This window comes from Phyllobates terribilis, unplaced genomic scaffold (genome assembly GCF_046119375.1).
Source record: "Phyllobates terribilis strain yellow unplaced genomic scaffold, ASM4611937v1 Scaffold_2__4_contigs__length_985480577, whole genome shotgun sequence".
Lineage (NCBI taxonomy): Eukaryota > Metazoa > Chordata > Amphibia > Anura > Dendrobatidae > Phyllobates > Phyllobates terribilis.
The window spans coordinates 983,996,935-984,118,830 of NW_027362762.1; the positions used below are offsets into that span (position 1 = coordinate 983,996,935).

Genomic DNA, 121,896 nt, shown 5'->3' on the forward strand with positions numbered 1-121,896 from the left:
AACTGTCAAAAAGTTTTTTCTAATATCTAATCTGTGTCTCCTCCCATTTAGTTTCATCCCATTGCTTCTAGTCTTTCCTTGTGCAAATGAGAATAAAGATGATCCTTCTACAATGTGACAGCCCTTGACATATTTGTAGACAGCTATTAAGTCTCCTCTCAGTCTTCTTTTTTGCAAGCTAAACATTCCCAAATCCTGCAACCGTTCCTCATAGGACAGGGTTTGCAGACCAGTCACCATTCTGGTCGCTCTTCTCTGAACTTGCTCCAGTTTGTCTATGTCTTTTTTAAAATGTGGTGCCCAAAACTGGACGCAGTATTCCAGATGAGGTCTGACCAAAGAGGAGTAAAGACCGATAATGACTTCACGTGATCTAGACTGTATGCTTCTGTTAATACATCCCAGAATTGTATTTGCCTTTTTTGCTGCTGCATCACACTGTTGACTCATGTTCAGTCTATGATCTATTAGTATACCTAAGTCTTTTTCACATGTACTGTTGCTTAGCCTACTTAGACTACTACCCCCTTCGGATCCGGCTCCGGGTATCCCCCGCGCGCCCGCGCGCCGCACTACAGCACTGGCCCAGGGGGCGCGTCACCGCCACCACAACTCCTTTCTATAAAATGCTCTCCTCCTCCTCGGCACCGACCGTAGGAGAGAAGCTGCGAGATAAAGCATCGGCATTAACATTCTTAGTACCAGGGATATAGGTAACAGAAAAATGAAACCGAGAAAAAAAAAGTGCCCACCTAGCTTGACGGGCATTCAAGCGCTTGGCAGCATCCAGATAGATCAAATTCTTATGATCTGTGAAAACCTGAATAGGAAATCTAGCGCCTTCCAAAAAATGACGCCAATGTTCAAACGCAAGTTTAATAGCCAGCAACTCCCGATTTCCAACATCATAATTCAGTTCGGTTTCCGAAAATTTTTTCGAAAAAGAGGCACAAGGATGTACTCCACCCTTGTTCTCCTGAGACAAAACTGCTCCGACCCCCACCGATGAAGCATCGACCTCGACCAAAAAAGGCTTGGTCTCATCAGGCTGCATAAGGATAGGGGCAGAACTGAACCTCTCTTTGAGATACTCAAACGCTTCAATGGCCTCAGTAGTCCACTGGACCGTATTCACACCTTTCCTGGTGAGATCGGTTAGAGGTTTAACAATTACAGAAAAATTCTTAATGAATTTCCTGTAATAATTGGCAAAACCCAAAAATCTCTGTATAGATTTCAAACCAATAGGCCTAGGCCATTCCTGCACAGCCTGAACCTTCACAGGGTCCATCTCAAAGCCCTCGCTGGAGATAATGTAGCCCAAAAAACTAATGCTCTGTACAGCAAACTCACATTTCTCCAGCTTAGCAAAGAGTGAATTATCACTCAATAACTGCAAAACTTCACGTACACTCTGCCAATGGGACTCCAGATCTGGTGAATAAATCAAAATGCATCCAAATACACAACCACATTCTTACAATTAAAGGTCTCAGCTATGTCATTAATAAGGTTCTGAAAAAATGCTGGAGCATTGGTAAGACCAAAAGGCATCACCAGATTCTCAAAATGACCTACCGGAGTGTTAAAAGCAGTTTTCCATTCATCACCCTTCTTCACACGTAACAAATTGTATGCACCCCGGAGATCAATTTTAGAGAACCACTTGGCCCCCACTAACTGGTTAAACAAGTCAGGAATTAACGGCAATGGGTAGGAATTGCGTACGGTAATCTTATTAATTTCACGAAAATCCAGACATGGACGTAAACCGCCGTCCTTTTTTTTAACAAAGAAGAATCCAACTGCCACAGGCGACTTAGAAGGTCTAATGTGACCAGCAGCCAGGCTAGTCTCTATGTACTCCTCCAAGGCCTTTCTTTCAGGGATAGTCAGATTAAACAAGCGACTTTTGGGAAGAGTAGCTCCAGGAACAAACTCAATGGCGCAATCATAATCCATATGAGGAGGTAAAACTTGCGACTCCTCCTCCGAAAAAAAACCTCCAAAAATCTTGAATAGGTACAGGTAATTCCCCTTTATCCACAGCCGCAATGCGACCATTACAACATTTATCATAGCACTTCGGACTCCAAGACTTAATCACATTAGTAGACCAGTCCAATAAAGGATTGTGCAGTTTTAACCAAGGCAATCCTAGAACAACTGGAGAGGGCAAATTATCCAAAACAATCAAGTCCAAAATTTCTTGGTGAACTCCATTGATAGTGAGGGGAAATGCAGCAGTCTTGTGAGTAATACATTTCAAGGGAGTGTTATCAATTGCAATCACAGAAATAGGTGATGACAAAGGTTTGGATCTCAATTTAATTTTTTTCCAAAAACCCTTTATCAATCACATTAAGTGTTGAACCACAATCCACAAATACCTGAAATTCAATCAAATATCCCTGCAGAGTAGTACTCCCAGAAAGAAATACTCCTGCAGAGCGTAAACAAGCTATACGAGCGTAACTGACCTTTTTTTTTTTCCTTTACTTAAACGACGCTCACAATACTTAATCAAATTATCATCTTTACCACAATAAAGACACAAACCTTTGGCAAATCTCCGATCTCTTTCCTGAGAGCGGAGTGACATCGCCCCAACCTCCATTGGTTCTCCGCTATCACAGCAGATTTTCTGGGAACTAGGACCTGAAGTTACAGGAGTTTTTACATCATTAACCCTGGACCTCAGTCTCCTGTCCACACGAACAGCTAACTGCATAGCTTCCTGCAGAGTCTCAGGTGCAGGGAATGCAATTAGCAAATCCTTAACCCTTTCACTCAGACCAGCAAGAAATAAACTTCTCAGCGCAGAATCCATTTAACTTCTGAAGCCCATCTCCTGAAGTGTGTGCAATAATTTTCAACATCACCTGACCCCTGATTCAAACGTCTAAGTTCTGATTCAGCAGATGAGATTCGATCAGGATCGTCATATAATAGCCCCATAGCAGAAAAAAATTCTTCAACAGAACTTAAACACGGATCATTAGGTTGGAGAGAAAAGGCCCACCCCTGTGGTTCATTGCGCAAAAGTGACATAATAAAACCAATGCGCTGTGATTCATTCCCAGAGGACCTCGGTCTCAAACTAAAATATAACAAACAAGCATTTTTAAAGGAAAAAAAAATCTTGCTGTTTACCATAAAAAAAATCAGGCAGTCCTACCTTGGGTTCAACAAAATGCGCTCCAGGACAGCTACTCACGTGTTGCTGAAGCTCGGCCACCTCCAGAGACAATCCCTGCAGGCGTTGAGCCAAATCCTGGATTGAAACCATACTGATCCCCGAATTTGTTTCCTTTTAGTTTTTTTGGGGGGGCTGGACTTACTGTTATGATCTGCAACAAGAACTAAGGAAAGATAGGGGGAAGCTGTCCCTACAGTAAGACTAAGCTGAATCCCTACGATGTAGCGGGCAGCCTGTTCCTTGTGAACAGACCCGCCTTAGTCCTCGGCTAGTCTGAACGAAGACCTATAGAGTTAAGGGAGGGGTCCCTAAAAGAACTAAGGACTGGGACAAAAATGGGACACCTCCTAAACAGAAGTAGATGCAGAGCACAAAAGACAAACAGACAAAACGTACTAGAGGTCCCAGAGGACCAAGCGAACTGACAAAGATAGGCACCGAAGCACCAGGCTAGAGAGACAGTCAAACAACACTGAAGTCCAGCACAGCCAAAAGGGCGGAGCTGGAATATATAGGCAGATAGTCACGTGACCGCAAAACACAAGATAGAAAAAACTAACAGGAGAGTTCTAACATGTATAGTGGATATATATATATATATATATACACTGTCTATAGTCACAGCTGTTACATTCACGTTATATATATTATGTATGTGCTGTGTGTATATATATTATGTATTAGTTGTGTGTACAATACAGACCAAAAGTTTGGACACACCTCATTTAAAGATTTTTCTGTATTTTCATGACTATGAAATTTGTACATTCACACTGAAGGCATCAAAACTATGAATTAACACATGTGGAATTATATACTGAACAAACAAGTGTGAAACAACTGAAAATATGTCTTATATTCTAGGTTCTTCAAAGTAGCCACCTTTTGCTTTGATGACTGCTTTGTACACTCTTGGCATTCTCTTGATGAGCTTCAAGAGGTAGTCACCGGAAATGGTCTTCCAACAATCTTGAAGGAGTTCCCAGAGATGCTTAGCACTTGATGGCCCTTTTGCCTTCACTCTGCGGTCCAGCTCACCCCAAACCATCTCGATTGGGTTCAGGTCGGGTGACTGTGGAGGCCAGGTCATCTGGCGTAGCACCCCATCACTCTCCCTCTTGGTCAAATAGCCCTTACACAGCCTGGAGGTGTGTTTGGGGTCATTGTCCTGTTGAAAAATGAATGATGGTCCAACTAAACGCAAACAGGATGGAATAGCATGCCGCTGCAAGATGCTGTGGTAGCCATGCTGGTTCAGTATGCCTTCAATTTTGAATAAATCACCAACAGTGTCACCAGCAAAGCACCCCCACACCATCACACCTCCTCCTCCATGCTTCACGGTGGGAACCAGGCATGTAGAGTCCATCCGTTCACCTTTTCTGCGTCGCACAAAGACACGGTGGTTGGAAGCAAAGATCTCAAATTTGGACTCATCAGACCAAAGCACAGATTTCCACTGGTCTAATGTCCATTCCTTGTGTTCTTTAGGTTTAGGAGTTTCAGCTCCTTAACATGAGCCACCCTGTTTTTAAAGGGACCAAATATAATTGGACAGATTAAATAATTGTAAATAAAATGTTCATTTCTAGTACTTGGTAGGCATTGACTGCCTGAAGTCTTGAACTCATGGACATCACCAGACGCTGTGTTTCCTCCTTTTTGATGCTCTGCCAGGCCTTCACTGCGGTGGTTTTCAGTTGCTGTTTGTTTGTGGGCCTTTCTGTCTGAAGTTTAGTCTTTAACAAGTGAAATGCATGCTCAATTGGGTTGAGATCAGGTGACTGACTTGGCCATTCAAGAATATTCCGCTTCTCTGCTTTAATAAACTCCTGGGTTGCTTTGGCTTTATGTTTTGGGTCATTGTCCATCTGTAGTATGAAACGACGACCAATTAGTTTGGCTACATTTGGCTGGATCTGAGCACACAGTATGGCTCTGAAGACATCAGAATTCATTCGGCTGCTTCTGTCCTGTGTCACATCATCAATAAACACTAGTGACCCAGTGCCACTGGCAGCCATGCATGCCCAAGACATCACACTGCCTCCGCCGTGTTTTACAGATGATGTGGTATGCTTTGGATCATGAGCTGTACCACGCCTTCGCCATACTTTTCTCTTTCCATCATTCTGGTAGAGGTTGATCTTGATTTCATCTGTCCAAAGAATGTTCTTCCAGAACTGTGCTGGCTTTTTTAGATGTTTTTTAGCAAAGTCCAGTCTAGCCTTTTTATTCTTGATGCTTATGAGTGGCTTGCACCGTGCAGTGAACCCTCTGTAGTTACTCTCATGCAGTCTTCTCTTTATGGTAGATTTGGATATTGATATGCCTGCCTCCTGGAGAGTGGTGGTCACTTGGTTGGCTGTTGTGAAGGGGTTTCTCTTCACCATGGAGATTATTCTGCGATCATCCACCACTGTTGTCTTCCGTGGGCGTCCAGGTCTTTTTGCATTGATGAGTTCACCAGTGCTTTCTTTCTTTCTCAGGATGTACCAAACTGTAGATTTTGCCACTCCTAATATTGCAGCAATTTCTCGGATGGGTTTTTTCTGTTTTTGCAGCTTAAGGATGGCTTGTTTCACCTGCATGGAGAGCTCCTTTGACCGCATGTTTACTTCACAGCAAAACCTTCCAAATGCAAGCACCACACCTCAAATCAACTCCAGGCCTTTTATCTGCTTAATTGAGAATGACATAACGAAGGGATTGCCCACACCTGTCCATGAAATAGCCTTGGAGTCAATTGTCCAATTACTTTTGGTCCCTTTAAAAACAGGGTGGCACATGTTAAGGAGCTGAAACTCCTAAACACTTCATCCAATTTTAATGTGGATCCCCTCAAACGAAAGCTGAAAGTCTGAACTTCAACTGCATCTGAATTGTTTTGTTTAAAATTCATTGTGGTAATGTCTAGAAGCAAAATTAGAAAAATGTTGTCTCTGTCCAAATATATATGGACCTAACTGTATATACACTGTCTGTAGTCATATCTGTTACATTCACGTTATATATTATTTATGTGCTGTGTATATATATATATATATTATGTATGTGCTGTGTGTATAGTGGATATATATATACACTACCGTTCAAAAGTTTAGGGTCATTTAGAAATTTCATTATTTTTTAAAGAAAAGCACTTTTTTTTTTCAATGAAGCTAACATTAAATGAATCAGAAATCCACTCTATACATTGTTAATGTGGTAAATGACTATTCTAGCTGCAGACGTCTTGTTTTTATTGCAATATCTACATAGGTGTATAGGGGCCCATTTCCAACAACCACCACTCCAGTGTTTTAATGGTACATTGTGTTTGCTAACTGTGTAAGAAGCTAATGGATGTTTAGAAAACACTTGCACAAGTATGTTAGCCCAGCGGAAAACGGTTTGGCTGATTTGAGAAGCTATAAAATTGACCTTCCTTTGAGCTAGTTGAGAATCTGGAGCATTACATTCGTTTGTTCTATGAAACTCTCAAAATGACCAGAAAAAGAGAACTTTCATGTGAAACTCGACAGTCTATACTTGTTCTTAGAAATGAAGACTATTCCATGCGAGAGATTGCCAAGAAACTGAAGATTTCCTACAACGGTGTGTACTATTCCCTTCAGAGGAGAGCACAAACAGGCTCTAACCAGAGTAGAAAGAGACCTCGCTGCACAACTGAGCAACAAGACAAGGACATTAGAGTCTCTAGTGTGAGAAATCGACGCCTCACAGCTCCTCAATTGGCAGCTTCATTAAATAGTACACGCAAAACGCCAGTGTCAACGTCTACAGTGAAGAGGCGACTCCGGGATGCTGGCCTTCAGGGCAAAGGGGCAAAGAAAAAGCCATATCTGAGACTGGCTAATAAATGGAAAAGGTTAATATGGGCAAAAGAACACAGACATTGGACAGAGGAAGATTGGAAAAAAGTTTTATGGACAGACGAATCAAAGTTTGAGGTGTTTGGATCACACAGAAGAACATTTGTGAGACGCAGAACAACTGAAAAGATGCTGGAAGAGTGCCTGACGCCATCTGTCAAGCATGGTGGAGGTAATGTGATGGTCTGGGGTTGCTTTGGTGCTGGTAAAGTGGAGATTTGTGCAAGGTACATTGGATTTTGAATAAGGAAGGCTATCACTCCATTTTGCAACGCCATACCATACCCTGTGGACAGCGCTTGATTGGAGCGAATTTCATCCTACAACAGGACAATGACCCAAAGCACACCTTCAAATTATGCATGAACTATTTAGGGAAGAAGCAGACAGCTGGTATTCTATCTGTAATGGAGTGGCCAGCGCAGTCACCAGATCTCAACCCCATTGAGCTGTTGTGGGAGCAGCTTGACCGTATGGTACGCAAAAAGTGCCCATCAAGCCAATCCAACTTGTGGAGGGGCTTCAGGAAGCATGGGGGGAAATGTCTCATGATGACCTCAGCAAATTAACCGCTAGAAGCCAAAGGTCTTGAATGCTATAATTGCTGCAAAGGAGCATTCTGTGACCAAAGCAAAAGTTTGAAGGAGAAAATTATTCTTTCTAATAAAAATCATTATCTCTAACCTTGTGCAAAGCAGTCATCAAAGCAAAAGGTGGCTACTTTGAAGAACCTAGAATATACATTATATATAACGTGAATGTAACAGCTGTGACTACAGACAGTGTATATATACAGTACAGACCAAAAGTTTGGACACACCTTCTCATTTAAAGATTTTTCTGTATTTTCATGACTATGAAAATTGTACATTCACACTGAAGGCATCAAAACTATGAATTAACACATGTGGAATCATATACTTAACAAAAAAGTGTGAAACAACTGAAAATATGTCTTATATTCTAGGTTCTTCAAAGTAGCCACCTTTTGCTTTGATGACTGCTTTGCACACTCTTGGCATTCTCTTGATGAGCTTCAAGAGGTAGTCACCGGAAATGGTTTTCACTTCACAGGCGTGCCCTGTCAGGTTTAATAAGTGAGATTTCTTGCCTTATAAATGGGGTTGGGACCATTAGTTGTGTTGTGCAGAAGTCAGGTGGATACACAGCTGATAGTCCTACTGAATAGACTGTTAGAATTTGTATTATGGCAAGAAAAAAGCAGCTAAGTAAAGAAAAACGAGTGGCCGTCATTACTTTAAGAAATGAAGGTCAGTCAGTCCAAAAAATTAGGCAAACTTTGAATGTGTCCCCAAGTGCAGTTGCAAAAACCATCAAGCGCTACAAAGAAACTGGCTCACATGAGGACCGCCCCAGGAAAGGAAGACCAAGAGTCACCTCTGCTTCTGAGGATAAGTTTATCCGAGTCACCAGCCTCAGAAATTGCAGGTTAACAACAGCTCAGATTAGAGACCAGGTCAATGCCACACAGAGTTCTAGCAGAAGACACATCTCTTCAACAACTGTTAAGAGGAGACTTTGTGCAGCAGGCCTTCATGGTAAAATAGCTGCTAGGAAACCACTGCTAAGGACAGGCAACAAGCAGAAGAGACGTGTTTGGGCTAAAGAACACAAGGAATGGACATTAGACCAGTGGAAATCTGTGCTTTGGTCTGATGAGTCCAAATTTGAGATCTTTGGTTCCAACCACCGTGTCTTTGCGCGACGCAGAAAAGGTGAACCGATGGACTCTACATGCCTGGTTCCCACCGTGAAGCATGGAGGAGGAGGTGTGATGGTTTGGGGGTGCTTTGCTGGTGACACTGTTGGGGATTTATTCAAAATTGAAGGCATTCTGAACAAACATGGCTACCACAGCATCTTGCAGCGGCATGCTATTCCATCCGGTTTACGTTTAGTTGGACCATCATTTATTTTTCAACAGGACAATGACCCCAAACACACCTCCAGGCTGTGTAAGGGCTATTTTACCAAGAGGGAGAGTGATGGGGTGCTACGCCAGATGACCTGGCCTCCACTGTCACCAGACCTGAACCCAATTGAGATGGTTTGGGGTGAGCTGGACCGCAGAGTTAAGGCAAAAGGGCCAACAAGTGCTAAGCATCTCTGTAAACTCCTTCAAGATTGTTGGAAGACCATTTCCGGTGAGTACCTCTTGAAGCTCATCAAGAGAATGCCAAGAGTGTGCAAAGCAGTCATCAAAGCAAAAGGTGGCTGCTTTGAAGAACCTAGAGTATAAGACATATTTTCAGTTGTTTCACCCTTTTTTGTTAAGTATATGATTCCACATGTGTTAATTCATAGTTTTGATGCCTTTAGTGTGAATGTACAATTTTCATAGTCATGAAAATACAGAAAAATCTTTAAATGAGAAGGTGTGTCCAAACTTTTGGTCTGTACTGTATATATATTATGTATGTGCTGTGTGTATAGTGGATATATATATATACTCTGTCTGTAGTCACAGCTGTTACATTCACGTTATATATTATGTATGTGCTGTGTGTGTATATATATATATATATATATATTATGTATGTGCTGTGTATATGACGCGCCCCCTGGGACATATTCCTTTTTGAGGGGAATACCCGGCACCGGATCAGATGGGGGGTTGTAGTCTCCGAGCGGCTGTGACCCGGCCCGTGCCCAGGGCGTCAAGCTCAGTGTTATGTGGCAGTCCTACAGATGTTATTAAGAGTTCTTTTGTGTCGACTACGCCACCCGTTGTGATGCGGTCACTGTGGCCGCCGCTGCAGCAGGGTCCGCTGAGGCTGATGGTGGATGCGCAGCTTGGTGGGATAACCCCCAACGGGAGGGGTATAGCCTCAGAGGGGACAGGTGCAGAGGATGGGGGTTGTGGTGGTGTAGTGCAGACGGCAGTGAAGACAGAGTCGGGTTGTGCAGTTAAGGGTGTTTACTTACTGCAGATGTTGTACTGGTCACTCCAGCTGCGAGTGACCACCCGAGCCGTGCTGCGTCCACCAGGTCCTGGATCCAGCCAACCCCCAAACAAGTCCGGAGCGTGGCCCTGAGCTCTCTTTCTGTCCCGTTCTCTGGCCGTCCCCACCAGTGATCCACCTAGGTCCAGCTCCCTCGGGCCTTCTGTTGGGACACCCTTGGCCCTGGGTTCCCTGACCCTTCATGTGGTGTGCCTTCGGGGTGGATGTGGTGGGTGACCGTGGCAAACGCTGCCCACGGTCTCCGGTCTCTGGCTGGGGAATGTTTTTACCCCCACCAGCTTGGGTTCCGGTACCCTGATGCCGACTCTTCACCCGGGGATTTTAGTTGGGATCTCGGAGTCCTTCTCTTCTGTGCTCTGGGTCTCTCTCTTTTCTCCTCTCTCACTCTGGGTCTTTCTTCTCTCCTCTGCTCCTGACTTGTTCTCTGCAACTGACTGACCCTGTTCTTAGTTGGTGCCCACCTTATATACACCCTCTATGTGTGAGCTCAGGTGACCAGCACCCAATGAGCTCCTAACTTTACCCAGGCTGCTCCCCCTATCTGCCCCTACACTACATGGGATGTACCACCCCCCTCCCACTCCAGCCAGGAACAGACTCGGTCGTACCTGCACATTTCTAAGTGGGAGTACCGTCGGCCTGTTCCCCGGAAATGGGATGTGTGTAGTGCATGCAGCCTACCGAGCTCAGTTCCACACTCCATCCTTACCCGGGAGTGGAATATCACACCTCTGGGTTGAGGTGCAATACCCCTGTAGCAGCCGAATCCTCAGGGTGCTACATTCCCCCCTGGTAAATCACAGCACGTCCTCGGGCTGTAAGACATAAATAACACCAAAAACATACATTTTTTTTTTTTTTCCATAAACATATAAAACATATAAAACATTATATATATAAAACTTTTCATATCAACATTCTCGTCGTCTCTTGTTTCAGGTTCCTCCTCCGGACACTGTGCAACGTGTGTCCGGGAAAAGTGCGACAGTCTCTTAGAAAAACTGGTTTTCCTATAAAACCGGTAGGGGGCGCTTTAGGAAGCGCAACTATATACAGGGGAAGTTGGCCGCTCTCAGTCCTCGGCCAGGTAGAGGGAAGGGAATGGCTGCTCACAGTCCTCAGCCTGTGGGATTAAGGGGTTAACGGGTAAACAGTTCACTCAGCTGGTCCCAACGGGGACTATATATATGTAGCAACAGTTTCTTTATACCCCGATCGGGTAACTATTTACATCACTGCTCTGCCGCACTCAACGGCGTCTTCCTCCTGCTCTTTGCTTATAACTGATTGTAACTTCAGACCCGTCCGGGTCCTCTTGCTCCTCCTCCTCGCACTGCAACTCCTCCTCCGTCAGGCGGTGTACGTGGAGGGCGTAAGGTCCTTTGGCACACTTGTGCCGGGTAAAGGTGACCTCGTTTCCGATGTAGAGGTCACGACCTCTGTGCCCCTCCGGCAGATGGGACTCCACGTCTCTGCGCGTGACAAAGACGTCGCCGGGGGTGTTGTTATCTCGGATGAAGCCCCACCCATGCTGCTGGTTGAACTTGATCACTGTCCCGATGGTGCGGGGACAATGCGCTGCACGGGGGTCCCTCCTGGTTCGGCTCTTCTGCTCGGCGCTCCTTATTTGGGCCTGTTGTTCCCGGACCCGCCTCTCTCTCCGCTCCCTCGCAAACTCTTCGAGCTGCTGTCGGCAACACTCAGCGCGCTCTGCTGCAGCTGCCCTAGTTTCCTGAGTGAACCCCATTAGATCTTCTCCGGTGGGGTCCCACTCAAACTGCGCTTCCGCTAGCGGGGGCGAGATCCTTATTACGGGCTTCGGAGCCGGAATCAGGGGTGCACACATGGCCCCAACCCTCCTCTGGTGCTCCAGTTCGTAATACTCCTGGGGCCAGATGAAAGGCTGCCCGTCCGGCCACGTGTGCTGGGCAAACAAGTCCTCTCCCAGACGCGGCACCCTTGGTTTTACGGGTGCGGGCGCGGTGGTGGTGGCGCCCGGGTTGCCCAGGCCTTGCGGCCAGGCCTGGGGCACCTGGAAGGTGAAGGGCACCGTTAATACGGCGGCGCCCTGGGCTACCTGGCCTTGCGACCAGGCCGGAGGCTCCGCGGAGGTAGGGGGCGCTGTTGGTGATGCGACGCCCGGGAATTCTAGGCCCTGCGACCAGGCTGGTGGTACTTCCTGCTTGGTCACGCTCGGGGTCGAGGCGTGTGACGTCACAGGGGTCGCGGCGGCGGCTTCCGGTTGGGGCCTAGTCTGCGTCGGTGACATGGCGTTTTCGGGCACAGCAGGGGGACTTTCGGGCTCTGCGACGGGGAGCTGGGGCAGGTAAGCGGTGTCACGGCTTGGGGTATAGGCGTCCCCTTTACCTGCCTCCATGCGTTCGGCTCCCTCCTCGGCGCCGTCTCCGGCCTTGGGTCCTCCCGCGCCATCCTCAGAGGCGGTCTGCTTCCTCATCTCGGCTGGCGTGCTCCGGGTCTTGGTTTGCTGGGCCATCTCCCGGCTCCACTCCGCCAATGTCTCTCGCTGTACCCGGGCCATCCTCCGTGCGAGGCCCTCCAGGGCAGTCTGTGCACACTCCCGGTCTCGGGGGAGCTGTGCAAGGACCTCCACTAGGCCTAGTGGGGTCGTGGTGTCCAGCAGGCTCCTGACCAACGGGTCGGTGCTGCTCTGCTCTTCTTCCAGCAGGCTCCTGGCCAGCGGGCCGGTGCTGCTCTGCTCTCTGGACATCTCCGGGTGAGCTTCTCTGCTACTCCTCTCCAGACTTCTTGCCTCCGGGTGCGCTCGCTCCAGACTGCTCCAGGCGGCACCCATCTTCGCTCTTTTCTTTCGTCTCCTCCCACTTCGAGGGCGGTCCCGGGGCAACTCGGTGACTGTCAGCTCCAGGGGTAGTTCTTTCACGCTGACAGACACCTCTAGCATCACAGTCTCTGTTGGTGGGGGCGGTTTCCACTTTTGGCGCCATTTTCTATCCTGGCCCACGATGGGAGGCGGCCTCCTGCCCTCCTTTGGCACGCCCATAATGGCGTCCGCTGCTCTTCCAAGGCGGGAAATCTTCGGATTTGGCGGGAAGCGTCGCCCAGTGGCGGGAAACTCTGCAGATGGCGGACAATCGGCGGGAAACGACTGGTGATGGAGTCCGATGGCGTGGACCCTCCGGAACCGGCGGGAGACTTCTTTCTGAGGTAAACTTGCACTTTTCTTCAGGCACGCAGTACCCGGGTGTTGCGGGCACGTAATCCTGCCGACTACGCCAAAGTTGACGCGCCCCCTGGGACATATTCCTTTTTGAGGGGAATACCCGGCACCGGATCAGATGGGGGGTTGTAGTCTCCGAGCGGCTGTGACCCGGCCCGTGCCCAGGGCGTCAAGCTCAGTGTTATGTGGCAGTCCTACAGATGTTATTAAGAGTTCTTTTGTGTCGACTACGCCACCCGTTGTGATGCGGTCACTGTGGCCGCCGCTGCAGCAGGGTCCGCTGAGGCTGATGGTGGATGCGCAGCTTGGTGGGATAACCCCCAACGGGAGGGGTATAGCCTCAGAGGGGACAGGTGCAGAGGATGGGGGTTGTGGTGGTGTAGTGCAGACGGCAGTGAAGACAGAGTCGGGTTGTGCAGTTAAGGGTGTTTACTTACTGCAGATGTTGTACTGGTCACTCCAGCTGCGAGTGACCACCCGAGCCGTGCTGCGTCCACCAGGTCCTGGATCCAGCCAACCCCCAAACAAGTCCGGAGCGTGGCCCTGAGCTCTCTTTCTGTCCCGTTCTCTGGCCGTCCCCACCAGTGATCCACCTAGGTCCAGCTCCCTCGGGCCTTCTGTTGGGACACCCTTGGCCCTGGGTTCCCTGACCCTTCATGTGGTGTGCCTTCGGGGTGGATGTGGTGGGTGACCGTGGCAAACGCTGCCCACGGTCTCCGGTCTCTGGCTGGGGAATGTTTTTACCCCCACCAGCTTGGGTTCCGGTACCCTGATGCCGACTCTTCACCCGGGGATTTTAGTTGGGATCTCGGAGTCCTTCTCTTCTGTGCTCTGGGTCTCTCTCTTTTCTCCTCTCTCACTCTGGGTCTTTCTTCTCTCCTCTGCTCCTGACTTGTTCTCTGCAACTGACTGACCCTGTTCTTAGTTGGTGCCCACCTTATATACACCCTCTATGTGTGAGCTCAGGTGACCAGCACCCAATGAGCTCCTAACTTTACCCAGGCTGCTCCCCCTATCTGCCCCTACACTACATGGGATGTACCACCCCCCTCCCACTCCAGCCAGGAACAGACTCGGTCGTACCTGCACATTTCTAAGTGGGAGTACCGTCGGCCTGTTCCCCGGAAATGGGATGTGTGTAGTGCATGCAGCCTACCGAGCTCAGTTCCACACTCCATCCTTACCCGGGAGTGGAATATCACACCTCTGGGTTGAGGTGCAATACCCCTGTAGCAGCCGAATCCTCAGGGTGCTACATATATATTATACATGTGCTGTGTGGATAGTGGATATATATATACACTGTCTGTAGTCACAGCTGTTACATTCACGTTATATATTATGTATGTGCTGTGTATATATATATTATGTATGTGCTGTGTATATATTATATATGTGCTGTGTGGATAGTGGATATATATATACACTGTAGTCACAGCTGTTACATTCATGTTATATATTATGTATGTGCTGTGTGTATATATTATGTATGTGCTGTGTATATATATACAGTATATTATGTATGTGCTGTGTGTATATATTATGTATGTACTGTGTATATATATTATGTATGTGCTGTGCATAGTGGATATATATATATATATACTGTCTGTAGTCACAGCTGTTACATTCATGTTATATATTATGTATGTGCTGTGTGTATATATTATGTATGTGCTGTGTATATATATTATGTATGTGCTGTATATATATTATGTGCTGTGTGTATATATATATATTATGTATGTGCTGTGTGTATAGTGGATATATATATATACACTGTCTGTAGTCACAGCTGTTACATTCACGTTATATATTATGTATGTGCTGTGTGTATATATATATATTGTAACATACCTGGCGGCATCCTTGCATAGTGGTCCATCTCCCACTGTGCAAGAGCGCGCACTTGATCTCCAGTCCAGACTGCCACTTTGGCTTCTTTCCATACTGTCTGCTTTGCTCTGCTCTGGCTGCTTAGGGCGACGCCCGATGAACTTCCTGTTTCTTGTAGCTGCTGCTGACACTCCCCTGATGCGTCCTCAGCCTATTGCTGTCTGTCACCTGGTATTTAACCCAGCTCCTCCTTGGAATCCTTGCCTGAGCATCTTGTTCTGTCAGTTGGCTTTTGGTCGCTGACATGCCAGGTCCTGTCTGTTTCCTGCATATCGGTATCAGTTCCCGTGTCTGAACTGTGTCCTGTCTGTGCACTCTAGCCTGTTCTCTGTCCGACTTCCTGGAGGCTGTATTCCCAGACCAGTCTGAACACACTCTTAGCCTGTTCGTCTTGCCCTCTGGGGGCCGTATACCCAGACTCTCTCCTGTATTTGTTGCAGTACAGTTCCTGTCTGAACTGTCTCCTAACCTGCTTCCTGTTTCTTTCTATGTCCGTACTTTCCCTTTCTCCTGCTTTGTCTAAACCAGCACTTGGCTTTGCCTTGGCTCGTTCCTGTATTTTGTTGCAGTTACAGTTCCTGTCTGAACTGTCTCCTTACCTTTTACCTGTTTCGTCTCTATGTCCGTCCCTTCCCTTTTCCTGCGTTGTCTGAACCTGCACCTAACTCTTCTTTGTCGCTGTACTTCCGTTTGTGAGTTGGAGTCCTCTCGCTACTTCTTTGCAAGTATCTAGTGTGTATCTGGTTCTGCCTTTCTTTCTGTTCCGTGTGAACAGAGCCCTATCCCCTTTGCTTTGTCTTTGTTTACCCCTTCGGCGATTTATATCAGCCCTGTCCACCGCGTCTGCGGTTTCGCTCTGCTCAGCCTTGTCCACCGCGTCAGCGGTTTTGCTCTGCTCAGCCTTGTCCACCGCGTCTGCGGTTTTGCTCTGCTCTGCCTTGTCCACCGTGTCTGCGGTTTCGCTCTGCTCAGCCTTGTCTACCGCGTCTGTGGTTTTGCTCTGCTCAGCCTTGTCCACCGCGTCTGCGGTTTTGCTCTGCTCAGCTTTGTCCACCGCGTCTGTGGTTTCGCTCTGCTCAGTCTTGTCCACCGCATCTGGGGTTTCGCTTTGCGCAGCCCTGTCCACCGCGTCTGCGGTTTCGCTTTGCTCAGCCTTGTCTACCGCGTCTGCGGTTTTGCTCTGCTCAGCCTTGTCTACCGCGTCTGCGGTTCTGCTCTGCTCAGCCTTGTCTACCGCGTCTGTAGTTTTGCTCTGCTCAGCTTTGTCCACCGCGTCTGCGGTTTCGCTCTGCTCAGCCCTGTCTACCGCGTCTGCGGTTTCGCTCTGCTCAGCCTTCTCTACCGCGTCTGCAGTTTTGCTTTACTCTGTTTGATTACCGCATCTGCGGCTCTGAACTCGTCTCCCAGTCTGTACTGGACCCTACCCAGCCTGCGCTCTAGCCTGCCTGCTCCTGTATTCCCTGGTGTGGGTCAACAGCCGTGTCCGGAGTCTGACCTGGAGTAGACCCTGGTCCATGTGCTCGGTTCCTCCCTGGTGCACTGGTGTCGTATGCCGTTGTGCGACCTTGGTCGGATCGAGCAGATACTTAGTTACACCCCTCCAGGCACTCTCCGGTTCATGGCACAGTGGAACCACTAAACACGCACACGCCAGTCAGTCCGGGAGTGTGTATTACATATATTATGCATGTGCTGTGTATATATATATATATATATATATTATGTATGTGCTGTGTATATATTATGTATGTGCTGTGTGTATAGTGGATATATATATACACTGTCTGTAGTCACAGCTGTTACATTCACATTATATATTATGTATGTGCTGTGTGTATATATATAATGTATGTGCTGTGTGTATAGTGTATATATATATATATATACACTGTCTATAGTCACAGCTGTTACATTCACGTTATATATTATGTATGTGCTGTGTATATATATATATAATGTATGTGCTGTGTGTATATATTATGTATGTGCTGTGTGTATATATTATGTATGTGCTGTGTATATATATTATGTATGCGCTGTGTGTATATATTATGTATGTGCTGTGTGTATATATACCTATATTATGTATGTGCTGTGTATATTGGGTATATATATTATATGTGTGCTGTATGTATAGTGGATATATATATACACACTGTAGTCACAGCTGTTACATTCACGTTATATATTACGTATGTGCTGTGTATATATTATGTATGTGCTGTGTATAGTGGATATATATATACACTGTCTGTAGTCACAGCTGCTACATTCACATTATAAATATTATATATGTGCTGTGTGTATATACATTATGTATGTGCTGTGTGTATAGTGGATATATATATACACTGTAGTCACAGCTGTTACATTCACGTTATATATTATGTATGTGCTGTGTGTATATATATATATTATGTATGTGCTGTGTGTATATATATATTATGTATGCGCTGTGTATATATTATATATGTGTTGTGTGGATAGTGGATATATATATATACACTGTCTGTAGTCACAGCTGTTACATTCACGTTATATATTATGTATGTGCTGTGTATATATATATATAATGTATGTGCTGTGTGTATATATTATGTATGTGCTGTGTGTATATATTATGTATGTGCTGTGTATATATATTATGTATGCGCTGTGTGTATATATTATGTATGTGCTGTGTGTATATATACCTATATTATGTATGTGCTGTGTATATTGGGTATATATATTATATGTGTGCTGTATGTATAGTGGATATATATATACACACTGTCTGTAGTCACAGCTGTTACATTCACGTTATATATTACGTATGCGCTGTGTATATATTATGTATGTGCTGTGTATAGTGGATATATATATATACACTGTCTGTAGTCACAGCTGCTACATTCACATTATAAATATTATGTATGTGCTGTGTGTATATACATTATGTATGTGCTGTGTGTATAGTGGATATATATATACACTGTAGTCACAGCTGTTACATTCACGTTATATATTATGTATGTGCTGTGTGTATATATATATTATGTATGTGCTGTGTGTATATATATATATTATGTATGCGCTGTGTATATATTATATATGTGCTGTGTGGATAGTGGATATATATATATACACTGTCTGTAGTCACAGCTGTTACATTCACGTTATATATTATGTATGTGCTGTGTATATGTATATACATTATGTATGTGCTGTGTGTATAGTGGATATATATATATATATACTCTGTCTGTAGTCACAGCTGTTACATTCACGTTATATATTATGTATGTGCTGTGTATATATATATATATAATGTATGTGCTGTGTATATAAATTATGTATGTGCTGTGTATATATATTATGTATGTGCTGTGTGTATATATTATGTATGTGCTGTGTGTATATATACCTATATTATGTATGTGCTGTGTATATTGGGTATATATATTATGTGTGTGCTGTGTGTATAGTGGATATATATATACACACTGTCTGTAGTCACAGCTGTTACATTCACATTATAAATATTATGTATGTGCTGTGTGTATATATTATGTATGTGCTGTGTATATATATATTATGTATGTGCTGTGTGTATATATTATGTATGTGCTGTGTATATATATATTATGTATGTGCTGTGTGTATATATTATGTATGTGCTGTGTATATATATATTATGCATGTGCTGTGTATATATTATGTGTGTGCTGTGTGTGTATATATATATATATATATATATTATGTATGTGCTGTGTATATATATATATATTGTAACATACCTGGCGGCGTCCTTGCATAGTGGTCCATCTCCCACTGTGCAAGAGCGCGCACTTGATCTCCAGTCCAGACTGCCACTTTGGCTTCTTTCCATACTGTCTGCTTTGCTCTGCTCTGGCTGCTTAGGGCGACGCCCGCTGAACTTCCTGTTTCTTGTAGCTGCTGCTGACACTCCCCTGATGCGTCCTCAGCCTATTGCTGTCACCTGGTATTTAACCCAGCTCCTCCTTGGAATCCTTGCCTGAGCATCTTGTTCTGTCAGTTGGCTTCTGGTCGCTGACATGCCAGGTCCTGTCTATGTTTCCTGCCTATCGGTATCAGTTCCCGTGTCTGAACTGTGTCCTGTCTGTGCACTCTAGCCTGTTCTCTGTCCTCCTTCCTGGAGGCTGTATTCCCAGACCAGTCTGAACACGCTCTTAGCCTGTTCGTCTTGCCCTCTGGGGGCCGTATACCCAGACTCGCTCCTGTATTTGTTGCAGTACAGGTCCTGTCTGAACTGTCTCGTAACCTGCTTCCTGTTTCTTTCTATGTCCGTACTTTCCCTTTCTCCTGCTTTGTCTAAACCAGCACTTGGCTTTGCCTTGGCTCGTTCCTGTATTTTGTTGCAGTTACAGTTCCTGTCTGAACTGTCTCCTTACCTTTTACCTGTTTCGTCTCTATGTCCGTCCCTTCCCTTTTCCTGCGTTGTCTGAACCTGCACCTAACTCCTCGTTGTCGCTGTACTTCCGTTTGTGAGTTGGAGTCCTCTCGCTACTTCTTTGCAAGTATCTAGTGTGTATCTGGTTCTGCCTTTCTTTCTGTTCCGTGTGAACAGAGCCCTATCCCCTTTGCTTTGTCTTTGTTTACCTCTTCGGCGATTAATCTCAGCCCTGTCCACCGCGTCTGCGGTTTTGCTCTGCTCTACCTTGTCCACCGCGTCTGCGGTTTCGCTCTGCTCAGCCTTGTCCACCGCATCTGCAGTTTTGCTCTGCTCAGCCTTGTCCACCGCGTTTGCGGTTTCGCTCTGCTCAGCCTTGTCCACCGCGTTTGCGGTTTCGCTCTGCTCAGCCTTGTCTACCGCGTCTGCGGTTTTGCTCTGCTCAGCCTTGTCCACCGCGTCTGCGGTTTCGCTCTGCTCAGCTTTGTCCACCGCGTCTGTGGTTTCGCTCTGCTCAGCCTTGTCCACCGCATCTGCGGTCTCGCTTTGCTCAGCCCTGTCCACCGCGTCTGCGGTTTCGCTTTGCTCAGCCTTGTCCACCGCGTCTGCGGTTTTGCTCTGCTCAGCCTTGTCTACCGCGTCTGCGGTTCTGCTCTGCTCAGCCTTGTCTACCGCGTTTGCGGTTTCGCTCTGCTCAGCCTTGTCTACCGCGTCTGCGTTTCTGCTCTGCTCAGCCTTGTCTACCGCGTCTGCAGTTTTGCTTTACTCTGTTTTATTACCGCATCTGCGGCTCTGAACTCGTCTCCCAGTCTGTACTGGACCTTACCCAGCCTGCGCTCTAGCCTGCCTGTTCCTGTATTCCCCGATGTGGGTCAACAGCTGTGTCCGGAGTCTCACCTGGAGTAGACCCTGGTCCCTCTGCTCGGTTCCTCCCTGGTGCACTGGCGTCATATGCCGTCGTGCGACCTTGGTCGGATCGAGCAGATACTTAGTTACGCCCCTCTAGGCACTCTCCGGTTCATGGCACAGTGGAACCACTAAACACGCACACGCCAGTCAGTCCGGGCGTGTGCATTACATATATTATGTATGTGCTGTGTATATATATATATATATTATGTATGTGCTGTGTGTATATATTATGTATGTGCTGTGTATATATATTATGTATGTGCTGTGTGTATATATTATGTATGTGCTGTGTGTATATATACCTATATTATGTATGTGCTGTGTATATTGGGTATATATATTATGTGTGTGCTGTGTGTATAGTGGATATATATATACACACTGTCTGTAGTCACAGCTGTTACATTCACGTTATATATTATGTATGTGCTGTGTGTATATATTATGTATGTGCTGTGTGTATAGTGGATATATATATACACTGTCTGTAGTCACAGCTCTTACATTCATGTTATATATTATGTATGTGCTGTGTATATATATATATTATGTATGTGTTGTGTGTATAGTGGATATATATATATACACTGTCTGTAGTCACAGCTGTTACAGTCACGTTATATATTATGTATGTGCTGTATATATATATTATGCATGTGCTGTGTGTATAGTGGATATATATATATACACTGTAGTCACAGCTGTTACATTCACGTTATATATTATGTATGTGCTGTGTGTATATATATATATATATATTATGTATGTGCTGTGTATATATTATATATGTGCTGTGTGGATAGTGGATATATATATATATATATATACATATATATATACTGTCTGTAGTCACAGCTGTTACATTCACGTTATATATTATGTATGTGCTGTGTATATGTATATACATTATGTATGTGCTGTGTATATATATATTATGTATGTGCTGTGTATATGTATATATATTATGTATGTGCTGTGTGTATAGTGGATATATATATTCTCTCTCTGTAGTCACAGCTGTTACATTCACGTTATATATTATGTATGTGCTGTGTATATATATATATTATGTATGTGCTGTGTATATATTATATATGTGCTGTGTGGATAGTGGATATATATATACACTGTCTGTATTCACAGCTGTTACATTCACGTTATATATTATGTATGTGCTGTGTGTATAGTGTGTGTATATATATATATATATATATACATACACTGTAGTCACAGCTGTTACATTCATGTTATATATTATGTGTGTGCTGTTGGTATATATTATGTATGTGCTGTGTATATATATATTATGTATGTGCTGTGTGTGTATATTATGTATGTGCTGTGTATATATATTATGTATGTGCTGTGTATAGTGTATATATATATACAGTCTGTAGTCACAGCTGTTACATTCATGTTATATATTATGTATGTGCTGTGGGTGTATATTATGTATGTGCTGTGTATATATATATATATTATGTATGGGCTGTGTATATATTATGTATGTGCTGTGTATATATATATTATGTATGGGCTGTGTATATATTATGTATGTGCTGTGTGTATATATATATATTATGTACGTGCTGTGTATATATTATATATGTGCTGTGTGTATAGTGGATATATATATATATATACTGTCTGTAGTCACAGCTGTTACATTCACGTTATATATTATGTATGTGCTGTGTATATATATATATTGTAACATACCTGGCGGCGTCCTTGCATAGTGGTCCATCTCCCACTGTGCAAGAGCGCGCACTTGATCTCCAGTCCAGACTGCCACTTTGGCTTCTTTCCATACTGTCTGCTTTGCTCTGCTCTGGCTGCTTAGGGCGACGCCCGCTGAACTTCCTGTTTCTTGTAGCTGCTGCTGACACTCCCCTGATGCATCCTCAGCCTATTGCTGTCTGTCACCTGGTATTTAACCCAGCTCCTCCTTGGAATCCTTGCCTGAGCATCTTGTTCTGTAAGTTGGTTTCTGGTCGCTGACATGCCAGGTCCTGTCTATGTTTCCTGCCTATCGGTATCAGTTCCCGTGTCTGAACTGTGTCCTGTCTGTGCACTCTAGCCTGTTGTCTGTCCGCCTTCCTGGAGGCTGTATTCCCAGACCAGTCTGAACACGCTCTTAGCCTGTTCGTCTTGCCCTCTGGGGGCCGTATACCCAGACTCTCTCCTGTATTTGTTGCAGTACAGTTCCTGTCTGAACTGTCTCCTAACCTGCTTCCTGTTTCTTTCTATGTCCGTACTTTCCCTTTCTCCTGCTTTGTCTAAACCAGCACTTGGCTTTGCCTTGGCTTGTTCCTGTATTTTGTTGCAGTTACAGTTCCTGTCTGAACTGTCTCCTTACCTTTTACCTGTTTCGTCTCTATGTCCGTCCCTTCCCTTTTTCCTGCGTTGTCTGAACCTGCACCTAACTCCTTCTCGTTGTCGCTGTACTTCCGTTTGTGAGTTGGAGTCCTCTCGCTACTTCTTTGCAAGTATCTAGTGTGTATCTGGTTCTGCCTTTCTTTCTGTTCCGTGTGAACAGAGCCCTATCCCCTTTGCTTTGTTTACCCCTTCGGCGATTTATCTCAGCCCTGTCCACTGCGTCTGCGGTTTCGCTCTGCTCAGCCTTGTCCACCGCGTCTGTGGTTTCGCTCTGTTTAGCCTTGTCCACCGCGTCTGCGGTTTCGCTCTGCTCTGCCTTGTCCAACGCGTCTGCGGTTTCGCTCTGCTCAGCCTTGTCTACCGCGTCTGCGGTTTTGCTCTGCTCAGCTTTGTCCACCGCGTCTGTGGTTTCGCTCTGCTCAGCCTTGTCCACCGCATCTGCGGTTTCGCTGTGCCCAGCCCTGTCCACCGCGTCTGCGCTTTCGCTTTGCTCAGCCTTGTCCACCGCGTCTGCGGTTTTGCTCTGCTTAGCCTTGTCTACCGCGTCTGCGGTTCTGCTCTGCTCAGTCTTGTCTACCACGTCTGCGGTTTTGCTCTGCTCAGCTTTGTCCACCGCGTCTGCGGTTTCGCTCTGCTCAGCCCTGTCTACCGCGTCTGCGGTTTCGCTCTGCTCAGCCTTGTCTACCGCACCTGCGATTTCGCTTTACTCTGTTTGATTACCGCATCTGCGGCTCTGAACTCGTCTCCCAGTCTGTACTGGACCCTACCCAGCCTGCGCTCTAACCTGCCTGTTCCTGTATTCCCGGTGTGGCTCAACAGCCGTGTCCGGAGTCTGACCTGGAGTAGACCCTGGTCCCTCTGCTCGATTCCTCCCTGGTGCACTGGAGTCGTGTGCCGTCGTGCGACCTTGGTGGGATCGAGCAGATACTTAGTTACGCCCCTCCAGGCACTCTCCGGTTCATGGCACAGTGGAACCACTAAACACGCACACGCCAGTCAGTCCAGGCGTGTGCATTACATATATTATGTATGTGCTGTGTATATATTATGTATGTGCTGTGTGTATAGTGGATATATATATACACTGTCTGTAGTCACAGCTGTTACATTCACATTATATATTATGTATGTGCTGTGTGTATATATATATAATGTATGTGCTGTGTGTATAGTGGATATATATATACACACTGTCTGTAGTCACAGCTGTTACATTCACGTTATATATATTATGTATGTGCTGTGTACAGTACAGACCAAAAGTTTGGACACACCTTCTCATTTAAAGATTTTTCTGTATTTTCATGACTTTGAAAATTGTACATTCACACCGAAGGCATCAAAACTATGAATTAACACATGTGGAATTATATACTTAACAAAAAAGTGTGAAACAACTGAAAATATGTCTTATATTCTAGGTTTTTCAAAGTAGCCACCTTTTGCTTTGATGACTGCTTTGCACACTCTTGGCATTCTCTTGATGAGCTTCAAGAGGTAGTCACCGGAAATGGTTTTCACTTCACAGGTGTGCCCTGTCAGGTTTAATAAGTGGGATTTCTTGCTTTATAAATTGGGTTGGGACCATCAGTTGTGTTGTGCAGAAGTCTGGTGGATACACAGCTGATAGTCCTACTGAATAGACTGTTAGAATTTGTATTATGGCAAGAAAAAAGCAGCTAAGTAAAGAAAAACGAGTGGCCATCATTACTTTAAGAAATTAAGGTCAGTCAGTGTGAAAAATTGGGCAAACTTTGAAAGTGTCCCCAAGTGCAGTTGCAAAAACCATCAAGCGCTACAAAGAAACTGGCTCACATGAGGACCGCCCCAGGAAATGAAGACCAAGAGTCACGTCTGCTTCTGAGGATAAGTTTGACTCTACATGCCTGGTTCCCACCGTGAAGCATGGAGGAGGAGGTGTGATGGTGTGGGGGTGCTTTGCTGGTGACACTGTTGGGGATTTATTCAAAATTGAAGGCATACTGAACCAGCATGGCTACCACAGCATCTTGCAGCGGCATGCTATTCCATCTGGTTTGCGTTTAGTTGGACCATCATTTATTTTTCAACAGGACAATGACCCCAAACACACCTCCAGGCTGTGTAAGGGCTATTTGACCAAGTAGGAGAGTGATGGGGTGCTACGCCAGATGACCTGGCCTCCACAGTCACCAGACCTGAACCCAATCGAGATGGTTTGGGGTGAGCTGGACCGCAGAGTGAAGGCAAAAGGGCCAACAAGTGCTAAGCATCTCTGGGAACTCCTTCAAGATTGTTGGAAGACCATTTCCGGTAACTACCTCTTGAAGCTCATCAAGAGAATGCCAAGAGTGTGCAAAGCAGTCATCAAAGCAAAAGGTGGCTACTGTGAAGAACCTAGAATATAAGACATATTTTCAGTTGTTTCACACTTTTTTGTTAAGTATATAATTCCATATAACGGGTCTGGGAGGCGGAACCTCTGAGCTACTATACAAGGGGGCGGTCCTTGTAAGGGAGCGGGTGGCGACCAGGGAAGACGGGCAGGAAGTCACAGCAGGTGACCGGGACAGTCTCTGAGTGAACGGGCTGGAGGTCACGGCAAGTGACCGGGGCAGTCTCTGAATGAACGGGCAGATGGTCACGGCTAGTGACCGGGGCAGTCTCTGGATGAACGGGCAGATGGTCACGGCAAGTGACCGGGGCAGTCTCTGGATGAACGGGCAGATGGTCACGGCAAGTGACCGGGGCAGTCTCTGGATGAACGGGCAGATGGTCACGGCAAGTGACCGGGGCAGTCTCTAGGTAAAGGGTTGGTACGACCTGTGGCGGCTGATGATAGACGTGAGCTCCCAGGTGAGCAGGCGAGAGTCTCTGGATGAACGGGTGGTCACAGCATGTGACGGCGGAGCCTCCAGGAAGACCAACAGACAGGCGGCAGATGAGCGCTCCCAGGTGAGCGGGCAGAAGTCTCTGGACAGGCAGGTGGTCACAGCACGTGACGGCGGGGCCTCCAGGTAGGCTAGCAGGCAGGTAGCAGATGTGTGCTCCCAGGTGAGCGGGCAAGCTGGTCCATAGACAGACTGACAGGAGTTGGAAGGCAGACCGTCGGACCTCAGGCAAGCAGGCAGGTGGCTGATGTGCGCTCCCAGGTGAGCGGGCAGGCTGGTCCTTAGACAGACTGACAGGAGTAGTAAGGCAGACCGTCGGACCTCAGACTAGCAGGCAGGTAGCAGATAATCAGGCAGGAATCTGGCAGGTAACTGGCAACGGGACCTGAGGGCTGAAGCAGAGTAGTGAACAGTGCAACAACATTGCTCGGGCACTCCTTAGGACGGCGCGCGCGGCCCCTTTAAGAGGGAGGGAGAGCGCGCGCGCGCGCCCTAAGCACAGTGGCCGGGAAGGAGCGCGCGCTGCCAGCAGAGCGGGAGGAGGACTCCGGGCACGGAGCAGAGAGGTGAGGGGAACAGCGTCCCTGCCTAGCAGAGGGCAGGGACGCCAGCGCTACAGTACCCCCCCCTTTAGGCCCCCCCTTTTTTAGGCCAGACAGAAATTTAGCTAGGATAAGAGGGGCATGGATGTTCTCCCGGGGCTCCCACGTTCTCTCCTCAGGACCAAACCCCTTCCAATCTACTAGAAAAAAGGTCTTTCCTCTTACCCTTTTGGTGGCAAGAATGTTCTCTACCTCAAACTCGTCCTCAGCAGAAACCGGAGCAGGAGGCGTACCTGTAGACTTGGAAAAAGAATTAAGAACCACAGGTTTGAGGAGAGATACATGGAAGGAGTTAGGGATCCGTAAGTTGGCCGGGAGTTTCAATTTATAGGCCACCGGGTTGATCTGACTGATGACCTCCAGAGGACCGATGAACCGAGGCCCTAACTTGTAAGAAGGTATCTTGAGTCGGACATATTTAGATGAGAGCCAGACTTTATCTCCAGGACGAAATTGTGGAGGATCCAGGCGTTTTTTGTCAGCGTGTCTTTTCATCCGTTCGGACGACTGAAGGAGTGCGGATCGGGTACTCTCCCAAATGGAGGAAAATTTGCTAACGAGAGATTCCGCAGCCGGGTTGTCCACAGAGGTGGAGACAGGAAAAGGAATCCGAGGATGCTGACCGAAGACTACAAAAAACGGGGAATTGGAGGAGGATTCGCTCTCGTGATTGTTATAGGAGAACTCGGCCCAAGGTAGGAGATCCACCCAGTCAGAATGATGGGAATTAACGAAGTGCCGGAGGTAACTGGTCAGGTTCTGATTGATCCGCTCCACTTGACCATTGGACTGTGGGTGGTAAGCGGAAGAGAAGTCCAGGGTGACGTCTAGCAGTTTACAAGTGGCTCTCCAGAAACGTGAGGTGAACTGTACCCCACGATCCGACACGATGTGGAGGGGCAGGCCATGAAGACGGAAGATGTGGCGGATAAAGTCTTTAGCCAGCTCGGGTGCAGACGGGAGGCCTGGCAGGGGAATAAAGTGAGCCATCTTGGAAAAGCGGTCAGCGACCACCCAAATGACCGTACAACCGGCAGAGACGGGGAGATCAGTTATGAAGTCCATAGCAATATGCTGCCAGGGGGCAGCAGGCACAGGAAGCGGAAGAAGGCGACCGGCTGGCAGGTGTCTCGGGACTTTGTTGCGGGCGCAGGACACACAGGCAGAAACAAAGTCTATTACGTCCTTGTGCAGGGTAGGCCACCAGTAGTGCCGGGCAATAAGCTGGAGGGTCTTTTTCTGACCGGCGTGGCCAGCTAGTTTAGACGAGTGACCCCAGTGTAGGATCTTCTCCCGATCAGGTACTGATACGAACGTCTTACCGGGAGGGAGACGATTTAGACTCACGGGAGCCACCTGCATTACTCTGGCGGGATCGATGATATGTTTAGGTTCTTCCTCGAGATCGGACACCAGAAAGGATCGGGACAAGGCATCTGCTTTGACGTTTTTGTCAGCCGGGCGAAAATGAAGAACAAAATCAAAGCGAGCAAAAAACAAGGACCACCGGGCTTGGCGCGGGTTAAGTCTCTGAGCATGCTGGAGGTAAGCCAAGTTCTTGTGGTCAGTGTAGATTATTACCGGGTGAAGAGCCCCCTCGAGTAGGTAACGCCACTCCTCCAATGCCACCTTGATGGCCAATAACTCTCGGTCTCCTATGGAATAGTTGCGCTCAGAAGAGGAGAAGAGCTTGGAGAAGAAGCCACAAGTTACCATTCTCCCGGAAGATGATTTTTGAGTAAGTACCGCTCCGGCTCCAGAGGAGGAGGCGTCAACTTCCAGGAAGAACTGCTTGTTGCCGTCCGGGCGATGCAGCACCGGGGCGGAAGAGAAGGCCTGTTTTAGGGAAAGAAAGGCCTCCTCTGCTTCGGGCGGCCACTCTTTGGGATTAGTACCCTTACGGGTGAGCGCAGAAATTGGGGCAGTGCGGGAAGAGAAGTGTGGTATGAAGAGGCGGTAGTAGTTGGCGAAGCCCAGGAATCGCTGAATGGCCTTCAACCCCTCCGGTCGAGGCCATTTCTCGATGGCAGACAGTTTCTCTGGATCCATTCGTAGGCCGGTCTGAGAAATAACGTAGCCCAAAAACGGAAGCGAGGTCTGCTCAAAGAGGCACTTCTCGTATTTAGCGAAGAGGTGATTCTGCCTGAGCCTGAGCAGGACCTGACGAACGTCCCTCCGGTGAGTCTGGAGATCCGGAGAGAAGACCAAGATGTCGTCCAGGTACACCACTACGCAGGAGTAGAGAAGGTCCCGGAAGATGTCATTGACCAACTCTTGAAAGACGGCAGGAGCGTTACAGAGACCAAAGGGCATTACCAGATACTCATAGTGGCCGTCCCGGGTGTTGAATGCCGTCTTCCATTCATCCCCCTGACGGATACGAACCAGGTTGTACGCCCCACGGAGGTCCAGTTTGGTGAAGATTCTAGCCCCCCTCAGACGATCAAATAACTTCGGAATGAGCGGAAGGGGGTACTTATTCTTCACCGTGATCTGGTTAAGGCCTCTATAGTCTATACAGGGACGGAGAGAGCCGTCCTTCTTTTTGACGAAAAAGAAGCCTGCTCCCGCCGGGGAGGTAGATTTCCGGATGAATCCCCTGGCCAGATTCTCCTCAATATATTCGGACATCGACCGGGTCTCAGCAGCGGATAAAGGATAAATACGCCCACGGGGAGGAGTAGTACCAGGTAACAGGTCGATAGGGCAGTCGTATGGTCTATGAGGGGGTAGTGTCTCTGCTTCCTTTTTATTAAAGACATCAGCATAAGACCAATAAGGAATCGGAAGTCCAGGTAGATTAGCTGGGGTAGGAGAAGGACGGACGGGATGGACGGGAACCAGACAGGTCTTATGGCAGTCCTGTCCCCAGCGAAGGACCTCTCCGGTCTGCCAGTCAAGCACGGGTGCATGTCTCTGGAGCCAAGGTAGGCCTAGCAAGAGGGCGTGAGAGAGTCCAGGCAGAACATGAAAGGAGATACTCTCAGAATGCAGCATTCCCACCTGCAGAGTAATGGATTCGGTGATGAGTTGCATGGGGCGTGGTAAGAGACCCCCATCCATGGCAGCAACAGACAAGGGTACAGCCAGAGGTTTGGTGGGGATGCGGTATTTCTCTACCAGGGACTGTGAAATAAGATTCCCGGCTGCTCCAGAGTCAAGTTGGGCTAGTTCGAAATAACGGTTCTCCCCGCAGACGATTGAGACTGACAGCAGCAGAGATGGAGAGGATTTATTCTTGTCTAGGTCGACCTCTCTGAGCGAACCTAGACACAGGCGTTTCCCGACCTCTCCGGGCAGGCACGGATCCGGTGCTCCTTACTGCCACAGTAGAAGCAGCTCCCCTCGGCACGGCGTAAGTCCTGACGGGTTTTGACCATCTTGGTCTGGTCGACCTGCATAGGCTCAGGAGAGTGTACCTGGGTAGAGACGGAGGGAGTGACGGGTTTCTGAAAAGTAGGAGCTAGACGTGGTAACCTCCTCTCACGGGTGACCTCTTTGGCACGCTCCTGGAACCGTAGGTCAATCCGGGTGGCAAGAGTTATTAGGTCATCGAGAGTGGTAGGAATGTCCCGACCGGCAAGTTCATCTTTAATACGGCCGGACAGACCCTCCCAGAAGACGGATACCAGAGCGTCGTTATCCCAGGCCAGCTCCGAGGCAAGGGTACGGAATCGTATGGCATATTGGCCCACGGTGAGACTTCCCTGACGGAGGCGTAGCAGAGATGATGCGGATGAGGTCTTCCGTCCGGGTTCGTCGAAGACTTTCCGGAAAGCCGTGAGAAAAGCAGGCAAGTTGGACACCAGGGGGTCTCCTCTCTCCCATAGAGGATTTAGCCAGGCCAGGGCCTCCCCGGTGAGATGGGACATGATGAATGCAATTTTGGCCCGGTCGGAGTTAAACTGGTGGGACAATAGTTCAAAGTGCAGGGTGCACTGATTTATGAAGCCCCGAGCCTGGGCGGAGTCGCCTCCGAAGCGAGGAGGTGCAGAAAGCCGGGGTCCGGGGTAGGATACCATGGTATTAGTGGGCAGCGGAGCTGCCGGATTGCGAGACATGGCACTGGCGGAGGTTGCTGGTGGAGCAGTCAGAGTGTCCAGGCGAGTATTGACATTCCGCAGGTGACCCAGGATGGACTCCTGTTGGGACCTTTGACGGGACAGTTCATGACACAGGTCCGAGAGCGAGGGAGCTTGGGTGCCACCGGGTTCCATGGCCCGAGCAAACTGTAACGGGTCTGGGAGGCGGAAGCTCTGAGCTACTATACAAGGGGGCGGTCCTTGTAAGGGAGCGGGTGGCGACCAGGGAAGACGGGCAGGAAGTCACAGCAGGTGACCGGGACAGTCTCTGAGTGAACGGGCTGGAGGTCACGGCAAGTGACCGGGGCAGTCTCTGAATGAACGGGCAGATGGTCACGGCTAGTGACCGGGGCAGTCTCTGGATGAACGGGCAGATGGTCACGGCAAGTGACCGGGGCAGTCTCTGGATGAACGGGCAGATGGTCACGGCAAGTGACCGGGGCAGTCTCTGGATGAACGGGCAGATGGTCACGGCAAGTGACCGGGGCAGTCTCTAGGTAAAGGGTTGGTACGACCTGTGGCGGCTGATGATAGACGTGAGCTCCCAGGTGAGCAGGCGAGAGTCTCTGGATGAACGGGTGGTCACAGCATGTGACGGCGGAGCCTCCAGGAAGACCAACAGACAGGCGGCAGATGAGCGCTCCCAGGTGAGCGGGCAGAAGTCTCTGGACAGGCAGGTGGTCACAGCACGTGACGGCGGGGCCTCCAGGTAGGCTAGCAGGCAGGTAGCAGATGTGTGCTCCCAGGTGAGCGGGCAAGCTGGTCCATAGACAGACTGACAGGAGTTGGAAGGCAGACCGTCGGACCTCAGGCAAGCAGGCAGGTGGCTGATGTGCGCTCCCAGGTGAGCGGGCAGGCTGGTCCTTAGACAGACTGACAGGAGTAGTAAGGCAGACCGTCGGACCTCAGACTAGCAGGCAGGTAGCAGATAATCAGGCAGGAATCTGGCAGGTAACTGGCAACGAGACCTGAGGGCTGAAGCAGAGTAGTGAACAGTGCAACAACATTGCTCGGGCACCTCCATTTTGGAGGAGGTGCCTTATATATGGTGAAGTCCTCCGGCCATTGGCCGGGGACTCCTTAGGACGGCGCGCGCGGCCCCTTTAAGAGGGAGGGAGAGCGCGCGCGCGCGCCCTAAGCACAGTGGCCGGGAAGGAGCGCGCGCTGCCAGCAGAGCGGGAGGAGGACGCCGGGCACGGAGCAGAGAGGTGAGGGGAACAGCGTCCCTGCCTAGCAGAGGGCAGGGACGCCAGCGCTACATTCCACATGTGGTAATTCATAGTTTTGATGCCTTCAGTGTGAATGTACAATTTTCATAGTCATGAAAATACAGAAAAATCTTTAAGTGAGGTGTGTCCAAACTTTTGGTCTGTACTGTATATATATTATGTATGTGCTGTGTGTATATATATTATGTATGTGCTGTGTATATATATATATTATGTATGTGCTGTGTATATATATATATATTATGTATGTGCTGTGTATATATATATTATGTATGTGCTGTGTATATATATATTATGTATGTGCTGTGTGTATATATATTATGTATGTGCTGTGTATATACATATATTATGTATGTGCTGTGTGTATATATATATACTATGTATAGATGTGTGTGTGTGTGTATATATATATATATATACTATGTATAGATGTGTGTGTATATATATACTATGTATAGATGTGTGTATGTATATATATATATACTATGTATAGATGTGTGGGTGTGTATATATATATACTATGTATAGATGTGTGTGTGTATATATATATATATATATATATATATATATATACTATGTATAGATGTGTGTGGGTGTGTATATATATACTATGTATAGATGTGTGTGTATATATATACTATCATAGAATCATAGAATCATAGAATGGTAGAGTTGGAAGGGACCTCCTGGGTCATCTGGTCCAACCCCCTGCTCAAAGCAGGATTCACTAAATCATCTCAGACAGATGTCTGTCCAGCCTCTGTGTGAAGACGTCCATTGAAGGGGAACTCACCACCTCTTGTGGCCGCCTGCTCCACTCATTGATCTCCTCACTGTCATACAGTGTCTTCTAATATCTAATCTGTGTCTCCTCCCATTTAGTTTCATCCCATTGCTTCTAGTCTTTCCTTGTGCAAATGAGAATAAAGATGATCCTTCTACAATGTGACAGCCCTTGAGATATTTGTAGACAGCTATTAAGTCTCCTCTCAGTCTTCTTTTTTGCAGCTAAACATTCCCAAATCCTGCAACCGTTCCTCACAGGACATGGTTTGCAGACCGGTCACCATTCTGGTCGCTCTTCTCTGAACTTGCTCCAGTTTGTCTATGTCTTTTTTAAAATGTGCCCAAAACTGTACACAGTATCCAGATGAGGTCTGACCAAAGAGGAGTAAATGTATAGATGTGTGGGTGTGTATATATATACACTATGTATAGATGTGTGGGTGTGTGTGTATACATATACTATGTATAGATGTGTGTGTATATATATATACTATGTATAGATGTGAGTATATATATATATATTATGTATGTGCTGTGTGTATATATTATGTATGTGCTGTGTATATATATATATTATGTATGTGCTGTGTGTATAGTGGATATATATATATACTGTCTGTAGTCACAGCTGTTACATTCACGTTATATATTATGTATGTGCTGTGTGTATATATATTATGTATGTGCTGTGTATATATATTATGTGCTGTGTATAGTGGATATATATATATACACTGTCTGTAGTCACAGCTGTTACATTCACGTTATATATTATGTATGTGCTGTGTATATATATATTATGTATGTGCTGTGTGTATAGTGGATATATATATACACTGTCTGTAGTCACAGCTGTTACATTCACGTTATATATTATGTATGTGCTGTGTATATATATTATATATGTGCTGTGTGTATAGTGGATATATATATATACTGTCTGTAGTCACAGCTGTTACATTCACGTTATATATTATGTATATGCTGTGTATATATATATTATGTATGTGCTGTGTATATATATTATGTATGTGCTGTGTGTATAGTGGATATATATATATATACACTGTCTGTAGTCACAGCTGTTACATTCACGTTATATATGATGTATGTGCTGTGTGTATATATTATGTATGTGGTGTATATAGTGGATATATATATATATATACACTGTCTGTAGTCACAGCTGTTACATTCACGTTATATATTATGTACAGTACAGACCAAAAGTTTGGACACACCTTCTCATTTAAAGATTTTTCTGTATTTTCATGACTATGAAAATTGTACATTCACACTGAAGGCATCAAAACTATGAATTACCACATGTGGAATTATATACTTAACAAAAAAGTGTGAAACAACTGAAAATATGAAAACCATCAAGCGCTACAAAGAAACTGACTCACATGAGGACCGCCCCAGGAAAGGAAGACCAAGAGTCACCTCTGGTTCTGAGGATAAGTTTATCCGAGTCACCAGCCTCAGAAATCGCAGGTTAACAGCAGCTCAGATTAGAGACCAGGTCAATGCGACACAGAGTTCTAGCAGCAGACACATCTCTACAACAACTGTTAAGAGGAGACTTTGTGCAGCAGGCCTTCATGATAAAATAGCTGCTAGGAAACCACTGCTAAGGACAGGCAACAAGCAGAAGAGACTTGTTTGGGCTGAAGAACACAAGGAATGGACATTAGACCAGTGGAAATCTGTGCTTTGGTCTGATGAGTCCGAATTTGAGATCTTTGGTTCCAACCACCGTGTCTTTGTGCGACGCAAAAAAGGTGAACGGATGGACTCTACATGCCTGGTTCCCACCATGAAGCATAGAGGAGGAGGTGTGATGGTGTGGGGGTGCTTTGCTGGTGACTCTGTTGGGGATTTATTCAACATTGAAGGCATACTGAACCAGCATGGCTACCACAGCATCTTGCAGCGGCATGCTATTCCATCCGGTTTGCGTTTAGTTGGACCATCATTTATATTTCAACAGGACATTGACCTCAAACACACCTCCAGGCTGTGTAAGGGCTATTTGACCAAGAGGGAGAGTGATGGGGTGCTACGCCAGATGACCTGGCCTCCACAGTCACCCGACCTGAACCATATCAAGATGGTTTGGGGTGAGCTGGACAGCAGAGTGAAGGCAAAAGGGCCAACAAGTGCTAAGCATCTCTGGGAACTCCTTCAAGATTGTTGGAAGACCATTTCCGGTGACTACCTGTTGAAGCTCATCAAGAGAATGCCAAGAGTGTGCAAAGCAGTCATCAAAGCAAAAAGTGGCTACTTTGAAGAACCTAGAATATAAGACATATTTCAGTTGTTTCACACTTTTTTGTTAAGTATATAATTCCACATTTGTTAATTCATAGTTTTGATGCCTTCAGTGTGAATGGACAATTTTCATAGTCATGAAAATACAGAATAATCTTTAAATGAGAATGTGTGTCCAAACTTTTGGTCTGTACTGTATGTGCTGTGTATATATATATTATGTATGCGCTGTGTATATATATATATTATGTATGTGCTGTGTATATGTATATATATTATGTATGTGCTGTGTGTATAGTGGATATATATATATACACTGTCTGTAGTCACAGCTGTTACATTCACGTTATATATTATGTATGTGCTGTGTATATATATATTATGTATGTGCTGTGTATATATATATATATATTATGTGCTGTGTATAGTGGATATATATATATACTGTCTGTAGTCACAGCTGTTACATTCACGTTATATATTATGTATATGCTGTGTATATATATATTATGTATGTGCTGTGTATATATATTATGTGCTGTGTATAGTGGATATATATATATACACTGTCTGTAGTCACAGCTGTTACATTCACGTTATATATGATGTATGTGCTGTGTGTATATATTATGTATGTGCTGTGTATATAGTGGATATATATATATACACTGTCTGTAGTCACAGCTGTTACATTCACGTTATATATTATGTATGTGCTGTGTATATATATATTTATATATATATTATGTATGCGCTGTGTATATATATATTATGTATGTGCTGTGTATATGTATATATATTATGTATGTGCTGTGTGTATAGTGGATATATATATATATATACACTGTCTGTAGTCACAGCTGTTACATTCACGTTATATATTATGTATGTGCTGTGTATATATTATGTATGTGCTGTGTGTATAGTGGATATATATATATATACACTGTCTGTAGTCACAGCTGTTACATTCACGTTATATATTATGTATGTGCTGTGTATATATATTATGTGCTGTGTATAGTGGATATATATATATACTGTCTGTAGTCACAGCTGTTACATTCACGTTATATATTATGTATGTGCTGTGTATATATATATATATATATATATATTATGTATATGCTGTGTATATATATATTATGTATGTGCTGTGTATAGTGGATATATATATACACTGTCGGTAGTCACAGCTGTTACATTCACGTTATATATTATGTATGTGCTGTGTGTATATATTATGTATGTGCTGTGTGTATATATATATTATGTATGTGCTGTGTATATATATATTATGTATGTGCTGTGTATATGTATATATATTATGTATGTGCTGTGTATATAGTGGATATATATATATACTGTCTGTAGTCACAGCTGTTACATTCACGTTATATATTATGTATGTGCTCTGTATATATATATATTATGTATGTGCTGTGTATATATATTATGTGCTGTGTATAGTGGATATATATATACACTGTCTGTAGTCACAGCTGTTACATTCACGTTATATATTATGTATGTGCTGTGTATATATATATTATGTATGTGCTGTGTATATATATATTATGTATGTGCTCTGTATATATATATATTATGTATGTGCTGTATATATATATTATGTGCTGTGTATAGTGGATATATATATACTCTGTAGTCACAGCTGTTACATTCACGTTATATATTATGTATGTGCTGTGTATATATATATTATGTATGTGCTGTGTATATATATATTATGTATGTGCTCTGTATATATATATATTATGTATGTGCTGTATATATATATTATGTGCTGTGTATAGTGGATATATATATACTCTGTCTGTAGTCACAGCTGTTACATTCACGTTATATATTATGTATGTGCTGTGTATATATATATAATGTATGTGCTGTGTATATATATATATAATGTATGTGCTGTGTATATATATATTATGTGTGTGCTGTATGTATAGTGGATATATATATATACACACTGTCTGTAGTCACAGCTGTTACATTCACGTTATATATTATGTATGTGCTGTGTATATATATATATAATGTATGTGCTGTGTATATATATATATATAATGTATGTGCTGTGTATATATATATTATGTGTGTGCTGTATGTATAGTGGATATATATATACTCTGTCTGTAGTCACAGCTGTTACATTCACGTTATATATTATGTATGTGCTGTATATATATATATTATGTATGTGCTGTGTATATATATATATATATAATGTATGTGCTGTGTATATATATATATTATGTATGTGCTGTGTATATGTATATATATTATGTATGTGCTGTGTGGATAGTGGATATATATATATACTGTCTGTAGTCACAGCTGTTACATTCACGTTATATATTATGCATGTGCTGTGTATAGTGGATATATATATATACACTGTCTGTAGTCACAGCTGTGACATTCACATTATATATTATGTGCTGTGTGTATATATATATATTATGTGCTGTGTATAGTGGATATATATATATATACACTGTCTGTAGTCACAGCTGTGACATTCACGTTATGTGTGGCTTCTGATCGGTTATTTCGAGGTCTCCCGTTTCCTTAGAAGTAATCTTTCGCACTGCGCATGCTCACACACGTCCCTACAAGCCGTGAAGGCGGGAACCTCATTTCATATTCATGAGTCTTCATCGCCCCAGCCAATCAGCAGACAGACGTCTCAATGACTACAGCAGGCCCCGCCCGTAACGTGATGACGATTCCGGCCAGGCAGCCTCATGCTAATGTGCGGCGTGCAGCGTGATGACGTAGGCGCCCCTGCGGGTCCCGATTGCTGCAGCCGCTTGTCAGTGTGACGAAGATTGGCACCGGGTAAGCTGTCACTCACAGCGCCCGCCCGCCGGCCCGCGCCGCTCCCCTGCCCTCCTCGCCGCCCTCCCGCCCCGCACACCACACACACACGTTGCCATGGGCCCCCGAGTGCCCACTTCTCCGTTTTGCGCGCCCCCTGCCTTCCACGGTGCTGTCCTTGCGCGTCCCCGGGCCCTCCCCCTCCCTGTGCGCGATTCTGGGCCCGCCCTCTCGCGTGCACGCGCCTAACTGACATGACCGCGCCTTTTTTCTCCATCCAATCCAGCGCGTCGTGTCCAGCGCTCAGCCAATCACAGCGCGCACAGGGCTGTTGCCAGGGCTCCTGTATTGTGCCTGGACGGGCTAAACCATCGCGGCGGAGACTCGGGGGGAGTGGCCTCACAAGAATGGGGCGGGGAAAACTAGGAAAATGTGTGTGATGGAAACGCGTCCCCCCCACTGTGTGCACCCTGAAAACGCGTCCCCCTCACTGTGTGCACCCTGAAAACGCGTCCCCCTCACTGTGTGCACCCAGAAAACGTGTCCCCCTCACTGTGTGCATCTGAAAACGTGTCCCCCCCACTGTGTGCACCTTGAAAACATGTCCCCCTCACTGTGTGCACCCTGAAAACGCGTCCCCCTCACTGTGTGCACACTGAAAATGCTTCCCCCACTGTGTTCACCCTGAAAACGTGACAACCCTCACTGTGTGCACCCTGAAAATGTGTCCCCCCTCACTGTGTGCACCCTGAAAATGTGTCCCCCTCACTGTGTGCACCCTGAAAATGTGTCCCCCACTGTGTGCACCCTGAAAACGCATCCCCTCCCTCACTGTGTGCACTCTGAAGACGCGTCCCCCCCTCACTGTGTGCACCCTGAAAACATGTCCCCCTCACTGTGTGCACCCTGAAAACATGTCCCCCTCACTGTGTGCACCCTGAAAACGCGTCCCCCTCACTGTGTGCACCCTGAAAATGTCCCCCCACACTGTGCACCCTGAAAATGTGTCCTTCACTGTGTTCCCCCTGAAAACGTGCCCCACCCTCACTGTGTGCACCCTGGAAACGTGTCCCCCCCTCACTGTGTGCACCCTGAAAACGTGTCCCCCCTCACTGTGTGCACCCTGAAAACATGTCCCCCCTCACTGTGTGCACCCTGAAAACGCGTCTCCCCTCACTTTGTGCACCCTGAAAACGTGTCCTCCTCACTGTGTGCACCCTGAAAACGCGTCCCCCTCACTGTGTGCACCCTGAAAACGCGTCCCCCTCACTGTGTGCACCCTGAAAACGTGTGCACCCAGAAAACGTGTCCCCCTCACTGTGTGCATCTGAAAACGTGTCCCCCCACTGTGTGCACACTGAAAATGCTTCCCCCACTGTGTTCACCCTGAAAACGTGACAACCTTCACTGTGTGCACCCTGAAAATGTGTCCCCCTCACTGTGTGCACCCTGAAAATGTGTCCCCCTCACTGTGTGCACCCTGAAAATGTGTCCCCCTCACTGTGTGCACCCTGAAAATGCGTCCCCCACTGTGTGCACCCTGAAAACGCATCCCCTCCCTCACTGTGTGCACTCTGAAGACGCGTCCCCCCCTCACTGTGTGCACCCTGAAAACATGTCCCCCTCACTGTGTGCACCCTGAAAACGCGTCCCCCTCACTGTGTGCACCCTGAAAATGTCCCCCCACACTGTGCACCCTGAAAATGTGTCCTTCACTGTGTTCCCCCTGAAAACGTGCCCCACCCTCACTGTGTGCACCCTGGAAACGTGTCCCCCCCTCAATGTGTGCACCCTGAAAACGTGTCCCCCCTCACTGTGTGCACCCTGAAAACGCGTCTCCCCTCACTTTGTGCACCCTGAAAACGTGTCCTCCTCACTGTGTGCACCCTGACAATGTCCCTCACACTGTGTGCTCCGTGAAAACGTGTCCCCCCTCACTGTGTGCACCCTGAAAACGTGTCCCTCACACTGTGTGCACCCTGAAAACATGTCCTTCCTCACTGTGGGCACCCTGAAAAACCGTGTTCCCCTAACTGTGTGCACCTTGAAAACTTGTCCCTCACTGTGTGTACCCTGAAAATATGTCCCCTTCCACTGTTTGGACCACGAAAATATCTCCCTCTGCTGTGTGCACCCTGAAAACGTGTCCCCCTCACTGTGTGCACCCTGAAAACGTGTCCCCCTCACTGTGTGCACCCTGAAAACGTGTCCCCCTCACTGTGTGCACCCTGAAAACGTGTCCCCCTCACTGTGTGCACCCTGAAAATGTGTCACCCCACTATGTGCACCCTGAAAACTTGTCCCCCTCACTGTGTGCACCCTGAAAACGCGTCCCCCTCACTTTGTGCACCCTGAAAATGTCCCCCCACACTATGCACCCTGAAAATGTGTCCTTCACTGTGTTCCCCCTGAAAACGTGCCCCCCCTCACTGTGTGCACCCTGGAAACGTGTCCCCCCCTCACTGTGTGCACCCTGAAAACGCGTCTCCCCTCACTTTGTGCACCCTGAAAATGTCACCCCACTATGTGCACCCTGAAAACTTGGCCCCCTCACTGTGTGCACCCTGAAAATGTGTCCCCCTCACTGTGTGCACCCTGAAAACGTGTCCCCCTCACTGTGTGCACCCTGAAAACGTGTCCCCTTCACTGTGTGCACCCTGAAAATGTGCACCCTGAAAATGTGTCCCCCTCACTGTGTGCACCCTGAAAACGTGTCTCCTTCACTGTGTGCACCCTGAAAATGTGTCACCCCACTATGTGCACCCTGAAAATATGTCCACTTTCACTGTGTGGACCACGAAAATATCTCCCTCTACTGTGTGCACCTGAAAACATGTCCTCCTCACCGTTTGCACCCTGAAAACGTGTCCCCCTCACTATGTGCACCCTGAAAACGTATCCCCTTCAATGTGTGCACCCTGAAAACGTATCCCCCTCAATGTGTGCACCCTGTAAACGTGTCCCCCTCACTGTGTGCACCCTGAAAATATGTCTCCCCACTGTGTGCACAATGAAAACGTGTCCCCCACTGTGTGCACCCTGAACACGGCCCCCCTGACCTCGTGGTGCACACACGCAGTATTAGGAGGCGCTGCCAGTCCTGTGACCTCCGCCGGTGATGTGTGGACCCCCGTTATCCCTCCTGTCCCCCCTCAGGTCAGCGCACAGATCTGCCGCTCTGAGATGAGGTCAGCGGTGAATGCAGGATGATGTCCACTGAGCAGATGGGTATGGAGACCTACCCGGAGGAGCCGCAGGTAACTGGACAGCGCCCCCCGGTGGACATCCCCCTGGTGGACCCTGCTGCCCCTGCAGCACAGAGCGCCCCTGTCATCATGTGGGGCCTCCATGTAGTAACATTTTGTAGTACTGGTGATGCTCTGCGGAGAGATACATGAGGGTCTGCAGTGATGCTCTGCAGGGCGATGCTCTGCGGGGTGATGCTTTCCAGCAATGCTGTTTGTGTAATACTCTGCTGGGTTTTGTTGTACGACGATGCTCTGTGTCTGGTGCTCTGCAGTGATGCTCTGCGGGGTGATGTTGTGAGGAGCTGGCCTTGTTCTAAAGACTATTGGACCAATGGACGTTGTGAAGACCTGGGGTCTTCCGTGGGCGTAACGCTACTCAGACAACACAGGGCGAGGGTAAAACAGCGTGGCAATACTTTATTGAACCACAAGGCGGACAATAAACACACAGAACAGTCCCAGGAAATACCCAAGATGGTGCAACATTACACAGTCTCACCCTTCCTTCTCCACCTGCCTGGGATAGGACAGCTGCGACTTTGGAGACTTCCAGGGCCGACTACCTCATCCAACGGCCCGCCACTTCTGGCGGCCCCCACCGAGAGGAGGTAGCAGCAAGCTTAGAAAGCTAGCAGTCCATCGAGGTACAAGACCAGGAGACCCGAGGGTCCCACCCTGGCCTCTCCGAGAGTTTCCATGGGGCCAGATGACCGTCTGGTCCCAATGGTTCCAGGCGACCGGAGGGTCCCACCTGACAACCCCAAACAACATATCCATGGGGCCAGGTGACCTCATCGTCCCAACCTGGTCTCCCCAAATGTATCCATGGTCTCTCTGATGGTCAATGGAGCAGATCCGTATCTTTCCAGTCAGGGCAGACACCCTTAGGCCGGAATCATGTAGAATCCAAATCTGTGTCTCTTTGGATGGAGCCGCTGTGCTTCCAAGCTGATGGTCTGAGAGAGTCTGATATTTGATTCTCCCTGTAAAGTCGTTCTGATTCTGCTTGCAGCACTACAGACATCCCTGTTTATATTCACATCTGTGTAAGGTCATCATTCACAGGTCAGTGGTCAGGGATGAAGGTGAAAGGGCCTCATGACTCATTATTTGAGCATTTAATCAACTTGCATAGTTTGTATCCATCCTGCTCTTTAAATCAGCATCTAGCTGGCTTAGTACAATATGTTATTAGCATATTAACAAACATCAATGTTTCCAAACGAAGAGAAGTCATCATTCAGTTTTATACACATAATCGTATGTCCTTCTTGACCAGCCACAGAAATACACATACCTTCATAAGTCAACGAACACAACAATAGTGTATTTCTCTTGGCTTAAAAAATCTAATCGTCTGGCTGATTTAGGCTATGTGCCCACGATGCAGAAATGCGGCATATTTTTTCCGCTTCTCCCTAGCAGGAAAAACTCATGCAGATTGTACATGCGGATTTTGCGTGCGGATTTTGCGTGCGGATTGTGCGTGCGGATTGTACATGCAGATTTTACATGCTTTTTTCCTGCCAGGGACATGCGGATGTGAAGCGTTCTTCACTTGCATTTCTGCATGCAGTTTGTACATGCGGATTGCGCGTGCGGATTGCGCGTGCGGATTGTGCATGCGGATTGTGCATGCATTTTTCCTGCCAGGGACATGCGGATGTGAAGCGTTCTTCACTTGCATTTCTGCATGCGGATTGTGCATGCGGATTGTACATGCGGATTGTACATGCGGATTGTACATGCGTTTTTCCTGCCAGGGACATGCGGATGTGAAGCGTTCTTCACATGCATTTCCGCATGCGGGTAGTGATTTTAGCGTCACTTGGAAAGTGCTTGACAACTTGGTCACACTATATAAATCCATGCAACCGGCAACCGGCATATATAGTGTGACCGAGAGAATGGTAAAAAAAAGAATAAAAATGTTAAAAAATAAACATTATACTCACCTTCCCATGGTCCCCGGTGTTTTCTCTGCTCCGTCCGGTCTGTTGTATCAGTCGCGGTGGTGTCAGGACCTTCCATGACGTCATTGTGACAGGTCACGCGACCTCCGACGTCAGTGGTCGCGTGACCTGTCACATGACTAAATGACGTCATGGCAGGTCCTCACACCACCGCGAGCCGCCCAACACACCGGACGCATCGCTGAGGAGACCGGGGGACATCGGAAGGTAAGTATAATCTTTTATTTTATATTCTTTTTTTTTACAGTTTCTATGGTACCCGGGTGTGGATGAGAGTCTCTTCTTCTCCAGACCCGGGTACCATCTGCACATTGAATCGCTTAATATCCGCGTGTGCACATGTACTCATGTGGATATTAAGCAATTCAATGCAAGTCAATGGCGGCGATTACTCTGTGTGTCCGCAAAATTAATGGACATGCTGCTTATTTTTCCGCAATGATAATCCACAGCGGAAATTTCCGCAGCATGTGCACAGTACATGCGGATTATCATTGACGACCATGGGGCACGGATTACCAAGCGTTTTCTCTGCGGAAATTCTGCGGCAAAAACGCTTGAAAAACGCATAGTGGGCACGCAGCCTAAGATTATAAGCTGTATCGACACAATACATAAGGCCAGACCCAATATTGGTAATCAAGGAAGTCAATCAAGCCATTGTTCTCCCAGTCACTAGTCCCATTGTGTGGATGGGGATAGTAACTCCAGCAGAGCCATCACCACAGGGGGTCTCACATGCAGACCAGATGGGCTTCTGGAATATTCTTCATTGTTTGAGCTAAAAGCAAATGTTTAAGGGGGAGGGTGTAAACACTTCTGTCCATCCAGGGGGCCGATCCCAGGAGAGGGTGTAAACACTTCTGTCCATCCAGGGGGCCGATCCCAGGAGAGGGTGTAAACACTTTTGTCCATCCAGGGGGCCGATCCCAGGAGAGGGTGTAAACACTTCTGTCCATCCAGGGGGCCGATCCCAGGAGAGGGTGTAAACACTTTTGTCCATCCAGGGCGCTGATCCCAGGAGAGGGTGTAAACACTTCTGTCCATCCAGGGGGCCGATCCCAGGAGAGGGTGTAAACACTTCTGTCCATCCAGGGGGCTGATCCCAGGAGAGGGTGTAAACACTTCTGTCCATCCAGGGGGCCGATCCCAGAAGAGGGTGTAAACACTTCTGTCCATCCAGGGGGCCGATCCCAGGAGAGGGAGGATAATTAAGCTAGGTGTTTTAGTGAGAGTTGGTGTAGTGATGTCGAGGGGCTAGGATCGAGTTCCTGGAGCCCATGGATGGATGTTTGGAGATCGGTTGCCCACTGGGCTGGAGACACGTGCTACAGTTGTGGGATCTGTCGTCTGGATTTGATGAACTTTCTTAAGGACTGTTGCTGCCGGATACATGTGCTTCGGTCGTGTTATCTGTCATCTGGAGGAGCGTGCACTGTGACTACAGACTATACTGGAGGGAGATAAGAAATCTGTGGGCCAACCAAAGGTTGGGAGACGGTGTGTATCGCCTGGCACGGGGACAGTGGGACTACCGCCCCAGGGAGGGGTGAGACGGAGCAGGCACAGGCAGCAGGCCAATGAACAATCCAACAACCTTTATTGGGACTAGGAGAATATAACACCAAGCGTAGCTATGGTTCCTTAGAGTCTTCAAGGTAGCCACACAGAAAGGGCCAAATCCGGGGCGCCACCCGGTAATCCAAGGAAAATGCAACAACAGTCTCAGACTAAGTCCTTATATTCAGCAGAGTGGCAAGACATCACAATCCCACGTGGCAACTGATCCCCAATGTCCAATAGTCCATACCCGGCACCAGGATCTGGCCTCAGCACAGGTCCTAGCCCTTCACACAACATCAACTAACTCCAAACATGGGTCTTATTGTTCTCCTTCTCTGGGGATCAGCCCCCAGGTTGGGCAGAGATACTCACACCCCACCCTCTTACACATTTACTACAGGTAACTCAAAGAATGAAGAATCTTCTAGAACAGACCAGTGTATCCAGTCTCCTGCCGGTCTGCAGACTTGTGTATTTAAGGGAAGCCCTATGCCATAGAGGAACAAAGACCCCCATGCCCCCACCAGATGCAGGACAGAGAATGCTAATGTAGGCCTGATTACAGTATGGTCCATGAAAGCAGGCTGAGGTGGGGGGCACTCTGTCACAACCCCTTCCCCTCTCAATTTGTGTACAGACTAGTGATCTCAACAGGTCGCTTGTCAAGTACGCGTAGACTCGGCAGCCAGGACTCATGACTCCTCCTGTCTGGACAATCTATCAGCATTTTGGTGCTGGTTCTCTTTTGTATATCATACAATAAAGTTACAGGGCTGAAGGTCCGGGCTCCATTTCGCATCCTCTTTGACTTAAACGCTGATTCCTGCACCCACAAATCGGCACTGTAGATCTCCCACATCATTTCCTAGGACAATATCTGCAGGCAGGCCACTCATCACCCCAACCACGTATTGCTTGACCCCAAAGCCAAAGTCCAGTTCTACATTTGCTTTTGAGATATTCCTCCATTGGCCTCCAGCTAATTCAATGGTAATCCCAGGTTCTTGGCGTATTGCCTCAGGCCGAACCACTCTGGGATCAGCTATGGTGAGAAATGCCCCAGAGTCACAATACCGAAGAACTCTCCGACCGTCCAGCACGACCTCCTGTAAGTGCTGTCTTTGATTATTAGAGGAACTTGTGGCTGTGGCCCGCACCCCATAAACCCCTAATGGTCGAAGATGGGTGTCTGAGTCAGTAGGCAAGTCAACTTGGAGGGGTGACACCTCTTCCTCCATGATATTTGGTTTTAAATAATTTATAGGCCGATTTGGTGCAGGGTCATTCTTCAGTTGACCATGAGGGCAGGTATCTTGCAGATGCCCAGGCTGCCCACATCGGTAACATCTGCGCTGTGTCACACTCCTTCCCATTTGCATTGTGGGGAAGGAGGTAAGGGACCCTGGAGGCTGATATTTCTGTGAAGGTACATAAGGTGTTTGTTGGGGTTGAGGACGATTCCTCCACTTGATAGCTGGGCACGTGGCCTGCAGATGCCCAGGATGCCCACAACCATAACACCTGCGCTCTACTACATTCTCTCCTTGTAGCCTTCCAGAGGATGAGGTAGGACTAGCTGGAAGGTGATTCACATGGGTATCAACATGAGGTGGTGGTCTAGTGGGACAGCAAACCTTAGGGACTGAAGGACAAGGGACCACCGGTGGTGGGGTGCTGGTAGCTTTTTCTTCATCCACCAGCAGCTTTTTCCACTGAGGCTTTATGGTGAGAACCTCTTTAGCTAAAGCGGCAGCTTGTTCTACTGTCGCTGGTTTTCTTTCGTGCACCTGACGCGCCCCCTGGGACATATTCCTTTTTGAGGGGAATACCCGGCACCGGATCAGATGGGGGGTTGTAGTCTCCGAGCGGCTGTGACCCGGCCCGTGCCCAGGGCGTCAAGCTCAGTGTTATGTGGCAGTCCTACAGATGTTATTAAGAGTTCTTTTGTGTCGACTACGCCACCCGTTGTGATGCGGTCACTGTGGCCGCCGCTGCAGCAGGGTCCGCTGAGGCTGATGGTGGATGCGCAGCTTGGTGGGATAACCCCCAACGGGAGGGGTATAGCCTCAGGGGGGACAGGTGCAGAGGATGGGGGTTGTGGTGGTGCAGTGCAGACGGCAATGAAGACAGAGTCGGGTTGTGCAGTTAAGGGTGTTTACTTACTGCAGATGTTGTACTGGTCACTCCAGCTTCGAGTGACCACCCGAGCCGTGCTGCGTCCACCAGGTCCTGGATTCAGCCAACCCCCAAACAAGTCCGGAGCGTGGCCCTGAGCTCTCCTTCTGTCCCTTTCTCTGGCCGTCCCCACCAGTGATCCACCTAGGTCCAGCTCCCTCGGGCCTCCTGTTGGGACACCCTTGGCCTTGGGTTCCCTGACCCTTCATGTGGTGTGCCTTCGGGGTGGATGTGATGGGTGGCCGTGGCAGATGCTGCCCACGGCCTCCGGTCTCTGGCTAGGGTGTGTTTTCTGCCCCCACCAGCTTGGGATCCGGTACCCTGTGCCGACTCCTCACCCGGTGCTTTAATTTGGGTTCTTGGGTCCTCTCTGTTTTCCCCTCTGGGTACTCCTTCTCTGCTCCTCTCTCACTCAGGGTCTCTCTCTTGCTGCAGGCTGACTTCCTCTCTGCTTGCTGTCTGCTCCTCTGCAGCTGTCTTGCTGTCTCCAACTGACTTGTTCTCTGCATCTGACCCTGTTCTTAGTTGGTGCCCACCTTATATACACCCTCTATGTGTGAGCTCAGGTGACCAGCACCCAATGAGCTCCTATCTTTACCCAGGCTGCTCCCCCTATCTGCCCCTACACTACATGGGATGTACCACCCCCCTCCCACTCCAGCCAGGAACAGACTCGGTCGTACCTGCACATTTCTAAGTGGGAGTACCGTCGGCCTGTTCCCCGGAAATGGGATGTGTGTAGTGCATGCAGCCTACCGAGCTCAGTTCCACTCTCCATCCTTGCCCGGGAGTGGAATATCACACCTCTGGGTTGAGGTGCAATACCCCTGTAGCAGCCGAATCCTCAGGGTGCTACATTCCCCCCTGGTAAACCACAGCACGTCCTCGGGCTGTAAGACATAAATAACACCAAAACATACATTTTTTTTTTTTTCATAAACATATAAAACATATAAAATATTATATATATAAAACTTTTTATATAAACATTCTCGTCGTCTCTTGTTTCAAGTTCCTCCTCCGGACACTGTGCAACGTGTGTCCGGGAAAAGTGCGACAGTCTCTTAGAAAAACTGGTTTTCCTATAAAACCGGTAGGGGGCGCTTTAGGAAGCGCAACTATATACAGGGGACGTTGGCCGCTCTCAGTCCTCGGCCAGGTAGAGGGAAGGGAATGGCTGCTCACAGTCCTCAGCCTGTGGGATGAAGGGGTTAACGGGTCACTCAGCTGGTCCCAACGGGGACTATATATATGTATCAACAGTTTCTTTATACCCCGGTCGGGTAACTATTTACATCACTTCTCTGCCGCACTCAACGGCGTCTTCCTCCTGCTCTTTGCTTATAGCTGGTTGTTACTTCAGACCCGTCCGGGTCCTCTTGCTCCTCCTCCCCGCACTGCAACTCCTCCTCCGTCAGGCGGTGTACGTGGAGGGCGTAAGGTCCTTTGGCACACTTGTGCCGGGTAAAGGTGACCTCGTCTCCGATGTAGAGGTCACGACCTCTATGCCCCTCCGGCAGATGGGACTCCACGTCTCTGCGCGTGACAAAGACGTCGCCGGGGGTGTTGTTGTCTCGAATGAAGCCCCACCCATGCTGCAGGTTAAACTTTATTACAGTCCCGGTGGTACGGGGACTGTGCGCTGCACGGGGGTCCCTCCTGGTCCGGCTCTTCTGCTCGGCGCTCCTTATTTGGGCCTGTTGTTCCCGGACCCGCCTCTCTCTCCGCTCCCTCGCAAACTCTTCGAGCTGCTGTCGGCAACACTCAGCGCGCTCTGCTGCAGCTGCCCTAGTTTCCTGAGTGAACCCCATTAGATCTTCTCCGGTGGGGTCCCACTCAAACTGTGCTTCCTCTAGTGGGGGCGAGATCCTTCTTACGGGCTTCGGAGCCGGAATCAGGGGTGCACACATGGCCCCAACCCTCCTCTGATGCTCCAGTTCGTAATACTTCTGGGGCCAGATGAAAGGCTGCCCGTCCGGCCACGTGTGCTGGGCAAACAAGTCCTCTCCCAGACGCGGCACCCTTGGTTTTACGGGTGCGGGCGCGGTGGTGGTGGCGCCCGGGTTGCCCAGGCCTTGCGGCCAGGCCTGGGGCACCTGGAAGGTGAAGGGCACCGTTAATACGGCGGCGCCCTGGGCTACCTGGCCTTGCGACCAGGCCGGAGGCTCCGCGGAGGTAGGGGGCGCTGTTGGTGATGCGACGCCCGGGAATTCTAGGCCCTGCGACCAGGCTGGTGGTACTTCCTGCTTGGTCACGCTCGGGGTCGAGGCGTGTGACGTCACAGGGGTCGCGGCGGCTGCTTCCGGTTGGGGCCTAGTCTGCGTCGGTGACATGGCGTTTTCGGGCACAGCAGGGGGACTTTCGGGCTCTGCGACGGGGAGCTGGGGCAGGTAAGCGGTGTCACGGCTTGGGGTATAGGCGTCCCCTTTACCTGCCTCCATGCGTTCGGCTCCCTCCTCGGCGCCGTCTCCGGCCTTGGGTCCTCCCGCGCCATCCTCAGAGGCGGTCTCCTTCCTCATCTCGGCTGGCGTGCTCCGGGTCTTGGTTTGCTGGGCCATCTCCCGGCTCCACTCCGCCAATATCTCGCGCTGTACCCGGGCCATCCTCCGTGCGAGGCCCTCCAGGGCAGTCTGTGCACACTCCCGGTCTCGGGGGAGCTGTGCAAGGACCTCCACTAGGCCTAGTGGGGTCGTGGTGTCCAGCAGGCTCCTGACCAACGGGTCGGTGCTGCTCTGCTCTTCTTCCAGCAGGCTCCTGGCCAGCGGGCCGGTGCTGCTCTGCTCTCTGGACATCTCCGGGTGAGCTTCTCTGCTACTCCTCTCCAGACTTCTTGCCTCCGGGTGCGCTCGCTCCAGACTGCTCCAGGCGGCACCCATCTTCGCTCTTTTCTTTCGTCTCCTCCCACTTAGAGGGCGGTCCCAGGGCAACTCGGTGACTGTCAGCTCCAGGGGCAGTTCTTTCACGCTGACAGACACCTCCAGCATCACAGTCTCTGTTGGTGGGGGCGGTTTCCACTTTTGGCGCCATTTTCTGTCCTGGCCCACGATGGGAGGCGGCCTCCTGCCCTCCTTTGGCACGCCCATAATGGCGTCCGCTGCTCTTCCAAGGCGGGAAATCTTCGGATTTGGCGGGAAGCGTCGCCCAGTGGCGGGAAACTCTGCAGATGGCGGGAACAAGCTGGAAATGGCGGACAATCGGCGGGAAACGACTTGTGATGGGGTCCGATGGCGTGGACCCTCCGGAACCGGCGGGAGACTTCTTTTGAGGTAAACTTGCACTTTCCTTCAGGCACGCAGTACCCGGGTGTTGCGGGCACGTAATCCTGCCGACTACGCCAAAGTTGACGCGCCCCCTGGGACATATTCCTTTTTGAGGGGAATACCCGGCACCGGATCAGATGGGGGGTTGTAGTCTCCGAGCGGCTGTGACCCGGCCCGTGCCCAGGGCGTCAAGCTCAGTGTTATGTGGCAGTCCTACAGATGTTATTAAGAGTTCTTTTGTGTCGACTACGCCACCCGTTGTGATGCGGTCACTGTGGCCGCCGCTGCAGCAGGGTCCGCTGAGGCTGATGGTGGATGCGCAGCTTGGTGGGATAACCCCCAACGGGAGGGGTATAGCCTCAGGGGGGACAGGTGCAGAGGATGGGGGTTGTGGTGGTGCAGTGCAGACGGCAATGAAGACAGAGTCGGGTTGTGCAGTTAAGGGTGTTTACTTACTGCAGATGTTGTACTGGTCACTCCAGCTTCGAGTGACCACCCGAGCCGTGCTGCGTCCACCAGGTCCTGGATTCAGCCAACCCCCAAACAAGTCCGGAGCGTGGCCCTGAGCTCTCCTTCTGTCCCGTTCTCTGGCCGTCCCCACCAGTGATCCACCTAGGTCCAGCTCCCTCGGGCCTCCTGTTGGGACACCCTTGGCCTTGGGTTCCCTGACCCTTCATGTGGTGTGCCTTCGGGGTGGATGTGATGTGTGGCCGTGGCAGATGCTGCCCACGGCCTCCGGTCTCTGGCTAGGGTGTGTTTTCTGCCCCCACCAGCTTGGGATCCGGTACCCTGTGCCGACTCCTCACCCGGTGCTTTAATTTGGGTTCTTGGGTCCTCTCTGTTTTCCCCTCTGGGTACTCCTTCTCTGCTCCTCTCTCACTCAGGGTCTCTCTCTTGCTGCAGGCTGACTTCCTCTCTGCTTGCTGTCTGCTCCTCTGCAGCTGTCTTGCTGTCTCCAACTGACTTGTTCTCTGCATCTGACCCTGTTCTTAGTTGGTGCCCACCTTATATACACCCTCTATGTGTGAGCTCAGGTGACCAGCACCCAATGAGCTCCTATCTTTACCCAGGCTGCTCCCCCTATCTGCCCCTACACTACATGGGATGTACCACCCCCCTCCCACTCCAGCCAGGAACAGACTCGGTCGTACCTGCACATTTCTAAGTGGGAGTACCGTCGGCCTGTTCCCCGGAAATGGGATGTGTGTAGTGCATGCAGCCTACCGAGCTCAGTTCCACTCTCCATCCTTGCCCGGGAGTGGAATATCACACCTCTGGGTTGAGGTGCAATACCCCTGTAGCAGCCGAATCCTCAGGGTGCTACACACCCATTCCCTGATCTCAGTGGGGCATTTGACAAAGAACTGTTCTTTTAGTATGACCTGGAGGATGGTCTCCCGAGTTAAGGCCCCCTCTCCCTTCAGCCAGCGATGACACACCTGTTTGACGCCATTTTAAAAGAGCCTTCCCCATTACAGGCTAAAGAGCGGAACTGAGTCCTGTAAGTGTCTGGAGTAACCACATAATGTTCCAGGATGGTGTCCTTAATATCCTCATATTCACGGTACCACCGATGGTCCATAGCTCGATATGCTTCCGCAGCTCCACCCTCTAAGAGCCCACCAGATGCTCCACCCTCTAAGAGCCCCACCAGATGCTCCACCCTCTAAGAGCCCCACCAGATGCTCCACCCTCTAAGAGCCCACCAGATGCTTCACCCTCTAAGAGCCCACCAGATGCTCCACCCTCTAAGAGCCCCACCAGATGTCTGATCCGCTCCATTTCTGGAACTTCCATTAACTGAGATTGATGTTCAAAGTCTTGGAAGAATCCCTCAATGTCCCCTGAAGCCTCAATAAATGACTTAAAGTCCTTGTGGGACACTATTGGGGCTTCCCTCATGGTGGGTGCTGTGATTAATGTCTGCCTGGGGCTTCTAGCTGCTTCCACAGCGAGCTGCCTTTCATCAGCTCTGCGAATGGCCTCCCGTTTTTCTTCTATGATGGCTTCATCCCCAAGCAATGCCACCTCCTCTTCATACCACACAACCCACTGACTTTTTCGAGTATTTACCTCCAGGTACCGTTGTAAAGATGTGCGGTTGTGGATTTTAATAATCACCTAGGCAGGTTATCGATGCCATTAGTTTTATTCCTTCCGACCACGGTGAACAGCAATTCCAGGTAAATGTCCAACAGGCAATTCTCTTAGTCCTTGAGTTTCCAACCTGGTATCAGTAGTTCCACTACCCCGTACCAGGTGATACCCACTGTCCCCCAACTTTTGGTGGGCTCACAGCTTTTTGTATCTCCCGCCGGTATATTGGCAGTCACAGCATATGCTCCTTCTTATGATGGATATCACGACCGCAGCCCGTGATACCACCCAGCTCTCAGTCCGACCAGCAATGCCTGTTCTCCTTCTCCTGCACAGGGTTCAGCCCCCTGAATCAGCAGAAGAGCTCACCCCTCCCTCCCCCAGGTAATCGTGCCTTAGTGGAGATATTTTCTCAGGTGGAACCCATCCTCTGGGTTTGCATGTGAGACCCCCTGTGGTGACGGAGAGAACAATGGCCCAAGGTCTCGGAGATATGGTCACTGAAGGGAATAGATACCTGAGGTTGAACTGATGAGCAAACAAATCACTAACAAAACACAAAATTAAGATTGATGAAAAGGGGTGCTCAGTGCTGGAAAAGTATTTAGAAAGTGGCCAGGTCCTCACACTCCTCCCCCACTTTTCCAGCACGGCCAGCGCTGGTCTCCATTTCCTGGGATTGACTATCCACCTTCCTCTGGCGGCAATTACCGGGGTTCAGGGCTTCCTCAGTTTGTCTCAATAGGCCATCAGCGTTGCCATGGTCTCTCCCCTTTTTGTGAGAAATGGTAAAGTTAAACGGTTGCAATGCCAAGCTCCATCGTAATAATCGCCCATTCTCCCCCGCCCCCCGGTGCAGCCAGGTCAGTGGATTGTGATCCATTACTACGGTGAATTCCCTCCCATACACATAGGGTAATAGTTTTTTCAGTGCCCAGACAATAGCCAAGCATTCCTTTTCTATGGTGGCATATGCTTTCTCTCGGTCTAACAGTTTCCTTGAAAGGTATACCACTGGGTGTTCCTGCCCTGTGCCATCCACCTGACTAAGGACAGCGCCCAACCCACTGTCTGAGGCATCAGTCTGCACCAGGAACCTCTTGGTGTAATCGGCAGCAGCCAGCACGGGGGCCCCCGCCAGGGCTTGTTTAAGCTGCACAAAAGCCTGTTCACATGGTTCAGTCCATTCTATCTGTCTTTGGAATTTCTTTGTCGTCAGGTCAGTCAGAGGCTTTGCTATAGTACTGTACCCTGCAATGAATTTTCGGTAATACCCGGTGGTACCCAAGAAGGCTTGCACTTGCTTTTGGTTGCGTGGTCGGGGCCACTGAGTTATTGCTTCCACTTTGGCTGGGTGAGGCTTTATCATACCACCCCCTACTCGTTGTCCTAGGTACTGGACCTCAGCCATCCCCATTTGGCACTTGTCTGCCCGGATGGTTAACCCAGCCTGCTGAATGCGCTGGAGTATCTCCCTCACATGCTGCAGGTGCTCCTCCCAGGTCTTACTGAATATGGCCATATCATCCAGATAAGTCTGGGAGAACTCCTGACAGCCTGCAAGCATGACATCCACCATTCGTTGAAAGGTAGCTGGTGCATTCTTCATCCCAAATGGCATGACCGTAAGTTGGAACAGACCAAAGGGAGTGAGGAAAGCTGAACGCTCCTGGGTGAGAAAGGGATCTGCCAGTATCCTTTACTGAGATCTAAGGTGGACACAAATGTTGCTCCCCCCATTTGGTCTAACAGATCATCTATTCGGGGCATGGGGTAGGCATCAGTGATGGTTATCTCGTTCAGCCTCCTGTAGTCTACGCAGAACCTTGTGCTCTGGTCCTTTTTCGGAACAAGGACTGCGCTGGCCGCCCAGGGACTGCACGAGGGAACCACCACTCCCAACTCTAACATTTCTTCCACTTCCCTCTGAATCATCTGCTGAACCTCGGGTGCCACTCGGTACAGCGGCTGTCGAATCGGCCTCGCTGTCCCAGTGTCCACTCAATGCTCAGAGTGGTCCGGCCAGGCTGGTTAGAGAAGAGCCCACCATACTGGTCTAATAACTCCCGTAGTTGGCTGGATTGGGCAGGGGAGAGATGGTCCCCTAAGGTGACTTGCTCCACCCCTCCCTTTTCTATGGTGTGCTGTAATAAGTCCAACAGGGGATCAGGTTCTGAGGCATCTGGAGGGGGACAGTATATAGCTACCGCACATGTATCTCTGGCCTGGTACCCTTTTAATCGGTTAACATGAATAACCTTAGTTTGGGTGTGGTGTGTGTCGAATGCTACCCGATAGGTGACTGCACCCTTTTTGTCGACTATGGTATAAGGACCCTCCCAGTTGGCCTGTAACTTGTCATGGCGGACGGGATATAGTACCAGCACTTGTTGGCCTACTGTGAATTCTCGGGGCTGGGTGCCCCTATCATAGTAGGTTTTCTGTTGCCCTTGTACCTCCCCTAGATGTACCCGTGCAAGACGCCCAAGGTGTTGTATCCTCTCTCGCAACTGCCTCACATAGCGGAGCACTGGCACCCCCCAAGAATCTGATCGGTCTTCCCAGTGTTCTCGCACCAAGTCTAGCGGGCCCCGAGGCTGCCTGCCATATAAGAGTTCGAATGGTGAAAACCCGGTAGAAGCCTGTGGCACCTCTCTGTAGGCAAACAGGAACTGGGGCAGAGCTTCTTCCCAGTCTCCCCCCTCTGCCTCTAAGTATGCGCAGATCAACCGTTTCAGGGTCCCATTGAACCGCTCACAGAGTCCATTTGTTTGTGGGTGGTATGCAGAGGTGAACACTGGTCGGACCCCGGACCGACTCCACAGGGTACGCAATACCTCACCCGTGAATTGGGCTCCCTGATCCGAAACAACCTCCTTCGGGAAACCCACCCTGCTAAATATCTCAACTAATGCGTGGGCCACCCTTTTTGCATCTATTCCTCGGAGAGCTACCGCCTCAGGGTATCGGGTGGCATAATCTACAACCGTTAATATATATCTCTTCCCTGAGCAACTGGATCGAGGCAGGGGACCTACCAAATCCACCCCTACCCGTTGAAAAGGTTCTGCTATTAACGGCATGGGTTGTAAAGGAGCTCTGCGCGGGGGGCCTCCCACTCTTTGACAAGTCTCACAGGAGCTTACAAACTTTTTTACTTCAGGGGTCACCCCGGGCCAGAAGAACCTGCTCATAACCCTGCGTTGGGTCTTCCTCACTGCCAAGTGTCCCCCTAATGGACCTTCGTGGGCTAAGGACAGAATATCCCTTCTGTATTTCTCCGGCACCACCAACTGCGTTATCTCGCCCTCTGTGTCTCGTGTCACCCGATACATCAACCCCCTTTCCCATATAATGCGGACCCCCTCTTCAGACCCTTCGGCAGCCGCTGCACTCCTCAATCCCGCTAGGGATGGATCTCCCTGTAACTCCTCCCTGATGTCATTTACCTCCCCCAGGTCACATTCTGTCATGCTAACATCCGTTGTATTTTGTGCATTACTCACCACTGGCGGGGGGGTTGTCAGCATGTCGAGATCACTCTGTTCCCTCTCGGCTGATGCAGTGTGAACTGGTCCTTGACTTCGGGTTACAACATTGGCCCAGTCGCAAACCAACCCTGCTCCTAGGTTGTTTCCCAGCAACACATCTACTGGTAGATGCTGAACTACTCCTACATCCACTATTCCATGACTGTGACCCCAGTCTAAATGTAGTCGGGCCCTTCGAATGTTCAGAGATTCTCCCCCAGCTACGGGGACTAACATCCGGCTTGCAGGAACAATACATTGGTCCGGTATTAGGTGGTCTTTGATCAATGTGACTGAGGCTCCGGAGTCACGGAGCCCCACAGCCTCCACGCCCTCTACCCAGACCGGCTGCAGATGCTGGTTCATGGTCGCTGAGGTGTCCCATCTAGTCCGAGACACTTGTCCTTGTACCACATATGCCTCTTCCTCTTCTGGTCGGGGTAGTGGGATCCTCTCTCCCTCAGTATTCCAGCCCCATTGCTGTACAGTGTTCACTTGTTGGGGACGTGGATGATGTGAGCTAGACCGTTCCCGGCATTCCCTGGCAAAGTGTCCCATGCGTCCACAGTTATGGCAACTTAACCCTCGTCGTCCTGACGTGGGCCGTACTTGGGGGCTTGGGAAACCTACCCCTCTTTGTAGAGTACAAAATCCCCGCAGTGCCTCCTCTCGGTGGTCCATGGGTCTCACTGGCCTCCGTGTAAGCCCTGGTTCCCGACTCACTGGGGCTGTACTTCCACGTGGCCCTGGTCGATTGGCAGACCAATCATCAGCCAATCTGGCAGCCTCATCCAGGCTGAGTGGTTTTCTATCTGCCACGACATTCTTTTAAATTACCTGGGAGCTTTGACATAAATTGTTCCAGCATGACTATATCCATTACATGTTCTGCTTCCCGAGCCCTCAGTCCTTCTATCCACCGAGTGCATGCCGTACGTAGTGTGTTGACAAACTCCCGATGTGTGTGTGCAGTGGGCTCATCAATATCCGAGGTGTCCTCATTAAACTGTGGTATATCTCGGTACCTTAAAGATGCAGGCCCCTCTCTCCTGTTATCCATTGTCCTCTGCTCTGGGGCGGGTGGGGTTATCGCTACATGCACACCCAGATATTTGCTAAGCACTGCCGCCCGCTCCATCTCCGTAGCGCGCTCTCCTAGCGCGTCCAGCATCCGCCTCAACTCAGTTGGTTGATCCTCTGCCATCTGGATGACAGTCCTGGGCTGCTGTCCCTTATCCACTTCTGAACTGACCTTCTTCTGTGGCTGTTCACGGTCCCAATCGTCCAAGCGTTGTATTAGGGTCGCCCGACTGTCCTCCGGCAACCACTCTAATTCTCTCCCAGAGCAAAGAGCTCTCAGCTCCTCCTTCTTGAGCCTCTTGTAGATGGAGTCTGCCATCTCTTCTGCCAAGTCAGTAACTTTCCCTGGTATGCTGCCAAAGATAGGTGATCCCACCGCTGCCACCACTTGTAAAGATGTGCGGTTGTGGATTTTAATAATCACCTAGGCAGGTTATCGATGCAATTAGTTTTATTCCTTCCGACCACGGTGAACAGCAATTCCAGGTAAATGTCCAACAGGCAATTCTCTTAGTCCTTGAGTTTCCAACCTGGGATCAGTAGTTCCACTGCCCCATACCAGGTGATACCCCCTGTCCCCCAACTTTTGGTGGGCCCACAGCTTTTTGTATCTCCCGCCGGTATATTGGCAGTCACAGCATATGCTCCTTCGGATGATGGATATCACGACCGCAGCCCGTGATACCACCCAGCTCTCCGTCCGACTAGCAATGAATCTTCTCTTTCTCCTGCACAGGGTTCAGCCCCCTGAATCGGCAGAAGAGCTCACACCTCCCTCCCCCAGCTAATCGTGCCTTAGTGGAGATATTTTCTCAGGTGGAACCCATCCTCTGGGTTTGCATGTGAGACCCCCTGTGGTGACGGAGAGAACAATGGCCCAAGGTCTCGGAGATATGGTCACTGAATGGAATAGATACCTGAGGTTGAACTGATGAGCAAACAAATCACTAACAAAACACAAAATTAAGATTGACAAAAAGGGGTGCTCAGTGTTGGAAAAGTATTTAGAAAGTGGCCAGGTCCTCACAACCGTCTTTCCTCCAGTTGCTCTGGAAATCCTTCTCTTCTGGAATCTTGAAGGCTAGCTCCATCCAAAGCCTCAATTAGTTGCTCTTTGGACAGTCCTTTGTAACTGACCCCTGTGACAACACATCTTTTCTTCTTAATTATGACAGACATACATTCTTATGGCAAGAGCAGTATACCTTTATTTTTATATTGACCTTTTAACCTGTGATCTTCTTTGGTTGATAACACAGGCTATTGTTTGAATAATCCTGAATGTTGACACTTAAGTTATGATGTACTGTAACCTATTCGCTGCAAATCTTGCAAGATAGCGACATGGAGCACTACTGTGATAATATGCTGATTATGTATTATAGCAGCTAAAGGGAGTTGTTGCTTTGCTGAGCATTGGAGGACAAACTATGCAAGTTGATTAAATGCTCAAACAATGAGTCATGAGCTCCTTCCACCTTCATCCCTGACCCTTAATCTGTGAATGATGGCTGGAAGGACAATTGTGATCTATAAAAAGGGGGTCTCTGCCTCTATTCGGTGTCATTCTACAGCATGTCAGCTTAGGGAACTTCAGCCCCAACTGGAGGAATACAGATCGGCTCCATTGACTATTGCTGAACCCTCAGAGACGTCTTGGAATCCAGGTTGGGACAAACAGGTCACCTGGCCCCAGACCTCACTGCTCTCGGCTAGTTTCTTAAGCGTGTCGTTGCCTCCTTTCTTTGGAGGCCCGCCAAAAGCGTGGTGCCACTGGTGGGGGTAGTCGGCCCTGGAAGTCCCGAAATCGCAGCTACTCTATTCCCAGTGGACCAGCGGAAGGGTGAGACTGTGTAATTTGCACCATCTTGGGTATTTGCTGGGACTGTTCTGTGTTTATTGTCCGTCTTGTGGTTCAGTAAAGTATTGCCACGCTGTTTTACCCGCACCCTGTGTTGTCTGAGTAGTTTTATGCCCACGGAAGACCCCGGGTCTTCACAACCCCTAATTCACAGGCCTTTGTTTGTAGGTTCCCAACAGTCCAATTCCTGTACCTGAGGCTCTGGCTCCATTCGTTGCTGGGCCGCTGTTATCCATTCCCTCTGCTCTGATCCTTCCGCTGCCGACCAGTTTGTGACGGGGTGTGAGACGGAGCAGGCACAGGCAGCGGGCCAATGAACAATCCAACAACCTTTATTGGGACTAGGAGAATACAACACCAAGCGTAGCTATGGTTCCTTAGAGTCTTCAAGGTAGCCACACAGAAAGGGACAAATCCGGGGGCGCCACCCGGTAATCCAAGGAAAATACTACAACAGTCTCAGACTAAGTCCTTATATTCAGCAGAGTGGCAAGACATCACAATCCCACGTGGCAACTGATCCCCAATGTCCAATAGTCCAACGGATCTCCAATAGTCCATACCCGGCACCAGGATCTGGCCTCAGCACAGGTCCTAGCCCTTCACACAGCATCAACTAACTCCAAACATGGGTCTTCTTGTTCTCCTTCTCTGGGGATCAGCCCCCAGGTTGGGCATAGATACTCACACCCCACCCCCTTACACATTTACTACAGGTAACTGGAAGAATGAAGAATCTTCTAGAACAGACCAGTGTATCCAGTCTCCTGCCGGTCTGCAGACTTGTGTATTTAAGGGAAGCCCCCTGCAGAGAGGAACAAAGACCCCCATGCCCCCACCAGATGCAGGACAGAGAATGCTAATGTAGGCCTGATTACAGTATGGTCCATGAAAACAGGCTGAGGTGGGGGGCACTCTGTCACAACTGGATGTTGGGGGCAATGTATTTTGGCCATCTACCCGGAGTTGTTGTAAAACCATAAATGTAAGGAATAAAAAATAGTTGCATCGTTAACCTGCCTAGGTGACTATAAGAGCCCACAACCTCAGATCCTCACAGGAGTGATGCGCCAGTCACGCCTCTCACCCTGATTTATTCTCACCAGATTCAGGTTGTCACCCACTTTAAAACGGAGGAAGATGCGGTGAGCGCGGAGCCGTCCTCACAGAGCCCGGGGACTGAAGACAGCCCCATGGAGACAGATAAGCAGGCCATATACAGGTGAGAAGGGGCCGGTGCGCTGCGTGCTCAGAAGTGGAGGCCTCGACCGTGGCGCGCTCATATGTCGAAGCCTCGGCCGTAGCGCGCTCACGCGTGGAAGCCTCGGCCGTAGCTCTCTCATGTGTTAAAGCCTCGGCTGTACCGCGCTCACGCGTGTTGAAGCCTCGGCCGTAGCGCGCTCATGTGTTGAAGCCTCGCCTGTGGCGCCCTCATGTGTTGAAACCTCGCCTGTGGTGCGCTCACGCGTGGAGGCCTCGGCCTTAGTGCGCTCACACGTATTTAAGCCTCAGACGTAGTGCTCCCATGTGTTGAAGCCTCGGCCGCACCGTGTTCATGCGTTGAAGCCTCGGCTGTAGCGCGCTAATGTGTTGAAGCCTCGTCCGTAGTGCGTTCACGCGTGGAAGCTTTGTCCGTAGCGCGTTCACGCGTGGAAGCCTCGTCCGTAGCGCGTTCACGCGTGGAAGCCTCGGCCGTAGAGTGCTCACGCGTGGAAGCCTCGTCTGTAGCGCATTCACGCGTGGAAGCCTCGTCCGTAGCGCGTTCACGCGTGGAAGCTTCGGCCGTAGCGTGCTCACGCGTGGAAGCCTCGGCCGTAGCGCGTTCACGCGTGGAAGCCTCGTCCGTAGCGCGTTCACACGTGGAAGCCTCGTCCGTAGCGCGTGGAAGCCTAGGCCGTAGCGCGCTCATGTGTTGAAGCCTCGGCCGTAGCGCGCTCATGTGTTGAAGCCTCGGCCGTAGCGCGTTCACGCGTGGAAGCCTAGGCAATGGCGTGCTCATGTGTTGAAGCCTCGGCCGTAGCGTTCTCATGTGTTGAAGCCTTGGCCGTAGCGCGCTCACGCGTGGAAGCCTCAGCCGTAGCGCGCTCACGCGTGGAAGCATTCGCCATAGCGCGCTCACGCGTGGAAGCCTCGGCCATAACGCGCTCACGCGTGGAAGCCTCGGCCGTAGCGCGTTCACGCGTGGAAGCCTCGTCCGTAGCGTGTTCACGCGTGGAAGCCTCGTCCGTAGCGTATTCACGCGTGGAAGCCTCGGCCGTAGCGTGCTCACGTGTTGAAGCCTCGGGCATAGCGCGCTCACGTGTTGAAGCCTCGGCCGTAGCGCGCTCACGTGTTGAAGCCTCGGCCGTAGCGCGCTCACCTGTTGAAGCCTCGGCCGTAGCGTGCTCATGTGTTGAAGCCTCGGCCGTAGCGCGCTCACGTGTTGAAGCCTCGGCCGTAGCGCGCTCACGTGTTGAAGCCTCGGCCGTAGCGCGCTCACGTGTTGAAGCCTCGGCCGTAGCGCGCTCACGTGTTGAAGCCTCGGCCGTAGCGCGCTCACGTGTTGAAGCCTCGGCCGTAGCGCGCTCATGTGTTGAAGCCTCGGCTGTAGCGCGCTCATGTGTTGAAGCCTCGGCCGTAGCGCGCTCATATGTTGAAGCCTCGGCCGTAGCGCGCTCATGTGTTGAAGCCTCGGCTGTAGCGCCCTCTGCTTCTCTCACCCGCAGGCACCCGCTCTTCCCTTTGCTCGCTCTGCTCTTTGAGAAGTGTGAAGGCTGCACTCAGGGGTCCGAGACCACGACCTCTGCCAGTTTTGACTTGGACATAGAGACCTTCGTGAGAAGACAGCACAAGGAAGGGAAGGACTTCTTCTCCGAGGACCCCGAGACTGACAGTCTGGTGCGTAGCCCCCCATGGTCACCAGTCAGGACTGGAGGTATCTCTGGGGTCCTGTGGAGGGTGCAGTCAGCAGTGTCAGGACCCTCGTTAGTGACACCCATGTGGGGGGTGGTGGGGCGCAGCCTCTGCTCTGCCTCCTGTCACTTCTGTGCTGTTCCCTGCAGATGGTGAAGGCCATTCAGGTGCTGAGGATCCACCTCCTGGAGCTGGAAAAGGTCAACGAGCTGTGCAAGGATTTCTGCAGCCGCTACATATCATGTCTGAAGACCAAGATGAACAGCGAGACGCTGCTGAGCGGGGACCCGGGGGGCCCATACTCCCCAATACAGGTGCATAATCACTGTATAATTCACTGTACTCCCCAATACAGGTGCATAATCACTGTATAATACACCGTACTCCCCGGTACAGGTGCATAATCACTGTATAATACCGTACTCCCCAATACAGGTGCATAATCACTGTATAATACACCGTACTCCCCGGTACAGGTACATAATCACTGTATAATACACTGTACTCCCTGGTACAGGTACATAATCACTGTATAATACACCGTACTCCCTGGTACAGGTACATAATCACTGTATAATACACCGTACTCCCTGGTACAGGTACATAATCTCTGTATAATACACCATACTCCCTGGTACAGGTACATAATCTCTGTATAATACGCCATACTCCCCGGTACAGTTGCATAATCACTGTATAATACACCGTACTCCCCGGTACAGGTACATAATCACTGTATAATACACCGTACTCCCCGGTACAGGTACATTGTCATGGAACTAACACCCACTTTTGGGTCAGACCTTGCAGCTCTCTGGCGCCCCCTTATCCTGCTGGTCACACACGGTATTGACCGAGGATAAGCACGGGTGCAGCTGCTCTAATTTATGTCGACTATTGCGGCACGTGATGTGACAGGACGTATGTATACCACCAGTTCCTTCCAGGAACTTATATATACCTCTGACCAGCCACCCTCAAACCACAATATCACATAAATACTGGTATACTGCCACCACCGATCGCTTAACAGGTGGATCGGGTACCCGTTAGGTAACGTGCATTAGCGGGTGAGGAACGTGTTTGCTCGACATAGGACAAGAAGAACGAAACTGGTAAATAATAATGATTTACTCCCGAAAGTGGGCAGTGTTTACAAAAGATATACAAGATATTATAAAAGAGACTATTTACATGTATGCATAAAACAGTTATTAAAATAAAAGGGATAAGTAATAGCAAAACCTGCTTCACAAGGTGATGGTCTCAGTTTCTGTGGGGGGGACGGCTCCCCGGGAATTAGAGGTGATTCTTCCACGCAGCGTGGTGTGCGTGCGTCTGACGTCCCTGAGAAGAATGACTTGAAAAATGGCCGATCTGGTTTTTAGCACAGCAGCCAAAACTCTGGGAGACACCCATTATTTACCTCACAAGGGGGGCTCGGCTTTGCGAGCCCACCCAGCTGCAGAAGACCTAAAAATCCTTCAGATTTCATATCTTAGTGTGGGGGGGTCCCACATCCAAGAGGGAGACATCATCTTGACCGTCACCACTATTCATGAAGATTGATATCAAATATGAAATCGCTATGAGGCTCAGAAGCTCAGAATCCATTGTCCCAGTTCCCGGTCGTTTCTCAGTTATGCAAGATATACTATTATAATGGGAAAAAGGTGAACATTCCAAAAATGTGGTCCCTGTGTTTGTGACAGTCCTGTGCGTTATTGAAATTGACATTAAACGTTTGTCCAGCTAAACAATAGAATTGGAGGGAGAGACCAGTTTAAACTAGACGCTGCTCTGCGCTGAGGGGTTACGACGGTAATAACAATTCTTAGGGTGGGGACCAGCACTGCAGTTCTATGTCTTACAAATGGACAGGGGTGGAAATTTAAGACAGCTTTCATTTTTTAAAACTGGGACCAAAAATACATTTTGCCTGACACCTCCCCCTTTTAGACTGCGCTATGGAGGTAGGACCTTCTGGTACTCCCCCAAGCGTATGTCGGGAGGCTCCCCTCGCTGGGACAACCCATCGGCATTGCCATGCTCGCTGCCTTTGCGGTGTTGAACAGTAAAGTCGTACTGCTGTAGGGTGAGGCTCCAGCGTAACAACCTTCCGTTGGCACCTGACATGGTGTGCAGCCAACTCAGGGGGTTGTGGTCAGTCACAACAGTGAAGGGGCGCCCGTACAAGTAAGGCTGTAAGCGGTTGAGGGCCCATACAATGGCCAGGCACTCCTTCTCTATGGTGGAATAGGCCACTTCCCTCGGCAGCAGTTTCCGGCTTAGGTACAACACGGGGTGTTCTTGGTTCCCCGAGTCGACCTGGCTGAGTACAGCACCGAGGCCAAATTCACTGGCGTCGGTCTGTACTAAGAGTGGTCTTGTGCCGTTGACCGCCTTTAGTACAGGAGAGCTGCTCAGGGCAGTCTTCAAAGCCCGGAAGGCCACCTCGCATTCATCTGTCCACTTGACTAAATGGGGTAGGCTTCTCCTGGTGAGATCTGTCAAGGGCTTTGCAAGGCTACTATAGTTTTGTGCAAAGCGTCTATAGTACCCTGCGGTGCCCAAGAAGGACTGCACCTGCTTCTTGGTCCTGAGGGGTGGGCCAGGACACGATAGCGTCCACCTTCCCGGGCTCTGGCTTCAGAGTACCCCCACCTACCCGGTGCCCCAGGTAGTGGACCTCGTTCATGCCCATCTGGCACTTTCCCGGCTTGATGGTCAAGCCCGCCTGGTGAATGCGCCCGAGCACCTGCCGCAGATGCTCGAGGTGCTCCTCCCAGGTGGGACTGAAGACGGCAATATCATCCAGGTACGCCACGTACCTCTCCAGTCCCTGGAGCAGGTGGTTGACCATTCGCTGGAAAGTGGCAGGGGCATTTTTCATGCCGAAAGGCATAACCGTGGATTCATACAATCCGAAGGGGATGATAAAGGCGGACTTCTCCTGGGCCCCGCGGCTCAAGGGAATCTGCCAATATCCCCGACCCAAATCCATAATGGAGAGATAGCTCGCACTGGCTAACCGCTCCAGCAGCTCCTCAATGCGTGGCATTGGTTGTGCATCAGAGGCGGTGATAGCGTTGAGCCCCCTGTAGTCCACACAGAACCGGGTGGTCCGGTCCTTTTTTGGCACCAGGACTACAGGTGAGGCCCACGCACTCTTGGACCGCTTAATCACCCCCAGCTTCAGCATCTCCTCGACCTCCTGGCGCATGACATGCTGCACCTCGTTGGAGATTCGATAGGCTGTCCGCCGGAGTGGGGCATGATTCCCGGTGTCCACTTCATGGACCGCCGCCTCAGTCCTGCCAGGCATGTTGGTGAACACTGCTTGGAAGGGTTTCAGCACTGCTCGTAGCTGAGACCTCTGGTCTTCGGATAGCAAGGCGCTTATCTCTACATCCTCTAGGGACCCGCTGGCCTTCGCTTGGGCGAGCATGTCCAAGAGGGGGTCATCCTCCCCATCCTCGGGCAGGTTGCAGACCGGTAGGACGCAGGTTCCACGTTCTTGATGAGCCTTCATCATATTAACATGAAACGCCTTCCGCCTACCCCGCTCGTGGTCAAGTGTGATCACGTAGGTGACCGGGTTGAGCTGTTGGTGAATGACGTATGGGCCTTCCCAGGCCGCCTGAAGCTTGTCCTTTGGTACGGGAACCAGCACCCACACCTTCTGACCCACCTGGTAGGTCCGTTTTCGGGCGTTCTGGTCGTACCAATGCTTCTGGTCAGCCTGGGCTTGCGCCATGTTGTCATGCACCAACTGCGTCAAGGTCTGCATCTTGTCACGGAAGCGCATGACATACTCCACGATGGACACTCCTGGGGAGCTCGGCTCTTCTTCCCAGAATTCCCTTATCAACCCAAGGGGTCCTCGGACACGCCTGCCATACAGGAGCTCAAAGGGGGAGAACCCTGTCGAGGCCTGTGGAACCTCTCTGTAAGCAAATAACAGGTGTGGGAGGTAACGCTCCCAGTCGCGACCCTGGGTTTCAACCAGCATTTTTAACATCTGTTTGAGGGTACCGTTGAATCGCTCACGCAAACCATTGGTCTATGGGTGATACGCGCTCGATACCAAATGCTGCACCTGCATTTTCTTACATAGGGCCTCCATTAAGCGTGACATGAACTGAGTCCCCTGGTCGGTAAGCATCTCCCTGGGAAATCCTACTCGCGAAAAGATGGCCAAGAGGGTGTCCGCCACCTTATCCGCCCTAATTGAGGACAGGGCTACTGCCTCCGGATACCGGGTAGCATAGGCTACCACGGTAAGGATGAAACGTTTTCCAGAGCTGCTGGGTATGACCAGTGGTCCCACAATGTCCACAGCAATGCTCTGGAAAGGCTCCTCTATCACTGGCAAAGAGATCAGGGGGGCTTTGGGGGCCGGCCCTGACTTTCCCACTCTTTGACACGTGGTACAGGAGCGACAGTAGTTCACCACATCTGTCCTCATTTTGGGCCAATAAAAGTGGTGAGACAGCCGGGCCTTGGTTTTGCTGACCCCCAAGTGTCCAGCGAGTGGAATCTCATGAGCGATCCGCAACAACTCATCCCTGAATTGGTAGGGGAAGACCAGCTGTCTTTCCCTCAGCCACTCCTGTTGGGGTGTACAGGGAACTGTCTTCCGGTACAACCTCCCTTGGTCCCAGAATACCCTCTCCTTATCCGACTCGGAGGTGGGTTTCTCAGCGAGGCTCCTTAACGTCTCCAGGCTAGCATCTGAGTGCAGAGCTGCCTGAAACTCCTGGCTGGAGGAAGCCAGAAGTGAGGGTAAGGCCACTTCCTCACTGGGACCCTCTGGGACCGGCTCTGGGTCCATACCTGATCCTGTTATTCCTCTGTCCGAGGAGGGTCCAGAAGGCAGGGCGTTACTTGCGTTCTGGGCACTCTGACTGCGGGTAACAGCGGCTATATAGGCCGTCTCCCCGGGAATAACACCGTCTCATTAGCCTGCGAGGCCATGAGAACTACTTCTCCATCATCCTCCATTACCTCAGGCACAGTGCTACGTATGGGACAGCGTCTATCAGCCAGGTCACCTTCTGTTGTGACACTGGTCACTGGCACAGCACCACCTGCTTCATGGTCCTCGTGACTCTCCCCATTACCCTTGGCACTGACCTTTGCTCCTGCTAGGGGATCCTCAGCAACATCACCCCGCAGAGTGACATGGGTGAGTTCTCCTGCACCTTCCAATACATCATCATCATTATCATCATCATCAGCAGGTAAAGCATTGACATTCACAGTATCAGCATTAACCTTACCAACCGTATCAGATCTGGGAGGGGGGTCAGGGGCATAATAAGCAAACATCCTCCCCAAATCAGTTCCCAACAAAACATTTGCAGGTAGGTTTGCAGATATTCCCACTTCCTTCACCCCACTCCACGCACCCCAATCATTAAAAACCCGGGCCATGGGCAAGGGGCATTGGACGCCCCCAATCCCAGTGACAGTCAGGGTCTTTCCTGGAATAAGCTCTTCAGCGGACACCAGTTCGGGTTGGATGAGGGTTCGTTCGGCCCCAGTGTCCTTGAGGCCTACAGTGACAGTGTCCCCCACCCTGACAGACTGCAAGTTTTCACAGGCCCTCCCAACCGGCCCACCCACCAAAAGAACTGATGCCTTAGGCCTTGGGGCCTTGGATGGGGGGTTCTTCCTCTGCTTCTCTGGGCAAGTGGCGCTGAGATGACCAGTCTGGTTACAGAAATAACACCTGCGGACATCAGATGCAGGCCGGGCATTGGTAACGGGAAAAAGGCCTCCGGAAGGTCGGCTGGCAGGGGCAGGGATGGTGGTTGATGGCTTACCCCCTTTCCAGCTGGCGACGACCGGCTTCCGCACCTCTGGTCTCCAGTTGGCCTCGTAGGTGTCGGCGATCTGCGCTGCTTTATTGGAATCTGGTGGCTCCCGATCCATCACGAACTGCCGTACCTCAGTTGGACACAGATGCAGGAACTGGTCTTTCACCATCAGGTCCTTTAGCTGCTCAAAGGTGGTCGCTGACAGTCCTTGGATCCACTGCTCAAAGTTGGTTCGGAGCCCATGCACCACATCGCTGTAACTGTCGTGCGGTCCACGTTGGAGGTTCCGGAACTTTTTACGGAACACCTCAGGAGTCAGTTGGAACCCCTGGATTAGGGCCTGCTTAATGGCATCATAGTTCCCATCGAGGCTCGGAGGAAGAGTCACAAACACATCCAGAGCTTTGCCTCGCAGCCCTGCAGTTAAGTATCGGGCCCACTGTTCCTCAGGCAGCTGGTACTGTCTGGAAGTCTTTTCAAAACCCCTCAGAAAGGTGTCGAGGTCGCCGTCCTTTTCCATCACAGGAAAATGCTCTGGACGGGGCTTAAACAGGGTCGTATTGTTGGTCTCACCGTTCCGTGAGGTGAAGCTGGGATCCCGAGTTGGGCCATCTGCAGTTCATGGGCCCTCTGAGGCTGGGCTCTCTCGGCCTCTCGCTGGGCTCTCTCGGCCTCTCGCTGGGCTCTCTCGGCCTCTCGCTGGGCTCTCTCGGCCTCCGCTCGCCGCTCGGCAGCCTCCTGGTGCTGCTGAATTACTTTCAGCCGTCCTTCATGATCCTCTGCAGGCAGTTGCTGTAGAGTCATCTGCAGATAGATGTCCACGCTGCCCTGGTCGCTGACGCGGCGTGCTTCTACAGGTGGGACCCCTGCAGTAGTACTGTCCATATCTCGGCTGACCCCTGGCCCTGCTGAGGTCTGGAGAAGGGCTTGCTCGGTCTCCAGTTGCGCCAGTGCAGCAGCCATTTGTTCTTTGTTTTTGCCGAGGGGGTCAATGCCTTTGGTTATACATATTCCAATAAGAGTGTCCTTTTTCTGCTGGCTGTACCAGTGCTCCCCAACGATGACCATGATCACCAAAATACAGATAGAAAAGAAAAAACGAAGAAGGGTAGGGGTAACTGCTACACATACAGTATTGTCTCAGATCTAATAAACACTGAGTTCGATCTTCAAAACTTTTGTGCAGGGTCCAGGTAAGAACCGTGCAAGTTTTTAGTGAGAGGAATGATTGCTCAAACCCGATTACTAATGTCCTATGATCCCACCACTTGCCACCAATTTGTCATGGAACTAACACCCACTTTTGGGTCAGACCTTGCAGCTCTCTGGCGCCCCCTTATCCTGCTGGTCACACACGGTATTGACCGAGGATAAGCACGGGTGCAGCTGCTCTAATTTATGTCGACTATTGCGGCACGTGATGTGACAGGACGTATATATACCACCAGTTCCTTCCAGGAACGTATATATACCTCCGACCAGCCACCCTCAAACCACAATATCACATAAATACTGGTATACTGCCACCACCGATCGCTTAACAGGTGGATCGGGTACCCGTTAGGTAACGTGAATTAGCGGGTGAGGAACGTGTTTGCTCGACATAGGACAAGAAGAACGAAACTGGTAAATAATAATGATTTACTCCCGAAAGGGGGCAGTGTTTACAAAAGATATACAAGATATTATAAAAGAGACAATTTACATGTATGCATAAAACAGTTATTAAAATAAAAGGGATAAGTAATAGCAAAACCTGCTTCACAAGGTGATGGTCTCAGATTCTGTGGGGGGGACGGCTCCCCGGGAATTAGAGGTGATTTTTCCACGCAGCGTGGTGTGCGTGCGTCTGACGTCCCTGAGAAGAATGACTTGGAAAATGGCCGATCTGGTTTTTAGCACAGCAGCCAAAACTCTGGGAGACACCCATTATTTACCTCACAAGGGGGACTCGGCTTTGCGAGCCCACCCGGCTGCAGAAGACCTAAAAATTCTTCAGATTTCTTATCTTGGTGTGGGGGGGTCCCACATCCAAGAGGGAGACATCATCTTGACTGTCACCACTATTCATGAAGATTGATATCAAATATGAAATTGCTATGACGCTCAGAATCTCAGAATCCATTATCCTAGTTCCCGGTCGTTTCTCAGTTATGCAAGATATACTATTATAATGGGAAAAAGGTGAACATTCCAAAAATGTGGTCCCTGTGTTTGTGACAGTCCTGTGCGTTATCAAAATTGACATTAAACGTTTGTCCAGCTAAACAATAGAATTGGAGGGAGAGACCAGTTTAAACTAGATGCTGCTCTGCGCTGAGGGGTTACGACGGTAATAAAAATTCTTAGGGTGGGGGCCAGCACTGCAGTTCTATGTCTTACAAATGGACAGGGGTGGAAATTTAAGACAGCTTTCATTTTTTAAAACTGGGACCAAAAATACATTTTGCCTGACATACATAATCACTGTATAATACACCGTACTCTCCGGTACAGATACATAATCACTGTATAATACACTGTACTCCCCGGTACAGGTACATAATCACTGTATAATTCCGTACTCCCCAATACAGGTACATAATCACTGTATAATACACCGTACTCCCCGGTACAGATACATAATCACTGTGTAATACTGTACTCCCCGGTACCAGTATATTGCAGCCAGTAGGGGACATGTGAAGCTTACTGATATGTAATCGTGTCCCCCACACTCACTGCTGCTGTCTTTTTCATATTTACAGAGTGGGCTCAGCGGTGCTCTCAGTCCTCAGGGGATCGTCCTTCCCGCCTCTGCTCTTCAGCAGGGAAATGTAGCGGTGGCCACTGTGTCAGGTACCACATGCAAATCTGCTCTCTCCATAGCTCCGATGATGTCTCTTCTGTTTTCTCTGATGACGTCTCTTCTGTTTTCTCTGATGATGTCTCTTCTGTTTTCTCTGATGATGTCTCTTCTGCTTTCTCTGATGATGTCTCTTCTGGTTTCTCTGATGATGTCTCTTCTGGTTTCTCTGATGATGTCTCTTCTGTTTTCTCTGATGATGTCACTTCTGGTTTCTCTGATGATGTCTCTTCTGGTTTCTCTGATGATGTCTCTTCTGTTTTCTCTGATGATGTCTCTTCTGGTTTCTCTGATGATGTCTCTTCTGTTTTCTCTGATGATGTCTCTTCTTTTTTCTGTGAAGAGATCGCTTCCTGTTTTCTTCTATGTTGTCCCCTCCTGTTTTCTGTCATGAGGTCTGTGAGTTGTTGGCCACGGACTAAAGACTATTGGAGTAATGAACATAGATCAGAGTCCACGGCTGTAAGGGATGCAGACTTTTCCAGCACGGAGCATCGGTTACGTCGATCTTATTATTGTATTTTATTAGAGATTCACTTGCTTGTCCGTTTAAGGTACATAAATCTCCCCTGGTAAGTGGTCAGCCTCGGCAACCAATATTTCCATTCAGTGACAGTAAGTGGAGGAAGACAGGGCTGGATCTCAGGTATACATTAGGCCTACATTAGCATTTCTATCCTGCATCTGGTGGGGGCATGAGTGTCTTTGTTCCTCTCTGCAGGGGACATCCCTAATATACAACCCTGCAGACAGGCTGGAGGCTGGGCATCTGTAACATTCTTCATCCTTTTAGCTACCTGTTGCAAATGTAGCAAAGATATTGCAGAAGAAACCATGTCACAAATCCATAAACTATTTCCTCTTTCTCTTTTTACTGCTACTACTCATTTCAGGGGATATCTCTCCTAACCCCGGTCCACCCTCCGTCAACCTCAACCCCTCCCCCACCTAACCTTATTAACATCAGCTGTACTCCTTCGTCTCCCTCCTTCAGTTGTGCACTGTGGAATCCACGGTCTGTATGGAACAAGCTTCATTTCCTGCACAACTACTTTCTGACCAACTCTCTCAATCTGCTGGCCCTCACTGAAACCTGGATCCAGGATTCTGACACTGTCTCCCCTGCCGCTATTTCTCATGGCAGCCTGCATTTTTCCCATTCCCCGAGACCTGCAAACAGACTTTGTGGTGGGGTCGGCTTACTCCTGTCCCCACATTGCACCTTCCAGGTCATCCCCCCAGCACCATCACTCTCATTCCCTTCTTTTGAGGTCCACACCATCAGGCTCTTCCATCCCCTCTCCCTCAGAGTAGCGGTCGTATACCGTCCCCCAGGCTCACCCACCCAGTTCCTTGACCATTTTTCTGCCTGGCTGCCGCACTTCATGTCCTCAGATTTACCAACCCTTATCCTGGGAGACTTCAACATCCCCATAAACAGCCCCACCTCCTCATCCGCGTCCCAGTTTCTATCTTTAACCACTTCTCTTGGCCTTTTCTCCACTTTTAACCTCTGAGACACACAAATACGGAAACACCCTTGATCTGGTCTTTGTTCGGCTTAGTTCAATCCCCTACCTAGATAACTCCCCTCTTCCCCTCTCTGATCACAACACCCTCTCCTTCACGTTCACAAATCCTCGCCCTCCCCAGCACACTCCTACCTATCACACATTCAGAAATCTACAAGCCATTAACACTCTCAGAAGCCCCCCTGGACCAAGTAGCGCCCCTCACCCTCAGAACCTCTAAACACAAAGCAAAACAGCCCTGGCTCACACCGCAAACCCGATTTCTCCAGCGTTGCTCTAGAAGTGCCGAACACCTATGGAGGTAAACTTGCGCACTAGAAAGCTTTATCCACTATAAATTTATGTTAAAAACCTATAACTCTGCCCTTCACCTCGTCAAACAGACCTACTTCACCACCCTGATCTCCTCACTATCCAGCAACCCCAAAAAACTCTTCGACACCTGTCACTCCCTCCTCAGTCCTAAAGCGCAGGCCCCCATCACGGACATTTGTGCTGAGGACTTGGCCTCCTACTTCACAGAGAAAATAGAGAACATCCATCAGGAAATCAGCTCCCAGCCACCAAGTGCCGTGACTCCCCCATCCCCTCTGGATCACTCTCCACATTTGACTCAGTCACAGAAGATGAAGTCTCCAGGCTCCTCTCTTCTTCTCATCCCACCACATGCACCACTGACCCCATCCCCTCACATCTACTCCAGTCTCTTTCTTCAGTCGTCACTACTCACCTAACTAAAATCTTCAACCTCTCCCTCTCTTCTGGTATCTTCCCCTCCATCTTCAAACACTCCATGATTACTCCATTATTAAAAAAGCCCTCTCTTGACTCTTCCTGCACAAACAACTACAGACCAGTCTCCAATCTTCCCTTCATCTCTAAACTCTTGGAGCGCCTGGTCTACTCCCGCCTTACCAGTTGCCTCTCCACTCACTCTCTTCTAGACCCATCACAGTCCGGCTTCCGCCCCCTACATTCTACAGAAACTGCACTCATCAAAGTAACCAATGACCTTCTGACAGCAAAACGTAATGGTGACCACTCTCTGCTCATTCTTCTTGACCTCTCCGCAGCTTTCGACACCGCTGACCACCACCTCCTACTCTATGCTCCACTCAATCGGCACAAAGGACACTGCTCTCTCCTGGTTCTCCTCCCACCTATCTGACCACTCTTTCAGTGTATCGTTCGCTGGCTCCACTTCTTCCCCCTTCCTCTCACGATTGGGCTTCCGCAGGGGTCAGTCCTTGGCCCTCTTCTCTTCCTCTCACTATTGTGGTTCCTCAGGGTTCAGTTCTTGGCCCTCTTCTCTCTCTACACAGCCCCAATTGGACAGATCATCAGCAGATTTGGCTTTCAGTACCATCTTTATGCTGATGACACAACTATACACCTCACCCCCTGACCTCACCCCCTGACCTCACCCCCGCTGTACTACAGAACACCAGTGACTGTCTGGCCGCAGTTTCTAACATCATGTCCGCTCTCTACCTGAAACTCAACCTTTCCAAAACTGAACTTCTTCTGCTCCCGCGTCTACTCACCTCCCTAAATCCGACATCTTCCTCTCCGTGTGTGGCACCACAATAACGCCGAGCAAGCAGGCGCGTTGCCTGGGCGTTGTGTTTGACACCAATCTCTCCTTCACCTTCCATATACAATCTCTTGCCCGCTCTTGTCGCTTGCACCTGAAGAACATCTCTAGAATCCGTCCCTTTCTCACCTTGGAACCAACAAAAACCCCTCACTGTTGCCCTGATCCACTCCCACCTTGACTACTGTAACTCCCTATTAATTGGCCTCCCCCTCACTCGACTTTCCCCTCTCCAGTCCATCCTTAAAGGGGTTTTCCCATGAATGAAAGTTCATTTTAATCAATAATCTTGGAATAATAATAACTTCCACAATTGGATGTGTTTAAATAAAATGTTCCTGTGCTGCGATAATCTTATACATGTGCCCCTGCTGTGTCCTGTGTAATGGCCGTGTCTGAGCGTGTACAGAACATGGTCTGTTCATACTGTATTCCAATGTGCTCAACCCGAGCATCGAGCACCCCAGCATTTTAGTGCTCGCTCATCACTAATATGAACCTCTGAATTGTAAAGCGCTGTGGAATATGTTGGCGCTATATAATAATAATAATAATTTTTATTTATATAGCGCCAACATATTCCGTAGCACTTTACAATTAAGCGGGGACTTGTACAGAGAATAAATTCAATACAAGGTAAGACAGGTTAAACAGTTACTTTAGGAGTGAGGGTCCGGCTGCTCGCAAGCTACAATCTACAAGGAGATGGGGGGACACAATAGGTTAGAAGTGCTTGTTATGTCAGGTCCAGCCATTATAATAAATAGGGATTTTCATATAAAGTTGCATGATCCGGTCATCAGCCCGTATGTATAAGTGCAATACTCAAGTATCGAGTGCATGGAGGGTGCGGAGACAGAGGAATAGGAGGGAGCAGATTCAGAATAATATTTAGAAGGAGGGGACAGGGGAAGGTTAGGTTACTGAGTAGTTGAGGTGGTCGGCTTGTTTAAAGAGATGGGTTTTTAAAGCGTGCTTGAAGACATGGGGGCTAGGCATCAGTCGGATCGTCTGTGGTAGAGCATTCCAGAGAACTGGTGCAGCACGAGAGAAGTCTTGGAGACGGAGGTGCTAGGTTCGGATTATGGGGGATGTTAGTCTTAGGTCATTTGTAGAACGGAGGGCACATGTAGGGTGATAGACAGATGAGAGAGGAGATATAAGTCGGTGCAGAACTATGGAGAGCTTTGTGGGTGAGAGCGATGAGTTTATATTGGACCCTGTGATGGGTAACCAGTGTAATGACTGGCACAAGATAGAGGCATCGGTGAAGCGGCTGGACAGAAATACGACCCTGGCTGCCGCATTCAGGACGGATTGGAGAGGGGAGAGTTTAGTAAGAGGGAGACCGATCAGAAGAGAGTTGCAGTAGTCCAGACGAGAGTGAATAAGAGCGACAGTAAGAGGTTTAGCAGTTTCAAAGGTGAAAAAAGGTCGGATTCTGGAGATGTTTATAAGGTGCAGGTGACAAGATCGAGTGAGTGATCGGATATAGGGAGTAAAGGAAAGTTGTGTGTCGAATATGACCCCAAGGCAGCAGGCGTGCTGCTGGGAGTTATAAAGATTATTATTATTATTATTATTATTTAAAGGGGGTGGGGTGTTAGTATCTCAGTCAAACTAGAGGGCTGATCCCAGGTTTTAAAAAACATACAAACCTGGGATCAGCCCTCTGGTTGGGCTGGGATACTAACACCCCACCCCTTTTAACATTTCCTACAGGTATCTCAGAGCATGAAGAATGTTCCAGAAGCCCAGTCTCCAGCCTGTCTGCAGGGTTGTGTATTAGGGATGCCCCCCTGCAGAGAGGAACAAAGACACACATGCCCCCACCAGATGCAGGTTAGAAATGCTAATGTAGGCCTTATGTATACCTGAGATTGAGCCAGCATGTTTTCCTCTTCTTACTGTCACTGAATAGAAACATTGATTCCTGAGGCTGAACACTTTCCAGAAGAGATTTGTGCATCTTAATCTGACAAGCAAGTAATTCTCTAATAAACACAACAATAAGATCGACATAACCGGTGCTCCGTGCTGGAAAAGTCTGCATCCCTTAGAGCCATGGACTCCACTTTACGTCTATTGGTCCAATAGTCTTTAGTCCGTGGCCAGCTCCTCACAATGTCCCTTCATGTTTTCTATGATAATGTTGCATTCTGTTTTGTGTGATGTTGCTTCCTGTTTTCTGTGAAGAGATTGCTTCCTGTTGTCTGTGATGATGACACTTCCTGTTAGCTATGCTGAGATTGCTTCCTGTTTTCTGTGATGAGGTCACTTCTATGTTCTGTGATAATGTCCATTCCTGATTTCTGTGATGAGATCGTTTTCTGTAATAAGGTTGCTTCCTTTTTTCTGTAATGAGATCACTTCCTTTTTTCTGTGATCAGGTCGCATCCTGTTTTTGTGATGTTGCTTTCCGTTTTCTGTGCTGAGGTTGCTTAATGTTTTCTGTGATCATGTCACTTTCTGTTTTCTGTGATAATGTCTATTCCTGTTTACTGTGATGACTTCACTGTCACACTGACTCTGCGTACAGGAGGTCAGGGGCCTAAGCTGACCCTAAGCTGGGGCCCTGACTAATCCCTCTACCTGGAGGTACTGTTAAAGGTACAGAGGTCCAAGCCGCCAGCGTAACCCCTACCTCCTGAGGATCCCTGCACCTCAGTAATCTAGTCCTGAGAAGGACCCCGATCACAACAATAGGGGACAGGAAATAATATGCCAACACACAGTACTTAGACGAACGAGACAGTACAAGGGTCAAACCAAAAACCACCTTGCATACAAAAACTACACCACAACTACAGAGGGAACACCAACGGGAAAGGAGATAAATGATAAAGCGAGGAAGGGAAAAACCACACCAAATACACTTAGCTCAGAACTCCAAAATACCACGATCCGCTCTGTTTGTCTGTATGAAATGCTTTCACCGACACTTCCCTAACAGACCGGCAGGCATTTGAAGGAGTCCCACTACTGCAGCATTGATTGCAGCTGGGCGAGGCTGGACCTCGTCTAGCACAGAGAGAGAGAGTTAACTCCCTCACTGCCGAAAAACACAAAACACCAAAAACTCAGCTGCGAGAAGTCAGGCTGTGTAATCGTGACGATCTTCGTGGCGACACACCCGTGACAGTACCCCCCCTTCTACAAGGGGCCTCCGGACCCTCAGGGCCTGGTTTATCCGGGTGAGTCGTGTGGAAGGCCCGAACTAATCGGTCTGCGTTAATATCCGACGCAGGAACCCACATCCTCTCCTCAGGACCATACCCCTTCCAATGAACCAGGTACTGAAGGGACCAGCGATTAAAGCGTGAATCGATGACCTTCGATACCTGGAACTCCAAGTTACCATTGACCACCACTGGAGGGGGAGGTAAAGGTGATGGTATCACCGGCGCCACATCCCTCTTAAGCAACGATCTGTGGAACACGTTGTGAATTTTAAACGTAGGGGGGAGGTCAAGACGGAATGCCACCGGATTAATTATAGAACTGATCCTGTACGGCCCGATGAACCTGGGACCCAGTTTCCAGGAGGGAACCTTAAGTTTTATATTCCTGGTAGACAACCAAACCCGATCGTTCACACTTAGTAGGAGAGTGTCTGGTCTGGACCTATCAGCCATACGTTTGTATCGGTTCCCCATAGTATTCAGATTCTTCAGCACCCCTCTCCATACTGAAGCGAGTGATGAGGAAAATCGTTCCTCCTCAGGAACCCCCGAAGAGCCCCCCCTACTGAAAGTACAAAACTGGGGGTGAAAACCATATGCCCCAAAAAACGGGGACTTACCAGTGGACTCGCTCCGCCTATTATTAAGAGCAAACTCTGCCAGAGGTAAGAAAGAAGCCCAGTCCTCCTGGTTCTCTGACACAAAACACCGGAGATATGTCTCCAAGCTCTGGTTCATACGTTCCATCTGACCATTGGTCTGAGGATGAAAAGCCGATGAGAACGATAAATGCATCCCCCGCCGTGTACAAAATGCCTTCCAGAATTTGGACACAAACTGAGACCCCCGATCTGACACCACATCGGAGGGTACCCCGTGAAGCCTCACAATCTCCCCAATGAACACCTGCGCAAGAGTTTTAGCATTAGGAAGAGCAGGAAGAGCGATAAAATGTGCCATCTTGCTGAACCTGTTCACTACAACGAGTATGACTCTTTTTACCCGAAGACGGCGGGAGGTCCGTAATAAAGTCCATAGACAGATGAGTCCAAGGACGCTCCGGGATCTTCAAAGGTAAGAGGGCCCCAGACGAACGGGTATGTGACGTCTTAGAGCATGCACAAACCCCACAGGACGCGACAAAAGTTACCACCTCCCTATGTAAGTTAGGCCACCAAAACCGACGCGAGAGGAGATCCACCGTTGCTTTACTCCCCGGGTGTCCTGCAAAAACTGAGTTATGGTGTGCCTCGATCACCTTTTGTCGCAACTGATCTGGAACAAACAGTCTCCCTGGAGGTCCAACAGGGGCATCCCCCTGAGCCTCCAATACCTCCTCCTCAAGCTCAGAGCATACTGCCGAAACCACCACCCCCTCCTGAAGGATAGGAACCGGGTCGTCCGTATTCCCGGCCCCAGGGAAACTACGAGATAAGGCATCCACCTTTACATTTTTTGACCCAGGACGATATGTAACGACAAAATTAAACCTGGTAAAAAACAATGACCACCTAGCTTGTCTGGGATTCAGACGTTTTGCGGACTCCAGATATAGCAGGTTCTTGTGATCGGTGATGACGGTGACCGGATGGACTGCCCCCTCTAAAAAATGGCGCCACTCCTCAAAAGCTAACTTAATGGCCAAGAGTTCCCTATTGCCGACATCGTAATTCCTCTCAGCGGACGACAATTTTTTAGAGAAAAAGGCGCACGGATGCCACTTACCAGGGGACGAACCTTGTGACAATACTGCTCCCACCCCTACCTCGGAAGCGTCTACCTCTACAATGAATGGCTGTGACGCATCAGGTTGAATGAGTATGGGTGCCGAGGCAAAACATTTTTTCAAGGAGGAGAAAGCTTGACAAGCCTTGTCAGACCACCTAGAAAAATCCGTCCCCTTTTTTGTCATGTCTGTGAGAGGTTTAACCATGGACGAGAAATTACGAATGAACTTCCGGTAATAATTAGCAAACCCCAGGAAACGTTGTAGTGCCTTAAGATTCTCTGGCAGATCCCACTCAAGAACTGCCCGCACTTTCCCAGGGTCCATACGAAAACCGGACGCTGAAACCAGGAAGCCTAAAAACTGGAGTTCCTGTAAGACGAACACACACTTTTCCCATTTGGCATACAGTTTATTATCCCGCAAGATCTGTAACACCTGCCTAACGTGCTCCTGATGAGACACCAGATCCGGCGAGTAAATTAAGATATCATCCAGATATATGACAACAAACTGTCCCACCAGGTGGCGAAAAATGTCATTAACAAAGTGTTGGAACACCGCCGGGGCATTAGTCAGACCGAATGACATGACAAGGTTCTCATAATGCCCCTCCGGAGTGTTAAACGCCGTCTTCCACTCTTCCCCCTCCTTCATCCTAATCAGATTGTACGCCCCCCTGAGATCCAACTTAGAGAACCATTTGGCGCCCACGATCTGATTAAAGAGATCGGGAATAAGTGGGAGCGGATACGGATCTCGGACCGTAATCCGATTAAGTTCACGGAAATCCAGGCAAGGGCGTAGGCCTCCATCTTTCTTCTTCACAAAGAAGAACCCCGCGGCCACCTGTGAAGATGAAGGTCTAATATGCCCCTTAGCCAGACTTTCAGAAATATAATCCTTCATGGCCTGCCTCTCAGGACCAGAAAGGTTATACAACCTAGCTTTAGGTAACTTGGCCTCAGGGAGCAGTTTTACAGAACAGTCATACTCGCGATGAGGAGGTAGTTCCGGACACCCTTTCTCCGAGAATACATCCTCAAAGTCCGCCAGAAATGGAGGTAAGACCCTAGGAGTAACCGCACCGATGACCGTATTCATGCAGTTTTTATTACAGAATTTACTCCATTGGCTTATCTCTCTAGATTGCCAATTAATAACCGGGTTATGCTTAGTTAACCAAGGAAGGCCCAACACTATAGGAGTGGGAAGACCCTCCAACACTTAGCAAGACAACAGTTCTTTATGTATCGCCCCCACTTGAAGTTTTACGTTATGCACAGCTTGCAAAAAACTTCCCTGACCGAGGGGCCTGGCATCGATCGAGAATATGGGGATGGGTTTAGCCAACTCACTCAATCGCATACCTTGAACCCGGGCAAACCGAGCGTCCACCAAATTAGCCCCGGCCCCACTATCCAGAAGAACAGATATCCTCTCAGTTCTCGTACCCACCACCACCTCCGCCGGTACGAGAAACAGAGATGAACCTAGGGACGAAATACCTACTCCCAGATTGCCGTCCACCACACAACCTGGGATCAACAGTTTTCCAACGACTCTTCACTCTGCAAGGGACGGGATGGACAGCCCCCAATAAAATGTCCCTCTCTCCCGCAGAAGAAACACCTTCCTGTCTTATGGCGCACCACCGGTCCCCTCCCCCGAAATGATGTCCCTCCTAATTGCATAGGCTCCTCTGGACTGACCAGGGGACCCTCCATATAAGGAACCCTTGTAGAAGGTGGAGTCATCACAGGGGGCGGAGTTGCCCCGCACCTCTCCCGAAGCCGTCTGTCAATGCGAATAGCAAGGGCCATAGCGGCTTCCAGTGACGCGGGAGGGTCATACTGAGCCAACACATCCTTTAATTTGTCGGATAAACCTTGACAAAACTGGCTCCTAAGAGCCGGGTCATTCCACTGGGTGCCCGTGGCCCACCTACGGAACTCCGAACAGAATTCCTCCGCCGGACGATCTCCCTGCTGGATCCTACGTAACTTAGATTCAGCAAGGGAGATCCGATCCGGGTCATCATATACGAGACCCAGAGCTGCAAAAAACCTATCCACTGACTGGAGAGCCGGGGAGCCTGGGGGAAGAGAGAACGCCCAAGATTGTGGGTCCCCTTGTAGGAGCGAGATGACAATTCCCACCCTTTGTTCTTCACTCCCCGACGACCGAGGCCGCAGCCGAAAGTATAACTTGCATGCCTCCCGGAAAACAAAAAACTTGTCCCGCCCCCCAGTGAACCTGTCAGGGAGAGCTACTTTAGGTTCTGGTCCGGCTTGCTCATGGGGATACAAAACCTTGGACCTAACGTCCGCCAGCTCCATGGACAAACTCTGCAACTGCCAAGCTAGACTGGCTACTGGATCCATGGTAGCTGGAGAGAATCTTAGTGGGTCGGTGAAAATGTCACACTGACTCTGCGTACAGGAGGTCAGGGGCCTAAGCTGACCCTAAGCTGGGGCCCTGACTAATTCCTCTACCTGGAGGTACTGTTAAAGGTACAGAGGTCCAGGCCACCAGCGTAACCCCTACCTCCTGAGGATCCCTGCACCTCAGTAATCTAGTCCTGAGAAGGACCCCGATCACAACAATAGGGGACAGGAAATAATATGCCAACACTCAGTACTAAGACGAACGAGACAGTACCAAGGGTCAAACCAAAAACCACCTTGAATACAAAAACTACACCACAACTACAGAGGGAACACCAACGGGAAAGGAGATAAATGATAAAGCGAGGAAGGGAAAAACCACACCAAATACACTTAGCTCAGAACTCCAAAATACCACGATCCGCTCTGTTTGTCTGTATGAAATGCTTTCACCGACACTTCCCTAACAGACCGGCAGGCATTTGAAGGAGTCCCACTACTGCAGCATTGATTGCAGCTGGGCGAGGCTGGACCTCGTCTAGCACAGAGAGAGAGAGTTAACTCCCTCACTGCCGAAAAACACAAAACACCAAAAACTCAGCTGCGAGAAGTCAGGCTGTGTAATTGTGACGATCTTCGTGGCGACACACCCGTGACATTCACTTCTTGTTTCCTGTGATGAGGTTGCTTCCTGTTTTCTGTGATGAGGTCACTGCCTGTTCTCTGTGATGATGTTGCTTCCTGTTTGCTGTGATAAGGTTGCTTCCTGTCCCCTGTAATGATGTTATTTCCCATTTTCTGTACTGAGGTTGCTTAATGTTTTCTGTGACGATGTCACTTCCTGTTTTCTGTGATGATGTCAATTCCTGTGATGAGCTTGCTTCCTGTTTGCTGTGATAATGTTGCTTCCTGTTTTCTGTGATGATCTCTCTTCCTTTTTTCTGTGATGATGTCGCTTTGTTTGCTGTGATGAGTTTGCTTCCTGTCCCCTGTGATGATGTCGCTTCTGTTTGTTATGAGGTCGCTTCCTGTTTTCTGTGATGATGTCGCTTTCTGTTTTTTTCTGTGATGAGGTCGCTTCCTGTTTGTTGTGTTGAGGTCGTTTCCTGTTTGCTGTGATGAGGTAGTTTCCTGTTTGCTGTGATGAGGTAGCTTCCTGTTTTCGGTGATGATGGTTGCTTCCTGTTTCACTTCCTGTTTTCTGTGATGATGTCACTTCCTGTTGTGATGAGGTCACTTACTGTTTTCTGTGATGATGTCACTTCCTGTTTTCTGTAATGAGGTCACTTCCTGTTTGTTGTGATGAGGTTGCTTCCTGTTTCGGTGATAATGTCGCTTCCTGTTTTCTGTGATGATGTCGCTTACTGTTTTCTGTGATGATGTCACTTCCTGTTTCGCTTCCTGTTTTCTGAGATGATGTCTCTTCCTGTTTGTTATGATGAGGTCGCTTTCTGTTTTCTGTGATGATGTCGCTTCCTACTTTGCTTCCTGTTTTGCTTCCTGTTTCTGTGATGAGGTCACTTCCTGTTTTCTGTGACGATGTCTCTTCCTGTTTGCTGTGATGAGGTCGCTTCCTGGTTTCTGTGATGATGTTGCGTCCTGTTTCCTGTGATGATGTCGCTTCTTGTTTGTTGTGATGAGGTCGCTTCCTGTTTGCTGTGATGAGTTTGCTTCCTGTCCCCTGTGATGATGTCGCTTCCTGTTTGTTGTTATGAGGTCGCTTTCTGTTTTCTGTGATGATGTCGCTTTGTTTTTTCTGTGATGAGGTCGCTTCCTGTGAGGTTGTTTCCTGTTTGCTGTGATGAGGCCGCTTCCTGTTTTTGGTGATGATGGTTGCTTCTGTTTCACTTACTGATTTCAGTGATGATGTCACTTCCTGTTTCGCTTCCTGTTTTTTGTGATGATGTCGCTTCCTGTTTTGCTTCCTGTTTTCTGTGATGATGTCGCTTCCTGTTTCACTTACTGATTTCAGTGATGATGTCACTTCCTGTTTCAGTGATGATGTCGCTTCCTGTTTCGTTTCCTGTTTTCTGAGATGATGTCGCTTCCTGTTTGTTGTGATGAGGTCGCTTCCTGTTTTCTGTGATGATGTCGCTTCCTGTTTTCTGTGACGATGTCTCTTCCTGTTTTCTGTGATGAGGTCGCTTCCTGTTTTCTGTGATGTCACTTCCTGTTTTGTTTCCTGTTTTCTGAGATGAGGTCACTTCCCTTTTTCTGTGATGATGTCGCTTCCTGTTTGCTGTGATGAGTTTGCTTCCTGTCCCCTGTGATGATGTCGCTTCCTGTTTTCTGTGATGATGTCGCTTTGTTTTTCCTGTGATGAGGTCACTTACTGTTTGTTGTGATGAGGTGGCTTCCTGTTTTCTATGATGAGGTCGCTTCCTAGTTTCGGTGATGATGTTGTGTCCTGTTTCTTGTGATGATGTCGCTTCCTGTTTGTTGTGATGAGGTCGCTTCCTGTTTTCTGTGATGATGTCACTTCCTGTTTTCTGTGATGAGGTCACTTACTGTTTGTTGTGATGAGGTCGCTTCCTGTTTTCTGTGATGAGGTCGCTTCCTGGTTTCGGTGATGATGTTGCGTCCTGTTTCCTGTGATGATGTCGCTTCTTGTTTGTTGTTATGAGGTTGCTTCCTGTTTTCTGTGATGATGTCGCTTTGTTTTTTCTGTGATGAGGTCACTTCCTGTTTGTTGTGATGAGGTTACTTCCTGTTTTTGGTGATGATGGTTTCTTCTGTTTCACTTACTGATTTCAGTGATGATGTCACTTCCTGTTTCGCTTCCTGTTTTTTTGTGATGATGTTTCTTCCTGTTTTGCTTCCTGTTTTCTGTGATGATGTCACTTCCTGTTTTCTGTGATGAGGTCACTTACTGTTTGTTGTGATGAGGTCGCTTCCTGTTTGCTGTGATGAGGTTGCTTCCTGGTTTCGGTGATGATGTTGTGTCCTGTTTCTTGTGATGATGTCGCTTCCTGTTTTCGGTGACGATGTCGCTTCCTGTTTTGCTTCCTGTTTTCTGTGATGTCACTTTCTGTTTCGCTTCCTGTTTTCTGAGATGATGTCACTTCCTGTTTGTTGTGATGAGGTCGCTTCCTGTTTTCTGTGACGATGTCGCTTCCTGTTTTCTGTGACGATGTCGCTTCCTGTTTTCTGTGACGATGTCTCTTCCTGTTTGCTGTGATGAGGTCGCTTCCTGTTTTCTGTGATGATGTCGCTTCCTGTTTGTTGTGATGAGGTCGCTTCCTGTTTTCTGTGATGTCTCTTCCTGTTTTGCTTCCTGTTTTCTGTGATGAGGTCACTTCCCGTTTTCTGTGACGATGTCTCTTCCTGTTTGCTGTGATGAGGTCGCTTCCTGTTTTCTGTGATGTCGCTTCCTGTTTTGCTTCCTGTTTTCTGTGATGAGGTCACTTCCCGTTTTCTGTGACGATGTCTCTTCCTGTTTGCTGTGATGAGGTCGCGTCCTGTTTTCTGTGATGATGTCGCTTCCTGTTTTCTGTGACGATGTCTCTTCCTGTTTGTTGTGATGAGGTCGTTTCCTGTTTTCTGTGATGATGTCGCTTCCTGTTTGTTGTGATGAGGTCGCTTCCTGTTTTCTGTGATGATGTCGCTTCCTGTTTTCTGAGATGATGTCTCTTCCTGTTTGTTGTGATGAGGTCGCTTCCTGTTTTCTGTGATAATGTTGCTTCCTGTTTTCTGTGATGATCTCTCTTCCTTTTTTCTGTGATGATGTCGCTTTGTTTGCTGTGATGAGTTTGCTTCCTGTCCCCTGTGATGATGTCGCTTCTGTTTGTTATGAGGTCGCTTCCTGTTTTCTGTGATGATGTCGCTTTCTGTTTTTTTCTGTGATGAGGTCGCTTCCTGTTTGTTGTGTTGAGGTCGTTTCCTGTTTGCTGTGATGAGGTAGTTTCCTGTTTGCTGTGATGAGGTAGCTTCCTGTTTTCGGTGATGATGGTTGCTTCCTGTTTCACTTCCTGTTTTCTGTGATGATGTCACTTCCTGTTGTGATGAGGTCACTTACTGTTTTCTGTGATGATGTCACTTCCTGTTTTCTGTAATGAGGTCACTTCCTGTTTGTTGTGATGAGGTTGCTTCCTGTTTCGGTGATAATGTCGCTTCCTGTTTTCTGTGATGATGTCGCTTACTGTTTTCTGTGATGATGTCACTTCCTGTTTCGCTTCCTGTTTTCTGAGATGATGTCTCTTCCTGTTTGTTATGATGAGGTCGCTTTCTGTTTTCTGTGATGATGTCGCTTCCTACTTTGCTTCCTGTTTTGCTTCCTGTTTCTGTGATGAGGTCACTTCCTGTTTTCTGTGACGATGTCTCTTCCTGTTTGCTGTGATGAGGTCGCTTCCTGGTTTCTGTGATGATGTTGCGTCCTGTTTCCTGTGATGATGTCGCTTCTTGTTTGTTGTGATGAGGTCGCTTCCTGTTTGCTGTGATGAGTTTGCTTCCTGTCCCCTGTGATGATGTCGCTTCCTGTTTGTTGTTATGAGGTCGCTTTCTGTTTTCTGTGATGATGTCGCTTTGTTTTTTCTGTGATGAGGTCGCTTCCTGTGAGGTTGTTTCCTGTTTGCTGTGATGAGGCCGCTTCCTGTTTTTGGTGATGATGGTTGCTTCTGTTTCACTTACTGATTTCAGTGATGATGTCACTTCCTGTTTCGCTTCCTGTTTTTTGTGATGATGTCGCTTCCTGTTTTGCTTCCTGTTTTCTGTGATGATGTCGCTTCCTGTTTCACTTACTGATTTCAGTGATGATGTCACTTCCTGTTTCGCTTCCTGTTTCAGTGATGATGTCGCTTCCTGTTTCGTTTCCTGTTTTCTGAGATGATGTCGCTTCCTGTTTGTTGTGATGAGGTCGCTTCCTGTTTTCTGTGATGATGTCGCTTCCTGTTTTCTGTGACGATGTCTCTTCCTGTTTTCTGTGATGAGGTCGCTTCCTGTTTTCTGTGATGTCACTTCCTGTTTTGTTTCCTGTTTTCTGAGATGAGGTCACTTCCCTTTTTCTGTGATGATGTCGCTTCCTGTTTGCTGTGATGAGTTTGCTTCCTGTCCCCTGTGATGATGTCGCTTCCTGTTTTCTGTGATGATGTCGCTTTGTTTTTCCTGTGATGAGGTCACTTACTGTTTGTTGTGATGAGGTGGCTTCCTGTTTTCTATGATGAGGTCGCTTCCTAGTTTCGGTGATGATGTTGTGTCCTGTTTCTTGTGATGATGTCGCTTCCTGTTTGTTGTGATGAGGTCGCTTCCTGTTTTCTGTGATGATGTCACTTCCTGTTTTCTGTGATGAGGTCACTTACTGTTTGTTGTGATGAGGTCGCTTCCTGTTTTCTGTGATGAGGTCGCTTCCTGGTTTCGGTGATGATGTTGCGTCCTGTTTCCTGTGATGATGTCGCTTCTTGTTTGTTGTTATGAGGTTGCTTCCTGTTTTCTGTGATGATGTCGCTTTGTTTTTTCTGTGATGAGGTCACTTCCTGTTTGTTGTGATGAGGTTACTTCCTGTTTTTGGTGATGGTTTCTTCTGTTTCACTTACTGATTTCAGTGATGATGTCACTTCCTGTTTCGCTTCCTGTTTTTTTGTGATGATGTTTCTTCCTGTTTTGCTTCCTGTTTTCTGTGATGATGTCACTTCCTGTTTTCTGTGATGAGGTCACTTACTGTTTGTTGTGATGAGGTCGCTTCCTGTTTGCTGTGATGAGGTTGCTTCCTGGTTTCGGTGATGATGTTGTGTCCTGTTTCTTGTGATGATGTCGCTTCCTGTTTTCGGTGACGATGTCGCTTCCTGTTTTGCTTCCTGTTTTCTGTGATGTCACTTTCTGTTTCGCTTCCTGTTTTCTGAGATGATGTCACTTCCTGTTTGTTGTGATGAGGTCGCTTCCTGTTTTCTGTGACGATGTCGCTTCCTGTTTTCTGTGACGATGTCGCTTCCTGTTTTCTGTGACGATGTCTCTTCCTGTTTGCTGTGATGAGGTCGCTTCCTGTTTTCTGTGATGATGTCGCTTCCTGTTTGTTGTGATGAGGTCGCTTCCTGTTTTCTGTGATGTCTCTTCCTGTTTTGCTTCCTGTTTTCTGTGATGAGGTCACTTCCCGTTTTCTGTGACGATGTCTCTTCCTGTTTGCTGTGATGAGGTCGCTTCCTGTTTTCTGTGATGTCGCTTCCTGTTTTGCTTCCTGTTTTCTGTGATGAGGTCACTTCCCGTTTTCTGTGACGATGTCTCTTCCTGTTTGCTGTGATGAGGTCGCGTCCTGTTTTCTGTGATGATGTCGCTTCCTGTTTTCTGTGACGATGTCTCTTCCTGTTTGTTGTGATGAGGTCGTTTCCTGTTTTCTGTGATGATGTCGCTTCCTGTTTGTTGTGATGAGGTCGCTTCCTGTTTTCTGTGATGATGTCGCTTCCTGTTTTCTGAGATGATGTCTCTTCCTGTTTGTTGTGATGAGGTCGCTTCCTGTTTTCTGTGATGTCGCTTCCTGTTTTGCTTCCTGTTTTCTGTGATGATGTCGCTTCCTGTTTTCTGTGACGATGTCTCTTCCTGTTTGTTGTGATGATGTTGCTTCCTGTTTTCTGAGATGATGTCTCTTCCTGTTTGTTGTGATGAGGTCGCTTCCTGTTTTCTGTGATGTCGCTTCCTGTTTTGCTTCCTGTTTTCTGTGATGATGTCGCTTCCTGTTTTCTGTGACGATGTCTCTTCCTGTTTGTTGTGATGATGTTGCTTCCTGTTTTCTGAGATGATGTCTCTTCCTGTTTGTTGTGATGAGGTCGCTTCCTGTTTTCTGTGATGATGTCGCTTCCTGTTTTCTGAGATGATGTCTCTTCCTGTTTGTTGTGATGAGGTCGCTTCCTGTTTTCTGTGATGTCGCTTCCTGTTTTGCTTCCTGTTTTCTGTGATGATGTCGCTTCCTGTTTTCTGTGACGATGTCTCTTCCTGTTTGTTGTGATGATGTTACTTCCCGTTTTCTGTGACGATGTCTCTTCCTGTTTGCTGTGATGACGTCGCTTCCTGGTTTCGGTGATGATGTTGCGTCCTGTTTCCTGTGATGATGTCACTTCCTGTTTCTGTGACAATGTCTCTTCCTGTTTGCTGTGATGAGGTCGCTTTCTGGTTTCGGTGATGATGTCGCTTCCTGTTTGTTGTGATGAGGTCGCTTCCTGTTTTCTGTGATGATGTCGCTTCCTATTTTCTGAGATGATGTCTCTTCCTGTTTGTTGTGATGAGGTCGCTTCTTGTTTTCTGTGATGTCGCTTCCTGTTTTGCTTCCTGTTTTCTGTTATGAGGTCACTTCCCATTTTCTGTGACGATGTCTCTTCCTGTTTGCTGTGATGATGTCGCTTCCTGGTTTCTGTGATGATCTCACTTCCTGTTTGCTGTGATGAGGTCGCTTCCTGTTTTCTGTGATGATGTCGCTTCCTGTTTTCTGAGATGTCTCTTCCTCTTTGTTGTGATGAGGTCGCTTCCTGTTTTCTGTGATGTTGCTTCCTGTTTTGCTTCTTGTTTTCTGTGATGAGGTCAGTTCCCGTTTTCTGTGACGATGTCTCTTCCTGTTTGTTGTGATGAGGTCGCTTCCTGTTTTCTGTAACAATGTCTCTTCCTGTTTGTTGTGATGAGGTCGCTTCCTGTTTTCTGTGACGATGTCTCTTGCTGTTTGTTGTGATGAGGTCGCTTCCTGTTTTCTGTGATGTCACTTCCTGTTTTGCTTCCTGTTTTCTGTGATGAGGTCACTTCCCGTTTTCTGTGACGATGTCTCTTCCTGTTTGTTGTGATGAGGTCGCTTCCTGTTTTCTGTGACGATGTCTCTTCCTGTTTGTTGTGATGAGGTCACTTCCTGTTTTTGGTGATGGTTTCTTCTGTTTCACTTACTGATTTCAGTGATGATGTCACTTCCTGTTTCGCATCCTGTTTTCTGTGATGATGTCTCTTCCTGTTTTGCTTCCTGTTTTCTGTGATGAGGTCACTTCCTGTTTTCTGTGATGATGTCACTTCCTGTTTTCTGTGATGAGGTCGCTTCCTGTTTTCTGTGATGTCGTTTCCTGTTTTCCTTCCTGTTTTCTGTGATGAGGTCACTTCCCGTTTTCTGTGACGATGTCTCTTCCTGTTTGCTGTGATGAGGTCGCTCAAGCTGTTGAGGGTTGTCAGGAGCACTTGGTATGGTCCGTCATACAGTGGTCCGTGCTTCCGAACATGCCTCTTCACATACACATTATCTCCAGACTTGGGGGTATGACAACCTTCTGCATCAGCTGGATCTGGAATAAAAGATGATGCTAACGCATGGGTGTTAGTTAAGGCATTGGCAAGCTGAATCACATACTGCACAACATGATCTGTTTCTTCTGATAATTGTTGTGGGGTAAATCGAGCTATAGCTGGCTGTGACCCAAATAGTATCTCATAGGGTTACAGTTTGTGTTTGCCTATGGGGGTGGTGCGTATGTGATATAGTGCAATAGGGAGGAGCTCAGGCCACTGGGCCGTAGTCTCCTGCATCATTTTGGTCAATTGCCTTTTCAGTGTGCCATTCAATCTCTCCACCTCGCCACTTGACTGTGGATGGTTAAGGAGTATGTAACGCCACTGTTGATCCGATCATGGTAAGTATTTCTTGATATCCGCATGAGGAAAAGGCTGATCCTTGATCACTTTCGATAACTTGTGGGACTCCATACCAGCAAACAACTTCAGAGACCAGCTTCTTGGCGTTAGTCTTAGCAGTCATGTTTGGAACGGCGAATGCTTCTGGCCAGCTGGAAAACACATCCACTACCACTAAGCAGTATTCATATCGTCCTGCTTTAGGGAGAGTGATATGATCAACTTGCAATCGTTGGAACGGATACTCTGGTTCCTGTTTGTTGTGATGATGTCGCTTCCTGTTTTCTGTGATGATGTTGCTTCCTGTTTTCTGTGATGAGGTCACTTCCCGTTTTCTGTGACGATGTCTCTTCCTGTTTGCTGTGATGAGGTCGCTTCCTGGTTTCGGTGATGATGTTGCGCCCTGTTTTCTGTGATGAGGTCGCTTCTTGTTTGTTGTGATGAGGTCGCTTCCTGTTTTCGGTGATGATGTCGCTTCCTGTTTGCTGTGATGAGTTTGCTTCCTGTCCCCTGTGATGATGTCGCTTCCTGTTTGTTGTTATGAGGTCGCTTCCTGTTTTCTGTGATGATGTCGCTTTGTTTTTTCTGTGATGAGGTCGCTTCCTGTTTGTTGTGATGAGGTTACTTCCTGTTTTTGGTGATGATGGTTTCTTCTGTTTCACTTACTGATTTCAGTGATGATGACACTTCCTGTTTTGCTTCCTGTTTTTTGTGATGATGTTTCTTCCTGGTTTGCTTCCTGTTTTCTGTGATGATGTCACTTCCTGTTTTCTGTGATGAGGTCACTTACTGTTTGTTGTGATAAGGTCGCTTCCTGTTTTCTGTGATGATGTCCCTTCCTGTTTTCTGTTAAAATGTCTCTTCCTGTTTGCTGTGATGAGGTCGCTTCCTGTTTTCTGTGATGAGGTCGCTTCCTGTTTGTTGTGATGAGGTCGCTTCCTGTTTTCTGTGATGATGTCGCTTCCTGTTTTCTGAGATGATGTCTCTTCCTGTTTGTTGTGATGAGGTTGCTTCCTGTTTTCTGTGATGTCGCTTCCTGTTTTACTTCCTGTTTTCTGTGATGAGGTCACTTCCCGTTTTCTGTGACGATGTCTCTTCCTGTTTGCTGTGATGAGGTCGCTTCCTGTTTTCTGTGATGATGTCGCTTCCTGTTTTCTGTGACGATGTCTCTTCCTGTTTGTTGTGATGAGGTCGCTTCCTGTTTTCTGTGATGATGTCGCTTCCTGTTTTCTGAGATGATGTCTCTTCCTGTTTGTTGTGATGAGATCGCTTCCTGTTTTCTGTGATGTCGCTTCCTGTTTTGCTTCCTATTTTCTGTGATGAGGTCACTTCCCGTTTTCTGTGACGATGTCTCTTCCTGTTTGCTGTGATGAGGTCGCTTCCTGTTTTCTGTGATGATGTCTCTTCCTGTTTTCTGTGACGATGTCTCTTCCTGTTTGTTGTGATGAGGTCTCTTCCTGTGATGATGTCGCTTCCTGTTTGTTGTGATCAGGTCGCTTCCTGTTTTCTGTGATGATGTCGCTTCCTGTTTTCTGAGATGATGTCTCTTCCTGTTTGTTGTGATGAGGTCGCTTCCTGTTTTCTGTGATGTCGCTTCCTGTTTTGCTTCCTGTTTTCTGTGATGAGTCACTTCCCGTTTTCTGTGACGATGTCTCTTCGTGTTTGCTGTGATGAGGTCGCTTCCTGTTTTCTGTGATGTCGCTTCCTGTTTTGTTTCCTGTTTTCTGTGATGAGGTCACTTCCCTTTTTCTGTGACGATGTCTCTTCCTCTTTGCTGTGATGAGGTCGCTTCCTGTTTTCTGTGACGATGTCGCTTCCTGTTTTCTGTGACGATATCTCTTCCTGTTTGTTGTGATGAGGTCGCTTCCTGTTTTCTGTGATGTCGCTTCCTGTTTTGCTTCCCGTTTTCTGTGACGATGTCTCTTCCTGTTTGCTGTGATGAGGTCGCTGAAGCTGTTGAAGGTTGTCAGGAGCACTTGGTATGGTCCGTCATACAATGGTCCGTGTTTCCGAACATGCCTCTTCACATACCCGTAATCTCCAGGCTTGAGGGTATGACAACCTTCTGCATCAGCTGGATCTGGAATAGAAGATGATGCTAACGCATGGGTGTTAGTTAAGGCTTTGGCAAGCTGAATTACATACTGCACAACATGATCTGTTTCTTCTGATAATTGTTGTGGGGTAAATCGAGCTATAGCTAGCTGTGACCCAAATAGTATCTCATAGGGTGACAGTTTGTTTTTCCCTATGGGGGTGGTGCGTATGTGATATAGTGCAATGGGGAGGAGCTCAGGCCACTGGGCCGTAGTCTCCTGCATCATTTTGGTCAATTGCCTTTTCAGTGTGCCATTCAATCTCTCCACCTTGCCACTTGACTGTGGATGGTAAGGAGTATGTAACGCCACTGTTGATCCGATCATGGTAAGTATTTCTTGATATCCGCATGAGGAAAAGGCTGATCCTTGATCACTTTCGATAACTTGTGGGACTCCATACCAGCAAACAACTTCAGAGACCAGCTTCTTGGCGTTAGTCTTAGCAGTCATTTTTGGAACGGTGAATGCTTCTGGCCAGCTGGAAAACATATCCACTACCACTAAGCAGTATTCATATCGTCCTGCTTTAGGGAGAGTGATATGATCAACTTGCAATCGTTGGAACGGATACTCTGGTTCCTGTTTGTTGTGATGATGTCGCTTCCTGTTTTCTGTGATGAGGTCACTTCCCGTTTTCTGTGACAATGTCTCTTCCTGTTTGCTGTGATGAGGTCGCTTCCTGGTTTCGGTGATGATGTTGCGTCCTGTTTCCTGTGATGATGTCGCTTCTTGTTTGTTGTGATGAGGTCGCTTCCTGTTTTCTGTGATGATGTCGCTTCCTGTTTGCTGTGATGAGTTTGCTTCCTGTCCCCTGTGATGATGTCGCTTCCTGTTTGTTGTTATGAGGTCGCTTCTTGTTTTCTGTGATGATGTCGCTTTGTTTTTTCTGTGATGAGGTCGCTTCCTGTTTGTTGTGTTGAGGTCGCTTCCTGTGAGGTTGTTTCCTGGTTGCTGTGATGAGGTCGCTTCCTGTTTTTGGTGATGATGGTTGATTCTGTTTCACTTACTGATTTCAGTGATGATGTCACTTCCTGTTTCGCTTCCTGTTTTCTGTGATGATGTCTCTTCCTGTTTTGCTTCCTGTTTTCTGTGATGATGTCACTTCCTGTTTTCTGTGATGAGGTCACTTACTGTTTGTTGTGATGAGGTCGTTTCCTGTTTTCTGTGATGATGTCACTTCCTGTTTTGCTTCCTGTTTTCTGTGATGATGTCACTTCCTGTTTTCTGTGATGAGGTCACTTACTGTTTGTTGTGATGAGGTCGCTTCCTGTTTTCTGTAATGATGTCGCTTCCTGTTTTCTGTGACGATGTCTCTTCCTGTTTGCTGTGATGATGTCGCTTCCTGGTTTCGGTGATGATGTTGCGTCCTATTTCCTCTGATGATGTCGCTTCCTGTTTTCTGTGACAATGTCTCTTCCTGTTTGCTGTGATGAGGTCGCTTTCTGGTTTCGGTGATGATGTTGTGTCCTGTTTCTTGTGATGATGTCACTTCCTGTTTTCGGTGATGATGTCACTTTCTGTTTCGCTTCCAATTTTCTGAGATGATGTCGCTTCCTGTTTGTTGTGACGAGGTCGCTTCTCGCTTTCTGTGATGTCGCTTTCTGTTTTCTGAGATGATGTCTCTTCCTGTTTGTTGTGATGAGGTCGCTTCCTGTTTTCTGTGATGTCGCTTCCTGTTTTGCTTCCTGTTTTCTGTGATGAGGTCACTTCCCGTTTTCTGTGACAATGTCTATTCCTGTTTGTTGTGATGAGGTCGCTTCCTGTTTTCTGTGATGATGTCGCTTCCTGTTTTCTGTGATGTCGCTTCCTGTTTTGCTTCCCGTTTTCTGTGATGATGTCTCTTCCTGTTTGCTGTGATGAGGTCGCTTCCTGGTTTCTGTGATGATGTCGCTTCCTGTTTGTTGTGATAAGGTCGCTTCCTGTTTTCTGTGATGATGTCGCTTCCTGTTTTCTGAGATGATGTCTCTTCCTGTTTGTTGTGATGAGGTCGCTTCCTGTTTTCTGTGATGTTGCTTCCTGTTTTGCTTCCTGTTTTCTGTGATGAGGTCACTTCCCGTTTTCTGTGACGATGTCTCTTCCTGTTTGCTGTGATGAGGTCGCTTCCTGTTTTCTGTGATGATGTCGCTTTCTGTTTTCTGTGACAATGTCTCTTCCTGTTTGTTGTGATGAGGTCGCTTCCTGTTTTCTGTGATGAGGTCGCTTCCTGTTTGTTGTGATGAGGTCGCTTCCTGTTTTCTGTGATGATGTCGCTTCCTGTTTTCTGAGATGATGTCTCTTCCTGTTTGTTGTGATGAGGTCGCTTCCTGTTTTCTGTGATGATGTCGCTTCCTGTTTTCTGAGATGATGTCTCTTCCTGTTTGTTGTGATGAGGTCGCTTCCTGTTTTCTGTGATGTTGCTTCCTGTTTTGCTTCCTGTTTTCTGTGATGAGGTCACTTCCCGTTTTCTGTGACTGTCTCTTCCTGTTTGCTGTGATGAGGTCGCTTCCTGTTTTCTGTGATGTTGCTTCCTGTTTTGCTTCCTGTTTTCTGTGATGAGGTCACTTCCCGTTTTCTGTGACGATGTCTCTTCCTGTTTGCTGTGATGAGGTCGCTTCCTGTTTTCTGTGATGATGTCGCTTTCTGTTTTCTGTGACAATGTCTCTTCCTGTTTGTTGTGATGAGGTCGCTTCCTGTTTTCTGTGATGAGGTCGCTTCCTGTTTGTTGTGATGTGGTCGCTTCCTGTTTTCTGTGATGATGTCGCTTCCTGTTTTCTGAGATGATGTCTCTTCCTGTTTGTTGTGATGAGGTCGCTTCCTGTTTTCTGTGATGTCGCTTCCTGTTTTGCTTCCTGTTTTCTGTGATGAGGTCACTTCCCGTTTTCTGTGACGATGTCTCTTCCTCTTTGCTGTGATGAGGTCGCTTCCTGTTTTCTGTGACGATGTCGCTTCCTGTTTTCTGTGACGATGTCTCTTCCTGTTTGTTGTGATGAGGTCGCTTCCTGTTTTCTGTGATGTCGCTTCCTGTTTTGCTTCCTGTTTTCTGTTATGAGGTCACTTCCCATTTTCTGTGGCGATGTCTCTTCCTGTTTGTTGTGATGAGGTCGCTTCCTGTTTTCTGTGATGTCGCTTCCTGTTTTGCTTCCCATTTTCTGTGACAATGTCTCTTCCTGTTTGCTGTGATGAGGTCGCTTCCTGTTTTCTGTGATGATGTCGCTTCCTGTTTTCTGAGATGATGTCTCTTCCTGTTTGTTGTGATGATGTCGCTTCCTGTTTTCTGAGATGATGTCTCTTCCTCTTTGTTGTGATGAGGTCGCTTCCTGTTTTCTGTGATGTCGCTTCCTGCTTTGCTTCCTGTTTTCTGTGATGAGGTCACTTCCCGTTTTCTGTGACGATGTCTCTTCCTGTTTGTTGTGATGAGGTCGCTTCCTGTTTTCTGTGACGATGTCTCTTCCTGTTTGTTGTGATGAGGTCGCTTCCTGTTTTCTGTGATGTCGCTTCCTGTTTTGCTTCCTGTTTTCTGTGATGAGGTCACTTCCCTTTTTCTGTGACGATGTCTCTTCCTGTTTGTTGTGATGAGGTCGCTTCCTGTTTTCTGTGACGATGTCTCTTCCTGTTTGTTGTGATGAGGTCGCTTCCTGTTTTCTGTGACGATGTCTCTTCCTGTTTGTTGTGATGAGGTCGCTTCCTGTTTTCTGTGATGTCGCTTCCTGCTTTGCTTCCTGTTTTCTGTGATGAGGTCACTTCCCGTTTTCTGTGACGATGTCTCTTCCTGTTTGTTGTGATGAGGTCGCTTCCTGTTTTCTGAGACGATGTCTCTTCCTGTTTGTTGTGATGAGGTCGCTTCCTGTTTTCTGTGATTTTGCTTCCTGTTTTCTGTGATGAGGTCACTTCCCTTTTTCTGTGACGATGTCTCTTCCTGTTTGTTGTGATGAGGTCGCTTCCTGTTTTCTGTGACGATGTCTCTTCCTGTTTGTTGTGATGAGGTCGCTTCCTGTTTTCTGTGACGATGTCTCTTCCTGTTTGTTGTGATGAGGTCGCTTCCTGTTTTCTGTGATGTCGCTTCCTGTTTTTCTTCCTGTTTTCTGTGATGAGGTCACTTCCCGTTTTCTGTGACGATGTCTCTTCCTGTTTGTTGTGATGAGGTCGCTTCCTGTTTTCTGTGATGATGTCGCTTCCTGTTTTCTGTGATGATGTCGCTTCCTGTTTGTTGTGATGAGGTCGCTTCCTGTTTTCTGTGATGATGTCGCTTCCTGTTTTCTGAGATGATGTCTCTTCCTGTTTGTTGTGATGAGGTCGCTTCCTGTTTTCTGTGATGTCGCTTCCTGTTTTGCTTCCTGTTTTCTGTGATGAGGTCACTTCCCGTTTTCTGTGACGATGTGTCTTCCTGTTTGCTGTGATGAGGTCGCTTCCTGTTTTCTGTGATAATGTCGCTTCCTGTTTTCTGTGACGATGTCTCTTCCTGTTTATTGTGATGAGGTCGCTTCCTGTTTCCTGTGATGATGTCGCTTCCTGTTTGTTGTGATGAGGTCGCTTCCTGTTTTCTGTGATGATGTCGCTTCCTGTTTTCTGAGATGATGTGTCTACCTGTTTGTTGTGATGAGGTCGCTTCCTGTTTTCTGTGATGTCGCTTCCTGTTTTGCTTCCTGTTTTCTGTGATGAGGTCACTTACAATTTTCTGTGACGATGTCTCTTCCTGTTTGCTGTGATGAGGTCGCTTCCTGTTTTCTGTGATGTCGCTTCCTGTTTTGCTTCCTGTTTTCTGTGATGAGGTCACTTCCCATTTTCTGTGACGATGTCGCTTCCTGTTTTCTGTGACGATGTTGCTTCCTGTTTTCTGCGACGATGTCTCTTCCTGTTTGTTGTGATGAGGTCGCTTCCTGTTTTCTGTGATGTCGCTTCCTGTTTTGCTTCCTGTTTTCTGTGATGAGGTCACTTCCCTTTTTCTGTGACGATGTCTCTTCCTGTTTGTTGTGATGAGGTCGCTTCCTGTTTTCTGTGACGATGTCTCTTCCTGTTTGTTGTGATGAGGTCGCTTCCTGTTTTCTGTGACGATGTCTCTTCCTGTTTGTTGTGATGAGGTTTCTTCCTGTTTTCTGTGATGTCGCTTCCTGTTTTTCTTCCTGTTTTCTGTGATGAGTTCACTTCCCGTTTTCTGTGACGATGTCTCTTCCTGTTTGTTGTGATGAGGTCGCTTCCTTTTTTCTGTGATGATGTCCCTTCCTGTTTTCTGTGATGATGTCGCTTCCTGTTTGTTGTGATGAGGTCGCTTCCTGTTTTCTGTGATGATGTCGCTTCCTGTTTTCTGAGATGATGTCTCTTCCTGTTTGTTGTGATGAGGTCGCTTCCTGTTTTCTGTGATGTCGCTTCCTGTTTTGCTTCCTGTTTTCTGTGATGAGGTCACTTCCCGTTTTCTGTGACTGTGTCTTCCTGTTTGCTGTGATGAGGTCGCTTCCTGTTTTCTGTGATAATGTCGCTTCCTGTTTTCTGTGACGATGTCTCTTCCTGTTTATTGTGATGAAGTCGCTTCCTGTTTCCTGTGATGATGTCGCTTCCTGTTTGTTGTAATGAGGTCGCTTCCTGTTTTCTGTGATGATGTCGCTTCCTGTTTTCTGAGATGATGTGTCTACCTGTTTGTTGTGATGATGTCGCTTCCTGTTTTGCTTCCTGTTTTCTGTGATGAGGTCACTTCCAGTTTTCTGTGACGATGTCTCTTCCTGTTTGCTGTGATGAGATCGCTTCCTGTTTTCTGTGATGTCGCTTCCTGTTTTGCTTCCTGTTTTCTGTGATGAGGTCACTTCCCATTTTCTGTGACGATGTCGTTTCCTGTTTTCTGTGATGAGGTCACTTCCCATTTTCTGTGACGATGTCTCTTCCTGTTTGTGATGAGGTCGCTTCCTGTTTTCTGTGATGTCGCTTCCTTATTTGCTTCCCGTTTTCTGTGACGATGTCTCTTCCTGTTTGCTGTGATGATGTCGCTTCCTGGTTTCTGTGATGATGTCGCTTCCTGTTTGTTGTGATGAGGTCACTTCCTGTTTTCTGTGATGATGTCGCTTCCTGTTTTCTGAGATGATGTCTCTTCCTGTTTGTTGTGATAATGTCGCTTCCTGTTTTCTGAGATGATGTGTCTTCCTGTTTGTTGTGATGAGGTCGCTTCCTGTTTTCTGTGGTGTCGCTTCCTGCTTTGCTTCCTGTTTTCTCTGATGAGGTCACTTCCCGTTTTCTGTGACGATGTCTCTTCCTGTTTGTTGTGATGAGGTCGCTTCCTGTTTTCTGTGACGATGTCTCTTCCTATTTGTTGTGATGAGGTCGCTTCCTGTTTTCTGTGATGTCGCTTCCTGTTTTGCTTCCTGTTTTCTGTGATGAGGTCACTTCCCTTTTTCTGTGACGATGTCTCTTCCTGTTTGTTGTGATGAGGTCGCTTCCTGTTTTCTGTGACGATGTCTCTTCCTGTTTGTTGTGATGAGGTCGCTTCCTGTTTTCTGTGACGATGTCTCTTCCTGTTTGTTCTTATGAGGTCGCTTCCTGTTTTCTGTGATGTCGCTTCCTGTTTTTCTTCCTGTTTTCTGTGATGAGGTCACTTCCCGTTTTCTGTGGCGATGTCTCTTCCTGTTTGTTGTGATGAGGTCGCTTCCTGTTTTCTGTGACGATGTCTCTTCCTGTTTGTTGTGATGAGGTCGCTTCCTGTTTTTGGTGATGATGGTTTCTTCTGTTTCACTTACTGATTTCAGTGATGATGTCACTTCCTGTTTCGCTTCCTGTTTTCTGTGATGATGTCTCTTTCTGTTTTGCTTCCTGTTTTCTGTGATGAGGTCACTTCCTGTTTTCTGTGATGAGGTCACTTACTGTTTGTTGTGATGAGGTCGCTTCCTGTTTTCTGTGATGTCGTTTTCTGTTTTCCTTCCTGTTTTCTGTGATGAGGTCACTTCCCGTTTTCTGTGACGATGTCTCTTCCTGTTTGCTGTGATGAGGTCGCTCAAGCTGTTGAGGGTTGTCAGGAGCACTTGGTATGGTCCGTCATACAGTGGTCCGTGCTTCCGAACATGCCTCTTCACATACACATTATCTCCAGGCTTGGGGGTATGACAACCTTCTGCATCAGCTGGATCTGGAATAAAAGATGATGCTAACGCATGGGTGTTAGTTAAGGCATTGGCAAGCTGAATCACATACTGCACAACATGATGTGTTTCTTCTGATAATTGTTGTGGGGTAAATCGAGCTATAGCTGGCTGTGACCCAAATAGTATCTCATAGGGTGACCGTTTGTGTTTCCCTATGGGGGTGGTGCGTATGTGATATAGTGCAATAGGGAGGAGCTCAGGCCACTGGGCCGTAGTCTCCTGCATCATTTTGGTTCATTGCCCTTTTAGTGTGCCATTCAATCTATCCACCTCACCACTTGACTGTGGATGGTAAGGAGTATGTAACGCCACTTTTGATCCGATCATGGTAAGTATTTCTTGATATCCGCATGAGGAAAAGGCTGATCCTTGATCACTTTCGATAACTTGTGGGACTCCATACCAGCAAACAACTTCAGAGACCAGCTTCTTTGCGTTAGTCTTAGCAGTCATGTTTGGAACGGCGAATGCTTCTGGCCAGCTGGAAAACATATCCACTACCACTAAGCAGTATTCATATCGTCCTGCTTTAGGGAGAGTGATATGATCAATTTGCAATCGTTGGAACGGATACTCTGGTTCCTGTTTGTTGTGATGAGGTCGCTTCCTGTTTTCTGTGATGATGTCGCTTCCTGTTTTGCTTCCTGTTTTCTGTGATGAGGTCACTTCCCGTTTTCTGTAACGATGTCTCTTCCTGTTTGCTGTGATGAGGTCGCTTCCTGGTTTCGGTGATGATGTTGCGTCCTGTTTCCTGTGATGATGTCGCTTCTTGTTTTCTGTGATGATGTCGCTTCCTGTTTGCTGTGATGAGTTTGCTTCCTGTCCCCTGTGATGATGTCGCTTCCTGTTTGTTGTTATGAGGTCGCTTCCTGTTTTCTGTGATGATGTCACTTTGTTTTTTCTGTGATGAGGTCGCTTCCTGTTTGTTGTGATGAGGTTACTTCCTGTTTTTGGTGATGATGGTTTCTTCTGTTTCACTTACTGATTTCAGTGATGATGTCACTTCCTGTTTTGCTTCCTGTTTTTTGTGATGATGTTTCTTCCTGGTTTGCTTCCTGTTTTCTGTGATGATGTCACTTCCTGTTTTCTGTGATGAGGTCACTTACTGTTTGTTGTGATGAGGTCGCTTCCTGTTTTCTGTGATGATGTCACTTCCTGTTTTCTGAGATGATGTTGCTTCCTGTTTGTTGTGATGAGGTCGCTTCCTGTTTTCTGTGATGATGTCGCTTCCTGTTTTCTGTTACAATGTCTCTTCCTGTTTGCTGTGATGAGGTCGCTTCCTGGTTTCGGTGATGATGTTGCGTCCTGTTTCTTGTGATGATGTCACTTCCTGTTTTCGGTGACAATGTCGCTTCCTGTTTGCTGTGATGATGTCGCTTCCTGTTTGTTGTGATGAGGTCTCTTCTTGTTTTCTGTGATGATATCGTTTCCTGTTTTCTGTGACAATGTCTCTTCCTGTTTCCTGTGATGAGGTCGCTTCCTGGTTTCGGTGATGATGTCGCTTCCTGTTTTCGGTGACAATGTCGCTTCCTGTTTTGCTTCCTGTTTTCTGTGATGAGTGATCACTTCATGATTTCTCATAGTGTTATTAATCTGTCTCACAAGCAGGTGGCACTTTGTACCAGCCCGTGACTGTTGTCACCCCGCAGGGACAGGTTGTGGCTCAAGCACTGTCTCCTGGGACCATTCGAATCCAGAACTCACAGGTGAGGGCTGCTCATAATTAGTGATGGGCGAACCCCTGACTATACGGGTTTGGCGGGTTCAGCGAACGCCGAACAGTTTATTAAAAGTTCGGGTTCGGATACCAGTACAGTACCTGAACACGGACCCCATTCACATGAATGGGGGCCCCGAGCATCTGGTGTTTGCCACGCTGTCATGCACATGCCAACACTACCTCTAATCAGTGTTAGAGCTGCGGTTCCCACACTGTCACATGACAGTGTGGGAATGAGGGACTCGAACATCGGGTGTTTGCCATGCTGTCATGTGCATGACAGCGCGGCAAACACTGCCTCTGATCGGCGGTAAGATTAATACCATTGATCTGAGCACTGCGGCTCCCTCACTGTCAGATGACAGCGTGAGCCCACAGCTGTGACCGGAGGTAAGAAGTTTACCTCCGGTCACAGGCTGTCAAGCTAGGTATGGGAAGGACCCAGCATACGATGATGGGAAAAGGGGGGAAGCCCAGCAACTAGGGAAAGGGAGAGTGGAGACCCCTAGGCAGATCTAACAACACCCTGACTCTCCAATCGTCCCTAAATAGGTTCCGCACACCTATCGCCGAGCAGGATACCTTAGCCCTGGCTGACTCTAGAGCTGGGCCCTAGGTAGGGAGGGGTGAGCAATAGTCAGCCTCACTGCAACTAAAGGCAAACAAAGGAAACAGACAAGGGGACACACTCAGCTTTGAGAAGACACCAGGGAGATCATGACTACCATCCACAAATGAACTCTTAGCCGACTGCTAGAACTCCACACCTGAACAGAGGAGTTTACTCTATCACCAGCGATTCCCTGGAGCAACTGAGTGTATTTAAAGATCCAGAAAGGGTGTGTTAATTATGAGCAGAAGGTGGAGATCACCGCTGGGTCCTAGAGAGGAAGGGATGATGAAAGGATCAAGAAGGTGTCTGCAAGGCCAAGCGCAGCAACCTTCTACAGCCGGATCCAGAATGACTGTCTGTCAAACCAGACACACCCGTGACAGTACCCCCCTTTTACGAGTGGCCTCCAGATACTCAGGACCAGGTTTCTCTGGATGAGAGGCATGGAGAGAACAAACCAACCTAGGGGTATTCACCTCAGATGCTGGAACCCCCTTTCTTTCCTCTGGACCATAACCCCTCCAGTGCACCAAGTACAGAAGGGAACGATGTTGAAGACGAGAATCCACAATCTTCGAAATTTGGAACTCTAAATTGCCATCAACCATGATTGGGGGCGGCGGCAGGGGGGAGGACTCAAGAGGTTCTACATATTCCTTGAGCAGACCTATGAAAGACATTGTGGATCTTAAGGGCCTGAGGAAGCTTAAGACAAACGCTGCTGAGTTAATGACTGCGGTTATTTTATAGGGACCAATAAATTTAGGTCCCAGCTTCCAGGAAGGAACCTTCAACTTGATATTCCTGGTAGACAACCACACAAAGTTATTCACACTTGGGTCCGGACCTGGCGAGCATTTCCTGTCAGCTATATATTTGTATCTGTCTTTCATGATCTTCAAATTATTCTGAACCCCCCCCGACACACAGAAAAGAGCGACGAAGCAAAACGTTCCTCTTCAGGAAATTCCGAAGCTCCTCCCCCACTAAAGGTACCAAACTGTGGATGATAACCGTATGCACCGAAGAAAGGTGACCTGCCAGTAGACTCTTGGCAATGATTATTAATAGCAAACTCGGCCAACGGTAAATAAGATGCCCAAAAATTCACCTTCTGGATGGCGAAAACACATTTCTCTAGTTTGGCATATAGTTTGTTATCTCTTAATATCTGGAGCACCTGTTTAACATGACTCTGATGCTTCTCAAAATCAGGTGAGTAAACCAAAATATCATCCAGATAGACCACCACAAAACTGCCCACCAAATGATGGAAAATATTCTTTATGAAATCCTGGAACACCGCAGGTACATTGGTGAGACCAAAAGGCATAACCAGACTCTCGAAATGCCCCTGAGGGGTATTGAACGCCGTCTTCCATTCGTCCCCTTCTCTGATTCTAACCAGATTGTAGGCTCCCCTTAAATCCAACTTGGAGAATACCTTAGCTCCCACAACCTGGCTGAAAAAATCTGGAATTAGAGGAAGAGGATACGGATTTCGGACAGTAATTTGATTCAATTCCCGGAAATCTAAACAGGGACGGAAACCCCCATCTTTCTTCTTAATGAAGAAGAACCCTGCCGCCACGGGCGAAGATGAGGATTTGATATGTCCCTTCTTCAGACTCTCAGTAATGAAATCCTTCATGGCTTGTCTCTCAGGACCAGAAAGATTATACAGTCTGGACTTGGGTAGTTTAGCTCCGGGGGTCAGTTTAATAGGACAGTGATAATGCATGATCAGGAGGCAAATCCTGACACCCCCTCTCAGAAAATACATCCTCAAAACCAGACATAAACGCAGCTAAGGTCTCTGTAGAGACTGCAGAAAGGCTATTTTAATCTTCATTCCACGGTCTCCTGGCTGAGAGATCCGTTGTATCCAGACTTTAGCTGCACATCAAGGAGACAAGGCATCTCAGTCAGACCTAAGAGGTCGATATGCTATGCCACAAGCTACATCAAAGGTGAGCAAATTAGCTTCTGAAAAATAGTTGAACTAAATAATCTGCACTTAGATCTGCGCCCGTGTTTTCTGTCTTTTCCCCTCTCCTAGACCCTATAGCCTTGGGGTCATATACCCCTCCCACCTATCTCAAAGGCGTCTATCCACACGTATAGCCAATGACATGGCAGCCTCCAAGGACCCCGGGGTTTCGGAAACTGCCAAAGCATCCTTCAACCTTTCTGAAAGGCCCTGACTAAATTGTCTTCTAAGAGCCGGATCATTCCATTTGGTATCGGAACTATAAGTATCCACTGAAGGCGATGCAGCCTAGATTCAGCCAAGGAGATTCGGTCAGGGTCATCATAGATGAGGGCCAGACCCCCGAAAAATCCCTCAGCTGACTGGAAACAAACAGAACCCCATGGCAAAGAGAAAGCCCAGGATTGAGGATCACCTTTCAACAAATCACAATCCCCACACGCTGCTCCTCATCTCCAGAGGACTAAGGTCAAAGCTTAAAATACAACTTACAAACTTCTGTAAAAACAAAAAACTTGTCTCTACCTCCTGAAAACCTGTCCGGGAGGTCAATTTTGGGTTCATGCTGGACCGGCCTACCCGCAGAGTCCCCAACATTAGGAGTATGCGGCCACTGCCATTGCTGCTGAATCACTAATCGAAGGCCACCTCCTGTGACAAACTCCGAAGCTGCTCTGCCAGCACCAAAATGGGATCCATGAACCTGGAAACTAACAAAAAACACAAAAAAAACGCATAGTCAGTTTTGTTTTGTTTTTTTAAACGGCTGGTAATAATGTCATGCTAGGTTATGGGAAGGACCCAGTACGAAGTTGGGAAAAAGGGGGAAGCCCAGCAACTAGGGAAAGGGAGAGTGGAGACCCCTAGGCAGATCTAACAACACCCTGACTCCCCTATCGTCCCTAAATAGGTTCCGCACCTATCACCGAGCAGGATACCTTAGACCTGGCTGACTCTAGAGCTAGGTTCTAGGTAGGGAGGGGTGAGCACTAGTCAGCCCCATTGCAACTAAAGACAAACAAGGGAAACAGACAAGGGGTACACTTAGCTTTGAGAAGACACCAGAGAGATCACGACTACAATCCACAAAGGAACTCCAAGAAGAATCTTAGCTTACTGTGAGAACTCCAGACCTGAACAGAGGAGTTTACCCTATCACCAGCGATTCCCTGGAGCAACTGAGTGTATTTAAAGATCCAACAAGGGCGTGTTAATTAGGAGCAGAAGGTGGAGAACACCGCTGGGTCCTAAAGAGGGAGGGATGATGAAAGGATCAAGAAGGTGTCTGCAAGGCCAAGCGCAGCGACCTTCTACAGCCGGATCCAGAATAACTGCCTGTGAAAACTGACATACCCGTGACACAGGCGTCGGCAGATGGGACTACTACACCCATCAGCCTACACCTGCTGTCGCAGATAACAGCTAGAGCGGGCGCGGCTGATGGGAGTATTCATCTGCTGGCGCCTGCGCAATAAATACATAAATTTAAAAAAAAAACGGCTTGGGTTGCCCTGTATTTTTGATAACCAGCCAGGCAAAACTGACAGCTGCAGGCTGCGACCCTCATCTATCACCTTTAGCAAGGCTGGTTATTAAGAATAGAGGGGTCCCCACGTCATTTTTTTAATTATTTAAATAAATAATTTAAAAAAATGATGTGGGGTTCCCTCATTTTTGACAACCAGCCAAGCTAAAGCAGACAGCTGGGAACTGGTATTCTCAGGCCGATAAGGGGCCATGAATATTGACCCCCCCAGCCTAAAAATAGCAGCCTGCAGCTGCACCAGTAAAGATGCATCTATTAAATGCTGCAATTCTGGTGCTTTGCCCGGCTCTCTCCACTGCCTTGTGGCGGTGGCAAGAGGGGTTTATATTTGTGGGATTGATGTTACCTTTGTATTGTCCGGTGACATCAAGCCCATGGGTTAGTAATGGAGAGGTGTCTATAAGACGCCCCCATTAGTAACTCTATAGTCAAATTGTTAAATAAAACACTCACACCCAGAATAAAGTCTTTTATTTGAAATAAAACACACACACTTTTACTTTTTTATTTAAAAATAACAAACACTGTTACACTCACCTAACACCTAACACTGTTACACTCACCTAACACTGTTACACTCACCTAACACCTAACACTGTTACACTCACCTAACACTGTTACACTCACCTAACACCTAACACTGTTACACTCACCTAACACCTAACACTGTTACACTCACCTAACACCTAACACTGTTACACTCACCTAACACCTAACACTGTTACACTCACCTAACACTGTTACACTCACCTAACACCTAACACTGTTACACTCACCTAACATTTTTTAAAATTATTTATTTACACAATTTAAAAAAAACGGCGTGGGACCCCGTTATTCTTGATTACCCGCCTTGCTAAAGCTGAGAGCTGAGGTCTTGCCTGGCTGGTTATCAAAAATACAGGGTAACCCACGCTATTTTTTTAATTATTTATTTATTTATAGCGCAGGTGCCGTCAGATGAATACTCCCATCAGCCGCTCCTACTCTCGCTGTTATCGGCTGATGGGTTTAGTAGTCTTTTAGTAGTAGTAACTTTTTACCTCCGGTCACAGCTGCGGGCTCACGCTGTCACCTGACAGCATGGGAACCGCAGTGCTTTGACGGTGATATTAATCTTACCGCCGATCAGAGGCAATGTTTGCCGCGCTGTCATGCAGATGATAGCGTGAGGAACACCCGGCGTTCTGGGTGCCGAACCTGAACAGTAACACGGACTTCCTGGTGAAGTCCATGTTCGGGGTTCGTGCCTGAGCAGTAGGTGTTTGGTACGGACCCCGAACTTTACTGTTAAGGTTCACCCATCTCTACTCATAATCATACAAAGCCCCATTACCTCCGTCTCTCCGTTAACTGTCCCCCCATGTGACGATAGTCTTCCTGGTAACCCCTTAATTTCCCATTCCAGCTCCAGTTGCAGCTCAGTCAGGATCTTGGCCTCTTGCAAACAGATGATGGATCTGGAAAGAACAAGCGCGGGGTCCTCCCCAAGCAAGCCACCAATGTGATGAGGTCCTGGCTGTTCCAGCACATCGGGGTGAGTTTGGTGCATTGGACGCTGCCTTCAGATGTTCCCTATGCTCTGCAGCAATCTGAGATGCATGGAATCACCTGAAGATGTCACAAATCCTCCTCCTCCTGATGCCATCCATCATGCCATGCAGTATGGGGGGCTACACTAGACACGGATGAGGGGTACCCTACGGCTGTCATCAGCTATGTGTGAATGTGTCTCATCTTCTCCATCTCTGCAGCATCCGTACCCAACCGAGGATGAGAAGAAGCAGATTGCTGCTCAAACCAACCTCACCCTTCTGCAGGTCAACAATTGGTAAGTCCCCTGTCCCGAGGTCGGAGCCCCCCGATGACCGCACCATGCTCTAGTTATGACTGTATACATTGCCTTTTCTGCCTTATATGGCTCATGGGTTAGGTATTATGAAGATCTGAGGTTGTGGGTTGTAATAATCACCTAGGCAAGTTAACAATGTAATTAGTTTTATTCCTTCCATCCACGGTAATACAGCAATTCCAGGTAAGTGGCTAAAATACAATTCTCTCAGTGCTCAAGTTCCCAACCCGAGATCGATAGTTCCACTGCCCCCGTACCAAGTGATACCCACTGTCTCCCAACTTTTGGCTGGCCCACAGCTTTTGGTATCTCCCCCCAGTATAGTCGGCAGTCATAGCCCATTCTCCTCCAGTCAACCGCAGCACTTGAATGCCACTCCAGCCAGCAACCAATCTCCAAACTCTATTGGCCATCCATCCATGGGCTCCAGGTCCTTAGCCTAGATCCTCTATCTCCGACTTCATTCCACCCAATCCTGGCGAAATATGTGGTTTATTCCTCCCTCCCTGGATCAGCCCCCTGAATAGACAGAAGTGTTGACACCCTCCCCCATAAACATTTGCTTTTAGCTGAAAGAATGAAGAATATTCCAGAAGCCCCTCACCTGGGACTGAATGTGAGACCCCCTGTGGTGATGACTCCAGTGGGTCTACTTTCCCCATCCACACAATGTGACTAGTGGCTGTTAAAACAATGGCTTGAGGCCCCCTGAGCTACTAACAAGATTAATAGAAAGATGACTTTCCTTGAACACCAATCTTGGGTCTGGTCTTATGTAAGCATAAGATCCAACCAGCATGTCTTCCTCTGTTTACTGTTACTGATGGAAGCATTGATGACTGAGGCTGAACTGACAAGCAAACAACTCACTAATAAAACACAGAAAGCAAATCACTAATTAAACACAATAATAAAATTAACGTAACCGGTGCTCCGTGCTGGAAAAAATCTGCATTCCTTAGAGCTGCGGACTCTGCTCTTTGCTCCCATAGTCTAAGAACCTGGTTAGGTCCTCACAGGTACAGTTTAGGTTCACACTGTATGTTACTGTGAAGACCCGGGGTCTTCCGTGGGCTTAATACTACTCAGACAACACAGGGTGAGGGTAAAATAGCGTGGCAATACTTTATTGTACCACCAAAACAGATAATAAACATATAGAACAGTCCCAGCAAATACCCAAGATGATGCAAAATTACACAGTCACCCTTCCACTGGCCCGCCGGGAATAGAGCAGCTGTGACGTTGGGACTTCCAGGCCAACTACCTCAACTAGTGGCACCCTGCTTTTGGTGGACACCCACAGAGAGGAGGTAGCGGCAAGCTTTAGGAAGCTGACAGTCCATTGAGGTACGTGGCCAGGAGACCCGAGTGTCCTACCCTGGCTTCTCCAGACATATCTATGGAACCAGGTGACCGGATGGTCCCAATCTGGCTTTCTCCGAGTGTATCCATGGGTTGCAGGTGACTGGATGGTTCCAACCTGGCTTCTCTGAACATATCCATGGGACCAGGTGACCGGAGGGTCACAATCTTGCCTTTACCAAAGGTCTCCATAGGATCAGGGACCGGTTGGTCCCAACCTGGCATCTAAGAACATATCCATGGGACCAGGTGACTGGACGGTCTCAATCCTAGTTTCCCCAAACATCTCCATAGGGTCAGTGATGATCAATGGAGCAGATCTGTATCCCTCTGGATGGAGCCATTTTGTCCTGTAGAGCTGTCACTTAGAGTGTTCCTGTTTGTGGTTTTGTAAAAAAGACTCCTGATACAGAAGCATATCCCCCTTATATAGTTCACAGCTGTGCTTCAAGACATTATATACAGGTCAGGGGGAGATGAGTTTAACTCTCCATTGTTGCAAAGATAACCATACAATAAACTGTAGGAACTGATATAAGATGTAAATAACAGCTATTCATCAATTAACAATTCTCAACTCAACCTACAAGAGAAGTCAACATTCAGACTTATGGCAAAAGTCCATGTTTCTTGTTCCACCCGAAGAAAAAAACACATGAATTCAAAAGTCAACATAAAAATAATAGTGTATTTCTCCTGGTCTAATGAATTTAGATGTCTGGATAATTAAGATTAAAATCTGTGTTTTCACATTGCTCCCCCAATCTTAATTAGCCAGACATGACAGGATCCCAATCATCCTTCTCCACTTATTGGAGACAGTCCATCAGCATGTCTTTAAGCACAGACACAAATGTAACAGGTCTCACCTTCATGAGAACAAAATTTTATATCAACCAATTTCCTCAGAGCATATTCCATGCCTTCCTTGCGAATAAACTCCACACGTAATTGACGACAACCGACTTGTATCCATTGCGTCCACACATGCTGTCCTCAGCATCCTGTGGTTCTTGGGTTAAATCCGATCGAGTGTCGGTGGCCTGGTATTCAATCCGTTGAAGATGGCACAACTCCTGTAGTTGCCTTTTCTTATTGCGGCTGTATATCTTCTCTGGTCCTCCTCCTAAAGCTGAGCTGGTGGTGTTGGACATGGTAGCGTCCAAAACCTGCTCTGTACGCCTCACCTGTGGTGTGCTGGGTCTGTCTAAATGCCTCCCTGGTCTTGGAGCCCTTGGACAGTGTGTGCTAACACCAATCCCCTACAGCTCCCCCAGATCTGCCGAGCTGAGTAGTAACCTACCGCTGTCACCAAAATGTGAAGACCCGGGATCGTCCGTGGGCGTAATACTACTCAGACAACACAGGGTGAGGGTTAAATAGCGTGGCAATACTTTATTGAACCAGCAAACAGATAATAAACATATAGAACAGTCCCAGCAAATACCGAAGATGGTGAAAAATTACACAGTCTCACCCTTCTGCTGGCCCGCCTGGAATAGAGCAGCTGTGATTTTGGGACTTTCAGAGCCAACTACCTCAACTAGTGGCACCCTGCTTTGGGAGGACACCCACAGAGAGTAGGTAGCGGCAAGCTTAGGAACCTGACAGTTGATTGAGGTACGTGGCCAGGAGACCCGAGGGTCCTACTCTTGTCCCGACATATCCATGGAACCAGGTGAATGGATGGTCCCAACCTGGCTTTCTCCGAGTGTATCCGTGGGTTCCAGGTGACTGGATGGTCCCAACCTGGCTTCTCCAAACATATCCATGGAACCAGGTGACTGGAGGGTCACAATCCTGGCTTTCCCAAACGTCTCCATGGGACCAGGCGTCTCAGAACATATCCTGTGGACCAGGAGGGTTTCCCCAAACATCTCCATAGTTCAGTGATGGTCAAGGGAGCAGATCTGTATCCCTCTAGATGAAGCCATGCTGTCCTGTAGAGCTGTCACTTAGAGTGTTCCTGTCTGTGGTTTTGAAGAAAGACTCCTGATACTGAGGCATATCCCCCTTATATAGTTCACAACTGTCCTTCAAGACATTATCTACAGGTCAGGGGCGAGATGAGATGAGTTTAACTCTCCATTGTTTGAGCATTTAATCGAACTGCATAACTTATACTCCTCTGCTCTGTGAGTCAACAAGCCACAGGGCCCACACAATCGTTAATCAACATATTTAGCAAACATTCATTGTTCACAGACCCTGTGCAAAGATAACAGTATAATAAACTGTGGGACCGGATATAAGATGTAAATAACAGCCATTCATCAATTAACAATTCTCAACTCAACCTACAAGAGAAGTCAACATTCAGACTTATGGCAAAAGTCCATGTGTTTTGTTCCACCCGAAGAAAGAAACACATGAATTCACAAGTCAACATAAAAATAATAGTGTATTTCTCCTGGCCTACTGAATTTACATGTCTGGATAATTAAGATAAAAGCTGTGATGTCACAGTTACATTGTAACAACCAATCAAACATGTGAATATGAAGATGAGGCGTTCCTCTGGGGTCACATTATGTACTGCGCCCTCTGGTCAAGCGTCTTCTCTTTATTTGTAGGTTTATAAATGCCAGACGCAGAATCCTGCAGCCTATGTTAGATTCAAGCACAACGGACACCCCAAAGGCGAAAAAGAAGAGCGGGCAGAGCCGTCCTGTGCAGAGGTTCTGGCCGGACTCCATTGCCGGGGGCACCCCACAGCAGGAAGAAGACCTGGGCATATCTGATGGTGAGATGAGGACTCTAGACTTCAAAGAACTGCTGTCTGCACATAACATGTCTCCTCCAACCTTCATCCGTGCCCTGCCTCTGCTCCACCCTTCACCCGTGCCCTGCGTCTCCTCCACCCTTCATCCGTGCCCTGCGTCTCCTCCACCCTTCATCCATGCCCTGCGTCTCCTCCACACTTCATCCGTGTCCTGCATTCTCCAACACCCTTCATCCATGCCCTGCTGTCCACCACCCTTCATCCGTGCCCTGCCTCTGCTCCACCCTTCATCCGTGCCCTGCTGTCCACCACCCTTCATCCGTGCCCTGCGTCTCCTTCACCCTTCATCCTTGCCCTGCTGTCTCCTCCACCCTTCATCCGTGTCCTGCGTCTCCTCCACCCTTCATCCATGCCCTGCTGTCTCCTCCACACTTCATCCGTGTCCTGCTGTCTCCTTCACCCTTCATCCATGCCCTGCTGGCCACCACCCTTCATCCGTGCCCTGCCTCTGCTCCACCCTTCATCCGTGCCCTGCTGTCCACCACCCGTCATCCGTGTCCTGCGTCTCCTTCACCTTTCATCTGTGCCCTGCTGTCTCCTCCACCCTTTATCCATGCCCTGATGTCCACCACTCTTCATCCATGCCATGCTGTCCACCACCCTTCATCCGTGCCCTGCGTCTGCTCCACTCTTTATCCATGCCATCCACCACCCTTCATCCATGCCCTGCGTCTCCTCCACCCTTCATCCATGCCCTGATATCCACCACCCTTCATCCATGCCATGCTGTCCACCACCCTTCATCCATACCCTGCCTTCTCCTTCACCCTTCATCAGTGCCCTGATGTCCACCACCCTTCATCCATGCCGTCCACCACCCATCATCCATGCCATGCTGTCCACCACCCTTCATCCGTGCCCTGCTGTCTCCTTCACCCTTCATTCATGCCCTGCATTCTCCTCCACCCTTCATCCAAGCCTTGATGTCTACCACCCTTCATCCATGCCCTGCGTGTCCACCACCCTTCATCCATGCCCTGCGTCTCCACCACCCTTCATCCATGCCCTGCGTCTCCACTACCCTTCATCCATGCCCTGCTTCTCCACCACCCTTCATCCGTACCCTGCAGTCTCCCCCACCCTTCATCCGTCCCCTGCTGTCTCTTCCACCCTTCATCTGTTCCCTGCTGTCTCTTCCACCCTTCATCTGTTCCCTGCTGTCTCCTCCGCCCTCCATCCGTGTCCTGCTGTCTCCTTCACCCTTCATCCGTGCCCTGCTGTCTCCTCCACGCTTCATCTGTGCCCTGCGTCTCCTCCACTCTTCATCCTTGTCCTGCTGTCTCCATCACTCTTCATCCATGCCCTGCTGTCCACCCCCCTTCATCCGTCCCCTGCTGTCCACCCCCTTTCATCCGTCCCCTGCTTTCTTCTTCACTCTTCGTCCATGCCCTGCATTCTCCTCCACCCTTCATCCGTGCCCTGCGTCCCCTTCATCCGTGCCCTGCAGTCTTCTTCACCCTTCATCCATGCCCTGCTGTCCACCACCCTTCATCCGTGCCCTGCGTGTCAGCCACCCTTCATCCGTGCCCTGCTTTTCCTCCACCGTTCATCCATGCCCTGCGTCTCCGCCATCCTTCATCCATGGCCTGCTTTTTCACCAACCTTCTTCCGTGCCCTGCTGTCTCCACCGCCCTTCATCCTTGCCCTGCTGTCTCCTTCATCCGTGCCCTGCTGTCTCCTCCACCCTTCATCTGTGCCCTGCTGTCTCCTCCACCCTTCATCTGTGCCCTGCGTCTCCTCCACCCTTCATCCTTGCCCTGCTGTCTCCTCCACCCTTCATCCGTGCCCTGCTGTCTCCTCCACCCTTCATCTGTGCCCTGCTGTCCCCTCCACCCTTCATCTGTGCCCTGTGTCTCCTCCACCCTTCATCTGTGCCCTGTGTCTCCTCCACCCTTCATCTGTGCCCTGCTGTCCCCTCCACCCTTCATCTGTGCCCTGCTGTTCCCTCCACCCTTCATCTGTGCCCTGCTGTCCCCTCCACCCTTCATCTGTGCCCTGTGTCTCCTCCACCCTTCATCCTTGCCCTGCTGTCTCCACCACACTTCATCTGTGCCCTGCGTCTCCTCCACCCTTCATCTGTGCCCTGTGTCCCCTCCACCCTTCATCTGTGCCCTGTGTCTCCTCCACCCTTCATCTGTGCTCTGCTGTCCCCTCCACCCTTCATCTGTGCCCTGCTGTCCCCTCCACCCTTCATCTGTGCCCTGTGTCTCCTCCACCCTTCATCCTTGCCCTGCTGTCTCCTCCACCCTTCATCCTTGCCCTGCTGTCTCCTCCACCCTTCAACTGTGCCCTGCTGTCTCCTCCACCCTTCATCCTTGCCCTGCTGTCTCCACCACCCTTCATCTGTGCCCTGCTGTCCCCTTCACCCTTCATCTGTGCCCTGTGTCTCCTCCACCCTTCATCCTTGCCCTGCTGTCTCCTCCACCCTTCATCCGTGCCCTGCTGTCTCCTCCACCCTTCATCTGTGCCCTGTGTCTCCTCCACCCTTCATCTGTGCCCTGTGTCTCCTCCACCCTTCATCTGTGCCCTGCTGTCCCCTCCACCCTTCATCTGTGCCCTGCTGTCCCCTCCACCCTTCATCTGTGCCCTGCTGTCCCCTCCACCCTTCATCTGTGCCCTGTGTCTCCTCCACCCTTCATCTGTGCCCTGCTGTCCCCTCCACCCTTCATCTGTGCCATGCTGTCCACCACCCTTCATCCGTGCCCTGCGTCTGCTCCACTCTTTATCCATGCCATCCACCACCCTTCATCCATGCCCTGCGTCTCCTCCACCCTTCATCCATGCCCTGATATCCACCACCCTTCATCCATGCCATGCTGTCCACCACCCTTCATCCATACCCTGCCTTCTCCTTCACCCTTCATCAGTGCCCTGATGTCCACCACCCTTCATCCATGCCGTCCACCACCCATCATCCATGCCATGCTGTCCACCACCCTTCATCCGTGCCCTGCTGTCTCCTTCACCCTTCATTCATGCCCTGCATTCTCCTCCACCCTTCATCCAAGCCTTGATGTCCACCACCCTTCATCCATGCCCTGCGTGTCCACCACCCTTCATCCATGCCCTGCGTCTCCACCACCCTTCATCCATGCCCTGCGTCTCCACTACCCTTCATCCATGCCCTGCTTCTCCACCACCCTTCATCCGTACCCTGCAGTCTCCCCCACCCTTCATCCGTCCCCAGCTGTCTCTTCCACCCTTCATCTGTTCCCTGCTGTCTCTTCCACCCTTCATCTGTTCCCTGCTGTCTCCTCCGCCCTCCATCCGTGTCCTGCTGTCTCCTTCACCCTTCATCCGTGCCCTGCTGTCTCCTCCACGCTTCATCTGTGCCCTGCGTCTCCTCCACTCTTCATCCTTGTCCTGCTGTCTCCATCACTCTTCATCCATGCCCTGCTGTCCACCCCCCTTCATCCGTCCCCTGCTGTCCACCCCCTTTCATCCGTCCCCTGCTTTCTTCTTCACTCTTCGTCCATGCCCTGCATTCTCCTCCACCCTTCATCCGTGCCCTGCGTCCCCTTCATCCGTGCCCTGCAGTCTTCTTCACCCTTCATCCGTGCCCTGCTGTCCACCACCCTTCATCCGTGCCCTGCGTGTCAGCCACCCTTCATCCGTGCCCTGCTTTTCCTCCACCGTTCATCCATGCCCTGCGTCTCCGCCATCCTTCATCCATGGCCTGCTTTTTCACCAACCTTCTTCCGTGCCCTGCTGTCTCCACCGCCCTTCATCCTTGCCCTGCTGTCTCCTCCACCCTTCATCCATGCCCTGCTGTCTCCTCCACACTTCATCCGTGCCCTGCTGTCTCCTCCACCCTTCATCTGTGGCCTGCGTCTCCTCCACCCTTCATCCTTGCCCTGCTGTCTCCTCCACCCTTCATCTGTGGCCTGCGTCTCCTCCACCCTTCATCTGTGCCCTGCTGTCCCCTCCACCCTTCATCTGTGCCCTGCTGTCCCCTCCACCCTTCATCTGTGCCCTGCTGTCCCCTCCACCCTTCATCTGTGCCCTGTGTCCCCTCCACCCTTCATCTGTGCCCTGTGTCTCCTCCACCCTTCATCTGTGCCCTGCTGTCCCCTCCACCCTTCATCTGTGCCCTGCTGTCGCCTCCACCCTTCATCTGTGCCCTGTGTCTCCTCCACCCTTCATCCTTGCCCTGCTGTCTCCTCCACCCTTCATCCTTGCCCTGCTGTCTCCTGCACCCTTCAACTGTGCCCTGCTGTCTCCTCCACCCTTCATCCTTGCCCTGCTGTCTCCACCACCCTTCATCTGTGCCCTGCTACCCCCTTCACCCTTCATCTGTGCCCTGTGTCTCCTCCACCCTTCATCCTTGCCCTGCTGTCTCCTCCACCCTTCATCCGTGCCCTGCTGTCTCCTCCACCCTTCATCCGTGCCCTGCTGTCTCCTCCACCCTTCATCTGTGCCCTGTGTCTCCTCCACCCTTCATCTGTGCCCTGTGTCTCCTCCACCCTTCATCTGTGCCCTGTGTCCCCTCCACCCTTCATCTGTGCCCTGCTGTCCCCTCCACCCTTCATCTGTGCCCTGCTGTCCCCTCCACCCTTCATCTGTGCCCTGTGTCTCCTCCACCCTTCATCTGTGCCCTGTGTCTCCTCCACCCTTCATCTGTGCCCTGCTGTCTCCTCCACCCTTCACCTGTGCCCTGCTGTCCCCTCCACCCTTCATCTGTGCCATGTGTCTCCTCCACCCTTCATCTGTTCCCTGCTGTCTCCATCACTCTTCATCCATGCCCTGCTGTCTCCTCCACCCTTCATCTGTGCCCTGCTGTCCCCTCCACCCTTCATCTGTGCCCTGCGTCTCCTCCACCCTTCATCCTTGCCCTGCTGTCTCCGCCACCCTTCATCTGTGCCCTGCTGTCCCCTCCACCCTTCATCTGTTCCCTGCTGTCTCCATCACTCTTCATCCTTGCACTGCTGTCTCCGCCACACTTCACCTGTGCCCTGCAGTCACCTCCAGTCTTGGTGCTCTGTATGTGTGATGGATGGTCTGGGGGTCTCTGTATTTGTTGGGTGGATAGTCAGGTTGGCTCTGTATGTGTGATGGATGGTCTGGGGGTCTCTGTATGTGTTGGGTGGATAGTCAGATGGGCTTTGTATGTGTGATGGATGGTTACATGGGGCTCTTTATGTGTGGTGGATGGTTACATGGGGCTATGTATGTGTGATGGGTGGTCAGGGGGGCTCTGTATGTGTGATGGATGGTTACATGGGGGCTCTGTATGTATGATGGATGGTCAGGGGGGCTCTGTTTGTATGGTGGATGGTCAGGGGGCTCTGTATGTATGATGGATGGTTACATGGGGATCTGTATGTATGATGGATGGTTATATCTCTCTCTGTATGTGTGATAGATAGTCAGGGGTCTGTATGTATTATGGATAGTCATGTGAGGCGGTGTATGTGTGATGGTCAGGGGGCTTTGTATGTGTGATTGATGGTCAGGGGCCTCTGTATGTATGATGGATGATTGGGGGAGCTCTGTATTTATGATGGATGGTTACATGGGGATCTATATGTGTGATGGATGGTTACATGGGGCTCTGTATGTATGGTCAGGGGGCTGTGTATGTGTGATGGATGGTCAGGGCGGCTCTGTATGTATGATGGATAGTCAGAGTGCTCTGTATGTGTGATGGATGGTCAGGGGGCTCTGTATGATGGATGGCCAGGGGGACTCTATATGTGTGATGGATGGTTACATGGGTCTCTGTATGTATGATGGATGTTATATGGAGCTCCGTATGTGTGATGAATGGTTACATGTGGATCTATAATCAAATCTCTAATAGAACACAGCAATAAAATTGACATAACCGGTGCTCCGTGCTGGAAAAAGTCTGCATCCCTTAGAGCCGCAGACTCCGCTCTACATCCATTGATCCAATAGTATTTAGAACAAGACCAGCTACTCACACTGTTCACTGGTTGGTCGGGGGGCTCTGTATATGTGATGGATGGCCAGAGGAGCTCTGTATGTGTGACGGATGGTCAGGGGGCTGTGTATGTGTGACGGATGGTCAGGGGGGCTCTGTATGTGTGACGGATGGTCAACGGAGCTTTGTATGTGTGATGGATGATTACATGGGGCTCTGTATATGTGATGGATGGTCAGGGGGCTCTGTATGTGTGACAGATGGTCAACGAGGCTCTGTATGTGTGGTGGATGGTTACATGGGGCTCTGTAGGTGTGGTGGATGGTTACGTGGGGCTCTGTAGGTGTGGTGGATGGTTACTTGGGGCTCTGTATGTGTGGTGGATGGTTATGTGGGGCTCTGTATGTGTGGTGGATGGTTATGTGGGGCTCTGTAGGTGTGGTGGATGGTTATTGGGCTCTGTAGGTGTGGTGGATGGTTACGTGGGGCTCTGTAGGTGTGGTGGATGGTTACGTGGGGCTCTGTATATGTGGTGGATGGTTACGTGGGGCTCTGTAGGTGTGGTGGATGGTTACGTGGGGCTCTGTAGGTGTGGATGGTTACGTGGGGCTCTGTAGGTGTGATGGATGATTACATGGGGTTCTGTAGGTGTGGTGGATGGTTACGTGGGGCTCTGTAGGTGTGATGGATGATTACATGGGGCTCTGTAGGTGTGGTGGATGGTTACGCAGGGCTCTGTAGGTGTGGTGGATGGTTACGTGGGGCTCTGTAGGTGTGGTGGATGGTTACGTGGGGCTCTGTAGGTGTGATGGATGATTACATGGGGCTCTGTAGGTGTGGTGGATGGTTACGCAGGGCTCTGTAGGTGTGGTGGATGGTTACGTGGGGCTCTGTAGGTGTGGTGGATGGTTACGTGGGGCTTTGTAGGTGTGATGGATGATTACGTGGGGCTCTGTAGGTGTGATGGATGATTACGTGGGGCTCTGTAGGTGTGATGGATGGTTACGTTGGGCTCTGTAGGTGTGATGGATGATTACATGGGGCTCTGTAGGTGTGATGGATGATTACATGGGGCTCTGTAGGTGTGGTGGATGGTTACGTGGGGCTCTGTAGGTGTGATGGATGATTACATGGGGCTCTGTAGGTGTGGTGGATGGTTACGTGGGGCTCTGTAGGTGTGGTGGATGGTTATGCAGGGCTCTGTAGGTGTGGTGGATGGTTACGTGGGGCTCTGTAGGTGTGGTGGATGGTTACGTGGGGCTCTGTAGGTGTGATGGATGATTACATGGGGCTCTGTAGGTGTGATGGATGATCACATGGGGCTCTGTAGGTGTGGTGGATGGTTACGTGGGGCTCTGTAGATGTGGTGGATGGTTACGTGGGGCTCTGTAGGTGTGGTGGATGGTTACTTGGGGCTCTGTAGGTGTGGTGGATGGTTACTTGGGGCTCTGTAGGTGTGGTGGATGGTTACATGGGGCTCTGTAGGTGTGGTGGATGGTTACATGGGGCTCTGTAGGTGTGATGGATGATTACATGGGGCTCTGTAGGTGTGGTGGATGGTTACGTGGGGCTCTGTAGGTGTGGTGGATGGTTACGTGGGGCTCTGTAGGTGTGATGGATGATTACGTGGGGCTCTGTAGGTGTGGTGGATGGTTACGTGGGGCTCTGTAGGTGTGATGGATGATTACATGGGGCTCTGTAGGTATGGTGGATGGTTACGTGGGGCTCTGTAGGTGTGGTGGATGGTTACTTGGGGCTCTGTAGGTGTGGTGGATGGTTACTTGGGGCTCTGCAGGTGTGGTGGATGGTTACATGGGGCTCTGTAGGTGTGATGGATGATTACATGGGGCTCTGTAGGTGTGGTGGATGGTTACGTGGGGCTCTGTAGGTGTGGTGGATGGTTACGTGGGGCTCTGTAGGTGTGGTGGATGGTTACGTGGGGCTCTGTAGGTGTGATGGATGATTACGTGGGGCTCTGTAGGTGTGGTGGATGGTTACGTGGGGCTCTGTAGGTGTGATGGATGATTACATGGGGCTCTGTAGGTGTGGTGGATGGTTACTTGGGGCTCTGTAGGTGTGGTGGATGGTTACGTGGGGCTCTGTAGGTGTGGTGGATGGTTACGTGGGGCTCTGTAGGTGTGGTGGATGGTTACGTGGGGGCTCTGTATATGTGGTGGATGGTTACGTGGGGCTCTGTATATGTGGTGGATGGTTACGTGGGGCTCTGTAGGTGTGGTGGATGGTTACGTGGGGCTCTGTAGGTGTGGTGGATGGTTACGTGGGGCTCTGTAGGTGTGGATGGGTACGTGGGGCTCTGTAGGTGTGGTGGATGGTTACGTGGGGCTCTGTAGGTGTGATGGATGGTTACGTGGGGCTCTGTAGGTGTGATGGATGATTACGTGGGGCTCTGTAGGTGTGATGGATGGTTACGTGGGGCTCTGTAGGTGTGGTGGATGGTTACGTGGGGCTCTGTATGTGTGGTGGATGGTTACGTGGGGCTCTGTATATGTGGTGGATGGTTACGTGGGGCTCTGTATATGTGGTGGATGGTTATGTGGGGCTCTGTAGGTGTGGTGGATGGTTAAGTGGGGCTCTGTAGGTGTGGTGGATGGTTACGTGGGGCTCTGTAGGTGTGGTGGATGGTTACGTGGGGGCTCTGTATATGTGGTGGATGGTTACGTGGGGCTCTGTATATGTGGTGGATGGTTATGTGGGGCTCTGTAGGTGTGGTGGATGGTTAAGTGGGGCTCTTTAGGTGTGGTGGATGGTTACGCGGGGCTCTGTAGGTGTGGTGGATGGTTACGTGGGGCTCTGTAGGTGTGGTGGATGGTTACGTGGGGCTCTGTAGGTGTGGTGGATGGTTACATGGGGCTCTGTAGGTGTGGTGGATGGTTACGTGGGGCTCTGTATGTGTGGTGGACGCTAAGCTGTATAATGTTTGGACTTGTCCTCCCCCAGGCGACGTTGTGACCCTCTCAGCTACAGGTGGTCTCGGAGCAGACAGTCTGCAGTCGCTATCATCGGACGGGGCCACGTTGGCGGTGCAGCAGGTGATGCTGGGAGGACAGAGCGATGACGATTCGCTTGACACAGACCAGGAGGACTCAGAGACGGGACTGAGTGCGGGGGAGTTGCGGGGTCTGGTCCTGAGCGGTGGAGGACTCCAGTGAGAAGGACACGTTGGTCACACACTTTGTATTGTCCTTGTGATGACCGTGACGCCGCACAGGACAATTGTGACCCAAACTCTTTTATCTTCACTTGCGACAAATATTTGCACCTTAAAAAAAAAAAAAAAGAAAACTTGTCGCTTCCAAGGATTTCACTGCCTAACGCCCCCCCCCCCTGTGCCAAACGTCCCTGCGAGCAGCGGGACACGCAGCAGCCGTACTCCTTGCCTGCAGATGGTGGAGCCGCTGAGGGCTGTGCACATGTCGCCTGTAACACTCCTGACACCGGCGTTTCTACACTCCCAGCTGTAGGATTCCTGGACACGGACGGCGGCGTCCTCTCCGAGCGGAGCGCAGCCTCCTTGGCGCGGAGCGTGGTCTCCTTGGTGCGGAGCGCGGCCTCGGCCAAACGTCCTGACCGCAACGTCCTGATGGCAAATTCAAAACATGTTCATTTTACTCCCTAAATAGAACTGTATTTTTGTAGAGTTGTGAAAGAATAAACCTTGGAAAAGTTTCGGCTGAATCAGTCTTCTGTGGTGAGGGGTCTTTCCTCCGGTGCAGTAAAGGATGATGGGAGTCATGGTCCTCGGAATGGTAGTAATCATCCTCTTAGTGGACGCTTGTATGGTCAGAGGAGTGTAAAGTACGGAGACGCAGGAAATCTCTGCCGCTCACATGACGCAGGTCCACGCACCAAGCGTCCGGACCACCCGTGACCACAAGAAATCATCTCCGGAAAATTCATTTCCACTGACGACCAACAAACATTTGTAATCGGCCCAAAAATCCAGCAATGGCCGATGTCCTCTGGCCCTTCTGTAACGTGAGTGCCTCCATGTTATCCAGCAGTGGACGGGCAGATCCTGGGGGTGACGTGGCCTCGGCTGTCAGGAGGACCCAGCTCCGAGACCTCAGCTCCACCGTTTATTGGCGTCTGTTGTAGTCGGTGTCTGTTTCCGAGGCTCAGTATTCGCACACAGTTCTGAAGCAGATTTTTCAGGCTATAATATCTATGTTAAGGCTATGTTCACACATGTTGGGTTTTTCAGAATTTTTTGCTGCAGATTTTTATGCAAATTTTCATCTGCGTTTTGCAGTACCAGGAAAGTCTATGAGAAACCAGAATTCTCTGTTCACACAATTTTTTTTTTTTTTTTGCAGATTTTGTACCTTGGTTGAGTTTTTGGAAAATAGAGCAGGTCACTACTTTCAGCGTTTTGAGTGGTGAAAAAACACACTAAAATTTCCACCAGCGTTTTTGATTGCAAAATAGAATGGGGTTCTTTTTTCACAGAACTTTATGTACATGCACAAATAGAGACGGAAGGACATTGGAAAAAAACGCTGAAAAAACACACAAAAAATGCAGCAAAACCTGCGGTTTTGACGCAGCTGATTTCCTGCCAGAGATTGGGTTTTGCTGCAGATTTGTGACGCTGAAAAACCCCAACATGTGTGAACATAGCCTAATAAAATTCATTTTTATGCTGATTTGATGCAGTTTTTGTGCTGATTTGATGCAGTTTTTGTGCTGATTTGATGCAGTTTTTGTGCTGATTTGATGTTGTTTTTATGCTGATTTGATGCAGTTTTTGTGCTGATTTGATGCTGTTTTTGTGCTGATTTAATGCTGTTTTTGTGTAGGTGTATTGTTTCTGCTTGCACCAATTCTGTTGTCCAATTTTAAGTTTTTTGGGTTTTTTAAATGCCGAATCACTTCAAGAAATGACGTTTCTTCACTTTCAAGTCTGGAAAGAGCTGCGCAATGTGACATATAGGAAAGTTTCCTATCCGAATCAATAGTTATCGTAGTTGAATATTTGAAGCTGTTTCTGATATGCATTGTGAGCAGAATCGAAAAGACTGTGTGAACATATCCCTGCCGCTCTTTGTCTCTTGCTCCTAATTTGTGGCTCCATTGTCTATTTGTGTCAGACATCCACACCCTGCTCTTCAAAGGCACCGGCTGCTGCTCTGACCCACCGCCATGCTTTATACTGCAGCTGAGATTGTTCAGACTGCTTCATGTGTATGAGCTCAGATGAAGGTCGTTATGTGGGACGATGGAGATTATAAACGACCAGAAATTATCCAACCGTGAGAAGATGGTTATTATTGGAGATGTGTGACAGTACTCGGTGCAGATAACCATGGAGGTCGGGATATTACAACATATACATAGATGAGTCCCATTATCCTCCACTGCTCAGATAAATCATGTTACAAGAAGAAATGGAAGAGCTGAATCCATCGTCCATTCCTCTCCTGACAGATCCGTCTCGGATCAGTTGTACATGGTTGATTTCCTAATTTGTGTGTAAATGTTCTGTGGTTCTGGCATCGTCTGAGGGCTGTGAATGTAACGGGTTCAGGAATGTGGATTACATTTATGACCAAGATAAGTGTTTTAGGAACATAAAGTTCTAGGATTCTCCTTTGTGTGCTTACAAGAAAAGTAAGAAGGGAGGTTTGCATGAACCGCATTGATCCAATATATAGACAAATCATATTTTTGGAAAGTGAATTGACAAATGCAAAGCATAGTTTCAAATCGCTGAGCGATGACCATTAATCCTGTCAATTGAATACGGACCTGACAGACGAGGCTACACCTGGCATATTTGATCTCTATGCAAAGATAAAATTATGATACAAAATATGACGTCTATAGAGCACATGCGACTCTCCTAAGCGAAGATATAGTCCATTTAGGGAATCTCAGAATTTTCTGAAACTTAAAAGTCCAACGCTATAGGAGTCATGAATGGCTGATGTGTGGGTTCACTGTAGGTGCTGTCCGTTTTTCTGGAGAGCCTCCCTCCATAAACCTGAAGCCATTGCTGTGACAGCAGGTCTGGTAAGTTTTCTTGGTTTATTTTATGT

General features: G+C 48.7%; 1 protein-coding gene across 3 annotated transcripts; it reads left to right on the top strand.

Moving 5' to 3' along the window:
• Positions 1-37,414: 37,414 nt before the first annotated feature.
• On the top strand, positions 37,415-121,428 carry PKNOX1 (PBX/knotted 1 homeobox 1). Of its 3 annotated transcripts, none has more exons than XM_073668825.1 (11): positions 37,415-37,560; positions 40,696-40,796; positions 59,433-59,548; positions 61,032-61,203; positions 61,368-61,532; positions 69,788-69,878; positions 99,694-99,794; positions 105,366-105,494; positions 105,712-105,788; positions 109,748-109,917; positions 118,799-121,418. In XM_073668825.1, the coding sequence occupies exons 2-11, from the start codon at positions 40,746-40,748 to the stop codon at positions 119,008-119,010; spliced, it is 1,284 nt and encodes a 427-aa protein (XP_073524926.1). In that variant the 5' UTR covers positions 37,415-37,560; positions 40,696-40,745; the 3' UTR covers positions 119,011-121,418. The 3 variants fall into 3 exon arrangements, with proteins under 3 accessions (XP_073524926.1, XP_073524927.1, XP_073524928.1); XM_073668826.1 differs by having other exon boundaries at positions 99,697-99,794; positions 118,799-121,417; XM_073668827.1 differs by lacking the exon at positions 40,696-40,796 and having other exon boundaries at positions 37,450-37,560; positions 118,799-121,428.
• The last annotated feature ends 468 nt before the right edge of the window (positions 121,429-121,896 follow it).

Bases quoted from the DNA above. Each gene is read 5' to 3' on its own strand.
- PKNOX1 (XM_073668825.1), top strand. From the start codon at position 40,746: ATGATGTCCACTGAGCAGATGGGTATGGAGACCTACCCGGAGGAGCCG. The intron at 99,795-105,365 runs GTGAGGGCTGCT...TTCCCATTCCAG, and splicing joins TTCGAATCCAGAACTCACAG to CTCCAGTTGCAGCTCAGTCA. The intron at 109,918-118,798 runs GTGAGATGAGGA...GTCCTCCCCCAG, and splicing joins AGACCTGGGCATATCTGATG to GCGACGTTGTGACCCTCTCA.